The sequence below is a fragment of the Triturus cristatus genome, chromosome 12, assembly GCF_964204655.1.
Source record: "Triturus cristatus chromosome 12, aTriCri1.1, whole genome shotgun sequence".
NCBI classification, from domain to species: domain Eukaryota; kingdom Metazoa; phylum Chordata; class Amphibia; order Caudata; family Salamandridae; genus Triturus; species Triturus cristatus.
In genome coordinates this window covers 92,102,081-92,203,265 of record NC_140595.1, presented here as the reverse complement: position 1 = coordinate 92,203,265, position 101,185 = coordinate 92,102,081, and the positions used below count along the sequence as shown (strand labels likewise).

Here is a 101,185-nt window from a genome sequence, read left to right as displayed (position 1 = left end):
AAAAATAAAGCATCCTCCATGTAAAACATGCACATGTATCCGAGGCAAGGTAGAAGTCTTGAAAAACCCTCAAGTTAAAATAAAAATAAAAAGTCCAAGAAGGATCACGTTGGGTAGGTGGACCTCCTAGCACCAGCAAAACCTGCAAAGGTTAAAGGAATGATTGGGCTAAATAACATCTCTTCACAAAGCTTTGGTTAACCTGGAAGAAGGCGGCTGCCGACAAATGAGCCCTTATAGAGCGTTAGTGCTACTTACTTCAAAGTCAAAGAAAGATCGTGAGAGATTGGCATTCCTGGAGAAGCTATGGTCTACAGAAACATATTGGTGAAAAACATAACTTTTGCAAGACTTCAAAATGAGTTTACCACCCTTGAAAAAATATGTCCAAACTCACCTCAGATGATGATGGGATACAAAAGCTGGGGGAGCTTTTGTGTGTGATCTAATGATGGACACAGGTGTCAAGAACGGCCCCTTTGATTCAACACCAGAAGAGTGAGGTTGATTAATGACAAACATGATTCTTCATATCCTATTATGAATCAGTGGGTCAACAGGAGTTTAGCTGATACTGCCTAAAAATCAGACTCTTCCCAAAACCACCAACAGGAGATACAGCAATGGTGCCATGGGTAAACCATCACTGCTTTTAACACGAGAGAGACTATTAACCACATTGGGTGAAGGGCTTTATACAGTCTCGATACAGAGTCAACCTGGAAGGTTGTCACATCTCTTAAGTGTTAGATATACACTGTGCTTTTCCGCACTGATGAATTGCTGAAAAAGCAGCGACAACATTGAAGGGAAAACTATGCTATTTGTTAAGGATTTGCATTCAGTATAATATATAATTCCACCCCAAAGCTCTTCACAGCAATTAGTTATTTTTATTACTACTGGGAAGAGGAGGAGCAACAATCCCATCCCTCATCATCACTCCATGCGCCCTTCAGCCGCGGATCACGGGATATCACAACACACTAAAATACAGGCAAGGTGTAGGTATGCACATTACAACTACCAGGCTATTTTCACCTCCTTTGGAGGACTCATTCTGATGCACAATACCCACAACTCCATACCAAACTCTGGTACCCCGGTGACCAAAACTCTGGCAAACATTGTGTCACTCTGGTGACGTGGCAACAAGAAAGGGCAAAGTTGCCATTCTGAGAAGCACATATTCCCCAACTGAGCGAAATATATAAAGTTAGACAAACAGTAAGCAGCCAAGGAATTGTTAGAGACATAAATATACTTTACACATTCAAAACCGATGAAACAATTTAAGAAATTCGATTTATTTTTCATATTTGATCGACCCACTTGCTCTGCAAGTGGTTTTAACAAAGTGTAGATTTTGCAATGGCCATCCCGAGTACAAGTTGACTAAACTGAGAAGTCAACAAAATGTAGCTATGTATGTCTCACGAACATGTACCAAGAATAAAAGCAACAGATAATTAAACCAAATTAGTCATGAACATGCCTTCTGCAACCTCCTTCCAAAGATTACTTGCAGGATATAGCACTAGAACCTGAAGTACCTTGATCCCTTTAGACTCGTCCACAAATATCACTGGCAAGGTGTGTGTTGCTACCAACAGACAGCCGGAAACCTTCTGGCTTTTCTTTACATTGTTGTATTTTTTAAAATCTGCACTTGTATAATATGATGAAGGACATATTCGACTTTACCCACTAAGATGAACCATGGAACAGGATCAATAAATCCATATTCTAGATCAAGAGTATTTATTTACTGAAAAACATTCACATTTGAAATAATAGTAGTAAAGGGGGTTAACTTGAAAAACATTCTCCCCTAAAAACCTTTTAAGCCTGGATTAGAATGAATAAACTTTGGTTCAGGCCAATATTATTTAGAGAGTCAGCTTCTTGCTTACACCCAAGGTTCCTAATAAACTTGCAGCAACAATCAATAATTCACCTAAAGAAAAAGGCATTAAAACGTAAAGAACCATTATCTTAATGTTAAATGTAAATTCTCAGAGCGCTGCACGTGAACTGCAATACTGAGCTACACCCCTGCCTCTTAATATGGATGCCGGAGACAACAAAATAACGCATTCTTCCTGACCTCTTTACAGGACAGGGAAACTCAAAGGGCTTTTTTTCAAATACATAAGGTTCAAGTCTGCAGAATGGAAGGTGCAGAAGGACATATGGTTTACACGTTGTGCATGTGTTTAGATTTGGCAAAATTCTAAATGGGATGAAATGGTTTGTGAAACAAAGGGAATGAAAAGCCTGGAGACAAACAACCTTATAGTAGTAATGCCCAAATGACTTCCTCACATCTATTATTCTTTTCTTGCACTAGTAAAGCACTGCATTTTCAAAGAAATTGTCTTTTGCGTGCTAAAAGAACCGCACAAAACGTATAGAGAGACATGAGGCCTTTCCCAATATTAATCCAAGACAACTTGCAGTGTTTTCCTGAATGAAAAAGAGATGTTCAAACATAGTTTTCGTCGAAAACTTCAGGTGCTTCTTCCCAGCGTACAGGATAGACTCCTTCGGTCACTTCCCCAAGTTTCATGGCCCAGACTGCTTAATTATGATCTTCTGTCTCCCGGAGCGGGCAACAGAGTCAGTTACAGAGGGACTGGTCCCCAGAGCTGCCGCCATCGCCGCATTTGGCAGCCCATGGGCTGTGATATACTTCTTGTAGGCCTCACGGATTATCTTGAAGGACCGGATGCTGGAGTAGGGAATATCTGTAATAGGGTCCCGGTACTGGGCCAGTTTGTGGGTGACGGGGCATATTTCCTTCACCGGGACCTTGGCTGGCTTGGATTTTGGAAAGAAATTTCTGAAGGTCACATCATCGCTGAAGGTGATGAAAGTGCGGGAGCATTTGCCAACAGTTGCTGAAACGGAGGAGCCATCTGCATTGTGCTGAGTATCTTGGTCTAGCCTGGGAGGGGACATAAATGTATGAAAACAAATGACAAAATAGTTCAAAAGATCAGAATCATTTGAAATAAAGCATTTAAAAGATCTTTTGGGCTGGGTGGGAATCTGTACTAAAATTGTGATGATTTTAAGATGGGCTCTTCAGTAGAGTATTGAGGAAAGCTGCAATTCACCAAGTTACGGAATCCGCTTATAGAGAAACAAAGAATCTGAATGCCGTGCACTGATTTTCATGAACATCTCGTTCTTGTTAATAAAATTCTGTTATACACAAATTCAACAACAAAGTGTGAAAAATGCCTAAAATTTGACTCCCATGCCTAAACATCTGGAATCCAGCAATATGAGGAATGCATGAATTTTATGCAGAGAATAGGAAACCATGATGTTCCACAAAAAAAGGTCCAAGCAATCCATTTTGAAGCAATTCACTACAATCTTCTCCACTTACCGATTAAGTGTGAAACATGCTGCATGGTTTAGAAGAGCACAGATATGCCACAAGCAGGGCGGTTGTTTGGCAGTGGCATACTGGATCATGACAGCAGAATTTAGCAGGTCAGAAGGAGAAGTGACTGCCGTGGGAGTGGGATGGGGATTGTCAATGCAAAGATTCTCACAATTCCCTGTACTTATGACAACTTTATCTAGGGTCTCAATCATGCATTCCTCTTGGGAAATATAGTATTCGATTAAATTAGGACCACAGGACCAGGAAAGCACAAACGTAAATAGGCAAAACTATTTCCAGGAGAGAAGAGTGAAATTTGTTGACAGTACTGCTATTTTTAAATAGGACTGGATGACACATCTGTGTCTGCAAGATGCAATATTGCTAATTCTTTCAAATATACATAGAGTGGGCTTTGGCTCCACCCAGAGAATTATTTTTGTCACATTTCATGCTATTGGCTATTTGGTATATCATTTCACATTCCAAGAAGTGCTCTCTATAGAATGCACGAGGACTATTTACATCCTCTCTCAATCATCACGCTGTTTGTCAGACTCAATTCTATATCTCCTATACATACTCTACACAGAAAGCAATCCTTTTTTGCTACTTTTTTTCCCAGCATTCCTAAAGCCAGGAGTGTAGGATATAATGGGACAAGGAGCATTTGTGCATGCAATATTTTAAAGAGCATTTGTAAACGCATTTGCTTCTATGTGTAGGCATATGAAAAACAGATGTGCCGGCAGTGCCAATGCTTGACTTTATTGGGCCAACATACTTTGGATACATGCAAATCCTAATAACATATTTATCCTACAGCAAGGTAATTAAGAAATGTTTGCAGACATGGCGAATAGCGAGTTAGTATGTACACGTACCCTTCGACGTCTACGTTCTCATCCTTTACATTGACTTCAGCAATCAGAGGCATGGTTGTCGAGCAGTAGCGTATAGTCGAGCCATCCCACTGCTGCTTTTTATGAACCTGTTTTTTCTTGTCAGCTTCCAGCCTCTCATAATTCTCTAAAAAGAACCAATGTGTAGGGAACAGTCAAAATTGGGAAAACTTCATGAAGAAGAAACAGCTCTCTGTTGCATCGATGCCACTGGGTGTGCCATGCATTGGAGTCTGCCCAACACTAAGACATTTCTTGATAATACACAAACCTGGGAGATGACTATCCGCCGTGTCTGCTACTTAGTCAAAATCCATACCAGTCCAAGCAAGAGTCTTTTGTGCCGATAAGCAGCAGTAAGGACATATGGCTCTAAACAGCACACATCGAGTAATGAAACAACTCTAGGACTTACGTGGGTTCTAGTGAATCTAAGCTAGTTTAAGGAAACTTGCTCAAAGGTTCGAGCAAGAAAGGAGTCATGCCTGCTTTAGAGAGTTAGCAAAATTCATTAAAGCCTTGTCTTCTCTCTTGAGACATACAATCAAGGGGCCTCTTAAAGTCTGGCTTAAGTCCCAAAGACGACACCAGCCCACTGGGCACAAAATAATGACCACTCCTGTATCTCATTCTACCTAATACTCAAAAGTATAAACTGGAAAATGGTTACTACCAAAGTAAGCTAGAGTAAAACAGCAATCATAAGGTGAAGGCTTGGTAACCAAAACACATACAAAATTTGGCACAACAGACTACATTAAAGACTTTGGGCCACATCAGTGCCCTACAAACGTCTCTGCAGCAATCCCTAGCCTTTACTAGCAGCAAAGCACTAATGACACAAACTTTAGTTTGATGGATTTTAAGAGTTAAATTCATTGCCTACATGCAAGGTATCTGAATGGATTAATCACACTGATTTAAAGGGCCATCTCCTTTGGAAATGGAAGCATGGCAGTTTATTCTAATACAATGATTATGTTCCAGTCTTCCAACTACTCCTCACCGTTCATCCTCTTTCCTTTCCTGTTGGCCCTATTCCCCTGTGTTTCTGCCTTCATTTTTATAGGCTCTTGGGTGCTCAGAAAAGTCCAAAAGCGGTACTGAAGACTTACCAAATAACGAGCACAGGAATGTGTCTGCTGTCACTAAGACGCAGAATCACTAATGACAGGCTCACATAGCGACGAGCTCCAGAACAATCGCAGGGTTGTATGTAATTGCATAGAAAAACGATTTCATGGAATACCATTACATCTAAACTGTTTGATGGAAATTTTAAGAATGAATGGCATTTACCTTTTCGTAGAAACCAATTCATTGAGAGTCCTTGGTTGAAATAGTTTTTTGAAGGCTTATGTATTATGTGTAAATACAATGGTTGCAAGTCTTAATTTCAGAAACACTTCTGTCGGAGATATTTAAATCAGTGCTTTACTTCAGGGAACATTAGTTCATTTTTATATCGTCTACAGTTTCAGACAATTACTTCGGATGCTTTTAATTCTCTGAGCCATCATTACCCATAAATAACATCCATGGCTCACCCCTCACAACTCCTAACCACCACCAATCCCTGCCCCCTAAAACCCTCACCACACCAAAACAACACAAATCCCAGGAGCCTAAAAGCCCTTTCTACCCCAAAAATCCAGAATCCCTGAACCCTAAATTCACTCACTACCCCAAACCCCACTCTTTCCTGAACCCCTTTCCATGCCTAAACCCCACCCATCCCATACCCCTTAAAACTCCTCAGCAAACCCAAACTCCACCCTTCCTTGAACTTCATAAAACCCTCACTGCCCTTAAACAGCCATCCATGCCCCATAAGAACTCATCACCCTAAACTACTCATTCCCGAACCCTAAAAACCCCTTTCTACATCTAAACTCCAGCCATCCCTGAATCCTTAAAACCCCCACTACCCTAAATTCCACCCCATCCTGAACCCTAAAAACTCTTTACCACCCCAGCTGCTACCCATAATTGAACCTTAAAAACCCTCACCAGCCCTAAACTTCGCCCATCCATGAACCCTAAAACCTCTCGACACCCTTACACTCCACCCGTACCTGAAATCTAAACACCTCACACACCTAAACGTCACTCATCTGTGAACCCCAAAAATCTCATTCTATGCCCTAACTCCAATTATTCCTGACCTCTAAGGATCTCCACATCACCCTAAACATGATCCATCCCTGAGCCCAAAGAACCCACAATAGTCAGACTCCGCCCAAGTTTAATGTCATTTTGGATTTTCTTTATAAGTATCTTTCCTTTACAATGCAAAATGTTTCCTTTAATATTCGATTTTTTTTATATATCCTTAAAATTGTCTTTCCTTAAATTTGGTTTTCCATGATTTGGTTTTCTCCAATGTAGTTTTTCTATGAATTCACCTACTACCCAATTGCGCTGCTGGTCATTCTAAACATTCATCTGGTGGGAAGCCCCGTCATCAACTTGTACTGGAAATTACACTTCATGCGGATCTGGAGACAGGCTCCAAGCCTACAAGTGCTACAGTGCACACCCTGACCATCAACGCTGCCCATCATGCGCCATACTCTCCCCAGTGCCAGACTCCGCATGTCACACCCATCTAGTGACAGACCCTACACCATCAGGAAAGCCTCATAATTTTCAAGACTCTCCCTGCACAAGGTGCAAGACTGAACTGCACGTCAGAAACACCAAGATGAGCCGATGCTCAAATATGACAGTCTCTCAACCTCAAATAACCAAAACAATGAGTGAAACTAGGGAAGATTTAGTTCACACTTAATAACATTTAATGATTTACTTCCAGTTACCCTACTCACCTGTTGTGTTTTCATTTCCATTTGACAGCCCCAGTAAACGGAAACCCAACCATGCTGACCTCAAACTAAATGACTCAATATCCCCAATGTTGACCGAAGTCAATCCAGACGCACCTATGAATGGTCCCAGACTATCAACGCTGCCCATCATAAGCCACCATCGGACTGTGGCATCAGCGCTGCCTGCCATCGCTTGGTCAATCGTTCTCAGCAAGGCTTTAAAAAACTGTGAACCCCCTACTAGGAGTCTTTTTCTCACCTGTTTCATGTTTTTACCCCTAAGGACAGGACATGTTGCCAGACAAATGGATTTGCTCCACCTACTCATCATGAGGCGTTCAACAAAAGACTAGATCTTTGATGAAAGGAGGTACAATCAGAAAGTATCCCATCCACAGTGGGTGACAAATTCTCTATCATACGCAGCTATGAGGTAGCAGGTGGGGTGACAGCAGATTATAGTTGGCGTAATTGACAGATTGTAAAAGGTTCATCTGTAAAAGTCCAGCCCATCCCAGATAAATGGGATCCGTGCCTTTTGTCATGATTGCAGTGTGGATAATTTGTATTTTTTACATGTGTGATATTATGGAATGTGTGGTAGCACTGGTGTTCATCTAGAATAGCGTCTGCAACTTAAAAAATATAGTCTTTATACGGCAGGCATGCCCAAGCTGCCCAAGCCAGGGTGGACTTAACATCCTGTCTGTCTTTATGCTCAAGGCCCTCTTCGAAATGGGGTGCTGTTGTAGGCTTGCTTGGGTGAATCGCAAACCCTCCATTGAGCAAGATTTCCTCCTCTTTCCCAACGCCTGTTTCATTGGGTGCAGGCAGCATCTGTTCAAACTGTATTAGATTCGCAATCTCTTAAGCCTTTTATAGCACAGGAGAAAATCAGCTCCAGAAGTCGTTGTTGGAGCAAAACCAAAAATCTAGGCTCCGAGCTGGAAGTTCTCTTGATCCACTTGGCATCCCAGTACCAATGATGCCCTCGCCAGCCAATAATCTGAACTGTGACCCACCTGTTTCCAGTTAAATGCCACTTAGGTTTGCTAGGCCTGTGGGCTACATTTAGGATGATGGCCTGCTACTAATCCTATCCCAATTCCAAACTTCATGAGAGATTATGGGTTCAGGAGGAGGATTGTGTAGTGAGAAGGTGAGAGAAGTAAGGGGTTCATGGGGGTGCCAGTTTAATTAATGGAGGAGGAGAAAGCAGTATGTATGCAGAGGGGGAGAGAAGTAAGGGGTGAATAAGAATGTGATATAAAGCTACATTTACACAGAAAAAGGGCGGATGTTTGTTTTGCAGAATAGAGGGGGTGAAATAAAGGAAATTGGCTGATAGAGAACTTGGTTCACTATGAGAACAGAGGGGTAGTTGTGTTAATACATATTGCTCATAATGAGGACGGGGTGAAAGGGTATAAGGGGTTCAGACATTTTTGGATTGTTTTGGTGATTACATAAGATGTTGATCTATGGTCATTGTAATGATGGATATTTGTTTTATTGCTATTCACAGTGTCCCCTGACGAAGGGCGCTCTTAGCCCGAAATGCACTGGGTTTTAAATAAATGCTGCTTTGGACGAACTCCTGCTTTTGTCGTGTTTCAGCGAGAGGTCCGGATGGGCACAGCTTTAACATAAGAAACTTGAAAATGGCATAACATCCCCGTGTGGATTCTGAGTATCAGTACCCAAATATGGAGATCTAATAAGAATTGAATAGATGTTTAAAAATGGATTATAATGGAGAAAAAATTAATTATTTGCCAAAGCGGCGCAATGCAGCTGTGCAGTCGGTTTGGGGCAAGAGAATGCCCCACCCAATCACGCTGTCATTAACTTGTCCCCAAGAACTGTGCCCTGCTGGACAATTACCAGAGGCTCTGGAAACTGCCGCTAAACCCCAAACTACATCTATGACTTGAGAGGTGATGAGGAATTCTCATTTGGGTGCCAGGAATTGGGGATATTTTTATTACTTCTTTTCCGGAAGCCCTATGGCAGGGCTCCAGAGCTTCTGAGAAGTCTTGCTATGCATTGATAGCAAGCCATACCAGGTAAAACAGATCGTATACAAACTTAACTTTCAGTCTGAAAACTATGCCCCACTGACAGTCCTTTTACAAACACTAATGTGAAATTCTTCAGACTAGACACCACCCACTAGCCATGTGCCACAGACATACTTTGTCCTAGGCAGCTTCAACGGTTTAGCCATAGGATTTCATTGGCTACTGGGTCACATGTTAGTGAAGTGCTTAACTACTATAATAGCTTAGAGCAGTGTTTCCCGAACTTTTTAGAACTACGAACCACTTTTTAAAACAAACGTTTGCCGCCCACCTACCTTTAATAGACATGAGGCGGGGCAATTTTTAAATAGAACTAAAGCATGGTGTTGTAGCACATTGTTATTTCCAGGCGGCACATTTTCCATTGAAATGGCCACTAAATTTGCACAGAAGTACAGTTATACTGATTAAAATCATATAGCACACACATGATAATGTGTGGTAATCGTGTTTCTTTGAATATTTATCATTTGTGCATCACAAAGTGTCTTGATTTGTTTTAATCCTATTAAAATCTCTGTTTCCAGCACACTTCAGAATTACAAAAAAATGCTTCATTATTGCTTTCCTAGCTTCTGGATGCATACAGCTAATTTACAGGTATTTACATTTTGTTGTGTATTGCAAAAAACAAACATGCTGCATTGTTACATAATTCACTTTAAAAACTCCTCTCACTTTGCAGTCATCGAAAAAACACAAACACCAATCTCAATGTTACAAGAATAATGCAGCCTGACATTCGACCCCTGTCTTTGAATTACCGGCCAATGTGAATTGAAATACAGAATTTAAAGGCAGCCTTATTTATTGCTCCGACTTTCTCGATCCACCAAAAATTAAGTTACGACCCACAGTTTGGGAAACCCTGGCTAAAAGTCCTATTTTAGACCCAGGAGGTTCTATAACCATCTGTTTGTAGTATGCATTGAATTTTTAACTATTCTATTAACCTTTTAATAATGCCCTTCTCTTCTCAGAAGCAAAAGCATTACTACACATTAAATATATGTGTAAAATATGGTGGCATGCTGTATTGGACATTCTCATTGCCTTCTAACCTCCTACCAACACCTACAATCGGTATCACAACCCCCGGAAAGGTAAACGCCCCAATGGACCTATATGGCGTGCTAGTGTGCTTTTGTATTAGTGTTAAACACCGTTATCAACACATGCAATTGCTCTGAACCTCTAACAGCACAAGGCAAGGCCTCAAAGTTCATACTTTTGACTTACCTAAAGAGCGGATATTCAGCTCCTCTGTAATTTTGGCTTCTTCAAGAAGCTCCTCCTGCGTCAGCGGTCGGTCAGTATGAGGCCCCTTCTTGCGCTTCGATTGCACCTGACGCTCCTGCACTCGCAGGAAGGTTTGGCGGGTGTGTTCTGTCGTGGTCTGTCGAAGGTACTTGCGACCTTGAAAGAGGGCAGAATAAGGTTAAACAATGCACCGACAACCATAATGCATACTGCTTAATCACTAGCCATAGACAAGCCCCCTAAAAACATTATTCACAGAGAGAAGCTACAGAAGAAAAGAAAAAAAAAAAACCTTCCAACAAGTAACCAGCTCAAATCGCACACAGCGAGTCTGACTGAACAGGACTGTTAAATATTTAGCCTTTCTGACAATTTATTATGTGACTGTAGTGCTATTGACCCTTTATGAGACTGAAAATAGTTTAGTCTTAAGTGTCTCAGAAACAGAGAGAAAGCAGCAGATAAGGGTCTAAATCAAGCACTGCAAGCAGAAATCTACTGAAATCTCAAATCAAATCAGCAAAAAATAAAACACTTCACCTGAGAAGTATTAAACAAGCACTACCAACGCCAATGAATCTCAATTTTGCGGCCAATGGCTTTGCCAATGGTTTCCAGCGATGCTGTGCAGCATAGCTTAAGAAAGACTATAATTATTTGGGGACGGCCACCAAGCATGTACGCGCCTAAAAATTGATGCTAAACACAAGGAGATGAAGGACGGAGCGCTTTCAAACACTCACCCCCAGTCACAGATCTGGGTTGAATCCATCATCATTCTTTAGCTCACTTCGCCACCTCAGTTCAGAGTTCAGTTCAAATTGAGGCTGGTACTTTTTATTTACCGAATTGTGTTGGATAGGTATATAAAAAAGAAAAATACATGGGAAACCGTGGAGCTGCGGCGGGAGACGCTCACTAGTGCAAGAGCATCACCGAATAGGGTGAAGGAGAAGCATATGGGCGAGAGAGAGTGCAACACAGAGCATGGTTGAGTGAGCGGGAGAGGGGCAAGAGAAGCACACAAAGAAGACAGCTGGAAAACACATGCTCTCTTGTGGAGTGCTTGACCAAAAGAAAAAAAAAAAGGAGTGTCAGAAAAGTGAGCAGTTGAAGGACTCAAGTAATGTGGCTAAGTTCCGGGAGAGGGGCAAACACAAGTAAAGGAAGTAAAGCACACACAAGCTTACAATAGGGCTTTTCGCAAGCAGACCATTTGCACTGCGTGGTAGGTGAAAACTAAAAGGGAACTGCAAGAGGTTTTTTTTCAATTAAGTGGAACAAAAATGAACCATTGAAAACAGATCAGAACATACCTACAAACTTAAGATACAGAAAATAAAATATACAGTTTTACAGTGAAATCATCATGTGACAAGAAAAATCTGGTAATCATTTTTAGGCCAGGTAAACGCTTAAATATACATTGTTGGATTCCTGGGACTTCTATTGCATTTGTTTTTCATGAAAAGCAATATATGTCTGCATAAAATGGCAGCCTTAAGACCACATTTTTCATAAAAATCATAAATCTATCCGCACAAATCAGTTTTTATTGGGGGGGCGAATTTCCATTTGTCTGAGCATCACCCAGCACTCCCTCGAGTCGAGCATCCCTCATAGTGCCACCCCATGGCTAGGATCATTTTTTTCCATAGTGTACAAAAGTCAATTTCATGATGGCGGGAAAACCAGTTCCCTCTATCGGTCAATTATATTTAAAAAAAGAAAGTGTAATTCACAGAAGTCACAATTTCCCGAATCACGCTTTTAAATGGCAGATAATAGTGTAATCACGTTCAATACCACCAGGCAATTTTTTTTTTAATGCCCTTATCTTCAGAACTACAGACTGGGCCACTGGAATTATGCAGCAGAGGAGGACCAATTTATGCACAAGAGTGGGCTAAAATATGCAAGAAAAGAAAATTATGCTACATAATGTGGCACTTTTTTTTGCATTACCTTATTATTTTTGAACTTTTACACATGTGAACACTATTAGGGCGAAGGTTTCATCTCATTAGTACCATTCTGGCACCCAAATACAGAAATAAATCAGAAAGGTGAGCAGTCAACCTTTCCAAAGGCTCTTTCACAGTGCACTGCTGCATATTTAGTAAATGTTGACCCATATGAGGTAGAACCAATTTTTTGTTTGTTAAAATCAGCAGATTATGTGGCAAACAAGGCAAATCTATATTCAAGCAGAAGACACAGCATCCACAATATTGCAGAAATCCTGGAGGCCCCAATTACAGAACAGATTTAATCAAACAAATGAAAGCATGTTTTCTGAGTAAAGCTCTACTTTCGTGTCAAGTTTGGCACATGTTCATTGAGCAGTTTTTGGCTGTAGGTGCTAAAATGGGGGTGGGGGTGATCTGGATTCACCTCTCCCTTGTAGGTGTTTTCCCCCTTTGTAACTGGCCGTACCATAGCTTACTATGTAAATGGAACGCTGATGTTGGTTCAAATCCATCCTTAGGGTCAAATGTTACAGGGAAATCAAAAATGCCTTTACAATGAAAAGTGGTTCTGAACCACAACTACGAAGTTTGGAGATATAGATATATCTATATCTCCACACATACATACATACATGCTTTGTATCCAATATGGATGAACATCTCAGATACAGATGGCTTTTGGGGCATCTTGTTTACACAGTGGGGAGAAACATATGATCATCCTCCCGCACTTCAAATGGGCAATACAGTCATACCCACTGGAGCGATTACAGAAAAATCGACAATACATTCATTTCCTGCATCAGCTCCAATTGGCACTAGTAATCCCTAGTAGATAGGTTAGGCAACTGTCTGTGTTTGCCCAATAACCTATAAGATATGAAAGCAAAGCCGAAATGATTGACATATAAATATATGTGTACACACATACTGGAGACACAACTTAATTAAAACCCATCCACTTACTATCAGTAGTATCATCCTGCGGCTGCGGGACAGGAGGTTTCTCCTGCCTGACCTTTGGTGCACTGCTAGCAGAAACTTCTGGCTTCTTGACTTTTGGTTTAGGTTTTAAGCTTATTATTGGTTCCTAAAAACAAAAACAAGTAGAAATGGATGATTAACGGATGGACTCAGTCTAAGACCAAGTCAAAAGCAGGCTATTTTATTTGGAAAAAATACATAATATTGTCGGGGGGAAAAATTGGAACCATTTGTGGAATTTTAGAGATGGAAGTCAATTCATGCTAACTAGGGATAAGTGGGGAGTGTAGTCACTTGTCCACCATTTATTGCAGTTGAAGGATCTCCAAACGCACCCGATGCAATCAAGTTCATTACAAGTGGAAAGTTTAATGCAAAAGGCAAGAAGGCCTAATGTAGGATTAGTGAAAATGAAGGAATAGAACTGGTTGTAAGCAGACTGACTGCAGCCTCCAGTCCTCTGGGGAGGAAGAGGACCAAAAGACTCAGTCACTCTCTGAAATTATATAGAAAAAGTCAATGACCCGCACACCTGTTTTTCTCCAAAGTTTATCGTGGGTATTCATTTCGGGGTACTATCCTGGTGTGTGCTCCATCCTAAAGAACCAAGAAATATTCAATGAAAAAGCTGATACAAAATGTATCAGTCCCAGAATGCAGCCACCTCCATGCAAGATGATGGTACTGGGCGTTACGTTTAGGTATAAACGACAGTGGGGGCACGGCCACGTTTAAGCACAAACAACTTACAAAGCGGTTGCTCTGCACAATCGGTCTGAATGTTGAAGGTAGGGGGAGTTGACATAATTGTAGCGCACGCTTTTGTAGCATGCTTGTAAATGTGTCTAAATTCAGGTCATGGTACGGGTGTATCATCTTTTAATTTTAATTTCCTACAATCTAGTATGAATTAGGTGAAGGGTGTTTGCAGGGTGGATAAATGAATTGATTACAGGGGTCATGGGATATCAAATATTTAAAGGTCTATACAAATTGTTATTTATTGAGTAATTAAAAAAAAAAAAAGTATATATATATATATATATTTTTTTTTTACGGCGTTTTATATAACGCGAACTTGACCCGTATTGGGCATCAGAGCGCTTTACATAGAACCAGTTGCGTTACATGAGGACACATTCATTTTTGTTAGGCACGGGGAGATTAAGCGATTTGCCCAGAATCACAGGATGTCCAGCGTCATTGCCGAGACTCGATCCCAGTTCCCCAGATTCGAGGTTGACCGCCCTAGGTTCTCTCCTCAAACGCTTTTGATATACTGTTCATTCTTACACTGTAGTTACCCCTGAAGAAGGGCGATACAGTCCGAAATGCATTGGGTCAAATACTTCGCATTAATCATGGAACTGGGGATTTTGACATGCTGTGTTAAAGGGTAGCAGCATCATACATGCACTTGAAAATCGGAATCACCATGTTTTACATTTCAACAAAACGAAAAATAAAACGAAGATTAAGTGATCAAAATGGTTGAGATGGATTAATTTCTGGTCTACGATGATTTCATCATTTTATATGGAGGTAGCTGCATCCTGGGACTGATACATTTTCTATCAGCTTTTTCATTGAAACTCTCTGAAATTAACCATGATGGGAGCAGGACTAGATGCTGAAAATGAAGAAATGCAAAGAGGCCAGCTTCCCCTTCTAGGAGCGAGGTCTGGGGACTCAAGAAATGTTCATTACAAATCAATTGGAAAGCAAAAAAATTAAATCTGTCAATCTGTAAAGGGTGCTCTGCCACACTCCTCCGTTGTCAAACTAGACACAGACATGTATACAGCTCCTCAACACAAACAAAACTGCACATTCTGACCTGGAAGCATTCCTCATGTATGCGAAGGAAATAACTGTCTTTGTTTATTTAATTTCGGAAGCTGTGCATCGTTATCAAATAACACAGTAAATGGGGTTTGATAACTGGGGCGGAAAGTTGTCCAGGCCTACACAGCAATCATGCAGACAAATAGGTGAGGGGGTGTGGTGGGGATACAGTAGTTGATTAGCCGGGGCACAAGGGGTAATGGGAGATAGATCATGATAGAGGAATAAGACAGAGAGAAAGACGCTGGGGGCATCTTGCTCAAACTAAACATAGCAAAGGCAACCAGTCACATACAAATACATTTCAATGCCAGGTATACATAAAGACCCCCTCCTTCAGAGTTTAATGCAGACAAAATAGTGTGGAGCATGTAATGAAATCAATTTCTAACAGCTGATGGTTCAGATTATGTCCTTACATCGATTAGAGATGCAGAATGGGGTGCTTTTAAAACCGGACAATGGTTAAGGTGGCAACACACTTTCTGGCTAAAGCGCCATTGCAGAAATCTGTTCCAAGATATTTTATTTACAGCTGCTTTTAATGCTCCTGATTCAGATCAATGATCACCTAGAAAACCCATCCAAACGCTGAGCACATGGCCAACTTCAATCATTTCAAACTGGCAGGTACAGACATCAAGAAGTATGTGAGGAATGTAGGTCTGTGCCAATATACAGCTGAGGTAAGTACACGGAGAAGGATAGCACAAAGTCCAAATTCTAACTATGGTCAAGAGTCAAATGCACACTTCATCTGCACTTGTCTGCAAGGCGGAGTGCTGCCATTTGATACACGTTTTAGCTGCTGTGATCTTTTATTTTACTTGTGTTAGGTTAGAAAGGCCAATATTGAAGACAAAGTACCAGTTACAATGGATTCAAATGCAACATATTTAGAGTCATAACAAGGAAAGGAAGTCTGCAATGAGTGGAAAGAAATGCATGGTATTTGTGTATGTCAAAAGCAAACTGCGCCTTACCCTGTATGCCTTGGTCACCACACGGCGTTTTCTTTTCGGTTCATCATCATCTTGATCACTAGTTGGATCATCCCCCTCGTCAATGTCGAAATCCGAATCCACCTCATCCTCACTATCTGAATGCTCCCCTTTGTACTCGTCATCGCCGGACTCCTGACAGAGGAAAAACAGAGAAAGGTCAATGCGCAGCAGACTGTGAACGTACATCTACAATACAGCAATATGCGGCTCACCGAGATTGAGAACTAGACAGACACTTGTGAAAGGAGTACACTTATCTCAGGTCCTGCAAGCGCTGCTGAGATTCGTCTTTGCTACTGGACATCTAGACCATCAGAACACTTATCCTATTCAATTACCTAAAAGTTATCAGAAGATAATTAGTATTGTGTTCCCCTTGATAGTTTTCCAATATAAACATATGGTGCTTTCATTTATATCTTCAATGAGCCATAGAGGTATTCTGGAATGCATAATAAGGAATTACACAAGTTAAAGTACTCAAATCTTCGAGTGAAGTCCTCAACATTTCCAAGTATACAGCATGTTTTGAAGTTCACAAACTTCTAAATACAAAGGACACACTTTTTGGGCAAATAAGGTCATTTTGGGATCAGCCTCTTAGTCATTTTGTACCTCAAAGAATCCCATTGATGTTCTTTTTGAGTCTTTTATATGTGGGCTATTGAGGACTTCTTTTGAAATTCAGTGAATTTCAAACATGGTCATGTTATACAGTTAATTTTCATCAAAGAGCTTCCAGTATAGAAATCTACACGCTACTGATGTTCTTGTTAAGATATCTACATATATAAAACATTGCAAAACTACTGAACAGAATTACACCAAATTTACAAAAGCACGCCAAAGAATCTGTGTGCAGATTAAAGTGGTTATCATTGTGTACCGTTTTTTTAAAATTAATTTTTACACACTTCTCAAAAATTATCGAGTGGACTTTGTAAACGTTGTATTGTAGAATGATGTTTAACGAAGTTGCCAAACGAAGAAACAGTAAAGTCCTACAAGGAGGTCCACCATCTTTAGGAGAACTATTCTTCCAATCACCGAGAGTGGAAGCATCCCCCAACAAGTCATAGAGGCTCTCAAGGAACCAATTGCTTGCCCTATATTTCCCACCAGTAGGTCATCTTTGTTGTGATAAATCCTAACCCCTAAGTATGCCAGACGAGTTGCTCTGGAGGTTCCTCTTTTCTCAGCATGGGGAACAGCCTGGGATTTCTGCCAATTAACACGCAGCCCTGATAGAAGGCTGAACTCCTCCAGCATGGTTTTGGTCCCACCAAGTCCCCTTCTGCATAGTGCAAGAAGCGCAATAGGTCATCTGCGTATAGTTCTATACACAGGCTGTGCCCCTGTACTGTCAAACCCCTAAAAGCTTCGCAAGTTTTATTGCGCGTGCATCCATGGGTTCCATAGCTATGGCGAAAAGCAAGGGGGACAGAGGGCACCCCTGAAGCATTCCCCTTTCCACCCAACGTCTCACAGATATAGTTCTACCCAGGGCTTTAATTGGGCCGGGTCTCACCGGTGCTGAGCAACAGAAGTTTTTTAAACGAGGCCTAGAAACCGGTCTGTAAAGGGCACTGTTTTGTGCCCTGCCACAGGCGCTCCGTTTTGAATACTATTAACATAATCAGCATTCGATTTGGACTTTTGTAGATTCATCCTGCCCATCCTTAAGTGTAGACGCCTTCCAATTTCAACATAGAAAATTAAGTATGTATTTGATATCTAACTACTTTGAAATCTGAAATGCGAGAGTTAAACACAGGAACCAGGTTTTATTCATAAAGGATTATTTTTGCTATCAAATACTTTTATCCGTCTATGAAACAAAACCCAGATGATATTTAGAGGGGGGGGGGGGGGGGGGGAGAGATTTTTGGGAAGAGTAAAAGTTGATTTCTAGATTATTTCACGCTGCCACATTCTATATCACATTGTCACTGAACATCTTCTATTTTCAAATCCCTGATGTACACCATGATTTTCCGAAAATGTTTTCAAATTCAGAAATCAAGTGTGCACTTCTCAAGATATAGTGTGATTTTAACTGAAAGTTAGTAGTAAAAGACAATGGTTTTCAGCCCAGAACTCCATTCGCAACGTGAGATTTAACTGTAGATCTTCTGTCGTTTTTAAACACTTCTTAAGTAATGTAGCGGGAGTTGGACTTAATTTACTCTATTACTTTTAATCAAGGCTTTATGTGGGTCGGGTCTCACCGGGTCTGAGCACTGGCAGTTTTTTTTAACCCCTTCCATGCTGCGCAGATTCCGCCGCTGTGCTGACGGAATCTTGCGCGGGCGTGGTCATGACGGAACGGTTCCGTCATGAGCACAGCTCAACCGTGGCTCATGACGGAACCGTTCCGTCATGAGCACCGAAGGGGCTAAAGGGGGCCTCGAAACGGGTCTCTATTTTGTGCCCTGCTGGCACAGGCGGTCTGTTTTTTCCCGGACTGCAGTGACAGCAGGCACATCCATGTGCACATGATCCCACTGCTCACTTCACACTAGTGGAGAAGTTACGGCATGACGTCATGCCAGGTGAGTGTGGTTAGGGAAGGGAAATCCTTTAGTCACTTTCTCTCTGGGTTTCCCTTCTCTTTTTGAAATTCAGGAGCAGCAACATTGTCATGGTGTCACCAGGGCGTGAAGTGGAAGCTTTTTCAATATTATATACTAGCCATAGTTGCTGCTTATTTATCTTTTGCAACTAACAACCATTGACAAAGCCAATAGTCCTGACTTGTTGTAGGTGTAATGTTACTTGTATCATATTTGGATGCAATGACAGAAACAGCAAAATACAAGTACGGCTGCACACTATGCTAAGCACAAATTTTTAGCTTGCGTGTTTTTAAGCCACGCCCTTAATTACACTGGCCACGCCCCACACCAGTTTTTTCATCCCACTTAAAGCCCTGGTCCTACCGGTGCACACTCTGGCAATTGGTCTTGAATAAAGCAGCTGTGTCCAAGCTATAAAAGGTTCTCCCAATCCCATGTGTGACATTACCTTGTATAGGTAGTGCCATTCCAGGCTGGTGAACGCTTTTTCGATGTCCATAGCAAATATGGTTGGATCCACTTTGTTGTAGTCATCATCCCCATAATCGCTAAAAGACGTCTAATATTAGTCGCCGTGTTACGGCCCAGCATGAATCCCGCTTGATTCGAGTGGATCAAGGTCATCATGTGGGGAAGCAAGCGGGTTGCTAAGATCTTACTCAGGATCTTTTAGTCAACGTTTAACATTGACAGCGTTCTGTACCCCATGCCATCAGTCTCTGGTTTGCCCAGGTTCAACATAGGGACGATTACTGCCTCTCTAGTGGAATCTGGTAAGAGGCCAGTAGCATTGCCCACATTATATAACTCCGTCAGCTGGGGCGCCAATTCCAGGGTATAGGTGGCATTAAATTCCACCTGGAAGCCATTGGTTCCCAGGGTCTAATACACCCCATATGTTTGATGGCGCATGCTATTTCCTGTGGGGAATATCGTCCCCCAGTGGTCTCGCCTCCTCCTCCCCAGACGTGGTAAGGAGTTCCCTTCCAAAAAGGCACGAGTCGTCGAGGCATTCATTGTTGTAGCACTCTTATATAAAGACAAACAGTACCAGGCAAGGGCATCATTAATACCCTCCTAGGAGTATATTCTACCGCTGACCTCATCCTCCAAGTCCAGTACTGTCGATTCCCTCTTGGATGGGTTAGCTAGCCAGGCCAACAGGGAGCCGGATTTGTCCCTCTCAGCGTGTCTCTTGTAAATGTACTGCTTATAGTCAAAGCCTCTAAGGCGTTCAACTTGTGTGGCGGACTGCTCCTGTGAGTCCAGGAGCGCCACTTGTAAATCCGGCCACTCTGGGCGCTGCAGCTCCTTTTTTCTAAGCGCTTCCATAGCCCTCCAGACCTCCCCCAGCAGAGTGTTGTATACCCTTTGCTTCCACTAGACAGTGACCTCGGAGCACCACCTTAAACGCGTCCCATCTACTTGCGGAGAGGACGCTGTCCCAGTATTATTGTAAAAACAAATTGGAGTATTTTCTCACGGATCGTCTTCCTAAAAACTTGGTCCTCAAGTGCTTCAGGTTTGAGTTGCCAAGTGGAAATACACAGTAGGGGTTGCCACCACCGCCGTCACAAAAGGACGGGATTATGGTCCGATATAGTACAGGCCAGTTATTCAATAGCCTAGACCAGGCTATGGACACCTGGGGTACACACAAAAAATATCCAGTTGAACGTGTACCTCGTGGAGTCCTGAGAAAAAGGAGTAATCCCTCCCAGTCGGATTCATCTGTTTCCATGGGTCTGCCAGTCCCCAGTTGTTAACTGTCACTAACCCGCATGCTGTGCGTACTGTCTGGGAGTCTAATAGAGGGAGGTGTGAGCGATCCATGTGAAGGTCAGCCACACAATTAAAGTCACCTCCTAAAATCGGAGGGCATGAACATGCAAGATGTAATCTTTCTTTGTCCAAGACTTTGCCAACTTATTATGTTTTCAGCATTTGTCTAGTGCGTTTCAGCTATTTGTAAGTTCTTACAACACTCTGCAGTATTCTTCCGCAATGAACTGAGTTTTGTTTTTGTTTGTGCCTCTTGTGAAAAGTGTCATTTTGTGAAGTTTATTTATTAATGGTTCAAGACAGATTCACTGATTGTTCAAAGTTGTAGTCTGAGGTTTGCATTGTTCTATGGAGAGTACATCGTCAAATTTTACCTCTTTTCTTATTTACCGAAACTAACAGTAAATTCTACAAAGAGTACTTCTTGATGATGTCTTATCAAAAATAAAAAAATAATCTGTCCTCACATGCACTCAAGAAACTCAGTTACTTCTAAACATCTTTATGGATGTTGCTACTCCCCTCTTTTTCAGCTTAAGACTTTATTTAGCATTGGGTCAACTTGAAACGTCTACTACTAGCCTCCGTAGCCTACCATTGTATAGGCCTACTCTTCAATGGTCCTATCAACTAAATTTAGGGATGTACACTTCCTCTGGAAGGCAGAAATACTGAACCAACATTCCCAGACATAAGCATAGCATTCGGATAACAGAACTCAGAAATGAACTGGTATTATATAAACATGTTTAAAGTATACAGATTATACTAATTAATCCATTAATGGTTTTAGTTATAAATACAAAGATGTACTCGTTTTTCTCATTATACCAATAGTAAGAACTATATTTCATGTCTAATATTCCATTTCTTACAAAGAGTAGGTTTAACAAAGCCTGTGTTCATCAATGTAATCCATTTCAGTGCACCAGTTTTCACCCTTTTACTCTTATGACGATAGACTTAAATTTACAACTACCTTCTATTCTAGTTTCCATGAAAACGATCTTCACAAACGTGTACAATCACCTGTATTCTCGTGGAAAGAACAGCCAGTACCACACTTCTCTATCATTAGGAGACAACCATAAAGATTCTGTCTTTTATAAACAGTGGAGATTCTGCTAAATAAATCCCTTTGATGGACTTCTCAAATCTTGGTTTCTCAAGGTCAGAGCCCTAAGCCGTGTTTTAAATTTTGAGAATTAACTTCCTACTTTCCTGAAGCAAAAAGTAAATTATCATCTGTGAGGTAAATATTTTAAAGTTAAAAAAAAAAAAAAAAAAAAAAAAAAAAGAAAGTGATTATACAAAAAAAATGTTTATTTTATATATCCATACTTTTTTGTAGCTAAAATGTATTTAAAGGAAATGAGCCACCTTTCACCTTATCTAGCAACATTAAAAATAGCCAAATTCTTGTGGCATTCTCAATAGTGATCTAGAGTTCCTGGGCTGTGAGAGTACAAGCTTTGGCAGTTTACAACAGCCTTGTATACCTCGTCTTAGACTGCACCCAAGCTTCAACCCGCACTATTATACACAGTGATTGTTATTTCCCCTTTAATTAGCAATCCAAGGGGGGTCGAGTGCTGGCAATAAACATGAGTTGGAGGGGGATATCGCCCACCTTCTTGCATGACAGCAGGTTGGATTACATACACAGAAAGAGACAGAATATCGCTGGGAGACAGTCATGTGAAAACATTGAAATGGAAGAGACAGACACAAGGTCATGCTGTAAGATTTGAAGTGGTAACAGGAGACACTCAGAATAACTCCAGTCTTCAGGATAGACAACATCAAAAGCGTAACACTAAGTCCATAAAATCACAGTGCTATAAAGCTGCATCAATGGCAAAAGCATGCTGTAAAAAGAGAAGCAAGCATAATATCTGCAGAAAGCGTCCAATATTGTCCACCACTGGGTTTCTCGCTCTGTATGTTACGTGCTTAGGCTCCCTCTAAAAGTCCTTTCAGATTTCTAATGGAGTTGGAGTATTTCACTTTGCCTACAATAGGGCAGAACTGCTCTAAAACTATCTGTGCATTTTCCTCCAATCTAGAAAGCAATGTCTCCAATGTTTGTGTTGACGGATATCGAGTCAGTCATTCGATACACATGATTTCATAAAATTATACAGAGCAGTTAATGCCCCTTATCAAAGCAGTCTGCATGTTGTTTATTAGATGGGGCCAGGGACGGTGGTTGCCACTTTTATCACAATCCTTGTGAGGATATTTTTAACTCACTACTTTCAAAATGTTCTCTTCTCTCACAGTTGATCTTATTCAAACAGAAGGCACGGACCTAGTCTCATTTATGGGCAGAGGCGAAGGGACTTTGATTGATTTCATCGCCCTTTCTGAATATTTTAAACCTCAATCTGTGATCTTTTCTATCCCTAAGGTTTGTTTTAGTGGTCATTATCCACTATCCCTCCTCTACTTAGAGATTTAAACTGGGGACCCTTGCGGGACAGCAAAATTATGCCCCATAACCTATGATAACAAGCATTTGCAATGCAATAGGTCTCGCATTTACGGGAGTCTGAGCTATTGACATTGCAAATAACAATGCCTTTTATTTTAGTTTTCGTTTTTAAAACATAAATAAAAGGCATTGACATTTACAATGCCAATAGCTTAAACTCGTGTAAACGTGAGACCTACTGCATTGCAAATGCTTGTTAAACTCTGTAACACTGTCTGTGAATTGGGTCGAGTGGCAATGCATGAAACAGATTTGTGTATGGGAAGAGCATGATATGATTTTGCTCCATGCCCATGAACATTTTCTACTGACCTCCTACTTCATGACTGTTTTCAGACACACCGTACAAGGTACAAAATTTAGAGACACCGAATTACCCTGAACCAAGATCACGGAGACATCATACTTCAAACCCACTCTGCAGTCGGTTGTTCCCTTCATCGTGTGTCATTGCAAGACCTTCAGGTCCCTGGGATAGTGACACTCTTCAGTGCTTCTCTGTGGCTACCTGCTTTGAATGATCCATGCTTATTTATTTCCCGACCCTTGAGAAGGTAAACAAACACTACTCGCTTCTTCTTGATCTAATGATAGGTTGCAGCTTCTATTTAATCTTGTTAAATTTTACCTACGGTAGCAGAAAGGAAGAGTGGATTGGGATGGTATTATAAATGTTGTGGAAATACAAATATGTCCACCTTGGATGGGAGTCTTCATTAACTCCCACGGCCCAGAAAATGAAGGCACGCCTCATCAGTGCTTCTGCCGCCTCTGGGCGAAATTGCCAGGGACAGGTTCAAGTTTTCCAGGGCCCATAATGCTGATTGAGCGTTTTCCACCAAGAAGCAAGGATAAACAGCTATTAATTTCCTCCAATAAATAACGCTTGCAGGCCCCCGCACTAAAGGGGAACAATTACTTCTCCATTTTTGCTGCCAAATGAGCTGATCAGAGAAAACAGGGGAGTCAGCTGTGTAAATCAGTCTTAATTTCATATTTGCCATTAAAAGGCAGCCATTAAGAAACTCTCCGGGTCATTTCACCCTCTTTTTGTTTCACTTTTTCAATTTGCACAAATGGGTGGAGTTTGCTCCTCATAAAATTTCACTTTGGCAAAGCCCATCATTGGCATCTGGGCTAATAAAACAGCAATTAGCATAAACATTTAAACCAGGAACTGGAACACATCTTGTTCCCTCTTGAAGCTGTTAGTTTACAGCCCTGCAGTGTGCACAAGAAGTCAAGAACCTCTTTTGCCATCTCCAATAAGTCTTAACAAGCACAAAGAGTCTATCAGGTACCTGCTTTCACGTACCTGTTGCTGCACATACATCTCAAGGCTATTTTTTTTTGTAACAAGTTTGGGAAACTAACGTTGAAATTCCATCAAACATACTTTTGAGAGTTCCTGTTTTTTTTTTAAACTCCTTTCCTGTGACGTTTATCAAATTGATGCAGCGTCTCCGCTTTCGAGTTGCCACTGTGTTGAGTACACTTATTTCCTGTATGATACTCAGGAGCACGCGTGACATGATTGAATTTTCAATAGTTAGAAAGAAATATCAAGACATATTTTCTTGCTTCTTATAGTCATCAGAAAACTATGTCTGGAATCAGTCACTTTCAGCGTCACAGAAAAAGGAGAATAATTTGGGACCTGACCCTGGCACGGTAAGTGATCAATAAAAATAAATTTTTATTTCACGCAAGTTCTATGTTCAGTGCCCAGACAACAGAATATAAAGCGCACAGTTTTACGAGCCATACACAGGGTGACTTAATTTTAAGATGACAGCAAAGGTTAAAACTTCTGGTTCCCACTGACCTTGTTTCGTGCCCTTCTGTTGGGACTCGCGTGCCAGCCAGTGAGTTAACTTGCAATATGCTTGAGAAATTTCGGGGACTGCATGGTTTAAGTTTCTTTTAGGTTGTTTTGGATACGTGTCTGAAATTCGTTCCAGCATGGGGGTACGCTAATTTACTCAAATATGTTGTGGTGATACTTCTGATTCTGTTTTTTGAAGTTTAGAGGACAATATTACTGCCGCACCGTATCAAAAGTAGTATCAGTAATCGATAATGGATGCTCTTCTGGCGCAAGTCACAATCTATATGCATAAAAACACTGTAACCCGGGGTGCTGTAAAAATGTCGTTCCAACCGTGGCGCATTTCGAAGAGCCAACCACTACATTTTCAAAAAATAGAAGTTAATTGTGTTAGACGAGTGCAGTCGTGCCAGATCTATAAGTATACGTGTTCAGAACAGCCGGGACCCCTTGTTTCACTGTTCCATTAGAGCTTTAACAAGAGAGAAATGACTCGAGGGAAAGCTGATTTACAAGACCTACAGTTACTGTCAACATCATAAATCTGCAAACATCATAAAAAATGGGCGATATCAACGCCAAACAAACGCGATCCTGGCGGGGACCAGAAAGCCCTTCTCAGCCTTGCTTTGTCAGACAGACTCACCCCTTACATTGTCTTTACTGAAGAGAAATGCCCAGCTATATGTAGAGAGGAGTATAGCATTGTTCCGCACATTTGAAACACGCTATAGGTTTACACCCTATTGTTTCAAAGGCACAGACAGGTAATGGCATTTGCCCAAGATCACACACATATAGAGAGGCTACGGTGTAGATAAATGATTCCCTTGATTTTAAGGTCATCTTAAGAACGCTTGCTGCTGTTCTAAAATGAACAAAAGGAGCGCAGGAAGAGAACACAAACTATTTGCTGTAAGGTAAAATAAACCAGCAATAAGGCGAGACCTAAAAACACAAGAGACGGGGGGATTAGTGACTTGCCCAGAATCAAACAACGGTGAGCCGACTCAGAGACAGATGACGCCGTGCAGGGTCCCTGGGAGCTTCGGAGATGATCTGGAGCAGACGGAGGGAGGGGAAAATAAATGCACGCCATGCGCGCACTGTGCTGAAACACCGCGGGAGGGAGGAAAAGTGAAAGCACGCCAGGCGCACGCTGTGCTGAAATTCCGCGTTTAAAGTGAAAGCCCACCAGGCGCGAGCTGTGTTGAAACACCACGTGCACATCTCCTGTCCCCCTTCCAAACAGAAATCGACGACAATAGATCTTGCCACGGCGAGCAGCGCATGCGCTGCGTCGCTACGCGAGACCTAAAAATAAGGGGCTCTGGCACAAGTGGTCCACCATCAACCCAGAATCCTTTCTACAACGGATCTTGACCACCAATATGAGCCAAGTTTTAGACTGTCTAGAAGACAGTGTAAACCCACCATCTATGTTAAAAACCTTTGCTGCAATAACAGACCATTAATGCTGCTCTATCTAGTGATCATAGAATAAGACCTCGGAAGCAAAGCAAGTGGTTTAATAGTGACTGCTCACAATCCCACCATAAACTTGTTAAGGCACTGAAAAAAAAACTCCAGATAATTTGGTGGCTGTTGGAAACAGCCCCACTCCCACTCCGCAGGGTGGTGCAGGGCCTTCCCGACACAATGGGGTAGCTTGGCTCGAGTGGTCAGGAAACAGGCGCAGTGCTAAGCATACAATATACCCATACAATAACCATGCGTGCATCCGTTCCAAAAACGACTCTACACCGTAAAAATTATGAAAATATTCTCTCTTTATCTTTTTCTCTTAGTTGCTGATTGGGAAAATAAATAACAATCACAATATACAAATTCTCAAATAGAGCAGGTCAAATAAATATTTGCTGTTGCTGAAATAAATAGGGGTGATCATAAATAACAGGGCATAAATACAAGTGCAATATATACAGTCAATTAAATACTTTGAGGTAATAAATACTGTACCAATAAATACTGTACCAATAAATACTGTACACCAACCAGTCCTGTGGACCTATAAATACAGTGCAGTATTAAATAGTTAAGAACTTAATAAATACAGTTTCCCCAATAAATAATTAGAAGTATACAGTAACACTCATGAATCAGATGACACTTCAATACTTAAGGGCTGATTTGGCCCAGGCACAGCTTGTAGGGTGTGGAAGGCTTGGGGGGTCCTACTCCCTGGCTGAGGCAAAGGCTGAGGCCTAAACTGAGGTAGATCAAAGGGGGGAATTCCAATGCCCTGGCTTTCCTCTCCACACAGCCTCTCTAGGTTAGTCCCAGTTCACCCCAGGCACAGTCAGGTGGGTTTCGGCACCTCCCTAGCCCCTTAGAGTAGTCTCTCAGGTCTCCACAGGGCCTTAGGCGCCCTCTACTCCACTTACTGCCCTTTTCTGATGTTCCGACGCCGCTGGAGTCGTGTCGACGCCGTGAGGCGGTTCCGGTCCGGTCTCGGCGGCCTCGGCACAGTGTCAGTTCTTTGTCGACGCCGGTAGGCGGTTCCGGTCCGATGTCGGTGGCCTCGGTTCGATCTCGACCTCCGATTCGGTGGCGTCGGGCAGTCTCTTCACGATGTCGACTTCGGGCGGCTCCGGTTCGATGGCGCTCTCGGCTCCGATGACGTCGGCCGGCCTGGCCTCGCTGTCGACTTCCGGCGACTCCGGGGTGCGATCCTCACCCCCGACCTCCGGTGCTCTTCCTCACAGGTTCCGGGCGACTCCGGAGTGCGATCCTCACTCCCGACCTCCGGTGCTCCTCTACCTCGGTCTCCGACGACTCCGGAGGGCGGACTTCACCCTTCCGATGACGCCGCTCACTCGACCTCGGTTCACCTCCTTCTCGACCCTTGGTATTCCTCTCGACCTCCGCCGGCGCCCTCTTACGACCTCAGGCGGCTCCGGGTACGACGTCTGCTACCTCAGTCAGCGCCGCTTCTCCACCTCGGGCTCCAGGTCTTCGGCTACTCGACGCCAGGCTCCAGGGAAACCAGTTCTCAGGTCAGAATCTTGCTGCTTTCTTGGTTCTAAGGCCTGTTCCTGCTGTCCAGGTCCTTAGGATGGTGTTCTTCTGTCTTCTTCCCACACAGGGCTACAGGCTGGGATCCATCAGTAGGGACAAGTATCAAGGGTGGGTTTATGGACCCCACTCCAGGCACAAGTTTCCACCCCTGCTGCTTCACTCCTTCCTCCTTCACTGTTGTGCTCCTCTCTCTTCACCAGTCAGGTGCCAACTGCCAGCTCCAACTGCCAACTGCCTCTCTTATCCTCCCAACATTCTAAACGGTTTCCAACTGTCACACAGTTCTGGAATCTCCTGGAAGGTTCTGGAAGGGGCTGGTAGGTTCCAGTGGATGCTGGTGATGTCACAGGAGGCCACCATTTTGTGCTTCAGGCCCTCAGACAGAAGTTTCAGGGGTAGCTAAAATGGTTCCCTGAATCTGTGGCAACACGAAAAAGTCTGGTGGTTCCCAAAAAGGAAAAATTCAAACAGGGTTTGAGGCAAAAGTGGGACAAAATAAATAATGATGAGGAGGGACCACCCAAAGGGCTGACAGGTCTAACACGCGTCCCCCCCAGCTGAAAGTGGGGAGAGTTACCCAACCCCTTGGGAGTTCTCATCACTAAGGCGGAAATACCTTGAGAGACCGTCTGCATTGGCGTGGTCCACTCCAGGCCGATGTTCCACCTGAAAGTCCATTCCCTGTAGGGAAATAGACCACCTCAACAACTTGGGATTCTCCCCCTTCATTTGCATCAGCCAACGAAGGGGTCTGTGGTCGGTCTGAACTAGGAAGTGCGAGCCAAACAGGTATGGCCGCAACTTCTTCAGAGCCCATACCACTGCAAAGGCTTCACGCTCTATTGCACTCCACTTCTGTTCCCTGGGAAGTAGTCTCCGGGATAGGAAGACCACGGGTTGATCCAGACCCTCTTCATTGAGTTGCGATAACACTGCCCCAATGCCATGTTCTGATGCATCCATCTGGACAATGAACTCCTTGGAAAAGTCTGGGGCCCTTAAGACCGGGGCCTCGCACATGACTTTCTTCAGTCTCACAAAGGCCTGCTGACAAGCCTCCGTCCAGACTACCCGTCGAGGTTGTTTCTTGGACGTGAGCTCCGTGAGAGGGGCTACGATGGTACCGTACCCCTTCACGAAGCGGCGATAGTATCCCGTGAGGCCCAAAAATGCTCGGACCTCAGTCTGTGTCTTGGGGGGTTCCCAGGCCATGATGGCCTCGATCTTCGCCTGGAGGGGTTGCACCGTTCCCCTACCCACCAAGTGTCCAAGGTACACTACCGACCCCTGCCCGATCTGGCACTTGCTGGCCTTGATCGTCAATCCAGCTTGTCTCAGGGCCTGGAGAACAGCTTGCAGGTGATGCAAGTGATCCTCCCAGCTGTTACTGAAGACGGCTATGTCATCCAGATAAGCAGCAGAGAAACTCTCCATTCCGGTGAGGATCTGGTTTACCAGGCGCTGAAACGTGGCAGGTGCGTTCTTGAGCCCAAAGGGCATCACACAGAACTGGTAGTGGCCATTGGGCGTGGAGAAGGCTGACCTTTCCCTTGCTCCATCAGTCAACGAGATCTGCCAGTACCCTGAAGTAAGGTCAAAGGTACTTAGATATTGGGCAGCTCCCAGCCGGTCAATCAACTCATCCGCCCTTGGGATCGGATGTGCATCAGTCTTTGTCACTGAATTCAGTCCCCGGTAGTCCACACAGAACCTCAGTTCTGGTTGGGCACCCGGTGGTGCAGCTTTCGGTACTAACACCACCGGACTAGACCAGGGGCTGCTAGAAGGTTCAATCACTCCTAGCTCCAGCATCTTAGTGACTTCACTATGAATGCTGGCCTTCACCTTGTCTGACATCCGGTAGATCTTGGACTTCACAGGTGGGCTGTCTCCTGTGTCCACGTCATGGACGCACAGGTGAGTCCTACCCGGGACAAGGGAGAACAACGAGGAGTACTGCCCCAGGACCTGGCGACAGTCCTCCTGCTGTTCAGGAGTTAGAGATGGGGAGAGAATCACTCCCTCCACCGACCCATCCTTTTCTTGAGACGCAAACAGATCAGGGAGAGGCTCGCTTTCCACGTCCTCTCCTCCGTCAGTCACCATCATCAAGATGACTTCGGGCCTCTCGTGGTGGGGTTTGAGGCGGTTGGCATGCAGCACCCGCAGGGGCTGACGAGGGGTCTTCAGGTCCACCAAGTAGGTAGCCTTACCCTTCTTCTCCAACACCTCAAAGGGTCCTGACCAGCGATCCTGGAGGGCACTAAGCTCTCCCGGTTCGATCACCCACACCTTCTGGCCAGGCTCCAACTCCACCGGGTGAGCATTGTGGTCATACCACGCCTTCATCACTGCTTGGCTGGCTTCCAGGTTGTCAGAAGCTTGCTTCCACAACTTAGCCATTTGGCTCCGGAAGGCCAGCATGTAGCTCACCACATCCTGGGGGAGCTTTCTGGGAGTTCTTTCCCATCCGTCTCTCACCAGGTTGAGAGGTCCACGTACAGGGTGCCCATACAGAAGCTCGAAGGGGCTGAAGCCCACTCCCTTCTGTGGCACTTCCCTGTAGGAAAAAAGTAAACAGGGTAGGAGGACGTCCCATTTCCTCCGCAGGCTTTCAGGCAGACTTCTGATCATGCCCTTCAAGGTTTTGTTAAACCTCTCCACCAGACCATTGGTCTGGGGGTGGTAAGGAGTTGTGAACCGGTAGGTCACTCCACACTCCTTCCACATTGCCCGCATATATGCTGACATGAAGTTGGTCCCCCTGTCGGACACAACTTCCTTGGGAAAACCCACTCGGGTAAAGATTCCCATCAGGGCCCTAGCCACAACAGGGGCTGTTATGGTCCTCAGAGGTATTGCCTCTGGGTACCGTGTGGCATGATCCACCAGAACCAGGATAAACCTGTGACCAGCTGATGTTGGCGGATCTAACGGACCCACAATGTCGATGCCCACCCTTTCAAAGGGGGTGCTAACGACAGGAAGTGGTTCCAGGGGAGCTTTCAGCTTCACCCCTGTTTTCCCACTGGCTTGGCAAGACACACATGTCCGGCAGTAGGTATCGGACGACACTTTCATCTGAGGCCAATAAAAGTGTGGGACAAGACGGGCGAAGGTCTTGTCTTGCCCCAGGTGTCCTGCCAATGGTATCTCGTGAGCCAACTCTAAAAGGAAGGCTCGATAACGTTGAGGGACTACCAAGGCTCGTGACGATCCATGTAGGGGTGCCTTGGGTTCACTGTAGAGGAGGCCATCCTCCCAGTAAACACTGTAGTTCCCTTCAATGTTCCCTGCTGCCTGGGCTTCGGCCTGTCGCCTCAGCCCCTCAAGGGTAGGGCACTCCCTCTGGCCCTGGCAGAATTCCTCCCTGGACGGGCCTCCCTCCACGTGCCACTCGGCCGGGATGGGTAGGTCCTCCAGGTTGGTAACGTCCCCCTCCGCAGACTCCTGGTCCACCACCTCCGGTGGCCTATCCGTCCTACGGGGTGGAGACGCCGAGGCAGGCTCCTCCTGTCCTCGGTTCTTCCCTTGACTGGCAGCTGGCTGGGCCTTTGTTCCAGGCTCCAGCCGGAATGAACTCCCTCTTCGGGTAGTCACGGACCTTGTGCTAACACAGGCCCAGTCAGGTGTACCCAGCATCTCGGTGTGAGTCCGGTATTCCACCTCCTTCCAAGCGTTGTGCTCCATGTCATTGCCCAGCAGACAATCGACTGGCACGGCAGGGCTTACGGCAACTCGAAGTGAACCTGCAACCCCCCCCCATTCAAAGGGAACCTCAGCCACGGGATAGTGGCCGGTTCTGCCGTCAGCCATCGCGGCTGGGTGGAGTACATCGGGAATGACTTGCTCTGGAGACACCAGTTGGCTACGTACCATAGTCATACTGGCTCCTGTGTCTCTCAGAGCCTCCCCTCTTTGGCCATTGATGGTGATCCACTGCCCATACTTTGCAGTATTTGCGGGCACCTGGATCTTAGGAACCATCTCCCGTTCTCCCAGGGACACTAAAGTGACACCCGCCCACTCCCTTCCCTTAGTTAAGGGCATCTCCTCCCCGAGCACTACACTAGCTACTCCGGGGGGCTTTCCTCCAGTGGGAGGGGGTGAGCGTTTCTGACACTTCGGATCTCCTTTATAGTGTCCAACGCCACCGCACTCGTAGCAATGGACAACCCTTGGCTGCTGACTCTGGCCAGGATTAGGGTTTCTGGGTGGGTTAGCCTTAGAGGTGAATCCTGTTCCCTTCCCTTGGAAGTTATTTTGGGGGCCTTTGGAGAACTCCTTTTTCTTTTCCCCTCCTTCTTTCTTCTGGGGGGCGCCCTGTCCGGCCTTTTGAGTATCCCCTCCAGTCCCCCTTGTGGACACCCGGGTACTAGCCCAAATGTCCGCCTCCTCAGCAAGCTTCCGGGGGCTGGTCAGCTTGCTATCCACCAGGTGTTGCCGCAGTTCAGGGAAACATTTCTCGAGTAGGTGTTCCTTCAGTACTAGGTCAAACAGCTCCTCGTAGTTCCTTACTTCACTGCCCTGAATCCAACCTTCCAGTGCCTTCTTTGCATAGTCCAGGAAGTCCACCCAATTCTGTGTGCCCAGTTTGTGACTACCCCTGAACTTCTGTCTGTACTTTTCCGGAGTAAGTCCAAACTTCCTGATGAGCGCCAGTTTCATGGTGGGGTAGTGGGTTTGCTCATCCTCTTCGAGGGCCAATAAAGCATCCCTACCAGCTGGAGGCATGTATTTATACAGTCCCCCTCCCCAATACTTCGCTGGAACCCCATGGGCCCTCAGTGAGACCTCATAGGCTGCTAGCCACTTGGCGATGTCGTCACCTGCCCCATAGCTCGCTACAATGTCCTTTGGCAGGTAAGGTTTGGATTCCCTGGTGGACTCTTGGTTTTGGCTGCCACCATTGGGAACAGGTTGTGCCCCGATTCGCAAAATCTGAAGATCTATTTCTTTCAGGCGCAATTCATGGGCCATCCTCTGCTCCTCCTTTTCCTTCTCCAGCTTTGCTAAGTCCCATGTGAGCTGTCTTTTCTCCCTCCGGTCTGCTAACTCCACTTCAGACAAGCCCCCGCTAGAGGCACGGCTGCCCCCCCTAGAAAGTGTCCTGGGCCCTGCGGACAGGTTCCCCACCTCAGGTTGGTACATCTCAGCCCCCTCGGGGTCAGGCTCTCCATCCCTGTCTTCTTCCTCAGCCTTGCTTTCCCTGCGTGCCTCCCCCCAAGCCCTTAAGCTGGTTTGAAGTGCACCCTTCTTTGCTCCTGGGGGACAGTACACCCCCTCTCGCTGGCAAAACTCCCTGAGTTGGGCCACAGTGTACGTGTCTAGATTTTCAAGAACAAACTCCATCTTGCCCACTCAGGTTAGAGGACAGGTTTTGTGCAGTAACAATGCAGGGGGGTACCTTTAGTAATACCTCCTCCCACCACCAGAGTAAATTTGGAAAAAAACAAAAACCCACAATTAGGAAGGCCGCTGTGAGAAAACTCCCGGTGTAGGCCTATGGACTACCCACAGTTATTGTTGAGTATATGTAGGCACAGCTCTATCCCACCACTGAACACCAATTTATGTTGGAAACAGCCCCACTCCCACTCCGCAGGGTGGTGGAGGGCCTTCCCGACACAATGGGGTAGCTTGGCTCGAGTGGTCAGGAAACAGGCGCAGTGCTAAGCATACAATATACCCATACAATAACCATGCGTGCATCCGTTCCAAAAACGACTCTACACCGTAAAAATTATGAAAATATTCTCTCTTTATCTTTTTCTCTTAGTTGCTGATTGGGAAAATAAATAACAATCACAATATACAAATTCTCAAATAGAGCAGGTCAAATAAATATTTGCTGTTGCTGAAATAAATAGGGGTGATCATAAATAACAGGGCATAAATACAAGTGCAATATATACAGTCAATTAAATACTTTGAGGTAATAAATACTGTACCAATAAATACTGTACCAATAAATACTGTACACCAACCAGTCCTGTGGACCTATAAATACAGTGCAGTATTAAATAGTTAAGAACTTAATAAATACAGTTTCCCCAATAAATAATTAGAAGTATACAGTAACACTCATGAATCAGATGACACTTCAATACTTAAGGGCTGATTTGGCCCAGGCACAGCTTGTAGGGTGTGGAAGGCTTGGGGGGTCCTACTCCCTGGCTGAGGCAAAGGCTGAGGCCTAAACTGAGGTAGATCAAAGGGGGGAATTCCAATGCCCTGGCTTTCCTCTCCACACAGCCTCTCTAGGTTAGTCCCAGTTCACCCCAGGCACAGTCAGGTGGGTTTCGGCACCTCCCTAGCCCCTTAGAGTAGTCTCTCAGGTCTCCACAGGGCCTTAGGCGCCCTCTACTCCACTTACTGCCCTTTTCTGATGTTCCGACGCCGCTGGAGTCGTGTCGACGCCGTGAGGCGGTTCCGGTCCGGTCTCGGCGGCCTCGGCACAGTGTCAGTTCTTTGTCGACGCCGGTAGGCGGTTCCGGTCCGATGTCGGTGGCCTCGGTTCGATCTCGACCTCCGATTCGGTGGCGTCGGGCAGTCTCTTCACGATGTCGACTTCGGGCGGCTCCGGTTCGATGGCGCTCTCGGCTCCGATGACGTCGGCCGGCCTGGCCTCGCTGTCGACTTCCGGCGACTCCGGGGTGCGATCCTCACCCCCGACCTCCGGTGCTCTTCCTCACAGGTTCCGGGCGACTCCGGAGTGCGATCCTCACTCCCGACCTCCGGTGCTCCTCTACCTCGGTCTCCGACGACTCCGGAGGGCGGACTTCACCCTTCCGATGACGCCGCTCACTCGACCTCGGTTCACCTCCTTCTCGACCCTTGGTATTCCTCTCGACCTCCGCCGGCGCCCTCTTACGACCTCAGGCGGCTCCGGGTACGACGTCTGCTACCTCAGTCAGCGCCGCTTCTCCACCTCGGGCTCCAGGTCTTCGGCTACTCGACGCCAGGCTCCAGGGAAACCAGTTCTCAGGTCAGAATCTTGCTGCTTTCTTGGTTCTAAGGCCTGTTCCTGCTGTCCAGGTCCTTAGGATGGTGTTCTTCTGTCTTCTTCCCACACAGGGCTACAGGCTGGGATCCATCAGTAGGGACAAGTATCAAGGGTGGGTTTATGGACCCCACTCCAGGCACAAGTTTCCACCCCTGCTGCTTCACTCCTTCCTCCTTCACTGTTGTGCTCCTCTCTCTTCACCAGTCAGGTGCCAACTGCCAGCTCCAACTGCCAACTGCCTCTCTTATCCTCCCAACATTCTAAACGGTTTCCAACTGTCACACAGTTCTGGAATCTCCTGGAAGGTTCTGGAAGGGGCTGGTAGGTTCCAGTGGATGCTGGTGATGTCACAGGAGGCCACCATTTTGTGCTTCAGGCCCTCAGACAGAAGTTTCAGGGGTAGCTAAAATGGTTCCCTGAATCTGTGGCAACACGAAAAAGTCTGGTGGTTCCCAAAAAGGAAAAATTCAAACAGGGTTTGAGGCAAAAGTGGGACAAAATAAATAATGATGAGGAGGGACCACCCAAAGGGCTGACAGGTCTAACAGTGGCAAAACTATATAAATATAATATAAACAGGCGCTAGGGAGACGTAACTCAGATATAAGAAAAGAAGCTTGGGAACACATGCACGGAGCTTGTCAATGTAAAGACCCTAGAATCTTTTGGAAAACCGTTAACTCAGACTTTCTCAAGAGCTCCCACAATAGCAGCATTGATGTTACAATCATGCCCGAAGCGTGGTTGGAACATTTTTCCTGTCTATATAGTACTAATGGCGAGCAGCACACTAATTTAAATTATAGGGCATCAGAGCTGGCTCAGCCAACATTTGATGAGGTCGAAAGTGCTTTAAATCAAACAGTGAAGAACAAGGCCCCTGGCCCTGACGGCATCCCAGCAGATCTGTTTTTAGCTAACCCTGCTTTATGGCTCCCTCTGTTGACTAACATTTTAGGCTGTATAGCATCCCAGGGTCCTCCTGAATCGTGGAGATCTGTGATAATAGTCCCAATTCTTAAGAGAGGGAATGGGTCTGACCCAAAATCTTATCGGCCCATCTCATTAATTGATTGTACCTGTAAATTGATGGGCAAGGTCATATTAGAGCGGTTGGAGGCCTGGGTAACCGATAGCAAGAAATTTTCAGATATACTATATGGGTTCAGGAGGAGCCTGGGAACCATCGAACAATGTCTTAATCTGCACCTGGTCATAAGCAAGTTCACAATAGCTATGCCCGGATCCCTTTATCTTGGGTTCATGGACCTTACATCCGCTTTTGACTGGGTGCAGAGAGGAAGATTGGGGGAAAAGATGTTGAATAGGGGCATTGATCCATCTATCGTCCACTTTCTAGCTACAATGCATCAAGATGTGACGGGGAGGGTCAGATATGGAGTAGGTGGTGAACTCTCGGCCCCAATAAAATTGAATTGTGGGATTCGCCAAGGTTGCGTTCCTTCACCTTTTTGATTCTGTCTGTATATTAATGATTTAGAAAGCTACATTAATTATGGGCACGTGCTTGCCCCCAAGATAGGCACTAGAAATCTTCTGGCACTACTTACGAAGATGATTGCTTTTTAATGTCTAGAACCAGGGTGGGCTTGCAGAAGCTTTTGACAAGGTTTAATGACTTCATGAATGGACTTGGTCTAAAGACCAACGTAGGGAAATCCTATACCATGGTGGTGGGTAAATACCCACCGTTTTAAAATCTTGTTTTATAAAAAATGAAAAGTTGCCCCCACTTTTTTTTTAAATTTCAAATCAAAGAAGTGGCAGGGTCACTTGCGCCAACTTACTTCATATCCCCTCTTGTACATGAAAGAACAGTTCTCCAATAGGTGCTCCAAGGAAGTGGGCTGCCACTATTGCCCCCAATTATGAAACAGTCAACAAAGTTTCCCGAGCACAGAAGACTACAAATATGTCCAATCCTTCTTATGTCAAAAAGATTTATTCCTTCAAGATTCTTCAGTTTCCAAATGTTCTCATCTTCCAATATAGCCAATACGTGTTTAGTCAGACAATCGATGTTTTACATCTCTGACTTAATCAGGGCTTCATAAATAAATGTTAACGATAGTGTTTAAAGTAGTCTTGTCCTTATTCCATTTGTGCCCTCTGTGGTAACACTGACCGGACCAGACTCAAAATGACTCAAACGAGCGGAGAGTACTCCATACTTGGTTTCGAATGGCGTGCCCACTTTTTCTTACCTGGGAATAATGTTTGACCAAAAAAGCACCTGACACCATTTAATTGAAACAAGAATTAGTAGTTTCAACCAAAACCTGGAGATGGTTTTTAGATTCACAAAAAATCTAGGCTCAAGACCGATTAATTCAATTATTAACATCTATAAGGCTCGCTCCTGTTCCGTATATTGTATGGGGTTTTTGTAATCCAGCGGGTCTACAAAGAGCAGAGAATATTTTTATGAGACAGTTGTTGACAGTCCCCAAAAGCCTCGCTGCTACGGTCTATCACAGTGAACTTGGCTTGATTCCATTGACCTTTCGCGTACGATTAGCACCGATTTTATTGTGGCACTCTATTTGGGCGAAGGAAGAACAAGTTTTAAACTGTGCAATTATTTTAGACCGTTTTAATTTGGATCACATGATAAAGATACCTTGGCTCGGTTACATAAAAAACAGCTAGAGTCCCTGGGGCTGGCGGATTGTTATCCCAATCCAGCTAGAATTGCAAAGACCCCGAAAGCGAAATTGAAAAGGGACATTCTATCTTGCCTATACTCAACTAGAGGAAATTTAGAGATGAAAAAAAAGTGTCTTATAAAACTTGCTTCTAGTCTGTTCTTTAGGGGTCGAGCCTTATCTTTCCTGTTATTTCAGTCATACAAATTGTTCTACCGTATTAGTTTCAGGCTTGGCATTTCACATCTTTTGGTTTCTTATCCCCGCAAAGTTTACTGCGATGCCAAACTGGATCTGTGCCCTTGTGATTTTAAGTCCACTCAGTGCACACTTCATTTTATGTTCTTTTGCCAACTTTATATCAAACCAAGGCACGATTTTATTATCCCTCTCATAATTTTTTTGAAACATTAGGAAGTGTCGGGCAGTGCCCAAAAAACTTCTGGGGATTGTAAAATATATATCTGCTTGCCAAAGATAAGGGGGCTGAAGATGGAGACGCACTAACGCATAAAACTGTGGAACAAGGACTGGCTCTAAGAGGGGTAGAAAATGCATGCGATGCTGGGATGTCTTCGGGGTCCGCACATCGTACGGCTGGTCTGGGTTCCGTTAATTGAAGTGAAATGTTAAACTAATGACAATGATAAGGGTGGTTATGCAAGACGCGAATGAGTTCTCTAAAGTTACAGATGGGCGCTGCATTGTGCACCAAGGGTGGTCGGTTTCTACTAATTGCAGATTTCATGCCAATTGTAATGATTTCCTTTTGCAGATCATTTGACTCGGCGTCTCTTTGTAATTTACGAAATGTTAATAAAGTTCTTTAACAAAAAAGAAAAAAATAATGGGGGGAAAAAAGCAAGTGTTGGGCAGCTTTACATCATCTCCAGCTTTTAAAAGATGAAGTTACATGTTAAAGATTTATAGATGTATTTCTTCGGCTGTTCGTTTACGTGACATTGTTGGATAATGATTTCATCTGTTTCAATGAATTATCTCTGGGCCTTATGGTTTACTGGGACAGGGGATTGTTATGAATGTATCTATTTATGCTGCTACCCTGTGCCAAATCATGGATTATAACTCTGGAATTCAGATAGTGAAAGTGTCATTGCTTTGAAACATATTACTCACTGTTTGTATTATTTCTCTTTTTTTTTTTTTTTTTTTTTAAACCGTTTAATACAGAATCCAAAAAATATACAAAGATGGGCCTACAACCTTCAGGCCGGCCGCTAGCAATCAGAAGGAGCATGTGATACAGACAATAGCACGCATGCTGCGGCAGATGGAAATTCACAGGAGTTGGAAGAAGCGTTGGCAGCCACACCATCCGGACCCCACATAACGGTTTCTTTTTAATATAAATATCAACAAAAAACAAATCCACAAGGCAACCCACAATCGGAAACAGCAGCATGTGCTCCCCGAGGAGGGGGACCCCACTAGTCCATAGGAGTATCGAGGGGGGGAAAAGGTCAGGACGGGGACTAAGTAGACTCATTGCCCAGAACCGGGAAGACAAACTGGCTAAGGAGACGGGGCCGGTGACGGATCGGGCAATAACGGCGGGGTACAGATTCCCCCACGGTAAGCATTCCAGGGGCCCCATACTTTCACCCATGTCCCAGGCTTACCTCTCGCAACATACACCACCTTTTCCCGAAACATGCACCAATCCATGTTATCCTTCCACGCCGAGACAGTCGGCGACCTCTGGGAACCCCACAGTTGAGCAATGTCACGTTTGGCCACCATATATCCCAGAGTCACCCACCACGTCTGCGGTACCGAGTAATCGGTTGGCTCCCACACATTCAGAAGACATCTCCTCGCCTCGGGCAGCAGCGGCACACGCGTGACTACCCGCAAAACCTCATGCACACCACGCCAGAATCGTGCCACATCCGGGCATTCCCACAAAATATGGAGAAAGGTCCCCAAAGAGCCACACCCACGCTTACACAACCCGTCCACAGCATAGCCCATACGCATCAGCCTCGGCCCCGTAACATAGACCCTATGGAGTATCTTGAGCTGGACGAAGCGAAGGCGGGCCGGTATGGCCACCTCTTTCGGGGAGGCCACCGCAGACACCCAGTCCTCGTCATCCAGCTCCAGTCCATCGGCAACCCATGCCTCACGAAGGCTAGTCAGCAGTCCCGAACGGTCATTGATAAGTTTTTTATAAATTAATGAAATCGTGCCGTCCGGTACATGCCCATCTAGCACTCTATCTTCCAGAGGGGAGTACTCCGGGATGGAGGCGACGTCCGGAAATACGGAGCACAACGCATGACGAATCTGCAGGTATCGAAAATACTCCCTGTCCTGCAGCTGGAATTCTGTCTGCAGCACATCGAACGTCTTGAATCCCCCCCTCGTCCAGAGATCGCCCACCCTGCTGATGCCTATCATGTCCCACTTCTCAAAGCCCTTCGAGGTCCACAGGGAGCCCAGCCGCTCAGATGCGTATAGTGGCGTCGCCCGGGTCAAGCGGTCCCTCCACCCCATCGCCACGTTAGCTGCGTGCCACACTCGTACCATGACCCGCGTGGGGCCCGTCAGACGTGCGTTGAGCGAGCAAGAGTAAAGCGCCCGATTATAATCACCACCCGGCAGTAACATCTTATCCATTTCAAAGGCAGGGTTTAGAGCGGGCCCGTACAGGCCGTGATTGATCGCAGCCAGCTGGGAGGCCCAATAATATCGCTTGATATCCGGGAAGGCGACCCCCCCGTCGTACCACGGGAGCGTCAGCTTCGCCAGGGCGATACGCGGTCTACCCTCCCAAAACAGTCGGCGCTGCAGACTCTCCACCTCGCGAAAGTAGCGCGCCGGGACGACGTCCATTGTGTTCTGTAAAGCGTACAGGAAACGTGGCAGCGACATCATCTTAAACAATGCCGCCCGGCCGAGCGGCGAGAGCGGCAAGCGCCTCCAGCGCGCGACGTCCTCCTTCAGGCGCTGGAGGGGGGGGAAGCAAATTCTGACTATATCGGGCCTCCGCGTCCAGGGTAATGAAGACACCCAGGTACCTAAATCCCCGCGGGGCGATCTGGATAGGATAACCCCGCGGAAGGATAGGATCCTCCCCAGAGAGAACATACACACACGATTTAGCCCAGTTGATGACAAGGCCGGAATTGAGGCCAAATGAGCGCAATACATCAACCAGTACTATCAGTGATTTACGTGGGGAAGCCAGGTACAGAAGAATATCGTCAGCGTATAGAGATACGCGGTCCTCATACTCAGGGGTCCAACGGAGACCACGGATAGAAGAACGCCACCGCAGCCACTCCGCCAGGGGCTCCAAGGCAAGCGCGAAAAGGAGCGGTGATAACGGGCAGCCCTGCCGCGTGCCCCTGCCCAGCTCGAACGGAGCCGACACTCTACCGTTCACAACCACCTGTGCCAACGGTCCAGAGTACAACAATTTTACCCAACCGATGAATCCTGGGCCAAACCCAAACTTCGCGAGTGTCGCCCAAATATATGGCCACTCAAGTGTGTCAAACGCCATAGTGGCGTCCAAGGACGCCAAAATGGCCGGCTCCCGTATGAACGGGACACGTGCGAGCACCCCATGCAAGCGCCGCAGGTTAAGCGCAGTGTTGCGATGAGGGATGAAGCCGGACTGATCCTGGTGAATCAAGTCGCACACCACGCCAACCAGCCGAGTAGCCAACACCTTGGCGAGAATTTTGGGCTCCACATTCAACAGCGGAATAGGCCGATAGGATGTGACCCGGTCCCGCGGCCTCCCCTCCTTATGAATAACCACAATAGTAGCCAGACGCTGGTCCAGCGGGAGGGAACCCGCCGAGTGGGCCGCGAGGAACATAGCACGGAGATGCGGCGCCAGCGTATCCGGTCGCAGCTTGTACAACTCGATGGGAAGACCATTAGGACCCATGGCCTTGCCGGAAGCGACCGAACGTATGGCGAGGGCAATTTCCTCAGATGTTGGGGCGGCGTCCAACGACACTCTGTCCTCCTCCGAAAGGGAAGGCAGCGCGATATCTCTGAGCAGGGCATGGGAATCCTCTTCCGAGCGGGAGGACACCGGGGAATACACCCCACGGAAATATTCTGCAAAGCAGTCAACAATTTCTTCCGGTTCAGTGACACACACACCATCCTGTTTCTCAATCGTTGGGACAACTCGACTCGCTCTCTCCTTTTTGTCCAGCCACGCAATCAATTTACCAGCCTTATCACCCACATCATACAGTCTCCCCTGTTGCTCTCTACTGAGGCCCCTGGCCGCCTCCGTGACGAGGGCCTTATAGGCCGCTTGCTTGAGTCGGAGAACATGTAATTTGTCATCCGTCACCCCACATTCTAGATCACCCTCCAACTCGGTTATCTCAGTTTCAACACGGGTCACCTCCTCCCGCTCGCGCCTCCGGGAATGGGAAATAAGGGACAGGGCCTCCCCCCGGAGTACCGTCTTGAACGCCTCCCACAGAGAGACCGCCGATGACACAGACCCCACATTATCGTCAAAGTATCGCTGAAGGGATTTAACCAACTCTGCGCGAATGGTGGGGTCACGCAGGTACCAGGGATTAATCGGGACCACCCTACCCTCTCCCCTCGGGAGAATATCAAAGTGCAACAAGAGCGGGGAATGGTCTGAAATACCCCGCGCCAAATGGCGCACCTCCCCTATCCTCCCCGCATGCGCCGCCGGCACCAGGACATAATCTAGCCTTGAGAGACTACCATGGGCCCCAGAATGAAAGGTGTACTGTAGCTGCGTGGGATGTTTCAAACGCCAACAATCCACCAGCCCCAAGGTGTCCAAGAGGCCAGACAACCACGCTTGGGCACGGGGGAGATCCCTAGGGGGGTGACGATCCTCCGTTCCAGAAACCACAGCATTAAAATCCCCCCCAACCACTAGAATCCCCTCCGGAAGGCCAAGGAGGAGGTGTCCCAGATCCGCAAAGGTGGTCGTCTGCAACCCTGGCGGGACATAGACAGACACAAAAACGACCACTCTGCCCTCCATTCTACCCACCAGAACCGTGTAACGTCCCCTGTCATCATGGAGCACCTCATCAATTTCCAACGGGAGCGAGTTCTTGGCCATGATGCCCACACCCCTTGAACCAGACGTGAAGCCCGAATGGGCCACAAGGCGGTAGCCCCGTCGATTCATAGCACAAAAGGAGTTGCCAATGAGGTGTGTCTCCTGCAGAAAAACTATATTGGGTGAAATTCGTTTCAGGAACTGCAGGACCACACCTCGTTTTATCCTGTCCCCCAGTCCATTAACATTCCAGGACAAAAGACTCAGTCCCCTACCCCCCATCATAAACGAAAGCAATCACTCGTTCCCCAGAGAGCACTTTAGAAATAGCACACCGATACTTTTGCCTTGTGGTGTAAACGAACAACACCCCACCCCAACCCAACCGCCCCAACAAAACTCCCCCCTCCCTGCACCCCTGCATGAGCCCAGACAGCCCCCCCAACTTGCAGTGTGCCTGTCGCCCCTATATAATGAAACTAGCTAGACCCCCTAGAGGAGGAAAGAGTACCCCTTCTAGACCCCGCACCACCTCCAAAGGAGGGAAAAACGAATACAGAAGAACGAAAAACCCTAAGCTTGGCCGAAAGTGGCATCATATCCGTCCAGAGTGAGGCCCAGTATCAACACCTCAGTCCCGGTCCAGTGGGCCGTCTCCTCCCGCCACCCCCCCCCCGCCATCACGATCACGACCCCCAGACAGTGTGTCCAGCCAGTCCCCGGCCACTTCAGGACGATCAAAAAAGTGCGTGCGACCATCCACCTCTATCCGCAGCCTGGCCGGGAAGAGCATGGCGTATTTTAAGTTCATGTCCCGAAGCCTTCGCTTGACGCCCAGGAAACTCAGTCTCTGCTTCTGGACCGCTTGGGTGAAGTCAGGATAAAAGTTCACCTCCATGTTATCCAGCTTAATCGGCCCTTGCAGTCTGGAGGCTTGCAGAATCGCGCACCTGTCCCGAAAGTTAAAAATACGGGCAATGAGAGGCCGCGGAGGGGCTCCGACCTTCGGCTTTCCCCCGGGAACTCTATGAGCCCTCTCCACGGCAAAGAATTTACTCAGTCCCCGAGGCTGGAGATGGGTAGTGATCAGGTCCTCCACAAAGAGATCCGCCGCCGCCTCCTCCCGTCCCTCGGGTACTCCGATGATGCGGATGTTATTCCTCCGGGCCCGACTCTCGGAGTCCTCCAGGCGCCGATCCATGAGCGCACTCGCCTGACGAAGTCGGTGCACCTCCGTTTGGAGGGCCGCCACCTCAGTCGTGAGGCCCGACGCGGTGTGGGCCAAAGAGTCGACCCGGTCGTTGGTCTTGGAGAGATCAGCCCTCACCAGGTTGACATCAACAAGGCCCGCGTCGATTTTATGGGCTAAGGTGTCAAACCGCTGGCCCACCGAGGCCTTCATCTCAGCAATGGCGCCCATGACGTCTTGCAGAGTCAGCTCTGTGGGCAAATCCGGGGCATCCGGGGGGCACTCAGAGGACTTGTGCGGTCCACCGGGAGATCCTTTCGGGAGGGTGTAGCGGTCCATGATGTTGGCCTGATGTGCGGCGCCACGCCGGGTCGACTTGGCTTTCAACCGATCGCCATCTTGTTTCGTGGCCATCGTCGCGGGTCTCACACCCTCACCAGCCACGCAGTAAAAGGCAAGCAATCAAGGCCACGGGCTCCGGGGGGTCACCCCAGGACGGCGGAGCGGGCCACAGCAGGCAGGCAGGCTGGGTCACCCAGCGAGGCCACCCCAACACAAAGAGCGCCGCGATCCCACTTGCAAAGACGGCAAGGGGGCGTGAAAGTGAAAGTGCGGGGTACGCGACTCGCCAGGCCCAGCCCGCCGTTGTTGTTCACTTTGCCATTGGGTCGCCCCCAAACGCGAGTCCGGGGTCAGGAGCGAAGCAGGCCGCAAACTTCAATCGGTGCTCACTCCGGCACCCGAGGTCCGATTCGAAAACGGGAAACAGGTACCACCTCGGCTCAGGCTCACCGACACAGTCCCCTCAACCGATGCAGGATGAAGACAGGATAAACGTAGGAGGTCGCGGAGGTCCTCGGGAGCCTCGCACCTACGCAGCCATCTTGGTTGCGCGCTAGGCTCCTCCTCCATTATTTCTCTTTTTAATCTGTTTTTTAAATGTCTTTTGATGCAGTCTTTTATGGCTGATAGCCAGCTGAATAAAGATATTTTGACTGACTGAGCAGTTAAATTTGTTTAGAGCACCTTCCGCGAAATGCCCTGTTTGACAGTGGAATGCACATTATGCAGGCCAAAACCTACACGGTGAGGTAGAATTATCGCAGGCCTCACAAGTCAATCTTGCTGTGCATGTTGCTGCTAACATAGGAATGCAGCTTAACAGAGAGTTTGGCGGATGAGGGCTGCCAAAAGGTCTCTTGAGGCTGCCACCAACAAAGTTTATCTTGGACATAAAGAGGCATAGTTTGAGCAATGGATGTTTTGCGCATATCTAAGGCCGATCACAGGATTCAAAGCTACAATGCTATTTCTTATGAGCCCTAGCTAGTGCAGTCAATTTAGAATACGCTTTTATTGGATAAAGCTTGTTGGGATGCGTATGAGCTTTCAGTAGGATTACCTGGTTGTATTGTATTGGGTTTTGACAGGATACTGTGTTTTTCCGAGCTGGCTTTAGCTCAGCGGCACAGTGGTGGTTAATTTGTAGTAAGTTAAGGTATGATGAAGTTTTTATTGCTCAAACAACAGAGATATTGGTTGACAGGGTTGCTCGTTTTAGAGCAAGTCCTTGTTTGCTAAAAAAAAGTTTCATTGCTTATGTGTTCCGTGGGCGTGGAAAGTTTGGTAGGTTTAGATTAAATATGTACAACATTTTTGGAGGTGTGTAGTGGGCTGCAGAAAGACAAACTAACTGGATGAACTTATGTCACCAGTCCTCTGTGCCACAACCCTGGATTTATAATTAAGCGCCCTGCTCATCCTAGGAGTAGTGGTCCTGATTTGCTTCAGATAATCCCACTGACCTAAAACACTTAAAAATAAGGATATGTTAAAGAAAAGCGCAGGACTCGAGCCGAAGGTCTCTATCTAAGTCGTCATAGGTTTATTATGGACAAGACCACTGGATAAACACACTTTTGCAGCTGTGGCATTTTCTGAGTAATTAGGAATTCACTACATTTTTCACCCCCGCAGATGGACTTGTAAGGGCTTTTGTCTACAACATTAAAAAAAAATCCTGGAATATTTAAATGTAATGGAAAATATGGAAATACTGATTGGGTCACAAAAATGTTTTGCTTCAGTTGTTCTGAAAAATCAGGACCATCAATTTGTTCAGTGTGACATTCAAGATTACAGAAAAACTCCAATGCTGGCGAGAACAAATGAGTGAAGAAAGTAAAATTATATATACACACACTATATACACATACACACAAATGTGAAGAACAAATATACTACATAACTGAGATACGCAAAATAAGAGGCACGATATTTAAAAAAATGAAGAGTACACTTGGGCTTCTTTTGTGTAAATTGCATATCGATTGTTTAACACACTCCTTTTTACGCTGCGAGCAAATGATAGCAGTGTTAATAAAACGGTATTCATTGTGCTTCCAAACAAGACAAAGTTAGTATATGTTGGTTTATATCCTTTTAAATATGAACTAGAGACAGTCTATATTTGTGTTCCTAAAGCAACCTTTTGATTTTGCACAGTATATTTATTTACCAAGGTGTGCTGAGTGCTCCAATGAAAAGCTGGAGATACAATACTGCCACAGGAGGTGCAGCAAAACTTACCGTTTCTTGCCACATATATTGGTCAACTCTATACTATAACTTGGCCGTCCGTTTGCGCATAAATGCATTGGCCCTAATTATAGATAACCACAGATCACGCTCTTGGGGGTGTTGTTAAACCGTTTTCAATGTACCCTCACCGCCCCCATCTTCCTAGGGAGAGGAGGTTTCCCCCCGCAGCTGTACTTGAAACCGTGGTACGTTATCACACAGATGGCCCATTCAACCACCCCTCACCCCCCCTTGCTCTGCCCCCGGTTTCACCTCGTTGAAGCCGCCGTACGTGGTCTTGTAGAACTCGTCCTCTTCCTCGACCTGCAGCAGTCCGGAGAGGCGGTTACCCGCAGTCTTCCGCGGGGCGCGGCCCACCACCAGACTCATGGTGCCTCGGTACTCAAATTCTAGAGCTCCGAAAGCCTCACGGGAGCCTTATTCTGTTACCGGTAACTCATCCGCACCGCTGTACTCGGCTATCGACTCCACTCGTCTGGCAGAGCTGTGGATATGAAAGAAGGACTATTGCTGCACACAGCTCTCACACTGCAGTGGTGCAGCTAGAGCGCTGACTTCTTTTGTGTGTGACAAAGTGAGGCAACATGAACGTCACGCAGCCAGTACAGTACAGTGGTGGCATTGGAAAAGATTTTCTCGGGAAAGCCATAAAATGGGGACAAGGTGTGGAAAAGGAGTGGAGTCACTGGGACAGAGCTTTAAAAGCAGAATCTGACAAGTCGCAACACGGTTATACGTGACACCAAATCTTTTTTAACTTACTTAATTGGTCGCAAACAGGCTGCATTTTAAAGTATCTAATAGGGTTAAGACACCTGCTGCAGAGATCTTTCTGTGCTCTGCAATTTTGATCATAATAGTGGCGAGATAACTGCTGGTTAATGCAGTTCTGGAAGACTTCTGTGTTTTGTCCAATCACAGTTTTGACTCAAAGTACCATAGAGGGTTGATGTGCCAGTTGCAAAGCACACTGTGTAAAATGCAGATCATAATTGTATTTATATAGCACTTATTACCCCTGATGAGGCGTTCAAGTGCTTTTCGGTGAGTAGCACACTGCTACAGAACCCAAGGCGGATTAGTATATGGAAATATAAATTGTTATTGGGAGTGGCAGACATGCGAGTCTGTTATTTGGTTGAATAGGTTAAAGGATAGATAGAAAAGGGAAGAGTTTAGAAAGGATTATATGAGAGTTCATAGTAGTAAAAAAGATTTGGGGTGAGTCAGGGAGCCTGTTAGTTAGATGGATAGAGGAGGGAAGAGATTGTGTAGATAGGTAAGTGGTCTACTGCTTTTGACTGACATCATTTTGTTACTTCCAGTTCATAAGTTGCAGTCCTAATAGAGCACGGTGATCTATTTACTGGTATCAAGGAGATGCATGCAAACTGTAAGTCATGGGTTTAGATCTTTACTGTGTTTTTTTTCTCAATCTGTTGTTATCCTAAAATTGAAAAGGAGGGCTCCCCTGGTGAATTAAGTCTTGTTAGTACAGACAACCTTAATCACTGTGTTACGTTTTATATCCTGATTTTGTGTTTCTCCCAACGGTTCACTCGTAACATATAATGTCTACAAGTATGGACGATATGAGATTCCTATACTTTATTACCGTCATTGTCTATAGTAACATTTCCTGTACATTGATTTACACACTTGTATTATTTATGGAGTCTGTGTGTGTGATGTAAAGCACTTTGACAACCTACTCTGGGATGAGTAGCACTATAAAAGAACTAAATAAAAAATAAGTTAGTAGGTGCCATAATTTTTAGTGTAATTACTCATTCACACATATTAATCTTGCATTCTTACAATGCATGTGCCTCTCTTACATGGGGGGTTGAACAAAGTAAAAAACCTGCCTCCAAATCATAGTTTGTCTGAAGTATGTGTGAAATGATTAGCTATGTGTCTTTGTTTACTTCTTCCTTCCTTGACCCTCCTGGTAGGTCGCTCCCCCTTCGCACAGCTCCGCCTGTGTGCCCCTGCCGCCGCTGCTGAGGACTCACTCGTAAATCTGCTCACCTTCCGCTTCTGCATTTCCCTGTTGTGTCCTGACTTCTGTTTTTTGCCTTCTGTTTTCCCAGCTGCCCCCTATCACCGTGTCCTTTTGCCTTCTCTGTGTCCTCTTGCCTTCTCTGTGTCCTTTCGCTTTCTGTGCCACTGTTTTCCCCCTCGTTTTGTGCCCCGTTTCGCTTTCTGTGCCACTGTTTTCCCCCTCATTTTGTGCCCCGTTTCGCTTTCTGTGCCACTGTTTTCCCCCTTGTTTTGTGCCCCGTTTTGCTTTCTGTGCCACTGTTTTCCCCCTCGTTTTTGTGCCTCTTTTTTTGCTTCTGTGCCACTGTTTTCCCCCTCGTTTCTGTGCCCCATTTTTTGCTTTCTGTGCCAGTTTTCCCCCTCGGTTTTGTGCCCCATTTTTTGCTTCTGTGCCACTGTTTTCCCCCTCGTTTTGTGCCCCATTTTGCTTCTGTGCCACTCGTTTCCCCCGCCGCTGTGTCCCCTGCGGCCCGCCCCCCTGACTGCCCACTGCCCATTCGCTGCTCCCGCCTCCCAGCTGCTCCTCCCTCCCACCTCCCCATATATACCGGCCGCCGTGCAGCCGAGCAGCAGGCGCGCCTAAGGCAAGCCTGTCTGCGCCCGTCCGCGCCCAGCGCCAGGAACCCTGGCCCCCCGCACACACCACGACGCCCGCCTCCGCTATGACTCCAGCACTCTCCACGCACTCAACACCGGACAATCTCGCACCTGCTGCCAGGCCGCCACGAAACGCACCCAAGGACCCTTCTCCTGCCGGAACTGCAGCTTCACCAGCATCCGGCCCGCCAACCCGCCCAACATGGAAACCAACTTCCTCAGATGTATCCTGCTCAACACCCGCTCCGCCCGCAAACACGCCGTCGAACTCTGGGACCTACTCGACACCAATGCCCCAGATGTCGCCTTCCTGACGGAGACCTGGCTGACCCCATCCTCGGCACCCGACATGCCATAGCCATCCCGGAAGGCTACAAGATCACAAGCAAGGACCGCACCAACGGAATAGGAGGAGGAATTGTCATTGTCCACAGAAACACTCTCAATATCTCGACACACGCCGACGACCACCCTCAGAGGCACCCTCATCTACAGAACCCCCGGACCCCGACCGCAGTTCACTGACCTAGTCAGCACACACGCCCTCGCCTCCACGGACTACATTCTCCTCGGGGACCTGAAATTCCACCTCAAGAGCAACAACAATGCCAACTCCTCCACCCTGATCGCCAACCTCGGACTCAGACAACTCGTCACAGCACCCACTCACTCCACCGGCCACACGCTAAACCCCATCTTCTCAGCGAGCACCCACGTCTCCTTCGACCGCACCACCGAACTCCACTGGACCGACCACCGCTGCATCCACTTCACCTTCTGGAAACCCACCACTCACCACGGCACCCAGCAGATGCATCGCCGCAGCTAACCGCCACCCTCGCCCAGAGCCCACCCGCAGACCCGACCGACCTTGACGCAACAGCCTCAGACAATGGATCAACGACTGCGCCAACACCCTCGCCCCGCTCAAGAAGCCCCCCAACACCCACACCAGCAAGAGAGCCAGCTGGTTCACCGAAGACCTCCAGGCCTCCAAGCGAACCTGCCGAAAACTAGAAAAAAACTGGACCCACGAAAGAACACCGGAAAGCTACACAGCCCACAGGAACGCCACCCGCCGACACCACCATCTCATCAGATCCACCAAAAGGACCGCCTTCAGAGACCGCCTAGACAACAAAGCACACAACAGCAAAGAGCTCTTCAGCATCGTGAAGGAACTCTCTAACCCCAGCTCTAACACCAACGACATCCCACCGTCACAAGACCTGTGCGGCTCGCTGGCCACCTTCTTCCATCGCAAGATCGCAGACATCCACAACAGCTTCGACGCCGTCACCACCCCGGCAACAGCCGACACCCCCGCTCCCACGACCACCACCCGCACCCACTGCCTGTTCGACTGTACCAACATCAACGACACCATCAAGATCATGAACACCGTCCACTCCGGATCGCCGGAAGACCCCTGCCCACGCCACATCTTCAACAAAGCCAGCAGCACCATCACACCTCACCTCCGGAAAACCATCAACATCTCTTTCGAGACAGCGACCTTCCCGGAGAGCTGGAAGCACGCAGAGATCAACGCCTTACTAAATAAACCCACGGCGGACCTCAAGAACTTTCGACCCATCTCCCTGCTCCCGTTCCCGGCGAAGGTCATCGAAAAGGCCGTCAACAAACAACTGACCAGCTTCCTCGAAGAGAACAACATCTTGGACCCGCAGCAACCACAGCAACGAAACTGCCCTCATCGCCGCCACCGACGACATCAGGATCATGCACGACAATGGAGAAACCGCGGCCCTCATCCTCCTGGACCGGTCAGCAGCTTTCGACACAGTCTGCCACAGCACACTAAGAGCACACCTCCACGATGCCGGAATCCAAGAGAAGGCCCTGGACTGGACCACCTCCTTCCTCTACGGGAGAACCCAGAGCGTCCGCCTCCCCCCCTTCCGCTCCGAAGTCACCGACATCATCTGTGGCGTACCCCAAGGCTCATCTCTCAGCCCAACGTTGTTTAATGTCTACATGGCACTACTCGCCCACGTCACCCGACAGCACAACCTAATCATCATCTCCTACGCCGACGACACCCAGCTGATCCTCTCGCTCACCAAGGACCCCCACACCGCCAAAACCAACCTCCACGAATGAATGAAGGCCGTCGCCGACTGGATGAGGAACAGCCGACTGAAGCTGAACTCGGACAAGACGGAGGTCCTCATCCTCGGCTCCACCCCCTCGGCCTGGGATGACTCCTGGTGGCCGATAGCACTAGGAGCACCCCCTACATCCACCAACCACACACGAAACCTAGGGATCATCCTCGACTCCACACACTCCATGACAAAGCAGGTCAACGCAGTCTCCTCCTCCTGCTTCAACACCCTCCGCATGCTTCGCAGGATCTTCAAGTGGATCCCCACCGAAACTAGAAGGACGGTCACCCAGGCCCTCGTCAGCAGTAGACTGGACTACGGCAACGCACTACGCAGGAGCCCCGGCCAAACTCCTGAAACTACTCCAACGCATCTAGAACGCATCCGCACGCCTGATCCTCTACATCCCCCGCTGCAGCCACATCACACCCAACCTGAAAGACCTGCACTGGCTCCCCATCAACAAGAGGATAACCTTCAAGCTCCTCACCCACACACATAAGGCACTACACGACACCGGACCAGCGTACCTCAACAGACGACTCGGCCTCTACACCCCCGCACGCCAGCTCAGCTCCGCAGACCACGCCCTCTCCACCGTACGCCACATCTGAAGAGTGACTGCCGGCGGCAGCTCATTCTCCCACCTCGCCGCCAAGACGTGGAACACCCTCCCCATCCGCCTACGGCAGACCGAAGACCTTCTAACCTTCAGGAGACTCCTCAAGACCTGGCTCTTCGAACAGTAGCAGCATTTCCCCAAACCCCCCCCCCCCCCAGCTCCTTGAGACCATCACAGGTATGTAGTGCGCTTTACAAATGCTATGATTGATTTGCAATTGGCATCTAGGTGCTAGGCTCCAGATGGCTACGAGCCAGGATGTTACAGAAGAAGGCCTGATCTGAAGGCAATTTAAATCAAACCTTTGTTTGCACCTGGATGGAAGTAAAAATATGAAAACCCCCTTGCTGACTGTAGGTTGCTGCATGGTACAGAATGCAGACAACGCGAGGGTACCTCTGAATTGTCCCAGTGTCAGAAAATGACACCAGAACAAATTTAGGCTATTTCCATGGGTTTGCCTGATCCCCCATCTGGCCCGAACCGGGATGCGGCACAATCTCCCTACTTTCCAACACTGCATGCAGCATTCATTTTAAAGTATTTATTTGGAGATATGTTTTTATTATACTTTCATTGTTAATACACATTCTAAACCGGTTGTTTTGAAAGGGAAAGTTATTTTTTAAATTAAATGATTTAGTACGACAGACATTTAGACCGAAGTGCAAAAAAACTGTTTTTTTAAACTGATTTTTGCTTTAATGAACTATACACAAATTTCACTTGTCCATGAAGTTATCACCATACCTGCCAAAACAGAGAAACAACAAGGGAGATCAAGAGCAAGCACTGACAAAGCCAACAGGTCTCGCGTTGACAATGCTAGAGCATACATGTCAACAGACCAAATTCAGGCAGATGACTTCCAATTTCTGAAGTCAAAAATGTTTTAGTAGTCATCCTTCCTAAAATTGTTTCTGCATCCATTTAAGGGAGGAAAATGCATTCCCAATTTTTATTTTTAAAAATCTCCCACTTGCCACTTTTTAAATGTTGGCAAGTGTGCTGGTGCCAAGCTAACCGTTTTGGCAACTATTGATTGTAAGGCACTGTTTAAAAAAGGAGAAAGAAAAAAATATCAAAATACTGAATCCAATTGTTCAATCTTTGTATATAACATGGTTTATTTTTCAAATCATGTTCACACAGGAATCTCTGAACAAAATAAAAATAATAATTTAATTGAAAACCACTGCCAATGCCTTTTTTACTTTCCACAGGACTTGGAACTGAAACAGATGATCTATCCATCTGGTGTTCTACAACATCCGAGGGAGCAGATGAATAGGCCTCTAGGAAGACATCTCCTTTCTAGTCATGCCAAGTACCTTTTATGCCTCCAATGCCAGGTGAGTGAGTGCATTATATGCAAAATTGACTGTTAACACACAGAATTCCACACATTTTACCTTTTTCCAACCTCCTACCACCCCCCACTCTCCTACACATTTGACACATGTGTCGCAAGTTTACCCTGTCGGGGAAAAAGAGTGAGGTTATGATAATTTTCACAAAACTCCTAATTCCAATCACTGTGCAACCCAAGAGCAGAATTTACCCCAGAACGTTTAATCAGGGTCAATACATGAAAATGAGATATTAATTCCCTGTGATTTATTTCCTCAATATCCATCTTATCTTTTCTTCAATCTTGGTACGTATGGTTGCTACCTACATTTAGCGGGTGGTATCTGCCTTCACAAAAAATGCCATATCAGGGAATATAAAACAGGTGGTAAATAAATTTGGGCATCTTGCTCTCCAACTTTGAACTTTAAATTGCTCAACCATTAAAGAACATATATGATGCCTAAAGTTACCAGGTCAGTCCATGACTATAGGAACGCAATTTTAGTGCAGAGACCTTCTTAAAGACCCTATTGTATTTTAAGTGTTTTTTAATAGTTCATATCAGCAAACCAAATAGAATACATACATGTAAACAATGATTTGTTAAGGAAAAGCCCAAGCCTGAAATAAGATCTCCTTGATGGCATGCAGACATTGCAATTAATGTCAATGTCTGGCACAAATGTTAGTTCCCTTGTGGTGTTTTTATACCCAGTATTAACGCTGAGAGCTGAATTACTAAAACAGAGTTTAAATAGTTAACATAATTATTGCCCAAGATCACCACTTAAACTGAACACCCCCTTACATCCCATGATCAATGTTATAGGCCGCTTCTTACCTCCTGGGGTTCAAAATCGGAAATTCTGAAAATAATTTAAGACAATAAACGGTACTACAAATTGAAGTAACAATTTTAAGCCACGTGGGGTTTAATTGTCAATTTGTATATGTTAGGTTATGTTATGTTAAAATAAATTTATAAAGCGCACGTTCACCGGGGAGGTTTCATGGTGCTACTTTGATTGATACCCAAGTCCTAAGGCACATTTAAAAGGCCTGACGGAAAAGCCAGGCCTTAAGAAGGCTTCTGAAACTGAGAAGATTGGTGCAGAGGCGTATTTCAGAGGGAAGGGAGTTCCAGAACATGGGGGCCAAAAAGGCAAACCTGGCACCACCAGTGCGCTTTAGTTTAAAAGAGGGAGTGGACAAAAGTAGCTTGTGTGCAGAGCGAAGATTGCGTGTGGGAACGTGTTTATTGATTAAGTTGTTCACGAATTTAGGGCTTCTCCCATTGAGTGACTTAAAAATAAGGCACCCAACCTTAAAGGCACAGCGCTGGACCACCGGAAGCCAATGAAGTTTCTTCAGAAGAGGAGTGACATGAAGGTGCTTAGGTTGATGAGCAATCAGGCGTGCGGCCTGGTTTTGAACCAGCTGTAGACGTTTAGATAGATAGATAGAGGGGAATGCCGAAGTAAAGCGAATTAGCATAGTCGACATGGGACATGACCATGGCAATAATCACCTGAATGCGGGCTCCGTAGGTAAGAAATCTGCAGATCTTTTTTATTTTCCTGCGTTGGAAAAAACAGGTAGAGATCACCGACCCTATCTGAGGCTTCACAGTAAGGTCCTGACTGATTATTACCCCAAGGCTCTTAGCCAAGCTTGATGGAGAGGGGGACTGACCCAATTCCCTGGGCCAGAAGTGAGGGCCCCAGGGATTTTTAGAAATACCACCAGTTAGACGCAGCTCCATCTTGTCCGGATTGAGCTTAAGATGTTTGCTTATCCACTGACTGATGAACAGCATGGTGGACTGAAAGGCGTGAACCGACTGCAGAGAGTTGCTTTTAGAGAAAATGAGTTGAAAATCATCAGCATAGTTAAATGTACAAACTTGACGCTCTTTCAGGGCTCGAACAAGAGGGAGAAGGTAAAGATTAAATAACAGGGGAGAGAGTGAGGAGCCCTGAGGGACTCCGCAAGAGATTCTAATTCTAAGGGCAGTAAACTGTGCAGTACAGACCGCCTGGGATTGATTTTCCAAAAAGGAGGTGATCCAGCCCAGAGCAGGTCCCGTGATTACTGCGTCCCTCACCCGGTCGACCAAAAGGTTATGGTCGACCATGTCAAAGGCCACAGAGAGAGCAAGCAGTACAAGGGCCTGCGAGGAGCCACCGTCGACCTTGCTGCGGAGTGTGTCCAACACTGTGAGGATCACCGACTCGGTAGAATGAGCCGGGCGGAACCCCGCTTGGTGGGAGTCAAGGAATTCAGATTCTTCCAGGAAGTCAGTGAGACATATCGTGACATAAGCTTCCAAAACCTTCACTAGGTAGGGAAGAAGAGACATTTGTCGATAGTTCATTAAAATTAGTGGATCCGCACCAGCCTTTTTCAAGAGGGGGATAACAATTGCCTCCTTAAACGTGGCGGGGAAAGTGCCCTGGGACAATGACTCATTTAAGAGATTGAGGGCAGGACTAGGGAGGGCAGTAAACATTTCTTTCAAAATACTAGGAGGGCAGCAGTCAGTAGGGGAGCCAGATTTGACTTTAGAGGAGAAAGGTATGCTCATGGATTTTAGGGAATTTTGCATAAAGGTGCTATGATTTCGGGTGGGGTGCAATCCTTCCTGAACCCTTACAAACTATGCACTGTCTAATAGTCAGCATAACTGGATGATGTAGCTGTTTGTGGTGAGTTTGAAACCCTGTTGTAGTCCAAAGACGTGATGGACTGTCCAAGTAATTATTTATTGCTCGATTATCAAAAATCATTGCATTTAAAAACAATAAATTCATGAGTAGAAAAAGCAGATCCATTATTCACCAATTAATATACAACTGTGTACACATAAAAGAATGGTTATTTCCTTAGTTACATGTCATGCTAGAACATAGATACCGCAGTTGGACTTATTTTATCACAATTGTTAAAATTCGTAAGTCAAACAACATCTTCTGATATTCGGATTCCCAGGGATCTGCTATAAAAACTATAGACATTAAATGACATAGTGCAATACCTATACAAATGTCAAAGTGCAAACATTGCAGACATATAGTGCAACTAAGCAACTAAAAAGGTGCTTCCATATACTCTTTAGGTGCTAATCACAAACATTGCGTAAGACAAAATCATAAAGATACAACTGCATACGCATTCAAAGTGTAAATAACCTGGCAACAGCATCCATAGATTTTCAAAAATGTGTAAAGACGTGAGGGACTAGAATATGATACAATAAGCCTACAGTTGAGGAAATATAGATAAAAACGTTTCTACTTTTGTATTAATTTGTGTACTTAACCACTTTCTTTCCCTCCTCTTTCCCATTCTTCTCTCCCACTAGTGAAAAACAAGAGCTATGGATTGGGAATTATAAAATAATTAACTTGCAAGTGCCTCAGTAAAGCTGGTTACTATGAATAGAAAATGCTAATGTTTTTCTACTATGATGCACCCATATGTATTACCTAATAAAAAAAGAAAATACGGCTGAAAAAATTGAATTATAAGCATCCAGCTTGTGTTACCCCAGCCATACTTTGAAATGGCTTTATCACAGTCAGTGCTCTCAGAGTAACATTTTTGTGATTATTTTTTAAATTCTTATGAATGACCTTCTTCTTAGGGTGTCCCTTTGACTAACAAGGTTGGAAGACACAAGATTAAACTTTCTCAACAACAAACATGAATGGATGTCACATGGGCCTCGAAAACAGTAAATGGAAGAAATGTATTTAGCATCTAAGAACAGGACTGGCAGGGAGCAAGCTGTGGCCTGGCAGCTTTGAAAGTTTAAATTCTACTCAAAACATTTAATTACATCATTGTAAGACCCAACGCATCTTCCCACTTACAAATCCAAACCGTGTCGCACAAAATCCCCAAGAAAAATGACACATACGAAACTTGCATGAAACATATTGACATTTATAACAATAGGCGCCATGCATAATCCCCCAGTTTAGTAAGAGGAAAACGTTTCCAAGATAATCTTCTTGAGCAACCAAGATGAAGAATCCTTGGCAGGGCATCAAAGATGGTCACCCAATTTATGCAAATCACCATATTGTGTCTTTTTTTTAAGATCAGCAGAAACGATGAGCAGCCTTTTCTTGTTCCAACATTTCCCATCCTCCAATTTCTCCACACCATCCTCATTATTCTCTTTGGAGAAGAAAAGCAAGAACTCCTTCACACATTGTTCCTCTGTAGTTTTACCCTTACCATGTCACCCACGTTTACGTCCAACCTCTGATTTCAACACTTTTATGCATTCCTGAGCTAGCCTCCATCTGTAACTCACATCATGTATTCGTTCCAATTGTCATTTGTTTACATCCACAACCTATTCATTTTGACCCAGGAAGGCTTCCATTCAATAATTGTAACGCCCTGAACGTCTCAGGATCGTTTAACAGACACGACAATGAGGACGCAACCACTAGTGAAGGGTTAGTTGTTTTAATGAAGGCAAATATAATACAAAGAATAAACAAGTTATAGTCACTGGAATCCTCCAGGCTAAGTACGTTACCAGCCCACAGCACGGATGGTCCTAACCGTCCTCTGCATATACGCCGGTCCCGGCGTATGCCAACAGAGGGCAGAAATGAAATGGCCGACAATGCCAATCGGTAGGCTGTGAGGGGCACGAAGAGTGTTGGGGAGAATCGAGGAGTCAGGGAAACACCCAGCCGGGGTCTCTACCTGAAGGGAGCAGCCGCTCAACCTCTTCCTCAGACTGCACCGGGACGCGGAGTCACCTCCTGGTGATGCGTCACCGATACCCCAATCACAAGCAAGAAGACTGAACCGAGAGCAGCCGCTCGATCGATCCTGTGGACTTCCGAGTCTGTAACGCGGCAAACACCTCCTGGTGTGCGTTACAGCTGGCAGTCCCTGTGTCTCTGGTCGGGCTGGGAGTTACGACTCCAACCAGCAAAAGCGCCACTGCGCTTGGACTCAACCGAGTCAAAAAGCGAAGCTCAATGGTTGACCGGTAGAGCTTCCGGGTCCTTCACAGGTGACGATGGGGCAAGACACGGCCCAGGGAGTAACGACTCGACCTACCTCCGTTCTTGCCTTACTGGAGCACCACTCCGGAACACTGCTCTTCACGAAGCAGGTACGTCGGTGTGAACACAATATCCGACAGCGTTGTACCTCCCGGTTCCTCCCTTTATAGGGCGTGTTTTCCTTGAGTTATGTAACAGCTCTCCTGTTTACATAAGGGCGTGTTTCCTTGAGTTATGTAACAGCTCTCCTGTTTACATAAGGGCGTGTTTCCCTTGAGTTATGTAACAGCTCTCCTGTTTACATAAGGGCGTGTTTCCCTTGAGTTATGTAACAGCTCTCCTGTTTACATAAGGGCGTGTTTTCCTCGAGTTATGTAACAGCTCTCCTGTTTACATAAGGGCGTGTTTCCCTTGTATGACAGGAATTCTTGACAGTACATCCTCCCTCTCAGCGGCTCCCCACGGGTCCAGCGCTGGCAGGAAAACGCCGATGGAACAAGGAGACCAAGCGCGGAGCATGAACCCCTTCAGCCGGTTCCCATGAATGCTCCTCCGGGCCATAGCCTTTCCACGCAACCAGGTACCACAGCTTCCCCCTGCGCCATTTGGACGCCCGCATGCCCGACACTTCATACTCCACCTCCGACTCCACGCATACCGGCCGAGGTGTCCCAGACGGCTTGGAGGGTGCTGGTTTGAGCAATGATACATGAAAGACAGGGTGTATCCGCAATGACTGGGGCAAGCACACCTTCACGTTCACGGGACCCATACACTTGGTAATTCGATAGGGGCCCATGTACTTGGGATGGAACACACTGTTCTTTCGAAACCTCATGTTTCTTGTGGATATCCAGACGTAGTCTCCAGTGCGGTACAGTGGCCCGGGCCTTCTCTTCCTATCTGCCGCAGCCTTGTATCTTCTCTTGGCCTCTATTAGGACAGCCCTTGAGCGCATCAATGTGTCTTTTATGTGTGCCACCCTGTCCGCTGTGGCGGGAATCCTGTCCTCTCTGAACGGATGAAGAAATGGCAAGAACCTGGGATGTTGGCCATAGTTGCTATAGAATGGAGATGACTGTGTGGAGCTGTGAGTGGCGTTGTTATAGGCTATCTCTGCAACCCATAGCAAGTCGACCCATTCTTCCCTGCCCTGGTCCACAAAACATCGCAGATACTGTTTGAGCGTTTGGTTCAGGCGCTCGGTTTGGCCGTCCGTTTGAGGGTGGTAGCTGGTGGACAGGGCGGTCTTAACATGCAGCGCAGTGCACCAAGTCTTCCAGAATTGCGCAGTAAACTGCGACCCCCGGTCCGACACGATCACCCCAGGTAATCCATGCAGTCGTACCACATTCTTTAGGAGTAGTGACGCCAATTCCCCGGCCGTAGGGACTCTCTTGCAGGGGATGAAGTGCCCCATTTTCGTCAAGTAATCCACCACCACCAGTATTGCCGTCATCCCCTGGTCTACCGGTAGGCCCACCACGAAGTCCAATGATATGCTATCCCATGGTCTATCCGGGGTTGGAAGTGGATGTAAGAGCCCTTGGGTTCGGCCATGGTCGGCCTTCATGGTAGCACACGTAGGACACTCCTGTCCCCACCTCCTGACATCCACTCTCATGGTTGGCCACCAGAAATGCCGTCCCATGCTAGCCACCGTTTTTTCAAAGCCCAAATGACCTGCGCATGGAGAGTCATGGCACCAGATGAATGCTTGTTTCCTTAGCCTAGGCGTGGGTATCAATAGGCACCTGCCCTTCAGGGGTATCCCGTCCTTCAGCTGCCATTCTCTGTGACTGAGGAGCCACCTCCGCCATGCGAATGACCTGATCCCTCTCTTTATTCCCCTCAGGAAAGTATCCGGTTGGATAACCCCCAATACCATCCTCGGGGAAATGATGGAATGCTCGGTCGCAGGCAATGGTTCCGTAACTGCAGATTGACGGGACAGGGCGTCCGCCTTTCGGTTTTCCGTCCCCGGCCGATATGTGATGCGGAAGTTGAACCCCGCAAAGAAGATCATCCACCGCAGCTGCCTGGGAGAAAGGTGTCTAGTGGCAGTCATGAACTGTAGGTTCCGATGGTCCGTGTACACCGATACCACATGTCTTGCCCCCATCAACCAATGCCTCCATTCGGTGAAGGCGTCCTTGATTGCGAGAAGCTCCTTCTCCGCAATATGGTAGTTGCGTTCGGCGTCGTTGAGTTTGCGGGACATGTACGCAACGGGATGAAGCACCCCTGTGTCGTGGTTGCGTTGGGACAAGATAGCCCCCAGCGCCACATCTGACGCGTCCGCTTCCACCACGTAGGGGAGATCCGGATCGGGGTGAGCCAACACCGGCGCCTTACCAAAGGCGCTTTTCAGGGCCTCAAAGGCTTTGTTCGCTTCAGGGGACCAGACAAACTCCTTGGACTTCCTCAGTAGCTGTGTGATTGGGGCCACCACTCCTGAAAATCCATCTATGAACCGCCTGTAAAAGTTGGCGAAGCCAATGAAACTTTGGACGTCCTTCACGCTTTGGGGCACCGGCCATTCTTTCACCGCCTTGATCTTTCGTTCTGCCATCTCCTGTCCCTCTGGACTCAGCATCACTCCGAGGAATTCCACGGATGTGACGTGGAAGTCACACTTGCTGAGTTTACAAAACAGCATGTTTTCCCTCAGCTTTTGGAGCACGGCTTTGACGTGGTGTACGTGCTCCTCCACACTGGACGAATAGATGAGGATGTCGTCGATATATACGACCACGTAGATATCCAACTCCTCTCTGAATACCTCATTCAAAAAGTACTGAAAGGCTGCCGGGGCGTTGCACAGACCGAACGGCATGACGAGGTACTCAAAAAGGCCGAACCTGGTCTTAAAGGCGGTCTTCCACTCGTCTCCGTCCCTCATGCGCACCAGATGGTATGCCCCTTTCAAATCCAACTTGGTGTAGATACGAGCTTTCTTGACCTGTTCCAGAAGTACACTGATGAGAGGCAAGGGGTACCGATTTTTTATGGTTATCGCATTCAATGCCCTAAAGTCCACACAGGCTCTCAGCTCCCCATTAGCCTTCGGGATGAAGAAGAGTGGCGAGGCGGCCGGAGACTTGGACGGGCGGATGAATCCTAGCTTGAGGAGTTTATCCAGGTACCCCCGGAGATGCACGTTTTCAGGCTCCGTCAGGGCATACAGCCTGCCGCTGGGAACGCTGGCCCCTGGCACCAGGTCGATTTGGCAGTCAAACTGTCTATGTGGTGGTAGCACTTCCGCCTTCACCTCATCAAATACATCCTCAAAACTGTGATAAGCCTGGGGGAGAGCCACATCTTTTTCTGCCGCTGTAGCCACCGTCTGACTCCCGCTCTCATCTGCGTCAAGGGATTCCGTTCTTATTCCACAATGCAGGATGCAATACGGTGACGTCATTTCGATGCGATGTGTTGGCCAATCCACAAAGGGGTTGTGTTTCTGTAGCCACGGCAATCCCAATATGACGCCATATTGGGGCGCTCGGATGATGTTAAAATCGATTTGTTCCAAATGGTTCCACCCATATCTCATCGGAAGGACCCCCGTGTGCTGCCCGATGGGCCCCGTCACCAATCGCCTTCCGTCTACAGCATAGACGTCTTCGGGTACAGCTTTGGGAAGAAGCACTAGCCCTAGCCTGCATGCCTCGTTGTGGTCCATAAACATGCCAGTGGCCCCTGAATCCACCATGGCCACAACGGGTATCCACTGGTCATGCACTCCCACGTGCACCGTGATAAACAGGTGTCGTTGTCCCTTAGTGACCGAGTTGGAAAGTGAAGGGATGGATGAGTGACTCCGAGATGCCCCTTCTCTGGTCTTGGAGTCCTCTAGTTTTCCGCCGGTATGTCCACCACGGCTGTTACCGACCGGTTGGCCCGATAACGTGACGTCTTCGGTTTGGCAGGGCATTCACGTACGTAGTGGCCTTTTTTGCCACAATATAGGCACAATCCTTGTTTACGGCGTGACTCTTTCTCCGTGGCTGTGAGGCTCGCTCGTATTGCGCCGATGTCTATGGGTTCTCCCTTGGATGCGGTGGAAGTTTCAGGACTTCCCACCGTCACATAGGATGGAAGGGATTTTCCTTTTCTCCCATGATCCCCCTTTCTTTCACTTAGCCTATGTTCCAGCCGTAATACCAGGTTGATAAGGCCCTCACATGTCTTGGGTTGAGGGTCAATATGAGCCACGGCGTCCTTGAGCTCATCGCACAGCCCTTGATGGAAGAGCGCCGTCTGTTTAGCAACAGGCCACTTCGTTTCCGCAACCAGCCTTCGGAACGCGTTGAGATACTGCACCAGGTCGTTGGATCCCTGTCTCAACTCAAGCATTTCACGGTCCGCCGTGTACGAGTCAGCCCTTCTGTCGAATACCTTCAGGAATTCCTCGCGAAAAGCACCCCAATCACATAAGAGGGGGTCGTCCCTGCTCACCAGAGGTACGGCCCATTGTGCCGCGTTTCCAGCCAAATAGGATATAAGGAAAGCCACACGAGCCTGACTCGTGGGGAACGCCTTTGGTTTGCACGATAAATGTAGCGCCACTTGTGTGAGGAATACCTGCACTGTGTTAGGATCCCCACTGTACCTCTCTGGTGTCGCCAAGGGGATGGCTACCGGCATTTCCACTACTACCGCAGGGGTCTGATTCGTGAGGGAGGTGCTGGGCGTGAGCGGGTCCAATTGGATAGCATCCAGTCTGGCTTTTACATCGGCTGTTTCTTGCCTAGAGGCAGCCACTTCAACTTGCATGGCCGCTAAAGCAGCCAGCACATCATCAAGTGTTGCCATGTCTGTTATCGACCGGGAGACAGTTAGTGTTATTAAGGTCGGATATTTTGTAACGCCCTGAACGTCTCAGGATCGTTTAACAGACACGACAATGAGGACGCAACCACTAGTGAAGGGTTAGTTGTTTTAATGAAGGCAAATATAATACAAAGAATAAACAAGTTATAGTCACTGGAATCCTCCAGGCTAAGTACGTTACCAGCCCACAGCACGGATGGTCCTAACCGTCCTCTGCATATACGCCGGTCCCGGCGTATGCCAACAGAGGGCAGAAATGAAATGGCCGACAATGCCAATCGGTAGGCTGTGAGGGGCACGAAGAGTGTTGGGGAGAATCGAGGAGTCAGGGAAACACCCAGCCGGGGTCTCTACCTGAAGGGAGCAGCCGCTCAACCTCTTCCTCAGACTGCACCGGGACGCGGAGTCACCTCCTGGTGATGCGTCACCGATACCCCAATCACAAGCAAGAAGACTGAACCGAGAGCAGCCGCTCGATCGATCCTGTGGACTTCCGAGTCTGTAACGCGGCAAACACCTCCTGGTGTGCGTTACAGCTGGCAGTCCCTGTGTCTCTGGTCGGGCTGGGAGTTACGACTCCAACCAGCAAAAGCGCCACTGCGCTTGGACTCAACCGAGTCAAAAAGCGAAGCTCAATGGTTGACCGGTAGAGCTTCCGGGTCCTTCACAGGTGACGATGGGGCAAGACACGGCCCAGGGAGTAACGACTCGACCTACCTCCGTTCTTGCCTTACTGGAGCACCACTCCGGAACACTGCTCTTCACGAAGCAGGTACGTCGGTGTGAACACAATATCCGACAGCGTTGTACCTCCCGGTTCCTCCCTTTATAGGGCGTGTTTTCCTTGAGTTATGTAACAGCTCTCCTGTTTACATAAGGGCGTGTTTCCTTGAGTTATGTAACAGCTCTCCTGTTTACATAAGGGCGTGTTTCCCTTGAGTTATGTAACAGCTCTCCTGTTTACATAAGGGCGTGTTTCCCTTGAGTTATGTAACAGCTCTCCTGTTTACATAAGGGCGTGTTTTCCTCGAGTTATGTAACAGCTCTCCTGTTTACATAAGGGCGTGTTTCCCTTGTATGACAGGAATTCTTGACAATAATACAAAGCGCAAACTTAAGTGTCTGAAGTGGGAATAGTGCAAAGTTCAACTCACTTACCCAAACCAACCTGCTGATTAGGGACAACTGGATGTTTTCTTTGACGACTTACTGCACAGTTCTACAAACCCATTGCTCCTGGGATGATATAAGAAAGTAGTAACAAGTTTAACACCTAGACCCCTGAGAAAATCCTTGAATTCCCATGTGACAAATTGAGGTCCATTGTCGGTGGTGAGCTCATCTAGCACCCTTTCCCTAAAGAACACATTTTCCAAAACTTAATTAACCTTGGATGTGGTAATGCTGTTAGCAAAACCAACTAACAGTCTCGGAGAACAGAAATCAATGGCTACTATGCATAACTCGACCACACTCCCTAAAACATTCAAGAGTCAATAATATCAATCATATACTTGGACAAGACTTTCTCAGGAATGGGTTCCACAGGACTTGGAATGGTGATCTGTGTGTTGTCGATTACCGCACAAAACATGCACTGCCTCACAAATCGCTCCACCGACTTATCAAGTCCTTACCACCAAAACAACTCTCTAATCCTCCTTTTCATTCCAAGCATGTCGCTCCACCGATTTATCAAATCCTTACCACCAAAACAACTCTAATCCTCCTTTTCATTCCAAGCATGTCGCTCCACCGACTTATCAAGTCCTGACCACCAAAACAACTCTCTAATCCTCCTTTTCATTCCAAGCATGTCAACATGTCCCTTATGGCCAGTTCTACCACACTGAATCTTAAGACATAGGTACGACTAAAGTATCAAGTCGTCTTAGGAAACCTTTAACCACAGATCACTCAAATGCAATGTGCAGATGACTGATGTTCAATTGATCAAGCCATAGAAAAGAGAAACACAGGTTTTGAGTAGTAGCCCAGAGAGGGACATTCTATTTGAGGCTCAACAGGTTTGACAGTCACATTGATTGAATGGCCTAATTGTTTTCCCCACACCACTTAAAACGTGCCTTACACAGATGATGCTCAATAAGGTAGGAAGGAGCTGATTATGTTGACAAGCCAATGACCAAGGCTGTAGGCCTGACTGGACAGTTGGGAAAAGCGATGTCTGATGCTCGTGGTCAGACTTATGAAAAGTTCTTACACAAGCAGCAGGCCTGAATTATGTGTTGTAAAAAGCGTATGTTAAAGCCAATAGGCGTTTATGGGTGAATGTGTTAAATCCTGCAGATAGCAAAAACCTTCCAATTTTCCAATAAGCCCATAATGAACTAATGCTGATTTTTACAATTTGAGCCAGCCGATGCACAAACTGTCACATTGTAGATAACAGATAATGGGAGCAGCCTATATTTACTGGGTTAGTTATCAACCTGATATTTCTTTAGTGTGCACGCTTTACACCCTGGTTAATCTATCAGAGCCCTATGAGAGTAGTCACAATTTATAATTGCATCTGAAATGTTATGAATATTTGTTGCTTTGATAATAGTATTTAGTTGTGTGTCCATTAAAAAACTTTGTTTTAGAGAAAAAGTGTGTATGGATAATGATCTATTGAGAGTTAATCTTGTGCATTGCTGTGTTCTGTCTGCTTTAAAAGTGTGACAAATCTATCCAAGGCAGGAATTACATGGTCAGGTTTATATCAAAATCAACATGTTTAATTCATAGATTTTTAAAATGTGGTGACAAGGCCTTACATTTTACATTGCGAGTGACAAGGCAAAGCCTGTAGGCCTAACCTTCGCTTACAGAGAAAAGATTTATAAGTAGCAATATGCCATATAAGGGCACTGCAGGTTTTTAGCAATAGAGTCTGTTGGTGGGGACATTGTGACCACGTACCCCACAGATAACGGAACAAACTAGATATACCAAGTGATATGCCCCCTTTGTGATTTGGAGAGGCCACTTTAAGAGAGATTCCAATTTGCAATTCCACTTGAAATCTTGTAGATATTTGTAATTTAATGCACAATATTATTAGTGTGTTCATAACATTACTTGTTTTGAAACGAGAAGCATCTTCTGGGGCAGAGTTAGAACCCCAAAAGCATTTGTAGCTTCTAAGTGTTACGCTCTATAGCTTTGCTTAACCATGAGCCTAGTGCCAAGGTTATCCTAGACTAGAGGGTATCTCTGGGTCCTGCCCAGGAAACCATACATTAATCTGAGGGCCAGAAATACAGTGGGTTCTTCAAAGGGGCTTCAAAAGGTTACTTCAAAAGGTCAAAGCTACAGTCCTGTAGTTTTAGCACTGAAGAATGTGGTAAGGCAGCCATAAACACCACAACCTTTAAAGTTACTCAAAAATGCCTACTGGATCTGCCCGCAAAAGAACTGAAGAGTCCATCCTTCACGGTAAGTAGCACTGAAGAATGTGGCCAATAAGGCAGCCATAAACACCTCTAACAACAACCTTTAAAGATACTCAAACATGCCTAATAGATCTGCCCACAAAAGAACTGAAGAGTCCATCCTTCAAGGTAAGTATAATAGTCTTTTATGATTGTCTTGGTGGTGTTCCTAGGCGGGGATGATGACCTGCTATCCATAAGAGGGTCTGATATTTACAGGCACTAGTATTCAAATCCGAAAGCCACTAGGTAACTTTGTGAGGACAGTCGCTGGATAGGATGCCAGCTCACTCTAATGTCTCTTTGAGTGTTAAGATTTGGGGCCTAGATCTCAAGTTTGGACGCAGTAGAGATTTTCCAGTCGTGGAACCGGGGGCCACTACTGTATTCACCAGCAAGTTCAGTAGCTTGGACTTCTGACCAGCGGCAGAGAAGCTCACCCCCATCAACTATAAAGGCTAAAAACGAAATGATAAAGGTGCTGAGGAAATGGGACTTAAAACAGAGATTGAAGTTGAAAATCCTCAATGCATTATCAGACTTCTGGAAAGTACAGGCACCTGAGGTGAGAGGGAAGGGTCGCAGAAGAAGCAAATACTCTTTCTTGAATGTTTTTATTTTTTTTAATAAACTTTTTTGATTTCTATGTAATACAGTACAAACCTGCAGTCAATCCACATGAGTGTAGTTCAAACTAATGTACCACCTTCCTGGTGTCTAAACAACCCCATTAAAACGCCCTATCTCGGATCTCTTCCACTTAGTTTCCTGTCTCCAGGCATGTGGGGCTCAAACTTCGTATGTCCATGTCCAGGGACCACGGTCTCCGTGCACATGGATTTAAATGATCCCTTTGGATCTTGTCCAGTTGCTCCAGATTCTCCCAACTTTCTGGGGGCAGCCCCTGGCCATGGAAATGGGCTGTTCCAGACTAAGAGTTCAACTCGCGCCTCCACTCCTCCAAGGGGGAGGGTGGGGGTTGAATCATCCTTTTCGGCTATTGAAGGCAGTAGAGTCTTCCCTAGAACCAGGGTTTGGGTTCACTGTTGCAGCTGTGTGGGCCAATTTTCTGTCTCTTATGCAGGCTAAGTCTTTCAAGGCTGTTCCAAGAAGGTCCTTCCAATAGCTGGGCTTTGGTAGGCTGTGAAGTAGGTCACTCATGTTAGTAAAGGCACTCCAGATGTTCAGCAGGCAAGTAGGTCTTCCTTCTTTCACAAACTCTACATGTGGCTCTGTAGACGTTTCTCAAAATTAAGCTAGGCTGGAGGGCAAGTGTCAAGGCAGACACACTCCCACTTTGAATTTTCATCTTTCCTCTGTACAGGTGTACAGAATCTCATTGGCAATCGAGCGGAAAGTGTAAAATAATTAGACGACACCAGCATCTCCTCTGGTGGTCCTGCCTGGCAAACCAAGTGGTCTGCCACTTTCAAATGTTCAGAGGCTCCGCCAATCCTGGGGGTCATGACCAACGCCTGCTCACACCTCATGCGCCAGACATGTACCTCTGCTGCCCACCGGAGACCAGTTTTCAGCTGGCTCTGGTAGTCTGTGTAATTGCTCTAGACAGTAGGTCTTTCCAAGGAAAATGCAAGTCTCCGATAGGAACATGAGGTGGGCAGATTTCACTCTGGCAGGAGACATGCAGCTATGTGAAAGGGGGGTGGTAATGCAGGGACAAATGTTATGAGTGAACCAGAAACATTTAAGTGATAACTCTGGAGCCAAGAGCGACACAACAGCCTCACAGAAAAGAAACCACCATCTTGAGATACTTGCACACACTGAGTCCCAACAGTCACCTAAGCCAGGCATAATTGAAACCACAGATTCTCAAATACACAGGCATTCCATGCATGTCCCAAATCATGATAGCATAAAATCCCTCAATTACAAATGGCTGCTCGGACTAAACCCACGGGGAGCCTGTAGTCAATCTCTCCCACAGACGTGCAGGTAAAGAGACCTCAACCACCAGAATAGATTTACCTTGCTGCCATTATCAGTCTACCTGGAGCCTGGGCATGGGGGGCAGTAGTCAGCCTCCAGAAGTTGAATGCACTTTGTGTGCCCTCCAAGACATGAGAGCCAGTCTCGGATGTCGCATATCAGTAGAAAAGAAGCATTCCCAGTGGACTTTGACGTTTGTCCCAACACTTCATAATATCACTACAGCTTTAAAAATTCTACAACTATTTTCAATTCAACTTAACTTTCACTTATTCACCAGCACTAGGGTTACTCAAGCGTTTTTAAAAAATTGAACTTACTTAATTAATCCCAAGTTTCTCTTGTCTGGTGTGAAAGTGTAATTTAATGTACTGCTCACTTTTTAAAACATTATAGGTTTCAAGAGTGTTTCTTTAATGGAGCTTCAAAGGCTTTCCAGATGCTCACATTTCTTCACCAGGAAATTTGGTCAGACGGGGGATCTACCAAAGTGGCTTGGGTTGGGTCAGAGCAGAAACCAGGATTATACATTTGTGGTTCTACAATCAACAACTTAATCCATCCAGAGCATTTCCATCACTAATCTACATGTTCTTCAACCTACATTGCAGGTTTAGAATCCTTTACAGCTACCCATTCCATGATGAACTTCACACCCCCACAACTTCTGAAAGCACTGCGATTCAGAAGAGAAATCCTGAAGGAAAAATCTGTGTGGTAGGTACATGATCATGCGAAATGTATATTTTCTTGTGCACCATCTAAATAAAAAATCCTTCTGCTAAATTTGAAAAGCTTCTGTTCTCGTTTGGGAGATATGCCCCCCTGCATTCCATAAAGTCTGGCCAAAGCTCGACGACTCAAACCCTTCCCAAAAGATGTACGCCATTGCCATTGCAGCATTTTAAACCTCTTGTGTAGGATAGTGTATCCCAATCGGACAAGAGGTATTAGAGGGCAGTATTATACTTTGACGTTGAAAAGATAAGATGGGCCAAGCCTGTAGGATATCTCAGTAGGTTAAGGGTGCACACAGGTTAAAAACTCAAAGTCCTATATGAGAGAACTGAGCTAAAATAATAGCTGCTGAGTGGAGTATCATTGCCTATTATTAATGTTCTACTGAACGATATAATTCAGTTTGACGGGAGAACTGTGCAAACGGTAAAAAGCATTGATAGGCTCTATAAAGCGGTATAAACTCTCAAAATCTGGGACTGTGAGACAAATGGAGGTCTTCAGCCTGCCAGAATCAATAAACACATTAATCAAAGAAGTGATGGTTAAGAAATCTTTTATAAAACAATGCAATGTGCTGCAACCAAGTATGCACAAGACGATACATTTATACAAGTGTTTTACAGTCTAAGGGGATGAGGTGCTCTGGGCAAAGACTCAACCTCCACTTCAGTAAAACCACAGAACTCTTGTTCCAAACACTGTGTGCAGACGACTTCCGGGTCTCTTTGAGAAACAAGAGTTCATCTTACTTATCTCCCAGTGAGCCTACATGCAACCTACTGCCAATCCAGGGTCTCAAGAACCAAAGCGATGTTACGGCTTTTAAGCAAACACACTTCACGTTATCTCAAGTTCCTCTGGGATACTGATCCCACCAATTGAGTTCAGGACCATAGTACGAGCTCCACAGCGGTGTAAGGGTACTTTGACAAAACTGGAAGGGTCTCCGGAGGCACCTACACCTGATCCAGTCAGGCAAGGGCTTAAACAGTTACTGGCCTGAGCTGGACCTGCCACAGGCACCTGGAGATGCTCTATTTAGTCTTCTAAGATGTCAGCAAACATTTTCCGCCGCTTGTTCTCAGCCACTTGGTGCTCATCCCAGTCTCTCCTGCGTTTCAGAAAGTGGGTGAGTGCAAAGTTTCTGACGATGTGATACCCGAAGGGGTCTCTTAACAGCTCTCGCTCTTTGGCAGCTGAAACAAGACATCACATTTTAGTTTAGAACACAAGGGAACTCATAAACTAAAATAGTTAACACAAGTTTGGAAAAATTATTAAAAGTCAGCGAGACAAATGGGAAAGCGCCCATTTACAAATTAAATGTATTTCCTCTGGGCTAATAATCAAAATGTAATTGTGGCTGAAAGGGTGAGAGATAATCTCAGAATGTAAAATTAAATTTTTAAGTAACTATTTCAATACTTTCAATTACATCATTTAATCATTGAACCATTAACAGGTTAATCTACCCAACATATTCTGATTATGTCATTTCTCTGTTTTCAGCCTACTCCAGAACCATCCTGTCCATGAATGTTTAAAACACTCACTGTGCCAAGGGATTCAAGCTATACCTCTCTGACCAGTGCTAATTAGGCTGAGAAAAGCCTAAGCTTGCTTGTGTTCCCAACCTGACCTGTCTTTGTGAATTGAGGTGGACTGTTCCTAGCGGAAGACGACGAAGGCTGATTTACATATGGCTGGTTCTTGTCGGGGGTGGCAAGGTGGACAAAAAAAAGAAAAAGATGCACTGGGATGCGGCTGAAGTAATTATTAGTGGCTAAGATTGATTCCAACAATTCCAGCATTTAACATATGGCTTTTTGTTTCTCACACAATGGTAATAATCAAAGGCACAAAAGTCTGCAACATTTTCCGTGCACTAAAGATCCATTTCAAACAAGCATTTTTCATTGACTACTCCCAGAATATTTATTCTTCTTGAGCAAGCATGCAAATGATTTGCAAATAGGATTAACTGTTCCACAACATCACCAGCCAGGTTGACACTACTTCAGTTTTTCAAGAATGTCCTATGATCTACTAATAATGGTGGGACTTGCGGTGGCTAAGCGAAACATAGCCAAGAGTCGAGGGGGTGGGTGGGGTCCGTGAGGCACCAGATATATAAACCTGGGCAGAGAACATGAATTGGTATATGTTGGCAGAGAAACAGGTGATTGAATGAACGGGACGTCTGAAAAAACGGGAAGGGGAGTGAAGCTCCTAGCAACGATACATGGGTAGGAACATAAATTCTTGACCACAGGCAGAACGGAGAACGAGTGTGAGCTTGAAGGGTGGGTGTGGATGGATTAGGCTCGAGAGGGAACAATGGACCGATTATTATTGATATGGGACACTTCTATTCTGGCAATGTTGATGGCAACAGAGGCTGTCGATGGTTGTTTTACTTGTTGCAAACTTAATAAAAAGATTCCCCCTGCCCCCGAAAAAAGGGACTGCCCTATAATCTTGTTTGTGGTTTCTTAAAATGGATGTTCACCTTGAAAGGCTTCGTCACCAAAACCTTCAGAAATACCAAAATATCTGCTAAGTAAGACAAGATTGTAGGAGAGATGGTAGAATACTGGTCTCATGACTATTACGGTTCAATATCTCTTCTCTCATGATTCTTTTGTCTTCTTGGAGGCTCTGATTTAGGTCATGATGCAAAGTATTGTTTTATCTTCCTCGTGGCATTTCCCTTAAAGGAGTCAAAGAGAGGTCTCTTCTAACGGGTATTCCCGTTTGAGTTTTTTTTATACGGGGGGGGGGGGGGGGGGGGCGGTTGTGTTGAAGACCATTTTTCCAGAGAGAAGTCAGCCACAGATGTGTCTTTTCTACAGCGCACAGCAGAGAGTGGGACAGTCACCCCGACATTGAAGCCAAGTATATCCCTTGGTGGTTTCAACATTACAAGCATACTTGTCTTCCTATACCTCAATGTCAATTTCTAGATGCAAAGGATTGCCTTCTCTTTGATATCCAATGCTTTAAGCGATTCTTGTTATGGTTTCAGGTTCTCCTACAGCACGGGTTTGACACACAACGTAGCAACACTGAAGAGGAATGATGGCAAAGACAACATTTCCATTTGTTTCACCTTTTCTGAGAATTATAATTCCAAGCGGAGATCAGAAACTGTTCCTGACAGCACTGAGGTGGAAGCTTTTGTCACACAGAGAACCACATGATAAAGTTTCTTTTGACTCTGGAATGTTTCCATGGTCTCTGAGGCTTATAATTTAATGTTCTTTGGGATATGTTCTAGTATTCTGGGCATTTCTGTTGAGAGTGACTGTCCAGAAGGCAGAGGTAGAGAAATCGCACAGTACGATTACATCCGTGATGAAAAAGTTAACGAAAAGTCAATGGAAAGAAATGTTTCTGTTGCATAGCCAATTAAAGCCATTAAAGGCCAACTTAATTGAGAAGATTAGATTCATTGCTGGAAGGCACATTTGAAAATATTTTCTTCTGAAGCTGTGCTGCTTATTTGCCTTCTTTCTTAACATTCCACTCTCGCTGGCTCAGGAAATGCATCACCGAATCAGAAGAAAAAAAACATGTTTTTCCTTGGTAGTGTTCCAGGATCCCACATTTACACAGATCTATTCAGAATTCATGAAATCTAATGATGGAGAGGTACATAACATTACATTTGGTTATTGTGCATATTTAATGCGTTGAGCCTTGCAGGATATTACCTCTTTAATTTACGATGACATTTGAATGAGGGTCCGCAAGTGTTTTCTGAGACCCCGTGAGGACTGCCTACGATCATTCTTCCATTCCTTCCTTTGTTCAGTAAGTGAGTGTTTGGAGTGCTGCCTGTCTGAAAATGTTGTAATTCTTGTAGAGTGCACTGGAATAATCAATTTTTTTTTGTACAGCCATGGAGTTGAATTATATTTTTTAACCTTTCTGACACAGGTGGGCTCTTAATCTGCTTCTGAATCACAAGTTTAAGATCCAAAAGTAACACCACAGTGAGCGAGTAGCATAGGAGGAAAAATTTACAAAGAAAGAGATATGAGCAGAGAATGCTGGCTAAGGAAAGCAGATCCATTACACATACCGAGTTCCTGGGCCATTTCCTGTTTCACCCCCAGAGTAGCAGCATTCCAGATTCTGTCCAGAACACGACTGCCATATTTGTTGCACGCCAATTCCACATAATGTCCCTGTAGAAAGAAATATTTAACAAATCAAGGATAATATACAACCAAACTCCATGTCTAAGTGATCAAGGACCTATTAAAAATAAAAGTTGTCTTCAGGGGCGAGACTGACCGTCAACTTCCTGTGAACTTTCTTCTTTTTCTTGTCCGGGATGGATTCCGTACTGAGCAAGGCATCAAAGACATGGCTGCCTGCTTGGCTACAGGCCAGTGTGACCAAATCCTTCTCAGTCAGTGCAGCGAGGCTGAGAAAGATTGGAGAGGGGTCTTTGAAGTGCAGGAGCTGCTGCAGCAGAAGGGAACCATGAAAGTTCACTTCACCAAGGCATCTTTCATCGTCTGCCTAGAAAACAAGCAAAGGATCTTGGTTATTCAAACTCTCCGACCACCTCAAAAAATCCCCCTTATTTATCCAAGAGCTCTGTGACCATCTTAAACGAGCTCCCATTCACAAGCTATCTACACAGTGTAAATGAAATCTCATTAATTTAGCTAAATGACAGGTTTCACTTCCTAACCCATGAACTAAGTCATCATATTAGGATATCCACGAGGCTTAACAGAAATAAACGACTAGCTTAAGGCGACTACCATAAATGGAGTATCGCAGTTTCATGAAGCTACATAAAAAGGAAGGGAGGATTAAGTTTTAATGAGGTCTTGGTCCAATTTATATTATCTCTTTCATTAAGAGGACTATTGGACCAGCTTAACTTATGGTAACGCATCGACTGACTACGTTTTCTCATTAGCCAAGTCAGCCGACCTGCACGAATAAGGTCTACGTGACTTAACTCTATGATTATCTTCACTCATCTAGCCCATTAATTGATTGATCTCACCTACTTAAAATAGTTACTGAGAGAATTGCATGAATCAATTAATTACGTACATTATACAAATTCTATGACCAGTAAAAATAATTGGTGCACAATATACGCCAATGACTTTTGTGTTTATTTCAGATACCCAAAGGGACACAATACCTCTTAGAATTTCTGCAGCAAATTCAATGTCCAAATCAGTGTTCACAAATACTATTATAATTCTCCATCCATGAACAATATTAACCTAATACAGGTCTTTACCTCACATCAAAGACCTGGAACGAGCTCCCATTCAACATCAGACGCTCCCCTTCTCTGCACACCTTCAGGAAGAACCTCAAGACCTGGCTCTTTGACTGATCCGGAGCTGCATCCTCCCCTCCCCCAACCAGTGCCTTGAGACCCTCTTGGGTGAGTAGCGCGCTTTATAAACCCCCGATTGATTATTAACCCAGCTCTAGAGTCATTCTTGACTTAAGCAATTAATCATATCCGGACGACCAGGCTCTGTGCAATTAATATTTCTATATACATTTCTCAATTACATATAGATGATTATTTAAAAAGGGTGCAGAGGTGATTCTTATACTGTGGAGATTGTGTAACCGCGAGACTGAAGCACTGTAGAAAAATGTATAAATGGTTGCAACAAAATTAATTTTGACATACGCTTGAACATTTTAGAAGAAAAAATAAATGTCTTAATAAAATTGTCTTGAATATAGGATAAATACAGGTCAAGTCTAATTTTCACTTATTCTAATAGTGGATGTTCTAATTTGTGATTTCTTCAATGTAGTTGTAGATCTTGTACTCAGTTTGCTATGGTGAAGTTAAAAGCTTTACAGAAAATAGATGCATTTGTTCTTGCTTGATTTGTGTTCCCCAAAATTAATATAGCTGATGTTTGGACCTGTAGAGATTGCTACGTGAAATCAATATAACAACCTAAAATTTGGTGAATGGATATTTGAGATCTTTATGTGACGCAGGCTATTGAATTGAATTGAATTAAAAGCATCGTATAACCACCTGACTAGATCTGGTTGATTTTGAAGATCCCAACAGATCTCTCCATTCCAATTGATTATTCTCTTTTATCATGATATCACCGATTCACATGAATGGATTGTTTTGGAAGTACAGATTAAAATTAACCCATTTAGCAATTATTTCTGATGACGGACTGTTTAAATATTAAGCTGATTGGAGATATTTTTGTAAACAGTCTTGAGCATAAAGTGGAAACTGTGCAGCAACCCCTTTTCAACTTCCACTCACGCGCAACTCAGCTCCACGACTCCTGTTGGCGAAACATTGTATAGCTTATTGAAGGAAAAAGATTTCCCAGTACTGTCAGATCTTGATAGCAATATCCATTTTAGCGTTAAATCAGCTCCTTACAAATATATCACATACAAAGGTGGCAACTTGGCATGTAGCTCATCTTCGCCATTTATCTCAGGATTAGCATTTTTGTTTTTTATTCTGAAACCACTATTCAATGTCCAAGTTGACTTGCAGGATTAAGTTGGGCAACAAACAAAATGAATCCAATCAGGAGCAACATTTGAAGCTCAACTGTGGGGACCTTTTTTCGTGTGTGGACGGGAATCAGAGGCATTTCTGAGCACGCAAACACTGCAATCCTCACCATAAATATGAGACAAACAAGAAAATTAAAAGGGTTCCTAAAAGGGGTGGGAAGGAAAAGGAGACACTTCTCACCTGATGCTCCGACCTGGTGTCCTCGTCCTTGAGGCCGTAATATACTTCATACGCCAGCAGTGACAGTAAGAGTGGCGCACAGGCAACCTGGCGGGAGGCGGGCTCCAAGCAGTGAAAAGCCTGACAGGTGATTACAATGAAGAGGAACAGTGTCAATGAGCGGGACACACTTGAAGGGCAAAATATTCAGCGATGACCCAAGTACTGTAAAAGCAATCCTGATAAGCCATAAAGCACAGATGTACACACAAACCAGCCCATGTGACCACAAGTAAAAAACTAAAGATGCAGCTCTTCAAGTACTGACTTGCACTGAGAAAACAATACATTGCAAGGAGAAGTAGCAACTCTAAATATTACCCCTGCACTTAAGAGGTCTAGTTAAAAGCAATGCAGCTCCTTTCAAACACAAATGGTACAATTTAAGTAGTACCAGTAAAGTCTTTCACACATCAAAACCAATGGCAAATAAAAAAAGAAAAACATGCACGCCACAGGCTGCAGCGCTGGTTCAATCATACAAGACCAGATACAGTAATACAAGTTTCTCTAATCCCCACAGAAGACTTGCAGCACAGGCACTAATGCCAGCTTTTCACACCCACAGAGTAGATGCAGTACATGTTGCAGTGGTGCAAGCTTCAATCCCACACAAATACAAAAAGGCACATCATGCAGGGCATACGTGCAAGCTTCACTTGCAAGGCTGGGAAACAGTGGAATCTGTGATCACATGGCTGCCCTTATAGTCACAAAAGAAGCAATGAGTAGAAGGGAGAAGGCACACAAGGTAGGATATTCCCATTTTCCGAGCACAAAGACTATTCCACAACACTGCAAAGCCACTAAACAGGGGCATATTATTTCCACATACATACCTCCATGAGACGGGCCACCATCTCTGGCTGGCGGCACTCATGTTTTCTGCAGGCTGTTACAAGTGCAGTGACTACTCCCATGTGCCCTTTGGCCATAACATCCTCGACTCCAGGAGATAATTCGTCAAATATTTTGCCAAACTGGAAGAAACACATTAAGATGAGGGAAGCCATCAAATTGAGATACTAAAAATCCAGGGTCAGTGTCCAAAGGACCATTGTCAAACTGCCATCACAACTAGATAAAAATGTAAAGCCTTTAAATAGGAAAACAAGCATTAACACAGCCAGCGACTCATGCACTGAAAAGCAGCTGTGGCCTTTAGATGGAGGTGCAATTTATCAATGCATATGTGACCCTATGAGGGATCTGTGTTCTAGAGGTATGATCAAAAGATAAAGTAATCAAAGAATATCAACATTCACGCTTAACTTGAGTGGGAACCATAGCAAGTCTGTAAATCATCACCATTTAATATTAACACACCTATTAAAAGCTATATACTAAATGGGCATTTACAGTGCAGCTGTATCAGGCTACGAGTAGTTGATCTCAATACAGAACCTCCCCGGTGGACCCTGTACATTGCGCGCTCACCAGTTTCTTGGTAGGCACGGCTGCGATGAGCCTCTGGATGGTGTAGTTGGCAATAGAGTGGGCAGACAGAGCTAGCAGCTGCCCCTGGAACTGAGACCGGAACAGTTTCTTTAGTTGCTTCTTTCCCGAGACCTCAATAATCTTCTCCAGAAGGCGGCTGGTGGTTTGGTCCTTCAGGTATATGGACAGGGGGCTGGAGGGGAGTGTGAAAGCGAGTCATTGGTTGCGTCTTTGAAGGTACTCATGCACACATGGATCAGCCAACATCTTTGCATCACCCTCAAAAAGGCGGGGACCGCCAAGGACTAAAAACTGATTTTAATACACACACCTCCATTTTGACCACTCAGGTGCGAAGGCCTGAATTCAGCTGTGGCACTCCAAGCATATACAAGTACAGTATGTACACATGTGCGAGTGGGTGAGCTGCCAAATAAAGCACCGTCAGTAAAGGCTATAAACCACCCGTGCTGGTGAGGAAATATGAATTTTGTGATCAGTTATGTCCCCTATCGTAGACCCCAACGGCTCCATGTGCATGCTATAAGTACATGTACGTTCCCTCCAGTTCCAGTTTTGAAGACGCAAATACATGTGCGTCCACCGTCAACATGTCCTCTTTCCGATCCGCCATGAATGGGTCAGATATTCCATTCCTAAGTATGAAAGGCCACCGACTTTATGTGGTTCACTTTCCACATTTTACAGATTCAGGCGAGTAGGCCCCGGATTCTGTCATCAAGCCTTTTCCTGCCTTCTGCTTCTGAAAGCTCCAGTCTGAGCCTGCATCTGTATCCATGAACTTTGTCCTACTCCCTGCGCGGCTAACGGTGCCTGATCCAGCCTGTCGCCTGCCAAAAACTGTATTTCACCTTCAAGATTATCTACTCCGCTCCTCATCCGATGCATTCCTGTCTAGTAGTTTAGGTAAACATTCCTCCAGCTACCGTGCAAAGGGCCAGGCCTCGCTGTCCTCATGCAAGTAATTCATAGCCCCGTTACCATGGAATATTCCTACCCCCTCGCATCTAGTGTAGACACTTAGACGCTTGTACACGCACTAACAGTCAGTATAGAATAGATTCTATCCTAGAGACCTCTCCTTTTGGATAACACAGTTCTTTAAACATAGGATATTAGATATGATTTGGGATTAGGTTGACACGACCCCCAGACTTCTGTCTCCACATGTAGAGCTAAATGTCAAGTCCCCTTCACCCTCTAGTTGCACGTCAATCACACGTCATGCGGCTGCGCGCGCATCTCTGCCAAATATTTCTGCTGACATTGCTGGATTCTCTTATGGATCCACCCACTTGTGACATCATGTATGATGACGTTTATTAAATTACGCCCATACATCCGCCTCTATTAGTTACGTATGCACCTTTTATCTGTACTATCAGCTGTTACGCCTCTTGCATCTGTTTCACTGTAATGTATTTTCTATAAAACTGTCTGTCAATAATGTATGCCCTTCCTTCCTGAACTTTCGTGGTGATGGAATAGAAAGCCTACAATTCGAATTGTATTCCTTTGTATAGGAATAAAGCCTTTTAAAACCTCTAATACCACGGATTCTGCCTCTTATATTTACTGAGTTATTCTTAATAGACTTTACCGCATAAAAAATAGTACCGGTAATGAAATATTTACCACACTGGTTTTGATAAACTTCTTTCAGTTGTATAAAAATGAGTATGTCCGATTGTACATGAACTCGTTTAATAAATCAAATAAACTGGTTCTTTGTTTTAATAGAATTGTGGGTTTTTACAATTTTGTATAAAAGACAGTCCAGGTTTTGAGTGGACCGAGCTGGGTTTTTGTTCTAAGTTTGTCCCCTGTCAGAGTCTACCAAGACAGTCTAATTTACAGGTCATGCTTTGGGTCAGGTCAGTGAGATTTGGAAAATGGTTAAACTTTAACTATCCTTGCACAAACAGAGCACTTGCAACAATGGAGGCCAGACATCTTGAAACGGGAGTGAGCAGACGTTCCAGACATCTCGAAACGGGAGTGAGCAGACGCTCCAGCTTTATCCCTTCAAAGTGCATCCAGTCTCAGTTGTTTACATTGGTTCAAGCCAGGATGATTGTGTGGACCAAGGCAGATTAGTCAGTATCGCCTTTCCTAGCCCACTGGGGCTCATGTCCAGGCTGTAGTTACTAAGACCAGATCCTATGACTATTGCCAGAGTCCCAGAGGATCGCCACCGAAGGAAAACATTTGTAACTTTCGGCACCCCCAAATAAAGATCAAATGCAACAATAAATATTTTAAATCCGGCACATTCAAAACATAAAACCCTCTGAAACTAGCTCACAAAATACAGCCCCCTTTCTCCCAAACATACTATTTTCCACCTTGGTCTGCCCTTCATTGTCCTGGTGCGTACAGGTCAATCATCAGCCAACGCTGAAACGTGATCCACGTTCATTGCTGCCCCACTTCATGTACCACATGCTGCAAACATTCATGCAAGAGCAGGGCAGAGTGATACAGATTCGTTTGCGCACTGTCCCCTCCCCCCTAAAAAGTTCTCTCATGCTCCGGGGACCTCACCTGCTCTACAAAAACCTCTGATTTAAATAAAGTAATACCTGTATTCTGCAGACGGGTTTCGGGATGCCAGGTAGCTGATCACATCATCACACAGCGTGCAGCAAACTGCAGGCAACTTCCGGTGAAGAACCTGCAAGGCCACTTGAAGCCCCAGGCTGGCAATTTTTCCTGTTATGAAGACTAAAACAAAAAAAATCAAAAATCCATTAAGAGATTACAAGCTGGTGTTTACAAAGGACAACACAAAAGGTGGTTAAGGCAAAAAGATAAAGTGGAGTGGAAATGAATTTTTGGGCGTAGGAACCATGGACGTCAGTGACTTGAGAGCACATTGCAAAATCAGTGCGTCAAAAGCTAGTGATCAGTACTAGTGCAAAATGTTTTCAGAGCATCACAAAGATAGTGCATTGGTCCGGCGCTATATAGTAAAATGCGTGCTCCGCAATTAAACTGCCTACAGACACAAATGCTGCCCAAATAACACTTGGTGATGGGAATGGACTCTGGTTTCAGCTTAGTCTACTGGCAGGTATCTGATGAAACAGAAGCATGCAGAATAGATTCACAAGTATATAAATCTAAAGTTGGGGAAAAGAAGATGACAATTGTACTTCGCTTCTGTGATTAACACGTAACAATAGCGCATAGACAATAACAGAAAAATTCAGCAGATATGAAGATGAAGCTCGTTTGTTAATGCAAAGCATTCATCCTGAGCTCAACTGACCAACAAAAAAAGGGCCCTTTAGCCAAACAAAGATTTTGGGAGCAGGATGGAATTCAAAATCAAGTTTCGCCATCAGGGAAAGAGCACACTTTTCCTTTTTCTAGACTGACATATTGACATGTTCATGCGCAGTTCAGACAAATGGAGCCAACATCCAAAATGGGGGCGTTATGCATCATGGTAGAAGGTGCATGCGGAAAACAACTGTTGCCCGCCTAACAAAGGAAAGCGTAGAAGAAACGGGCTGAGACTGACAAAAAATGCACATGGCAAACTTCATTTGGACTGAGATTATGGAAAAATCTCCCTGTGCACCTCATACTTTCTCCTTCATTGGTATAATTCAGTAATTGTTTTAAACCAACCTCTTCACAACCTTGCTGCCTTTGCATCCTTCCTTAACTGAGACGCTGTGTTTGCGAAATCTCTATTGGTACAGACTGGTTACCCGTAGTTAACATTCTACATATGCCTGCCATCCAAAGATGGACAACCTGTGACATGCAGGTTCACCAATGATCTATGTAACTTCAAGTCTGTTAAAGAGCTGGCTGTGAAGGGCATTGTTTCTACTGGATCGAAAGGTATAAGAGTGAATGTTGCGAGCATGCGCTCTTACTGTAGCCACAGTGTTTGGAAGGGGTGGGCATACAGACAATTGGGAGGCCAGGCTTCTTTCTTTCTTCTGTTGGCTGGATAAGTAAGTTAAAGGAATTATGCATGAATGCTATCCTTGGGGTATGTTCTTCATGTGTTTTACCTTGAAGGGAGTAGTTTCTGAACGCTGACTGTGTCTAGAAAGCAAGTGAGGGGAATTTGGTGGAGGTCTAGTTCATTAACTACTGGAAGGCCTGAAATAAAAGAGGAGGGTGATGAGGCAGTTCCGATTGCTGGCACCCTGTTGTCAGAAATTGGGTTGTCAGTAGAGGAATGTTTTGTTGGGGGTGGAGGGAGGGATCTTCTGGTTCTGCACTGCACCATTATTTGAAACCACTCACCTGCAAATGTGCAAGGGATACACAATAATCTAGGAAAATACTACAATTCTCGCGTGCGATGCCGTGAAGATCTCAAATGCTACTAAAGAAAGAATTGACGTGTACGCCAAATGTGTCAGTGCGTAAAAATGTTGTAGTCTTGGTGCCATGTTACTAGTCCTCCCCTACATCTCCCACCCCGACACACACACACACACACACACACACAACATGAGAAGGATAATGAGCGTTCTAGCTGTGAGGTCACATGCAGTGTCCTACAGACATGGAATAACAGTAAAATCCCCACTCCTTGCCTGAAATGTGCTAAATACCTGGAATTTTCCAGTGGACAGGCTTTTTCCAACTTATGACATTTACTACATATCTGAAATCTTTTAAACGTCCTCACCTGACATATCAAGTTCTAAAGATCTGGAACCCTCCAGAGGGAAGGCTTTGCCTCTCACCTGCAATGTTCTCTTTGAAGCAACTGCTCAATTCCTGCAGTTCCTCAAGGAAGCCCTCAGGAACCTCGAAGTCAGCGGCTTGCGTGCCACCTGTGTTGAGCTTCTTCTCTAGGGGAAAGTAGAATAATGCGTAAGAGGGCGGCAACAGAAACAGTGCAAGGAATTTGGTTTGCAAAAGACTTTGAGAGCGTGAGAAAGGGCAATCAATGCAGAAAGAAAATACACAAGTGAAACCATGAAAAAGTATAGAAGACCATGTGATTGAAGAAATACAAAATAAGATTTAGAGTGAGGACAATTATGTGCAACCAAGACATTAAACGACAAAGTATGTGAAAGCGCAAGAAGGACTTGGTGAAAAGGATTGAAGCAAGCAGATGCAATGAGCGAGACTGATAAAGTGTGTGAATTATGAGTGTTGGAGACATTGAAACAGAATGTTTGGAACATATAAAAAAAGTGAGCCAGTTAGTGCACAGTAGACGCAACTAGAGAAACAGTGGGTTCGAGGCTGTTTGGCAGAGAAGCCAGCAAGACATATAGGGAGACAATATGTCCAATAGAGAAAGTTGGAAATGACAGAGTGTGCAAGATACTGAACAACTGAGGAAGCTTATGTTTGACCCAAGAACATATAAATGAAACTACCCATAGAACATCACCTTGGCTTTGAGTGGAGTAAGAATAAAATGCAAAGTCTTGTATCTCCATGTTCCAGGCATGCGAACTTCTGTTGCAAGAGCCAACCTTTACAAGCCAATTAGGAGTAGAATATCAATTTGGCAAGGGAGGATTTTTATTCTTTAAAATGACACTTCCTACCCTCTCCTTTCCTCCACTTATCACAGTAAATAAATATGCCCCCTACCTTTGGTCTCCATTACTGTGAGATAGACTTACCATTTTCTCTTGATTTTTGGGTACTGAACTATCCAAAGTCTCTTTTAAATAGGATATAATTTAGAAAGGAATTCTTCTGATTTAGCTCCTGCAGTCCAGGCTCTCATTGAAATGTTTACTATAGTTCCCTTTAAGCAATGCAACTTAATGTATCCTTTATATTTTCTTTGCATTCTCTATTATAAAGTGCTCCGAGGCCTTTGGACCTTGTTCGCTCTATATAGAACATCAAAAACATAATAATAACACTAAGTGCACGTCTAGCGTTTTGGCGCTACTGAGACATCTGCTTACTTGAGGTTGTATGCCCAGGGTGTCCTTTCTTCGCACCTTCCTGGTTCAGAATGGTACCCCCCAGGACCTGAAACAGAGTCCGCACCACAAAGCTGCCGTGTGTGTTCTGGTTGTAATCCAGAAACTTTCCCTTCACATCAGCAGATAGCTTCAGTATCAGGGTCTCCAGAGTTTCAGAAGTCTCCTCTTCTTCCTCCTCCTCCTCCTCTTCATCCTCAGATGGTGGGCTCTGCTCTTGCAGCCGTGGGAACTGCAGCAGGGTGGTCTGCATGATGTGGGCCCCGCTGCGGTGGCAGCAGACCGAATAGAAGTCCCTGCTGAGGGCGGACAGGAAGCGCAGCAGCTGGCGCCTTTGGGCCAAGACCAGAAGCTTCTGCAGCACCAGGCTGCCGGTGATATCCGTGGCTAGAGGGAGCTCATTCTCTTTCACCTCTTCAAACACATTATTCACAAACAGCACTGGAGACAGGGGGAGGGGAGGGAAATTAAACAAATGCATTAGAACGGAGAGAAATCACATCATAAAGACAAAAATAGGGCTTTACTGGTAAGCAGTTTAAATATTATACATTATTAACTGCAAAGTGTCATGGTAGGCCTATTGTGAGTCTTAAGACCTAACCCCTACATCTGACCAAAGGACCCACTGAAAAACACCAATCTGTGCTGGCTTTTTATCCACCTTCAAACCAATGTCTTCATTATAGTTTTGAACTCCTGCAAGTATATTCAAAAAGTTAAAGAATCCCTCAATAGCATTCTGAATTGATTTGCTTATCTATAGTTCTGGGTGGCAAATGGGACACAAAATGTCAAAAGGTATGCTGAGCGCACTTTATGAAGTTTTATGAGGATAAAAAATGAATTGTGATTTTATTGATGTTTTATTGATCTGGTTTTAAAACGTTTGGGGACCAATAGTCTAAATAAACTTGTACTTGACTTCTGCATCTAATCATTATTGTGTAAATATCACAAAGGAGACTGGAACAGAATTTAAAAAGTGGGATTTCCAGGCAGGACAGTGAAACTGCTGGGGCTGGTGTAAGTGAGACTGTCTGTAAACGGCTGGGCTACAGCTTAAGTGACCTTTGGGAAACACCAGCTATTCAAAGCTCATCCAGGAACCCAACAGTTCCGTCGTTCATTGGGTGTATGTGGTGCAGAATGCGGGGCAAAGGAACCATTACAGTCAACCATGGGCCTATAGTATATGAACTACTCAATCACTAAAGCAGATAGGAAAGAGAGACACATTCACACTGGCATAAGAGATGTATCCTCTCAGATAGGCAGCCCAGCATCCCACGGTTAGGAAGACACACATAATGAGACACAGGAACAGGACTGTAAAGTAAACACTAAGGAATATCATGCTACCCCCAAATTACTGGGGTGCTACACCCCAAAAAGAAACTTTGTTCTTGTAGAGGAGCTATAGAAATGGCAGGTATCACTACTCCTCCCCTCCAAACTATGCTTGGGAAGGTGGGAGTGCTAGGATTTAGACACATTTATCAAGAAATCGCTCATCTGCAGGTGGAATATAAACCAGTTCACAAATACAACGATTCTTATTATTTTTTTCTTAAATCTGTTTTTATAAATAGTAAATAGCAAAAACAGTGTCAACCAATTTGAGTGAAGAAACAGGCACATGCATGACAGGTTTGATTTGAGAACGCTTAGTCCATATTATCAAACCCCAAAGAAAGGAAAAGAATAAAAACAGAGCAGCCGATAAAACACTTAAAAACTTTAAACTACATATCCAATGAGCCCCAACAGCCCAATGTCTCATCCATTCACAGGGACCACATCGCCCCATATATATATCCATAACATGCCGGAATTGCGTCCTGTCTCTTCCTCCCTGGAGATACCGCAGCAGATTGAACCCTGCGCCCAATGCGATCTCCTTCTACTAATGGATGCATGTGAGAACGTGGGTTTCAGTTGCAGTAACCCCCCCCCCCTTTTTTATTGTTGCCAGACTACGGATACTCTTTGACTTGATGTGCTCTGGGGCCCTGCCAATCAGGACCCCAGGGCCTGTGTTCTTCCCCCAAAACAAAACCCAATTGACAGCTCTGGTAAATGGTACCCCATGTACCCAGGGCACTGTGATCACAGAAGGCTCCTAAGGGCTGCAGCACCAATTGTGACACCCTTAGAGGCCCTGTACCCTGGCACACACACACTGCCTTTGCAGGCTGAGCGTCTGGGTGTAGAACAAAACAAAGAGACGACATGGCACACATCCCTGTGTCCCATGCCCACAAGCCACTGCCCTGGCATACATCAGTCACCCCTCTAGCTGGGTGCCCTATGCCAGTGGTGAGGGTACAGGTGCATGAGCCCTGTACCCCTGCAGTGCCCTGGTCCATTCCTGGGCCCTGTAAGTGCAGTGTTGCCATTAAGAGTATATGGTGCTGGGAGGTTTTTATTACGAACTACACCGCACCATAATGGCTGCACTGAAGACTGGGAAGTTTGGTATCAAACTTCTCAGCACATTAAACCCACACTGATACCAGTGTGGGATTTAATGTAAAATGCACGACAGAGGGCATCTTAGAGATGCCCCCTGAAACTCTACCAACTTCCAGTGACATAAGTGGCTGCGCAGGCTGCCACCACCAAACCGGTTTCTGGACCCCTGGGTCGAGAGCTTGCTGCTCTCGGGGGCCTGAAACAATGCACATCCTGGGACGAGGTGACAAGCCTCCTCCCCCAGAATGGGCAGGGTTCACGAAGAAGCTTCAAAGGCATGCCGCCTTTGTGAGCTTCTCCAGACCACTTGCTGTACTCAGCAACTGGTCCCCACAGGTTCGACCCCCCACTTTGAGCGGGAGACCCGGCGGGAAAAACAAGGTGAGGAAGAGAGGTATGCCCACCTCTGCCAACTCCACCCTTAAGGTGGGGGAGGCGAGGTGAAGCACAACTTCGAGTCCCCGCCATCTTGAGGATGGGGGGACCAAGCCAACAAGGGACAGGCTCCTGCCCCCCTCCCACTGGACAGTGGCAGAATAGGGAGTGTACCCACCTCAGGGAAGGGACCCATTGGTCCCTGCCCTTTACCTACCTGTAACGCCCCTAAATTTAGTGTTCAGGGGCACCCTGAACCTTCCTTCCTCAGATCCAGCAACCATAGGAAAAGAAGAAGAAGAAGGACGAGAAGCCGTGCAGAGCTGACAAGGAGGACGACGCCCACTGACTTGGCCCCAGCCCTACAGGCCTGTCTACCCTTGAACCTGCTCCTGCAAAATCCTGGCGCGGCCAGCAACCTCAAAAACTCCAGAGGACCTGCCTGCATTCACTCTCCAAGCTGGTTCTCCCGTGAACACCGGACGCGTTTGAACTGCAGCTTCTGGTGCCAGCCAGAAAGTGCAAATCCAGCACACTCTGCACCCGCCGAGCCCGGCCTGTGTTTAAGTGAACAAACACCACCCGGCGATCCGGACCCGAGGTCCGGCGACCCCTGACCTGCCCCAAGCCTCCAGACGACGCCTGCAGCCTCAATCCAGGAGACCCCCCTTACCGCGACCAGAGCGGGTAAGAAACCCCGACGTCTAAAGGCATCCCTGCACCCGACGCCCCACGGCCTTGTGTGCCCAACCCAGTGGTGCCTGACCATCCCTCTACATCCCAACTTACCCCTCGAAGTGGTGGTCACTCCTGGAAGATCTTAGTCCCCGAGCCTCCCGTAGAATCTCCATTGAATTCAACAGGGTACCCGACCTCAAAACTGCACCCGGCTGCCCTAGCACCGCTGAGGGTGTCCCTTTGGTGCTAACTTGGTCCCCAACGTGCCCTGAGCCTAACCCTAGGAGCTTTGCTCCCACAATCTTGTGGCCTGCTTGCCAGCAGCCACCAACCAGAGTCCCCCTATCCCCCATAGGATAACATTGGGCTTCAACACTCTGCGCCCGGCCGCCCAAGTGCCGCTGAAGGTGCAACAACAGTGCATCACTGACCCTGGGAGACCCCTGAGTCTAACCCCAGAACCCTAACTCAAAAGACCGATTACTTACCTTGAAACTAATAACTCATTTTTCCTCATAGGATAACATTGACACTTTTTCTCTCAAAAAGTTTCTAAGTGTCGACTTTTGAAAACTGCAAATTTTCCTTTAAAAAAATCAGCCGATTAACCAAAACGCATTTTCTCAACGGTTTTCAGGAAATGTCCCAGTGCTGAATCCAGGATCCAGCACTGAGTAAGAAAAAGTAAAGATAACACAACTTACCTGCTAAATGAATTTCCTCCCATAGGAGAACATTGGTGAGTCTATGTGAAAAAGTTTCTAAGTGTCAACTTTTGAAATACAATAATATTCCTTAAAAATCATACCTTTAACCAAAACGCATTTGCTCACCTGTTTTCAGGAAATGTCCCAGAGTTGAATCTAGGATCCAGTCCCGTGGTTAGAAAAGTAATCTGGAAAGTAATTAACTGCATTTTACTTAAAAAAAGCCCATTCAATTGAATGTACCATACCTGCAATGTGTTGCAAACTGCTTTCTTAAACCTGTAAGCAAAACCAGTACCAGTTATACTGCAATTCTGAACTGTGTTCAAACAAGTCAATTACTACTGCAAAGTATTTATATGCTTACCTGTACCAGGCTTGCTTGGTTCTAGAAATAAAACAGTATATTTTTTTATACAAAACAATTGGCCTAGAGTTCAGTTCTTGAGTGGGTGAGACCATTTGCTGACTGAGTGTGTACATCAAATGCTTTACACTGTCCTCTGATACTGCCTTACTGCTCGACCAAGCTACCACTTTAGAAAGTAAGGTTCTATCTAACTTTAACCTCTGCCAAACCTCTGGAGACTCTTGGACTCTTTACACACTGTACCTCACTTTGGTGCAGTATATATAAAGCCAGTTTCTTACAACGCATTACCTTCTTACAGTGCCTGAGCAGCCCCCCCCCCCCTTTGCTGGCACTCTCCGCCAGACTCACGCCGGTGACGCTTCCCATTCCCGTTTCCCTGGATTCATCTTACCGGATTTATTCATACTCCCGATGCAAATTCAGAACGGATACCTGAGCTCTGGCCTTTATTCCTTCTGGTCTGGAAGCAGGCAACTTTTAGGCTGTAACCTAAAACTGTAACCTGGACCCGATGATGGCCTAATACTCTATAAAGGCCGAAACACCGTCAACTTTTACAGCGTAATTTACGGCGCCTTCCTCGCGTTGCCCAGAAGAATTAATCTGCTTTTAATGTATCAAATTTATGGACATCATTAAGAGTACACTGTATATACCACTTGTTTTTTTGCGCCCTTCTTCCCGCTGTATAAACCCCTTCATGTGTCGCTAGCGCCGTTCACCTTCTCACGAGCACTTGTGCACAGTATAGTACAGGTTACATGACATTTAATGTAACACAATGCAATTATTATTGTTTCATTTGACCGTATCACCAAATGTGAAAAGTTTTTTCTCAATCATACGTCTCCTGGTCTCTTGCCTCACTGCTCCCCTTCCCTTGTTCATGGCAATTTATTGTGCTCCTTTGTAAATGATTTACTACACAAAACTCTTTTGAGACACTGTTGTATGTAATACATTAAATACCCTGGTCTCTACAGGGTTTATAGGTAACCTCCTGCAGTTTGTTATTACGTTAATTTCTAGGAGGCACCTTCCCACTCTGTGTACTCTGACTATTTGTATGCTAGTGGTCGGGGATCTTGCAAAATAGATGCGAAGATGCTTTCCCCAAGTTTGAAAACACCCTTCTTCAGATTATGGATGCAAATCTTCTCTCTCCTGGATATGTTCTCAAGATCCTTTAAGTGCCCTGTAGCACCTTGATTTAGCTTCCAAGTGTGCACAATTGGCTCAGTTTATATCTAATTGCTTTTCAGCAGCTTCCACTTTATTAGTTATGGCTTGAATGTCCGATTTTACCTCAGATAGTAATTTCCCCAGATCTGGTTTTAAGGCTTCCACCACTGCTTTTTCAAGGTTTGATTTCAGTTCTGAGACACAGGCCGACAGGTACTCTTTGGTTAAAAGGACTGGTTGACTCCGTGGTCATGGTCGCGGTTTCAAGATGGCTTTATACAGGCTTCTCTCTAGTCAGGAACTTTGCAATTCCCTCTGCAAATTTGCTTGTTTCATTTGGGCATGGGCGATGCGGCGTAAACATTATAGTAAATATCAATTGCCGATAGGCACCCGACCCCAGTAGCAAAGCCTCATTGTGGATTATTACTCCCCTCTCCCACCCTCCAGCAGCTGTAGCACTATCAATTGCATGCAGACTTGTCAGGAGGCCTGTCTGGAACAGACGAAGGTATGCATAAGGGTTCCCCACTCTCCAGTATCCAAGAACCTTTGCAGAGCCAGACTTCGCACAACATGCTGCTCTCGCCCTCTCCCTGTTCCCGTCAGCTGCTGCAACTCTGACGAGACTTCGGATCGGTTCACCCCTTCAATGATAAACTCTTGTCACTGAGAAGCTCCATTGGCACGACATTGGCAGAGGAGCTCGAGTTGACATCTCTATCCAATTTCGTGGCCATGAGGTAGCCCAAGGGTCCGCCCAGCCCCGTTCAGCACTATAGGCAGCGGTGGCTTCACATGGTCGGGCGGGGACTGTTGTTCAGTGCTGGTTAGGGGAGATGAATTTTGGAGACTGAAGTTCTCTATCTTTGTTACATGGGAGATTGACAAGTCCATTACTGACGGCTGTGCTTAATGATAATCTTAGGTGAACCTATGTTCTCTCCTAGGTGCTAGAGCCACCTTTTGTGTCTTTTGCCTTTTACAAGTGTTTTTTTGGAGCGGGAAGGTTGGATGCCAGCACAGGGAAGTATGGCGGGTGATTAAAGAAATGCTCATTTATGAGGAATCCGACATAGTCGGGCGCCTTTAAATGAGGATTTCTATTGTAATTTTTCCAGTTCAATACCATCAGAATTTCGTCCAGTGCCATAATACTTGTATCACCAATCTTGTTTTGTTGTATAGTTATAGATGATTTTCTACTTTGTCCCAATTTGATAGATCCCCAAGTCACGCTAATGGTTGTGGCGCTGCCCCCAAATGCCAAGACACAGCTATTTTATATACATTTCTTTTGAATAGTGTTCTATGGAGCGTGGAGGGGATCGGCTCATGCTCAACTCCTGTATCGTTACCATGAATACTTTACAGTGTTTTGTTGATAATATAGTTATATGTAGAAGGGTGCTACTACTTTTCTTCCATCTTCTTATATGATGGAACACACAGGTCATATCTCTTTGTAGCAGCCATGTTCATGAACAGTATGTACATCAGATAATAGAATTTTTCCTTCTCTGTTTTTTTAGTACCAACTTAATAAGACATGGAAATCAGGTACATATATATTTGCTACATCATTCAAAAAAGTTATTTTGCTTTCTGTACCATGCACTGGCATCACGCATTCTAAGCCTGGGACAGCAAGAAGCAAGCTCACGTCCCAAGAGACATCACGTCAGCAAAGATTCATGAACCTTAGCCAAAGTGACTACCACCTCCACCTATTTCACCAAGGAAGAGAAGAAAGCAATTCTCAATTCCTTCTGGTGTGAGGCTTTTCAAGAAATGAGGGTCTTTTTCCTCAACAAATTGTGGTACATGCCTTCAAATAGTGTATTTTACAAAAGTATTTACTCACGAACCTGCTAAAAGGCTGTAGGTTTCGAAGGTACATTGAGGAGATATACTATTAATATCAAACATGCCTGACCCTCCCTATAGATATCAGGCACTCACCCACCCAAAGAAAATGCTGAGAAAATAGTAAACCTCTCAGCACAATTTCCCTGAAAGCAAACTGTGTCACATGCACTTCAGAAAATGCCAGTTCACAAGCACTATTATTTTTTTCACAGTATCTTTCCTAACTTCTATATTTCGTTTCCGAGTACTTTTTCCATTCAGTCTCTTCCAAAAACATTGTTTCTCAGTCATTTGTAATGATAGAAAATCTCCTTGGAAGAGATTGGGTGGAAAAATACACTTCTGATATTGGCAAATTTAACAGGCGCATTAAGCAGTGCTAGTGTTCACATTAAGGGCCATATGTAGGTAACCTAGAAATACCGATTCCTAAATACCGCATTTTACCGAATCGGTATTTAGAAATCGGTATTTCCTATGTACCTAATTTTTCGGTAACTCTTACCGATTCGGTAAAAATCGGTAAATGTTTACAGATTCTACAATACCAACCGGTATTTCCGAACCGGTATTTACCGATTCGGTAAATACCGATTAGGTATTTACCGATTCGGTAAATACAGATTCGGAATTAACCGAATCGGTAATTCAAATGAACAGCAATTGAGGAATCAGCCAATCCTGTGCAAACCACACCCCACCCAAACAGGAAGTGGCCACACCCAGGCAGGTGCACACAATCAGCAGACTCTGGAGAGGCTGGGACTGCAGAGGAGAGCAACAGAGCCAGTGCCTGAACTTGCACAGGAAATCTGACACAATGGCAAGCCAGGACACAGAGAGAGATGGAGGGGAAAGGAAGAGGAAACTCAAATTCAGTCCAAAGGAACTGCAGGTACTTGTGGAGGAGGTGGTGAAGCAGCACAATAAGCTGTTTGGAAAGCAGTCCCTGCAAGTGGCTGAATCAGAGAAGAGAAGGATCTGGCTTGAAATCCAGGCGCAGGTAAATGCCATCGGAGTGACCCCCCGGGACATTGAGGTGCTGAAGAAGCGGTGGTACGACATCCGTATCATCACAAAGAGGAAGATGGCTGATCTGAAGAAAGAGGCCAGCCGGACAGGAGGAGGAAGGAACAGGGCACCTGCCCTGACTGAACTTGAGGAGCTCGTGGAGTCCACGATTGAGCCCGAAAGTGTCGTTGGGATTGGGAATGCAGACAGCTCTGCCAGAGCTGCTACCAAACAAGGTAAGACGCATGTACAGCATTGTGCCCCCCCTTCCCCTATCCCAAATCCCCAATTGGGGATCCCACTCCAGTACAGGTGTTTGTGCATACCAGCAATGCATTATGGGAGATGTAGTCTGTGAAACCCCTATCATGACAAGATTCGCACATAACAACAAGGCATGTGACAGACATAAGCGATAAGCAGGCAGAGGACAATGAGATAGTGATGCAGAAATGTATTATGATGTTAGCAATGCAGGGCTGCAGGTACACTGAGCTGATGTTGATTTTCTGTCCACAGGCGATACTTCGCGCAGGACTGCTCAGGAGAAGGGAGAGAGGGCACCCCGGACGGACAGCACAGAGAAGGCCACCACGAGTGCTGGGCAGACAACAGCACCACAGCCAGCATCACCACCACAGCCAGCCACGCCACCACAGCCAGCCTCGCCACCACATCCAGCCTCGCCACTCCTGCTGGCCTCACCCGCATCAACACCACCTGCATTGGTCAGGTCTAGGAGGCGTGCAGTTGCCAGACTGCATGTGTCAGAGTCCTCATCAGAAGACTCGAGGGGGGAGGAAACATCCACTGTGCCACTGGATGGTAGCAATGCCGGTTTGCCCTCTGCCTCTGAGGGAGCACACACAGGTGCCAGACGCCGCCGCAGGGCTCTGGTGCGCAGTCCACCTCCACAGGGTGAGAGCCATGGTGTATTCTTAGGGCTGGAGGCCACCATGGTGAAGGTGAAGCGCCTACAAGGCAAGGCAATCCAGTCAGTGAAGCGCCATATGAAGGGCCTCAATGACACAATGGGCAACATTGACAGGGGCATAAGCTCAATGGCTGAGGGCATGAGGGAGATGGCTGCGGGCATGCGGGACATGTCCCAGTCAGTCATGCTGCTGTGCACAAAAATCGATGAGGACAGAGCAGCACGGCGAAGGGAGAGGCAGAAAATTGATCACCACACAAGGGCAGTGAACCGCCTAGCAACTGCCACTTCTCTGCTCTGCAGGCGCTCCGTGGCAATGCAGGAGGGCCTTGCGCACAGCAGCAATGATGTTTCCAGGGGGCTGGTGAGGGTGACCAGTGCACCTGAGGTGCTGCTTACAAGCCACTCTGCCACCACTGGTGCTGTGTATGCTGGGGACTGCGAGGACACCACCAGTAGGAGCAGCATTATCCCCCCTGTCACAGACACACGGAGGAGCATCAGACGGCATGGGCTGCCACTGGTCCCACAGCCAGTGAGGACACTCAATCACTGGCATCCCGCACTGTAGTGCGTGGGCGCAGACGCTGATGCAGCACACAATTACAGGACACAGTTGGGTGAAGGAGCCCTTGACTTCCAACTAGGGATGTCACCAATTTGTTAGGCCAGTTTTGCCGTTGTTTTGTGGCATAGTGCCGGATAATTAAAACTACGTCATAGCATCCAACTACTGGCTGTGTCCCCTTACTTACTTAGAAGTAGTTGCATGTGATCTCTGCCCGTCTCACTCTCCCATCTGTTGCTGCTGCCACTCCTGCTGCGTTGGGCTCTGGCTCTGCAAACTCATCATCGTTGTCCTCAAAATCTGTTATTTCCACCTCTGTACCTGTCTTTGTGGCAAGGTTGTGCAGCATTGCACAAGTGGCAATGTTCTTGCAGCAGATGATGGGTGTGTACTGGCGTGCGCCTCCGCTTTTGTGGAGGCAGCGGAACCTGCTTTTCAATAGTCCAAACGTGCGCTCCACCACGTTGCGTGTTGATTTGTGTGCCACATTATATCGTCTCTCACTCAGGGTTGATGGGTGTAGGTAGGGAGTGAGGATGAATGACCGCACGGCATATGCACTATCGCCTAGGTGAGTAAGAGAGTACCATTAGTTACATACCTCAATACACATTCATATGCGGTAAGTATTAGGGAGCGTCACAGTGATTTACCTAGCAGGTATCCTTCTCCAAATTCTCCGGCAACCAGGCGTGTGTAGATCCCACTGTTCTGGAAGATGTAGGAGTCGTGGGTGCTCCCAGGAAACTTAGCTACGATATCAGTGATTATGTTGCCTGCCTCGCAGATTACCTGCACATTTATGGAGTGGGTGGACTTTCTGTTCCTGTAGATGTGCTCAGTGGCTGCTGGTGGGCAGATTGCAATGTGTGTGCCATCAATACAGCCTATGACATGCGGGAACTGTGCCATCTGATAAAAGTCTGTCTTTGTTTTCAGCAGTTCAGCCTGTGTGTTTGGGAAGCTAATGTAGTGTTGCATTCTCTGCATCATGGCATCCAGGAACTTCCTGAAGAAACGGGACAGGCAACTCTCGGATACCCCACCTACCGCAGCTATCACCCCCTGGTAACTGCCAGATGCGAGTAGATGTAGGCTACAGAGCACCTGCACATGTGGTGGTATGGCATGCGCCCTTGTTGTTGGATGGTCCAGGAGTGGGTGCAGGTCCCTTATCAGGTCCATGATGGTTTGGGGGTGTAGCCTGTACCTTTCATGTATCTCAGCCTCAGTCTGTTGAAAGAGTGTGATGCGCTGTCTGTAAATGCGTTCCTCCCGTCTCCAAATCCTCAGACCTGCTGCCTGTAGACGTAGGCGCCTTGCAATCACATAAAGAGCCGCCATGGTGTTCACGCTGTTGCATTTTGGGATTGCTTATATGCACTGTGGCTGATTACCGCCTGCTTTCACTCAGTGTTAATTACAGACTCTTAAATACCGAATTTCATGGAATTCGGTAATACCGAATTTACCTACATCTCCTTTCTCGTTTTACCATTTCATATTTACCGAATCGGTAAATATGAATCCGGTAAATATGAATCGGAAATTTAGAATTCGGTAAAGATGAATCGGTATTTACCGATTCATAATTACTGAATTCTTCTTTTTGGACTCCTACATCTCAATTGGCTAAATACCGGTCGGTAACGGGATATTTACCGAATTTCGGCCGTTACCGACCGGTATTTAGCTACCTACGGGTTTACAGATTCAGACAGCGTGCACGATAAGCCAAATATTCAGGCTAGATTCTCAGATGGAAGCCACGATTATCTCTCAAACATTATGTGTGAATATCTATTTGCAAATGCTATTTTGTTTTTTACCATAAACATAATCTAATCAGTTTATGAAAATAAACATGTTTTACTATGTAATACTACTATTTGATTTTGAAAAAATAAACTACATTTCCAAAACAAAAACTATATAATTAAAAACAAAAATGTATTTTTATCCTGAAATACCAGCTTTTCAATAATTGTAGATCCGTTTGGTGCCCAAACTTCAGTTTGTCATTTTCATCAAGTATTCATAATTGCCATCAAATATGGATATTTTCTGTCTTGCATCACAATTTGTCCCCATGTCATTCTAAATTCATACATTATGTGCTAAGAATTACCATTAAACCAGGGTAAACATATATGGAAAGGCACTGTCAGGCCATGAAGACAGTCCTAATATGTTAAGACCTCAAAATTATTATGCCAGGGACTAGCAGTAAATTAGAGGTGGGCACCATCATACAATGGATGCCACACTACACCGAAAATTATTACCATTATGTGAGGGCCAACTTTCTACCATGTGTTAGCACCATCATGAAATGGACACCCAAAATGTTCACATTAAATACCACCATTATGGCATGACAAGCATTTATCCAACTTGAGAACAAACCCAAAGAACAGTTCCACTGTACTATTTCCAATTTTGCCCAATACCTCCAGCATTATATTACATATTGTGTGTGTCATCATCACACCGTGGCATAGTGGTACAAAAATACCTGATATCAACAGTTATTCCAACTTGCCATCCTCTGGTTCGAGTTCCCCACTTCCCCCTAGATCATGCCTATCTGCATTCCTGGCTCACACTACACAGTAGGACTTGTGCAGTCCCCCAATGTGATTGACAAACGTGTCAATGACAATGTTTGAGGGGCATGGTGATTTAATGTGAGGTCAATCACACCGCAAACGTGTGACGCAAGGCTAGTCATTGATAATGAAATGCCAACAAACATCACTTTGGTGGACAGACGCGGGCTGCATTTTCAATCTTGGCAATGGCTAGACAGAATGCTTCTCTTAAGGCCCACCTTGCACGCTCATAATATTTTTGCTCTGTTCAGTTCTTGGGGTCAATATTCTCTAAAGTGTAAATTCAATGCAAGTTTTATCAAGCACATGAATATTTTTCAAATTAAAAAATTAAGTTCAAGAGTGTAAAATCACTGCACATATTGAAAATGTTTGCCTTAACCATCATTTATGTATACAAGTAAAGGTTTCCTAAGTTGTGCTGCAAACCCGAAGAGAAGCCTTCTCTCCAGTAATAGGCAATTTCAAACTATGCCCTTGACCAGCGGGTGCTGCTTTCAGTACACTGCATATTTTTCATGCAAAAATGGGATTGTTGCAGTACAGCTATAATTTAAGGCTCTACCCCTTTAAAAGAATGTGCATTCATGGTCTAACCACCAAACTCTAGCACATCTGATGAACCAAGTGTTTACTGCTGACCCAGCAGGAATACCCAACTTGTTTTCTTTTTCCCCATCATTATGAGACTCTAGTTCCCACCTGCAGTTTTCGGCATGAGACGCCACACAGGAGTTACTTAACTCACTGGACCATAAAGTGTCTCAGCCTACAATGGATGGAAGATTTACGCACCAGGAGCCATTAAGAAAGGACCTACAGTGATTTCAACTTCATTGTGTTCTGCACTTTTTCACGCTGGGAAGACCAATTCGGCTAACACGACATACAGATAAAACACCAACACAAGCCTTGAAGAAACCACGGATGGGACGAAACGCGTTGGGTATGACAAATAAAAGAAGACGTTAAAAAAAATAAAAAAAGATCATGAATAAAGAAATCAACTTTTAAAGAAAAACCACCATTTAGTCTGTGCATAATGTGACTTGGTTGCAATCAATCCGATAATTTTGCCTAATTGTTTTGCATATTATAAGTATTGGGTGCCGAGTCATTTGTGTTAGGTAAATAATCTCCTGTGAGGAAGATTAAGATGATTGGTCTTCCAGACTTGTGCACCACTGTATCTTGATTATAACCTCAATCCACTGTAGTGATAGGTATGATATAGTCTTGCCTCAGATTCTATGTAAATCACTTGAGGTTCTGCATTTGTGTAATGCCCGCCTACAGGATAAAATAGCATTACGCAGTTCTACATAATGGTTCTTTTTTTGTAGATTCAGACTCAAATCCTTTTTAAATACATCTTAGATAGAATATTGTCCAGCATTCTCTGTTGTGCAATTAACATAATCAGTAAAGTCGTGGATTGTCCATCCTTCCACATTTTGGCAAATTAGTCTATAGGGAATTTGGCTCAAAACTGAAAAGGCCAGTGCTTCTCGAAGACTCCATTAGCTAGGCCAGCCTGGGTTGCAATCACTCGAGATGCATGCATTTTTAGACACATTTCTTGCCACAAAAAAAGGGTACATTTGCAGTGCCTTCAACGAGAATGGTTTACAAGAACCAACAAACACTTTGGAACAACTGTTAGCCAAGCATAGCTGCCAGCTCAGAAAGTACCCAACATCTCTTATTTAGCTGTACAACTGAATAAAAACATATACTGGAAATTACCACAATCATTAGCCCAAATGGCATTGTACGCTACTCCTGTATATCAAATCTATTCGCACAAATAACACAGTGAAAAACTGTGACTCCGAAAAGGACAACAACTGGATCACAAACTACAAGAAAATTATGGCACCTATATGCATGATAATACCATTATAGTATGAAGAATCTCGTAACTCGAGTAGATAATAACCTAGCATCCATATTTGACATTTGCACAAATGATCTGCATGAGAATGACATTACGGATGCATGCCACTGCATGTAAACAACATGACAAACTGCAAACCTTATTATGTAGTATCAAGAGTAGAGCGTTCTGTCCACAAAGCATTTCAGCGCCTCATCACTGGTAGTAAGCGCTATAGGAATAAAACACCATACCATCTCATCTGCACCTACTTTTCTCCTCCTCAGAGTCAAACTTCTGTTGAAGAGTGTCATCGACCCTCCGAAAGTAGCCCACGGTTTTGGGGTCCAGCCTAGGTGGGTATTTCTCATTAGTTCCTTTCTGGTCTTTTGAGGGGCTCTCTTCTGGGTGCTCCTGCACAGGATTCTGCTCCTCCCCAGCTTCCTCTTCGCTTGGATCCACGGAAAACTGGGTTGTTTTTGCCAGCTTAATTTTTTTCCCTTTCTTATTAGATTTACTCTCTGTCTTCCTGCAGTCTTTCTCCAGAGAATGTCCTGCTTCTGATGACAGCTTCTTTTTTGCCTTTCGCTCCTGTTTCTTTTCAGCTCCCATTATCATCTTTACTTTGCCTGTAACCCTTTGGTGGAAAGAGAAAAGTTTTTGATGAAAGAGAAAGGTTTTTGATGGATCAGAAGAACAGAGAAAAACGGCATGACAGGTAAAAACTCTGCAACAACTGATGAGTGTGGGTGTCTGAATTTGCAGAAATGTACCCCTGAAACTCTCTCCTGCTGCATTTTGACTTCGAAATTGTTTATTTAATGTTCGGGGAAGAACCTAAAATCTAGCCATGCTATCCCTGGGCACGAAGCTATGAATATTCAACGACAACTTGTCTGCATTTGGCCACATACCCATCTCCTAACTGTTTCATAACACCCTAAAGCTCTAAAAGGACATCTATTAGCTCAACCACTATTAAAAAAGTTACCAAATAGAAAAGACAAACCAAAAAAGATTTTAAAAAAACACAAACATTCATCTAGCCTCGTTGCCTCGGGCATCACATGCGGTAACTCTAATGGAAAATCTCCAAGTCAGTTTGCAAAGTCAACATCAGTTTTTAATTCGTTTAAATTCAAATTCCAATACAACACGTGAGTTGTAACCTCTGCAATCATGTGCATTTCTGGTCAAAACCCGAGAGCTAATATCCATCCCACAGGGGTTAACTCTGGGGTCCAAAGGCACGAATACGCGTATAGAAACCGCAGCTACCCCATCCTAAAATCCCTGCATACAGCCCCCTTCACCCCGCCACAAAAAAAAAGAAAATCGGCTTCCAAGTCACTCAATCCCCAGACATATGGTCAGATCTGCACATCCGTGTGCCCTAAAAGGGAAATCTTTAAAAAATGTTCAATTACCTCGTGCTCAAGTTTCGATTAAAGGCTATTAAACACGTGAAGTCCAGGCTAAGCAATCGTACAGCTAAACTTACAATGATTGACAGCACAGGGACGCTACTCGCGCAGGCACCATACAACTCTGTGATTGGTTAGAAAGTATGACCCGCCCCGGAATGCACGACCTAACTGCTCCGGAAGCGCTTGTCCGGACATCCCCCTGGAAGTTATCGTGCAGATCTTGATTGCATGTTTTGTATACGCTGTTTCTGGGGGCTGGGGAGAGGTTTCGGATAAAAAGAGATTTTATTATTTAACTGTTGGAAATGGATAAACACAGGCTCTGTCCACTTTTGATTTAAAACACAATTGCATGGAAAGGGAGATGCAATCAATGGCAACTAGATATGTTATTGCCAACCATGTGAGCCAGTCTTCTATTTTTCCAGCCAAACTGTAGTATAGATTTAGTGGGGGGGGGGGGGGGGGGGCGTCTGCTGCTTTTTAGGAAGTGGAGGACTGCCATTCAGTGTCAAAGCACTGTGCTCATCATATACATACTGGTGATTGGTGTATACATGATTGGCTGATTCGAGTTAGCTTTAAGTTTCTTGTCTTGGGGTAAGACATATACCCAGGGCATGTAGCTCGAATGCTCCTCCGTTGGCCTGCAGCATGGTTGTGCCATCCACGGATGTAGCTCATCGATCGTGCCACAGGTTTACCCCAGTGGGACCTGTGTGCGCAGGTTACTGTTGCTTGGCGTGGCATTTAAAAAGCTATGTGCCAAGGTTCTGCATGTCTTTTCCTGTATCGGTCTTATGAAGAGGTAGGGTATGTGCGCGTGTGTGTTACATGCAAGGGTCATGAATGGCACCAGGTGGTGTGTTCAGTACGACGGGGCCTGTTTCGCGCATTGCATTAGCATGGTGGAATGTAGAGAAAGGCTATTGAGCTGGATTTCCTACGGGCAGAATAGTAGCAGTATAGTATTTGATATTGATGAGTTCGTAATGGCAAATCCTCTCCGATAGTGCAAGTGGATTCAACATTACATGTGTGGAAATGCCACTTTGGGAAAGTGGGTAGACTTGTGGTGGCTGGAGCTTGTCAGGCTCCAGGAACGGGACTATCACTTGGTGGATTTCACATGGACGTTGCTGGTCGACAGCTAAGTGCCAACTGTCGTGGCCTGGGTCCCAGGACCGGTTGGCTGACCGGTCAGCTGGCCTCCTTTCGATGAGATCCAAGGGACACAAAGGATCTTCCCATTTCCAGAAGATTGTAAGGACTGCGTAGGGTGCAGGGGAAACGTGTAGAAGTGATTGTCGGTTAGGAGAAAGACTGTCCTGATGTACACCATCGTCACACTGTGCAGAGGAGTGTGCTCCTAAAGATTTGCCACCACCTAAGGTGGCGGGACGTGAGTAGTACAGGGAAAGCTTGCGGAGTCTGAGGGACCCGTGGCTGCAACCAGGGGACCTGTGCTAGCTTTCACTCTGGAGCGTGTGGTGTCCGAGGGGTGTTGGAGGACCTGAGCTGAGACTATCTTTGACCTTCAGATCAGGAGAACAACAGTGCTTGACATCTTGGCCTCCGTCGCTGGCTGGCTGTCCCTGGACCCATACCACAATGTACTTTGTTGTGGAGAACAAAATGCCTTGTGGGGCACCTATGGCTGGCTGTCAGGAGCTACGGAAGCTTGCACCT

The 101,185-nt window shown here is 45.7% G+C and overlaps 2 protein-coding genes across 3 annotated transcripts; both read right to left on the bottom strand.

Annotated features, from left to right (window-relative positions):
• Positions 1-1,287: 1,287 nt before the first annotated feature.
• Positions 1,288-46,992, bottom strand: VPS72 (vacuolar protein sorting 72 homolog). Of its 2 annotated transcripts, none has more exons than XM_085639342.1 (6): positions 46,749-46,992; positions 16,251-16,403; positions 13,405-13,528; positions 10,448-10,624; positions 4,282-4,426; positions 1,288-2,947 (listed from the first exon to the last, which is right to left on the bottom strand). In XM_085639342.1, exons 1-6 carry the CDS (start codon positions 46,863-46,865, stop codon positions 2,566-2,568), a joined length of 1,098 nt encoding a protein of 365 aa, XP_085495468.1. In that variant the 5' UTR covers positions 46,866-46,992; the 3' UTR covers positions 1,288-2,565. The 2 variants fall into 2 exon arrangements, with proteins under 2 accessions (XP_085495468.1, XP_085495469.1); XM_085639343.1 differs by having other exon boundaries at positions 16,251-16,609; positions 46,749-46,965.
• Positions 46,993-69,776: 22,784 nt separating this feature from the next.
• On the bottom strand, positions 69,777-99,600 carry NOP9 (NOP9 nucleolar protein). Its single transcript, XM_085639341.1, has 11 exons — positions 99,497-99,600; positions 98,342-98,706; positions 83,392-83,850; positions 82,198-82,305; positions 80,062-80,203; positions 77,459-77,651; positions 76,861-77,001; positions 75,983-76,102; positions 73,540-73,770; positions 73,325-73,430; positions 69,777-70,436 (listed from the first exon to the last, which is right to left on the bottom strand). Exons 2-11 carry the CDS (start codon positions 98,685-98,687, stop codon positions 70,279-70,281), a joined length of 2,004 nt encoding a protein of 667 aa, XP_085495467.1. The 5' UTR covers positions 98,688-98,706; positions 99,497-99,600; the 3' UTR covers positions 69,777-70,278.
• Positions 99,601-101,185: the final 1,585 nt, after the last annotated feature.

Bases quoted from the DNA above. Each gene is read 5' to 3' on its own strand.
- VPS72 (XM_085639342.1), bottom strand. From the start codon at position 46,865: ATGAGTCTGGTGGTGGGCCGCGCCCCGCGGAAGACTGCGGGTAACCGC. The intron at 16,404-46,748 runs GTGAAACCGGGG...TTCCTCTGTCAG, and splicing joins CGTACGGCGGCTTCAACGAG to GAGTCCGGCGATGACGAGTA. The intron at 13,529-16,250 runs GTAAGGCGCAGT...TTTTGTTTTTAG, and splicing joins TGGTGACCAAGGCATACAGG to GAACCAATAATAAGCTTAAA.
- NOP9 (XM_085639341.1), bottom strand. From the start codon at position 98,687: ATGATAATGGGAGCTGAAAAGAAACAGGAGCGAAAGGCAAAAAAGAAG. The intron at 76,103-76,860 runs GTATGTATGTGG...ATCACCTGTCAG, and splicing joins TGGTGGCCCGTCTCATGGAG to GCTTTTCACTGCTTGGAGCC. The intron at 70,437-73,324 runs GTATGTGTAATG...GTCTTGTTTCAG, and splicing joins GGAAATGGCCCAGGAACTCG to CTGCCAAAGAGCGAGAGCTG.